The 144179-nt window shown below is 46.1% G+C and overlaps 3 protein-coding genes, 1 long non-coding RNA gene and 2 pseudogenes across 7 annotated transcripts; 3 read left to right on the forward strand and 3 right to left on the reverse strand.

Annotated features, from left to right (window-relative positions):
- Positions 1-11618: 11618 nt before the first annotated feature.
- LOC140223188 (uncharacterized) lies at positions 11619-12155 on the forward strand. The gene has a single exon (XM_072294733.1). It carries the CDS (start codon positions 11619-11621, stop codon positions 12153-12155), a length of 537 nt encoding a protein of 178 aa, XP_072150834.1.
- A 993-nt stretch (positions 12156-13148) lies between these two features.
- Positions 13149-15543, forward strand: LOC117860448 (photosynthetic NDH subunit of subcomplex B 1, chloroplastic). The gene is made up of 6 exons (XM_034743739.2): positions 13149-13897; positions 14118-14308; positions 14404-14661; positions 14755-14872; positions 14978-15063; positions 15156-15543. The coding sequence occupies exons 1-6, from the start codon at positions 13295-13297 to the stop codon at positions 15328-15330; spliced, it is 1431 nt and encodes a 476-aa protein (XP_034599630.1). The 5' UTR covers positions 13149-13294; the 3' UTR covers positions 15331-15543.
- LOC117860447 (probable WRKY transcription factor 4) lies at positions 15523-21690 on the reverse strand. Its single transcript, XM_034743738.2, has 4 exons — positions 21099-21690; positions 18902-19569; positions 18663-18809; positions 15523-16255 (listed from the first exon to the last, which is right to left on the reverse strand). Exons 1-4 carry the CDS (start codon positions 21597-21599, stop codon positions 15862-15864), a joined length of 1710 nt encoding a protein of 569 aa, XP_034599629.1. The 5' UTR covers positions 21600-21690; the 3' UTR covers positions 15523-15861.
- Positions 21691-24359: 2669 nt separating this feature from the next.
- LOC117861540 (fatty acyl-CoA reductase 1-like) lies at positions 24360-77348 on the reverse strand (annotated as a pseudogene).
- A 1957-nt stretch (positions 77349-79305) lies between these two features.
- On the reverse strand, positions 79306-87023 carry LOC117862244 (uncharacterized). Of its 4 annotated transcripts, none has more exons than XR_004641920.2 (4): positions 86734-87023; positions 82121-85135; positions 81828-82015; positions 79306-80528 (listed from the first exon to the last, which is right to left on the reverse strand). It is a non-coding gene; the product is annotated as an uncharacterized lncRNA (long non-coding RNA). The 4 variants fall into 4 exon arrangements; XR_004641921.2 differs by having other exon boundaries at positions 86685-87023; XR_004641923.2 differs by having other exon boundaries at positions 82121-84284; positions 86734-87016.
- On the forward strand, positions 80089-85549 carry LOC140223141 (uncharacterized; annotated as a pseudogene).
- Positions 87024-144179: the final 57156 nt, after the last annotated feature.

The raw sequence follows: 144179 nt of genomic DNA on the forward strand, positions 1-144179 counted from the left end.
TGGAACCTATTCAAGAGGAGGAGGTGGACCGGTCCCAAAGCAATGACCACCATCCCGATGACGATGAACGCCAATCAGATAACCACCACCATGACAACCATCACCGTGATGGACAAGGAGACGATGTACACCGCGGTTGGCCTGGTCATCAACCTGACCGCGATCTCCACAACCATCTCCGCGACCATCGTTACCTCCGTGGCGTGTTGGGATACGAGGTAGGCTACACTAGCGCAAATCAAAATTTCTACCGCGTATAACCAGGAAGAACTGCCGTATAAGGATCACGGGATTACCACTCGACGCACTACTGGTGCGGAAGATGTAGATATGCGTTGATGCAGTGAAGACGATCACGTAGTCGTACGTAGTCGATCAACGTAGTCGTACGTAGTCGATCACGTCCAGCAGCTCCTCAGCAGCTCGTCCACGTGCAGCAAGATCGCCTCCGGTACCGCGGCTCGTCGTGGCTCGTCGGCGGCTCGTCCAAGTGCTGCAGGCGCAACACCTCCAAGGTATCCACACGTGCAGGGAGGAAGCGTCGCAAGCCGGACTCCTAGATCCGCGAGTTGCAACAGGCGAGGGCGTGGGAGGCGCGGCAGGTGTGTTTCGCCAAAAAGGTGTAAACCCTAGGGCGCCCCCACCCCTCTATTTATAGAGGTTCCTGATGGGCCTCTGGATCCGAGGCCCATTAGTACTCCTAAACCTAATCCAACTCGGATCAGATCCGAATTGGGCTTCCAGCCCCTTAAGTGTGTGACCCTATGGGTTCGGATACGTATAGACATGGCCCGAGTACTCCTACTCGGCCCAATAGTCGGTAGCGGCCTCTAGCAAGACGTGCCAACTCCTATACGCACACGAAGATCATATTAGACGAACCATCACAACATAATATACATGCTATTCCCTTTGCCTCACGATATTTGGTCTAGCTTCAAGCCGACCGCTCTTTCTCGATCCTGTGATTCGGAATCCCTTTGTAGGTTAACTCTTAACCGTACGTAGCATGGCCATGCATTTTTCGGATCCGATCACTCGAGGGGCCCAGAGATATCACTCTCAATCAGAGAGGGGCAAATCCCATCTTGACTGACCATGTCTCATAGCATGCTTCTTGACAAACCTGAAAGCTACCTTTATAACTACCCTGTTACGGCGTAGCGTTTGATAGCCCCTAAGTAGGTCGATCCACATTTAGAATACATGCGACAGTCTCAGGTCTAAGGACAAAGCGTATATGTTGTTTAAAGAGAGAACTACTTCTCGTGTTGGGTCAGTCCTAGCACATGTCTCCACATGTGTCCACATTATTAGTTCAACATCTCCATGTCCATGACTTGTGAAACATAGTCATCAACTAATACATGTGCTAGTCTAATATTCATGTGTGTCCTCACATGAACTCCAACTAGGGACAACTTTAGAATAACCATACAAGTAAAGAGTTTCACATACAATTCACACAATTGCAAATCAATTCAAGTAGCCTTCAATGGATATTCAATGAACACAACATACAAATCATGGATACAAATGGAATATCATCATCTCTATGATTGCCTCTAGGGCATAGACTTAACAGTCTCCCACTTGCACTAGAGTCAATCTAGAAGGTACGTAATACCCATAGCTCTTACATGCGCATCATGCTTAGCCTGCGGGAGTGGTTTTGTCAACGGATCAGAAATGTTCAGATCCGTGTGTATTTTGCATATCTTGATCTCACCCCGGTTAACGAAGTCTCGAATGAGATGAAATCGCCGCATTACGTGTTTGTTCTTCTGGTGGTTCCTTGGCTCCTTTGCTTGCGCAATTGCCCCATTGTTATCACAGTAGAGATTCAATGGGCTGGACGCATTCGAGAACACACCAAGCTTAATGAGGAAATTCCTTATCCAAACACCTTCCTTCGTGGCTTCCGAAGCCGCGATGTACTCGGCTTCTATCGTAGAATCGGCCACCGTCTCCTGCTTGGAACTCTTCCAACTAACAGCACCACCATTTAGTGTGAACACAAATCCTGATTGTGACTTTGAGTCATCTCTGTCGGTTTGGAAACTAGCATCGGTGTAACCTGTTACAACGAGCTCCTTCTCACCTCCATAGACGAGGAACATATCTTTAGTCCTTCTCAAGTACTTAAGAATGTTTTTCACCGCTGTCCAGTGACTCTCACCTGGATTAGATTGGTGTCTGCTTGTCATACTTAGCGCATATGAAACATCTGGGCGAGTACTTATCATTGCATACATGATAGATCCAATAGCCGAGGCATATGGCACTCTACTCATGCGATCCCGCTCATCAGCAGTCGAAGGACACTGAGTCTTGCTGAGATGTATGCCATGTGACATAGGCAAGAACCCTTTCTTTGCCTCTTCCATGCTGAACCGCTTCAACACTTTGTCAATGTAAGTATCTTGGCTTAAACCTATAAGCCTTCTCGATCTATCTCTATAGATCTTAATACCCAGAATATATGCCGCTTCCCCTAAGTCCTTCATCGAAAAACTATTTTTCAGTGAAGTCTTTACGGACTCAAGCATAGGAATGTTATTTCCAATCAGTAATATGTCATCCACATATAAGATTAGAAATACTACAGAGCTCCCACTAACCTTGTTGTAAACACAAGACTCTTTTCTTCGTTCTTGGTGAAGTCAAACCCTTTGACCACTTCATCAAAACAAATGTTCCAACTCCTAGATGCTTGCTTCAATCCATAAATGGATCTCTGAAGCTTGCATACCTTTCCAGCATTTTTCGGATCGACAAAACCCTCGGGCTGTATCATATACACGTCCTCAGCTAGGTTTCCATTCAGGAGAGCTGTCTTGACATCCATCTGCCATATCTCATAATCGAAATATGCAGCTATAGCTAGAATAATCCGAATGGACTTAAGCATCACTACGGGCGAGAAGGTCTCGTCGTAGTCAACTCCTTGAACTTGTCGAAAACCTTTTGCGACAAGTCGTGCTTTATAGATGTGAACATTTCCATCCATGTCCTTTTTCTTCTTATAGATCCACTTGCACTCTATGGCTTTAACACCATCAGGCGGGTCAACCAAGTTCCAAACTTGATTGTCTCCCATGGACTCTATTTCGGATTGCATGGCATTCTGCCATTTTTCGGAGTCTGGGTCCATCATTGCTTCTGCATATGTCGCAGGCTCATCATTATCCAACAATAATATTTCTCGCATTTCGCGGAGCCTTGCTGACCTTCGTGGTTGTGGCGGTGCTTCTCTTGCCATGGCTATCTCAACTTGTTCTGCTACGTTAGCATCACTCATTGATTCTTGCCCGATTGGCTCATCTTGAACTTCTTCAAGATGCACTGTCTTTCCACTCTTTTCTCCTTTGAGAAACTCTTTCTCTAGGAAAACCCCGTTCCGAGCGACAAACACTTTGCCTTCTGATCAGTTGTAGAAATAATATCCCAAAGTTTCCTTTGGATATCCCACGAAAATGCACTTATCCGACTTGGGTGTGATCTTGTCCGACTGAAGTCGCTTGACAAAAACTTCACATCCCCAAATCTTTAGAAAAGACAAACTAGGAACCTTTCCAGTCCATATCTCATATGGTGTCTTAACTACGGATTTAGATGGTACCCTATTAAGTGTGAAAGCTGCTGTTTCTAGAGCGTATCCCCAAAATGACAACGGTAGGTCCGACTGGCTCATCATTGATCGAACCATGTCTAACAAAGTTCGATTACGTCGCTCGGACACACCGTTTCTCTGAGGTGTTCCAGGCGGCGTAAGTTGTGGAACAATTCTGCAACTCTTTAGATGATTGCTAAACTCGTGGCTCAAATACTCGCCTCCACGATCAGATCGTAAGGCCTTAATTTTCTTGCCACGCTGATTTTCAACTTCATTATGAAATTCCTTGAACTTTTCAAAGGTTTCAGACTTGTGCCTCATTAAGTAGACATAGCCATATCTACTAAAATCATCAGTGAAAGTTATGAAGTATTGGAATCCTCCTCTAGCCATCGTGCTCATTGATCCGCATACATCACTATGTACGAGTTCCAACAATTCTACTGCTCTCTCAGTAAATCCTGTGAAAGGCGTCTTGGTCATCTTGCCTAGCAAGCAAGCCTCACATGTCTTGTATGATTCAAAATCAAACGAAGTTAGAAGTCCATCAGAATGGAGCTTCTTCATGCGCTTTTCACTTATATGACCCAAACGACAATGCCACAAGTAGGTAGGACTCAAATCATTAGGCTGAGGCCTTTTAGCACTTACATTATAGACAGGTGAACCATCAAGATTTAAAACAAATAATCCATTCACAATGGGTGCAAAAGCCATAAACATATTATTCTTAGAGATCACACAACCATTGTTTTCACTCGCAAATGAATAACCATCCTTCATCAAGCATGAAGGAGATAAAATGTTTCGACTTAAACTAGGAACAAAATAACAATTATTCAACTCCATAATAAATCCTGACGGGAGGTGGAGTTGCATCGTCCCGACGGTCAAAGCAGCAACTCTTGCATTATTGCCCACGCGGAAATCAACTTCTCCTCTTTCCACGCTTCTACTTCTTATCATACCCTGCATCGAATTGCAAATATGAGCAACCGACCCGGTATCAAATACCCAAGAATTAATAATTGTATCAGCGAGAAATATGTTGTCTATAACATTAACAACAAGCGTACCTGAGGTAGAAGTACTCTTACTTCCGCCATTCTTCAAGGAAGCTAGGTACTGCTTGCAGTTTCTCTTCCAGTGACCAAGTTCATGATAGTAAAAGCACTCTTTGTCTGGAGCAGGTCCAGGTCCAGCTTTAATCTTGGGCGGTGGGTTTGGCTTGGACGTTCCAGCCTTGCCCTTCTTCTTCCAAGAATTGCCCTTCTTCTTAAAGCTGGGCTTGTTCTATATCGCCATCACATGGCTGGTACTAGCGCTTTTCTTGATGTCAGCCTCTGCTATCTTGAGCATACCACACAGTTCATTCAAACCCTTCTCCGTCCCATGCATATGGTAGTTCGAGATGAAGTTCCCATAGCTAGGCGGAAGAGATGAAAGAATGAAATCAGTGGCCAACTCTTGGCCCAGTGGGAAGCCTAGCTTCTCCAACCGTTGAGTGTAACCAACCATCTTGATTACGTGTGGTCCTACTGCTGCGCCTTCTGCTAGCTTGCTCTCAACAAAGGCCTTAGACACATTGAACCTTTCAGTCCTGGCCTGTGTTTGGAACATGTCTCTAAGCGCCACGATCATATCGTGCGCCTCATGGTTTGTTTCGAACTGCATCTGCAGCTCGGGTTCCATGCAAGCAAGCATAAGGCAGCTTACTTCGAGGTTAGCATCACATGCTTTCTTGTAAGCATTCTTAGCAGCAACGGGTGCATCATCAGCAGGTTCTTCTGGTAGTGGGTTGTCTAGAACATCTTCCTTTTTCTCAGCCCTGAGAACAATTCTCAGGTTACGGATCCAATCCGAGTAGTTTGTTCCATTCAACTTGTCCTTCTCAAGGACCGAACGCAAAGCAAACGATGTGGTGGTGTTGCTAGGTGCCATTTAATCTACCACAAAAAGTACTGCAAAATACACTAAGACAAACGCATCCATGATAGAGCAAATTACATTAAACTATTTTAACAGAATCTACTCCCACTAAAATCAATATCCCTCTATTGAAACTTAGTGATTCAGGATCCACAACTAACAAGTCTACTAGTGAGCTTTAGCATCACCGCTAGCAAACGAGGTAGATCGGTAAGCAACTTTTGCTAATCATATCACATATGACTCCTGTTGTTGGGTGACATCTCCATGTCTCGGCGCCCAACCGTTATGCCCCAAGGTCCTTAACCGTTAAGATGACCTCGTTAAGCAAACCAACCCTTATGCGTGTAAGTGTCCGACACAAACCCGTCTAGTTAAGGAAAACTAGTGGTACCCTAATTTCATAGACCCACCACTAATTATACAAGACATAGGACAGTGCAAGTTTTAGTTGGGAGGGCATACTATCTTACACTTTGTGAGGGATCGTTCTACTTCTAACATCACAGCATGCAGAAAGTAAAACATAAATAGAATAGCATTCACACAGTTGTGACACAGTATGGCCCGTTTTCATATGGTGATCTCCATCTCCATAGAACCTGTTCACCATGGTGATCTCCATCTCCATGTTCCATGTGCGCCATCCTCCTGGTGATGAGTCCTCCAAGAACTAGAGCATGCTATTACGCCTAATAGCTAGTAAAGAATCTAGTAATGAAGATTACATAGTTGCTTGGATCATCACAGATTGGTACGCAGACCATTAAATACAATAAAGTGACAACACATATGGCTCCTGCCGTGTTGCCGTACGCGCGACACGTAGGTCACGAATGAGTTACACACATGCATCACATACACAAGGGGGCCATACTGATCACAAGATACATACATACATCCTGCAAAACAGAGTTAGGCGTCCTAACGTTCCAAACTTCGAAGGCCCGAAACTCCATCTTCCAAGACGAATTTGGGAAATCTAATTTCGCCGAAAATGGCGAAGCGGTTGAATTTCATGTGTAACTTTTTCTGTAGATCAATTTTCGTATAAAAATCGCCCCGATCCGAGATCGTACCGAAAAGTTACGGCTGATTTACCGAAGCATACGCATACGGCAAAATCCCGACCCCGGCAGTAGATCCCATCTACTATTGCACATCTAATGCGCCTGGCGTATGACCCTGGATCTCGATTCGACCAATCATATTGATCTTCGCTCACTGCAACTGGATTTATGTGTATCACTTAACTCCGATGGCGGAAACCGACCGGTAGGAGTATGTCGTTACACTACCATTGCAGCAAGGACACGAAACCAGGACATAGATCAAACAGAAAACTCGCATATCTCCATATGCACACATCCCGAATCCAAAATTAAGCAGCTACGGCTCTGATACCACTGTTGGGATACGAGGTAGGCTACACTAGCGCAAATCAAAATTTCTACCGCGTATAACCAGGAAGAACTGCCGTATAAGGATCACGGGATTACCACTCGACGCACTACTGGTGCGGAAGATGTAGATATGCGTCGATGCAGTGAAGACGATCACGTAGTCGTACGTAGTCGATCAACGTAGTCGTACGTAGTCGATCACGTCCAGCAGCTCCTCAGCAGCTCGTCCACGTGCAGCAAGATCGCCTCCGGTACCGCAGCTCGTCGTCGGCTCGTCGGCGGCTCGTCGGCGGCTCGTCCAAGTGCTGCAGGCGCAACACCTCCAAGGTATCCACACGTGCAGGGAGGAAGCGTCGCAAGCCAGACTGCTAGATCCGCGAGTTGGAACAAGCGAGGGCGTGGGAGGCGCGGCAGGTGTGTTTCGCCAAAAAGGTGTAAACCCTAGGGCGCCCCACCCCTCTATTTATAGAGGTTCCTGATGGGCCTCTGGATCCGAGGCCCATTAGTACCCCTAAACCTAATCCAACTCGGATCAGATCCGAATTGGGCTTCCAGCCCCTTAATTGTGTGACCCTATGGGTTCGGATACGTATAGACATGGCCCGAGTACTCCTACTCGGCCCAATAGTCGGTAGCGGCCTCTAGCAAGACGTGCCAACTCCTATACGCACACGAAGATCATATCAGACGAACCATCACAACATAATATACATGCTATTCCCTTTGCCTCACGATATTTGGTCTAGCTTCAAGCCGACCGCTCTTTCTCGATCCTGTGATTCGGAATCCCTTTGTAGGTTAACTCTTAACCGTACGTAGCATGGCCATGCATTTTTCGGATCCGATCACTCGAGGGGCCCAGAGATATCACTCTCAATCAGAGAGGGGCAAATCCCATCTTGACTGACCATGTCTCATAGCATGCTTCTTGACAAACCCGAAAGCTACCTTTATAACTACCCTGTTACGGCGTAGCGTTTGATAGCCCCTAAGTAGGTCGATCCACATTTAGAATACATGCGACAGTCTCAGGTCTAAGGACAAAGCGTATATGTTGTTTAAAGAGAGAACTACTTCTCGTGTTGGGTCAGTCCTAGCACATGTCTCCACATGTGTCCACATTATTAGTTCAACATCTCCATGTCCATGACTTGTGAAACATAGTCATCAACTAATACATGTGCTAGTCTAATATTCATGTGTGTCCTCACATGAACTCCAACTAGGGACAACTTTAGAATAACCATACAAGTAAAGAGTTTCACATACAATTCACACAATTGCAAATCAATTCAAGTAGCCTTCAATGGATATTCAATGAACACAACATACAAATCATGGATACAAATGGAATATCATCATCTCTATGATTGCCTCTAGGGCATACCTCCAACATGGCGAACTCAACAACCGTCACTAGGAGCGGGATGAGGCGGAGCTCCGCCGATGCGCCCGGTACGACCGCGACTTCGGTGCTCCAGGGGTCGGCAACCAGCCAAACCATGACGTGAAGCAGGAGGCCCACAACCGATGGGAGGAGGAGCTACGCCACCACAATGATTACGACCGTCGCTGCGGCGCCCCTGGCAATGCCTACAACCCGCCCCAGCATGATAACGGCGTATGCCCCAGGGCCCTGCCGGTACACTACCACCTCATGGAAGATGATGACATGGACATCGACGGGTTTGCCGCGTTCACCTGCCACCTCAGGGTTGTCCAGTGGCCACCCACCTTCAAGCTAGCCACCTACGACCAGATGGCCGCCTAATTTCCGGTGGTGATGGGAAGCGTAGCCCTCTTATGGCTCGAAAACCTCCCACGAGGCTGCATCGACACATGGGGACAACTCGCCAGAGTCTTCACCCCGAATTGTCAGGCTACATACACTCGACCTAGAAACACGGAAAACATTGGCCAAGTCCGCCAGCGGAAGAACGAAACTCTCCGCGAGTACGTTAACTACTTCTTTGACAATCGCAACAGGCTTGCCGGCGTTGAAGACCGCGATGTCATCTGGTACTTCCACACCAACCTCAAGAACCGCTCGATGTTCTGCACCATGTTCCAGGCTGCTCCCAAGATAGTTGGACACCTGATGCAGATCGTCAACCTTCACGCCGACACAGATGAGGCCGAGCACGTCCAATTTCAGGACGGCAAGAATTGCCACAACAATGACGATGAACCGTTGACCCATCAAGACCAGCACCAGCCCAGGCCGGAGCCCTCCCGACCTCGGAAGAGGGCCCCTAAGGTTCTCGCCACCGAAGCTGACCCTGCGAGGGAAACAACCTTCCTCCAAGAGGAGTTGGACGATATGCTGAACGTCCCATGCCCCTTCCACAAGGTCGCACGCCACAATCTTCGGGACTGCACAGTCCTCAAGAAAGAGCTCGACACCCTGGTGGAATACAAGCGGCCTTGCTGGAATGACTACCACATGGAAGATAACCACAACGACAATCGCCGTTGCGACGACCGAGACAACCGCCGTAGCGCTGACTGCGATGACCTATGCAAGGAAGAGCACTGTGACCAGCGCAACCCAAACGCCAACCAGGGTGCTAGCAATGACAACGGTGAGTTCCAACACGCCGAGCAGGAGGTGAACACCACCATCGACAGCCTTAAGGCTTTCTGCAGCAATCACAAGCACAAATTGCAAAGGCGGGAAGTGCACTTCGTCTCCGTCACCCAGTCGAGTATCTGCGCTGGTCGGAGATGCCCATAACCTTCTTCAGAGAAGATCACTGGGTGCACATCCCAGACTCCGGATCTTACCCACTGGTGGTGTGCCTCACCATAGACAGAGTCCTCCTCTCCAAGGTGCTGATCGATGGTGGCAGCGGCCTCAACATCATCTTCACTGAGATCCTGAAGCGTGTGGACTTCAATTTTGAGCGGCTCCTTCCCTGCGAAGACCCATTCTATGGCATAGTACCTGACAAAGGATCCTATCCTATTGGGAGACTCGCCCTGCCCTAGCACCTCACCTTCAAGGTTGCCAACTTCAAAACTTCCTACCATGCCATCTTTGGCAGGCCAATGCTGGCGAGGTTCATGGCGATTCCCAACGATACCTACCTCATCCTCAGGATGCCAACTCCAAATGGCGTCCTCTCCATCTTCGGCGATGTTGAAACGTTCTACAAGTGCGACACAGAAGCTGTGCAGCTCGCCGAGACCTAGGAGTACTTAGCCAACACCACCATGATGCTCTCCGAGTCCAAGAAGGTCGATCAAAGTCAGCTAAAGATCCTAGAGGCGGACCCGATGCCCATGGCGCTGCAGCCCGACCACAAGTCAAGAAGATCAACCTCGGTCAGCCCTCATTAGGGCCGGCCTCACCCCCAAATAGGAAGACGTGCTCACTAGCTTCCTTTGGGAAAACTCGGACATATTCACGTGGAAACCATACGATATGCCCGGTATCCCGTGGGAGCTGGCTGAGCCCTCCTTGGAGCTGAGCAAGATAGCAAGACCGGTCAAGCAGAAGCTTCACCGTTTCGCTCAAGATCGCAAGGAGGCCATTAGGGTAGAAATAAATAAGCTCTTAGCTATCGATTTCATCCGTGAATGTAAGCACCCCAACTAATTAGCAAATCCAGTCCTTGTAAAGAAGAAAACCAATAAATCAAGAATGTGTATCGACTACACTGGTGTCAACAGGCACTGCCCTAAAGACCCCTTCCCTCTTCCTCGCATCGACCAAGTCATGGACTCCACGGGTGGTTGCACCCTGTTGTGCTTCCTCGATTACTACTCGGGCTATCACCAGATCGCCCTCAACCCCGCCGACCAAGATAGGACCGTGTTCAAAATGCCCTATGGCATCTACTGCTACAACACCATGACCTTCGGGTTAAAAAAACACCGGCGCCACCTATCAGAAGGCAATCTAGGGTTGCCTCAAGAAACAACTCAGCAAAAATGTAGAGGTCTACGTCGATGACATGGTCATCAAGACCAAAGATGAAGAGAACTTCATCGCTGACCTTGCCCAAACCTTCGATAGCCTCTGGGCCTATCGCTGGAAACTCAACTCGGGCAAATGTGTTTTCGGTGTCCCGTCTGGAAAGCTCCTAAGCTTCATGGTTAGCCAATGCGGCATCCAAGCTAACCTTGTCAAAGTGGATGCCATCAAGAACATGGTGCAGCCAGCTGGCAAGAAGGATGTCATGAAGCTCACATGCATGATAGCGGCCCTTAGCCACTTCATCAGCTAGCTCGGCGAAAAGGGACTCCCCTTCTTCAAGCTGCTCAAGAAGGCGGACAAGTTTGAGTGGGATGACGAGGCCCGCAAGGTCCTCGAGAAACTCAAAACATTCCTCTCCACCTCTTGCATCCTGATGGCCCTGGCCGACCAAGAAACGCTGCAGCTATACATCTCCACAACAACACACGTTGTGAGCACGGTGCTAGTTGTAGAACGTGAAGAACCTGACCACGCCCACATGGTGCAAAGGCCGATATATTACGTCAGCGAGGTCCTGAGCAACTCCAAAGTCCGCTCCACACAGGTCCAGAAATTGCTCTACACAATACTGATCACCTCCCATAATCTGCGTCACTACTTCCAAGCACACAAGATCTGAGTGGTCTCCTCCTACCCAATCGGCGAAATCCTGCACAATAGGGATGTCCATGGCTGAGTCGTCAAATGGTTCATGGAGCTCGGCGAATTCGACATTGACTTCAGCCCGCGTCATGCAATCAAGTCCCAAATCCTGGCGGACTTCATCGCTGAGCGGACTGAGATTCAAGAGCCACCCTCCCTGGAGAGGCCGGAGCACTGGACGATGTACTTCGACGGCACCCTCAACCTTGAAGGGGCCGACGCTAAGGTCCTCTTCATATCCCCCAAAGGCGAGCAGCTTAAGTACGTTCTCCAAATACATTACAAGGCTACAAAGAACGGCGCTGAGTACAAGGCCCTCATACACGGGCTCCACATCGCCGCCTCTCTCGACATTAAGCGCATCCTCGCGTTTGATGACTCCAAGGTTGTCGTTGAGCAGGTCAACAAGTCTTGGGAGTGCACAAAGGAAACCATGGACACCTACTGCGCTGAGGTCCGCAAACTCAAGGCTCACATCGAAGGTCTCGAGTTCCATCACGTCCTCAGAGAACACAACATCGCCGCCGACGTCCAATCCAAGCTCGGCTCGAAACCCGCCCAAGTCCCGGTCGGCGTGTTCGTCTAGAACTTGAGAAAACCATCCATTAAGATCCTGGACCCAGACCAAGCTGTCAGCAACGCCTAGCCTCAGACTGACCCAGTGTCCGCCGATGTCTTTATGATCGAACAATTCTACATGGATATCACATGATACTTGTTGTAAACCGACTTAGATTGCTTTCCATGTAACAACTGACTAGGATTAGATCCTATCCAATTATAACCTAGGTCGTCAGCCTATATAAGGTGGCCAGGGGCACCTCCTAGGGTAATTGACCCCACCTTACGTTAACTCTTTGCACCTGCGATCAGCAATACGATCCACCAGAATACAGACGTAGGGTATTACTCTTCGGAGGTCTGAACCTATCTAAAACCTTATGTCCTTGTGTTACCATTTGAGTTTTTATCTTACGATCTTCCCTGCTTATAAATCTACCACTTGGACAACCCCTGATGAACTGCCAATCATTAAATTCGACACTAAGTTAACTTCTTGTACAGGATGTAAGTGCTAAGCTAGGGCTTTTCCTAGCTATATTAATACGAAGCCAAGAGCCTCAGAAGGCATCTCGTTACACCAAATTCACAGGATCCTCATTTGGATTACCTTGAGGTCATGTTTCAAGTGCCACTGCACAGTAGAATAACGCGACAAAACATACGGCCACACTGTAGCAGCCCTAGTGGCAATGCAAACCACCCGCAGAAAACTAGTTCAAGTTTAGAGATCATTTGGAGTGGATAACTTATGAATAGTTCTGTTCAGGTGGTCAAACCAACTCCGGACCAGAATATGAATTCACAGGATTATTTGGTGCACAGTGTGATGGATTACAAGATTGGGGCACTTGGCTTTGAGCTGCCACATCAGCACTCAACGTCTCAACCAAATGAGAAAAGAGCACAAAAAACCAAAACTCAGATGCATGCCAGCATCAGCAATTCCGCATGCACTTTATCCCTCGTCCACACATCCAGGCTCAAACCCAACCTCTTCTCCCTCCACTCTTCCCTCATCCAAAGGGAAAAAAAGGACCCGGAAAAGAAACAGTCACAGACAGATACCAGCACCAACAATATCCAAATTATTCCGAAGCTAGCAGCAGCTCATCGACACGCTCAAGAGCAAGAGCTAGCAAGTGAGCAAGAAGGAAGCCCGCCATGCAGACGCCAGCCATGTCGACGTCCATGGCCGCCACGCCCACGACGACCCGTGCCGTGGCGCCGGCGCCGGCGGCAAAGTCCCCCGCGCCACGGCAATACTGCAACCACCTCCTCCCCTCCGCCACCAGCCACCGCCGCCGCCGCGGCAGCGTCGTGGCGCGGTCGGCGAAGAAGAGGAACCCGTGGCTGGACCCGTTCGACGACGGTCCCGACGAGGAGTTCGACTACCAGGGCATGTTCGCCGGCGGGAAGCAGGAGGAGGACCCGCGGCCGCCCGAGGACCCGGCGAACCCCTACGGGTTCCTCCGGTTCCCGCAGGGGTACAACCCGGAGCTGGACAGCCTGGCGTCCAAGGTCCGCGGCGACGTGCGCCGCGCCTGCTGCGTGGTGTCGGGTGGCGTCTACGAGAACGTGCTCTTCTTCCCCGTCGTGCAGATGCTCAAGGACCGGTACCCCGGCGTGCTGATCGACGTGGTGACGTCGGCGAGGGGGAAGCAGGTCTACGAGATGTGCAAGAACGTCAGGTACGCCACCGTCTACGACCCCGACGACGACTGGCCGGAGCCCGCCGAGTACACTCACCAGCTCGGCATCCTCAAGGTACGTCTCTTGGACTTGGGATTGGTCGAGCAATCCTCTGTTGCAATTATGAGCTAGTGACAGAATTTGATGAGTAAATTGTGGATAGTAGGCACAAACTTTTTGAATATAGTGTTGCATTTGAAGTGCTAAACCTGGCCACTTTGTGCTGCTCTTAATTAGCCTCATCCCAACATCTTGATTTGGCTGAATCTCGTGATGTTGTCGTTGCAATTTGCAGAATAGATACTATGATTTGATCCTGTCGACGAGGCTGGCCGGGATCGGGCACGCGCTCTTCCTCTTCATGTCGTCGTCGCGGGACAAGGTCGGCTACGTTTACCCCAACGTCAACAGCGTCGGTGCGGGGCTGTTCCTCAACGAGATGTTCAAGGCGCCGACCACCAACCTCTCAGACGGCGGCTACCACATGTAAGGTTTTACAGTTCCCTGTGAATGTTTAGACAAATTATTAAGCGAATTTTGAAACTTTTAACAAAATTCCAAGTAACACTCGATCCAACCAGGTACACGGAGATGCTGGAGTGGATCGGCCGGCCGGCGAAGAACGTGCCCCGGCAGCCGACGCCGCCGCTGCGGGTGTCCATCTCCAAGAAGCTGCGGGCGTACGTGGAGGGCAAGTACAGCCGCGCCGGCGTCGAGAAGGGTAAGTACGTCGTCGTCCACGGCATCGCCTCCGACTCCGTTGCCAGCATGAAGTCCAGGGGCGACGACGACTGCCTACTCCCCCTCGAGCACTGGGCTCAAATTGCCAAGGAGATCAGGTTCACCGTTCGCTTCCCATTTTACTCTCTCTCTTGTCATCGTGAATCAGTGACGTGCAGTGAGTAATGGCACCGTCTTTTATTAACTTGCAGCTCTGACGACAAGGGGCTGAAGCCTCTGTTCGTGATCCCCCATGAGAAGCACAGGGAGGAGATTGAGGAGGAGGTGGGGGAGGACACCAACATCCTGTTCCTCACTACCCCAGGCCAGGTAGGCGGCTATTGACTCCTTGAACGAATCTTCATGTTGCAGAGTACAACATTTCAGTCTTTCAGAGATGGCTTAAAAAGTTCTCTCCATGCCTTCTTTGTCCAGCTCACCTGCCTCATCAATGACTCCGCCGGAGTCGTCGCGACCAACACCGCCGCCGTCCAGCTCGCCAATGCCCGCGACAAGCCATGGTGCGGAGGAAACTGAACTCACCATAGCTACCAGTGTTTGCAGTTGTTAGTTCCTCTTCCTCATGCCACTCCGGTCTCTGTTATTTTGCCAGTGTGGCGCTGTTCTCCTCGGCTGAGAAGGCGAAGCTGTTCCTGCCGTACGTCGAGGATAAGGGGAGCTGCACCGTCATTGCATCGGCAACAGGGAAGCTGATCGACATCGACATCGAGGCCGTGAAGAAGGCAGTGAAGGACTTCGAGCCCGCTCCAAGCTTCGCATTGGCATAACAGTACATAGAGATTCACAGAGAATTTATATGAGCCACAAAGCTGGCAACAAGATTTCAGTGTCTTTCGCAATTTCAATTCAGCACTAATGCCATTTCTAGATTAGTATAAGAATCAGAGGGATTCCACACACAATGTTGCAGCTATTACAACTGCAAATACCAGACAATGCGCTTTCTGGTGCCATACCGATAAATTAATCACCATATCTCAGATCAGCTATGCAATAAATGGAACTAGAACATACAGCACACAATGTTCTGAAGAAGAACACCCCACACGTCATCTGGTCTCTTCGTTGCTTAGCCTCAGGTAAAGAAATACAGTACCTATACACACTAGGGATTGAAATTCTATACAGGTACACGACCAGTCATGGCTTCCAGAACCTAAATGCTTTCTCAACTGTTCCCCAGTGCTCCACGGAATGCCGAACACCAACCCTCACCTCATACACAAGCTAACACAATAACAGAACCAATAAATATCACAGGCTAATACGTCAATAGAATCACCCTATCTCAACCGAACTCAGCTGTTTTGGACAGGAACTGCAGCGGAAGTTTCTTTCAGAACAGAGTTCTTCATGTCGTCGGAATTAGTTTTGATGCTGAGCAGCGTTTGTGCAGATTCGAGTGCCTTCTCACCTCCAAATTCCAAAGTTGTCTCCTTATCAGACACACCGTTGGCATCCTTCTGAGTGATGGTTGGAGGTCTCTCATCTGCTGTTGTGATTGATGTGCTGGGTTGCTCAATGGCTGCCACTGGTTGACTGATCGCAGAAACAGGTATGCTGTTGCTTCTAAATGGTTCATCATGGTTGTGTTTACCTTCGTAAGTTACAACGATATTGTTGACATCATCTGGTGCCTTTTCCACATGCTTACGGACAGGACACCCACCATGTGTGCAGCGGTAATAACTCCTGCGAGGTTGGTTCAGAGAGCAATTTAATTAAAACAGCACCTAGTGAAACAGGGCATATCGGCAGAACATAAACAAGGATTTGAGGAAGAATGCGCAAAGAAAAGCTTAATATACTAGTTTCGTGGACATGAAATTGCTAGTAATGCGAAATCGCTAGTACCAAAGTCATGTCTGACAACAAGTGCCACCAGGAATCCAGGAGCAGACGCGACCACATTAGTCAGAATCTACAATTAGTTAGTTGAGATTTGTTTGGTTAGGAATAGATTAAGTTTGTTAGGAATAAACTGTTTACCGTAGCTTGGTCATTAAGTTTGGCAGATTACATACATGCCTGCAGCCAATCATGCTGTTTGAGGGCCAACATCAGCTCCCTCATCATGGGTGAGAAATCAGCCAAGGAACGGCCGGTGACAACCCACACTACTTGATCTGTCACTGCCGCATGGCCGTGACAGGCGTAACTAAATTTTGTATTTGAGACACAGTACAGTTAGTGAATTTGTGTATTCACTCATTGGCAAGTTTTTGTTGGTAATTGGAAACTACTTGCGCCATGGTAGTGAGAGTTTATGCAGCATATCACAAAGGAAAATGCAACTATAATATATTCTGAATATATGAAAGCTATTACAGAAGACAGCTAAGAAAAATGAACAGGGAAATTTTGACCCTTAGACAATATGTGATTATACCAACAGAAACAATGCACAGATTGGAACAAATAATTAAATGACTTATTTTCAACCACAAACCAATCAACAGAACTGAGCGCTATCACTTTTAGTTTAAGTTGTCATACAGAACATCAAGTGCACAATGGAGGTTCCCCACCTGGCTCCCAATGTGTCTCCACTATCCATCTAGTACAGCAATTTCCACAGCTCAATGCTGTTATACAAACACCTTTCCTTTAAATTACCACACAAACCTCCCTCATATTTTAGTTGAACCCAAACTCGATGCACATTGCAAGCGGAAGATCTTGCAGGATCACATTAACAGGCATATGCAGTTATGCACAGCATAATCACTATATATTTAAGGGATCAACACCTTAATTCCTGGTCAATGGGATAGCTGGCCAAGCATTATATAGAGGGAGGATCATAGCCTTTTCTTAAGTGTGATAACAGTGAGGTTGGATAGCTATTTTACAAGAACAAATAAGAACAAAATTAAATAGCACCTACATAGACCAATTAGTTATGCACTTCGAATATCAGTTTATCCTAATCAAAAGCTTGTTCATTACGATATTCCAAAAGAACACAAGAGTAATGGCAACCAAACATTTGCAAAGATTAAAAAAACCTTTATCACTAACAAAGATTAAGACTTCATGAGCATCAAACCCATAGCAGTAGCCTGAAACTTGTTGAAAGATATTTGCAGGATTAATTTGCATGTGCATCCTTAACACCAAGGCCTAGTGGGCTACAGGTGCACACAGACTTGGGACCAAATGAATATATAACAATGTGGCACAGGAAAGGTACTTATTAATTGTTATAAGCCCTTTTGCTTCTTACATATCAGAGTCTAAAATCTTACGCAACTTGCTTAAAAGATAAGAGCAAATTTCACAAAACTACAACTATTTCTGCCTTTAGTAACATGTTGTGTGGTGATAAAACAGAGCAAGAATAGTAGTAATTTCATGTAAAAGTTGCAGTTTTTAGTAGTTAGATGTAAATAGCTACAGTTTATGAGATTTACTCTTCACGGCTACAGTCCATAAATTTAGTTTCTGTTTTGACAGTTAAAGTCAAGCTTTTCTTTGTTGCCATCCATTAATGCTTTCCATTTCAACGATATACTAATTCATATGCTATTCATTCTCATAGACCAAGCTTCTAGACTTATCTACACACGTCAAAGAAACTTTCTAGTACAGTAGTTTTGCAGATGTTGCTACTATATGGTAATACAAATAAATGCTCAAAGCCTAATCCTGGAGACCAAGGCACAAATGCGTCCATTTTTTATTTTGAATATTTCATTCTTACACCAGAAATTCAGTTTCTAGAAGCACCATCAGATGTAATGTGCACGGTCAATTTTAAGCATAAGGGATGAAAAGTTTTTCTAAATTATCAAACCAAAATACTAACAACAGGCTCAATGCAAGAATCCATTACACAAATGTTGAGATCAGAACAAAATCCAACCCCTTAGTATAGCTGGGGAAAACTAAAAGAAAAGTAACCGCAAAAGGAGGTAATAAGCCTCCATAGCTACAAATAAGAGATACAAAATATCACAGCAGCATATAGAAAATGGGTCAAGAACTCAACTTTGAGAATCTGAAGTAACAGTACACTATACTGATTTTAAATAGGATGGCGTAAAATTGCTCTGTATCAGTTGTCTATTGCATTAACAATAAATGAGAGGCTTCCCACCTGGGGTTTGGATTTCCCTTGACAATTTTCTGTCCATACTTGCGCCATCTGTATCCATCACTCATCTTTCCAGCCTGCACAATAATCTTTTGCTCTCTGACAGTTCTGAGAACTGGGGTTAAGTTAGGTGCTGTGGTTTCAATCACCCTGCTCAAAGAACATAATAGAGGAAACAAAAGGTAAGAACCAACTAATTAACATAAACATAAACAAAGCAAATAGTGCAACAATATAATGACCTTCGCTTCGGTAGGGGTTCTGCACTAGGATGTTCATCCTCAGATTTGTTACCAGCATCACCTTCGCAATCACTCGAGCAAAAGAGCTGCTGCTCAGAGGTTTCTGAGACAGAACTATGGTCCAATTTATAGGTGGTAGGTGCACTGGATTCTAAAATTTCTGTATTCACAAGTCTCAAGGTTTCACCTCCAGAGGGAACACCAATAGGAGTCACTTTTTCTTTTGCAAATCTGGTTTTTGGAGGTGGATCATGATTATGAGCTCCCCTATAAATGATTTCCACAACACGGCCATCAGGGCAATGCTCAACCTTCTTTTTAGCCGAACAACCTGAGTTGGTGCATCTATAGTAGCTCCTTGAATTCTCACTACTTTTCACCTGCTTCTGACCATATTTCCTCCAGTTGAAGCCATCAGCCACCATATTTACAACAGCATGGTGGGGTGATTTTGGCTCAGATGAAAATGGCTTGTCTGCTAATTGTCTACAAACATTCCCTTCAGCTACTGACGGTGATTGCTGCAGTGGTACTATAGATCTTGGTGTTATATAAAATGGACTTGATGGAGCTTCTGAACATCCAGATGTGGTTGGGGATTGCATGTGCATTTGCGCATGTGCTGTTACACTCGCCAAAGCTGCTTGATGAGTCATTGCAAACTGACCCTAAGATTAAAAAAAAAGAGAGAATTTTACAAACGAAGTAGTCCACCAAAATAAAGCCCTATATAGAACTGGGGGGTAATATGATAGCACACACAAGACATGAAAACCAAGTAGCAAGCAGTGCATTTATAGTAATGTCCTATGAGGCATGCTATAGGTCTGTATGAAAGCTTAATAACCTATGTACATCACTGACAGAGATCTGCCAAACTAAAATTTGAGTGAGTACTACACAAACAAAAAAAGGAACACGGGAATTCAAGATATTGTGATATATTGAACAAGATTAATCCAGCCCTTTGCCACATGAAACAGAAGATATTGCATTGTAAGATAACAAAGATACTATTACCTTGCATAAGAATGTCATCTATAATATAAAGTTGTGTGCTCATATCAAGGAAAGCACTGCCTGGATTCAAGGTTTGAAAATTTTGGTAACCAGTAATCGACCAATCACCCAACTTAGAGGTAACTATTGGTATAATGGGGAATAATCTGGCCTAACCGTTGATTTTACAGTAAATGGTACAGGCACCAATTCCTTGTATATGGTTGAGTATACCCTTTTTTTAAACCCTGCCTGGATTGCTATTATGTTACAAGAAACTACAAACTCCCACAGAAACATGTTTATGTGTAAATATGACATAATTTTTAAAGCAAAAAAATTAGGGTTTTCTAAAGTTTGCTTTTTGTTAGTTCTCTTCAACAACAGACAATCCTCCCTACTCAACAATTTATTGACAGTTCAGTGAGTTTGCAACATATTCAGTCACTTTGTCATCATCTTATGCAATTCTAACACCTCGTGGTGTAAAGAAGACATGTCGTTTTCCCCTGTTTTGAATCCATGTGGTAAGTAAGTTGCCTTATGCAGGGACTAAATATGTTGCAGGAATATCACTCAACTCTCAGCAATAAATGATTTAACTACAGAACTGCAGCATAATTGCAAGGCCTACCAGAATAACTGCACAAGAACCTGTGAATATTATGGAACTCCAATCTGTTTATGTCGCTACTACTTTTTATTATACTTCTGATTCAGTACAAAGGCTAGAAACACAAACCAACTATCAGTTTGACGACATGTGAATTAACTACAAGGGCACCAATTTCAGAAGATGGTAAAGCAATAAAAACGACAACAAAAGGAAGAAGATCTGCAGCAGTACACAGCTGCACTTAAAAGTTAGAGCATGACTTTAAGGCATGTCACTTTCATAACCACACCAGTGTCAAACCTCCTCTAGATTGTATTGCCACAACATCTGTAATTCCAATCTAGCATATACCTAGAATTGCATACATGTGACCTAAATAATCAGCACCGTTTCTGGCACTGGCCATCATAGGTGACATCATACTACGTTTAACATCAGTTCTAATTGGCTAAGTAGGATATGAAATCAAGTATCACTATGTCCACGAACGAATCAACACAGAAATGCGCACTTAGAAACTTCATCCACAGCCCATCTATAGAGAAAGATACACGCATAGGGAGCGAGGAACAGCAGACGCACCGCGAACCCCGGAGGCGCGATGAAGCACGGCACGGCCACCACAGGCACCGCGAGGATAGGCGTCTCCGCGCTGGCCCCGGCCGGCCGCCGGGTCGCCTTGACCTCCTTCTCCGTCCCCTCCACCTTCACCACCGCAAGCACCTTGCCCTTCGCATCCACCTTCTCCTTCTCTTTCGTCTCCTCCTTATCCTGCTTCGCACCCTTCCCCTTATCCTCCTCCAACCGCTTCTCCTTCGTCTCATCCCCCATCTCCTTCTCCCCTTTCTTCCCCTCCTTCGGCTTCGCCTCCGCCTCTTTCTCCGAGTCCTCAGTGGGCGTCGCCCCAGGGGCTTCCGGCGGCGGGCGCGTCTCCACCTCAGCCGCCGAAGCCTCCTGGGACGGGAGCTTCACCTCAGCCGTACCCTCCGGCGGCGGCGGGCGCGCCTCCTCCACCTCGACCGCCGCCGCCGGGGCCGGGCACTTATCGTCGGCCGGCGCCGGCTCCGGATCGCTGTCAGCCATGGAGGGGAGGTGGGGAAAGCTAGGGTTTGGAAGGCCGGAGAGTTCGAGAGGTGGGTGAGAAGAAGAGGAAGAGGAGGGGGAGCTTTTTGACTGACATTGACCGCAGCAGAGAGGTTGTAGTAAAAGCCGGAGGAGGAGTGGGAGAGAACGGAATGGGACGGGAGCGGGAACGGGAGCGGGAGCGGAAGGACGGAGGGGTGACGGCCGTTACGGTTCCAGGAGACGGCACGGAAGGGAAGGGGTAACGGTCGTGCCTTACCCTGTGTTGGTTTCGGGACGAGGTGGAATGGGTTGGGTTAATTCTACTTTTATGGGTTAGGTTTAACATCTCGTGTTTGGATGAAAGGGATGGGTTTATTCCAGTCTTTTATTTGGTTGAAAGGGTTGAGAGAAATGGGTCAGATGCCATTTTAACACCGTTAGCAACGGGTCCCACCTGTCAGCTGCGGGGCCATCTTTTCTTTTTTTACCTCAGCTTATCTTCTTCATCCTCCCTCCACTCGTCCGATCCTCCACGCCGCCCGATCCCTCTCCTAGCACAGGCCGGCGTTGGTCGCCCCTCCCTCTTCACTGCACAGGTGCGCCGGCCGCAGGCCGCCGCCCCTCCCTCTTGCGCCGTCTGGCCCTCTCCCTCCCCACGATGCTAGTGCCCCCGCCCCAACCTACCCGGTGGCTGGGCTTGAGCTCATCCGGCCACGGCGGGGCTCAAGCTTGCTCGGCTGGCGACGCGGGGCTCTAGGCGCGTGTCGACCTCCAGGAGCGGACGGAGAGCAACGCCGTTGATGTGAATCGAGTGCGTCCGCTTGTTTTTGAGCGGATGCATTCGACCCGCGTCTAAAAGGAATATTCCCTCCTGGGTCCGACCCAATCCAGATGCATTTTCAACGGACGGGTCACTATCCAGGACCGAACGGTCAATTTGATGTGAGTTTAAAGATACAACAAAAACCAATTGAGCAATAACAGCAGAATGGCACAAACCAAAATCAGATCAAGCACTCTCAATGTTTCAACATCTCACCTATCAGCCTCACGCAAAAAATGCACCTGGTGGCAGCGAAGATCCAGCAGTTGCCTAATGGTAGAATTCAAGGTGCCAATTTGCATTTACTCAATCCGCAAAAAAACGCATCAAAATCTGCTTCCTCTCTCATTGAGCTACTTCTCTTCTATATACGTTATTAGGCCTATTCACCGGGTTGGTGCCAACTCGTTCAACCCACTGAAGTAGTCCATATAAACCGGCTACACGGTTTCCATCCGGGTAAACCGTAGTTTGAACCAATCAACACGTGCAAAGAGCTCGTCGGCGACCACGCAGCGGCATCGACGGCCGCTCTTGCGCGAGTACCATAGGTTATGATGGTGGACACCCCCTGGACATGCTCCTTGCTCGAGCAGTGCCTCATCAACCCCAAGGAAGCTAGTGAAATCAAGCTGGGTCAACATCTCGCCTAATCTGTAAATCGATGTGACGAGTGGCAAGCAATTTCCAAATGAATTGGGGAAGGGACGGGAGAGTCCGGTCTTGCACCAACTGCCACTGCCTTCCTGCCGGTGATGTCTTTGGCGAGTACGGAGCTGCTCGTTGCCGCCGATGACGTGATGGAGAGCCGCTCGCAGCTGCCAATGAGTTCCGTTGTCCCTGGTTTTAAACCATACAAACCCGCAAACCAACCTGCCTAACCCGTAATCATGCGATTTGATTTGAGAAACTGCTTAAACTCATGTTAAACCGCTGTTGAACAGACTTAACGTTATCGACCTCTTCCCTTCTCAATCAGTCATGTCAAAATCATTATCTTCCGAGCTTTCTTCGCTCGGAGAGCAGATTTTTTTTAACGATTGTGCGCTATTTCATTAATTAAAGGAGTTTACAAGCAGTCGTTCCGAGCGGAGCACCTACAGGAGCGAGCATAAAATAAATTAAATTTATATAACACCAAATGATCTCAAATGCCGCCGATCAGCGCAGCCATGTGCCTAACCCCACTAACTCCTAGGCGCGAGCTTCTTCTCTGATCTTGCCCATTAGGGTCAGTGTCGATTTCTCCTTTGTTGGAACATACGCGCGCTTATCTCACCAAGAGTATAACCAAGCGCCACCCCTTCTTTGGCACTCTAGACCTTGCTACTAACATGCTCCACCAATCGGCTACTGCAAGGCTTTGACCCCACTCATCCGGTCTGATTTGGGTATATCCTGTCCAGTCGGCCACCATTTTCCAAAATTTCAGTGAATAATGATAGCCAGCCACCATTTTCCAAAATTTCAGTGAATAATGATAGCCAGCAAGCAGGTGGTGCGCCGTCTCCGGGTCTCTCCTACACAGCGGGCAGCAAGCAGCCCTCGTCCAACCGCGCGTGGCCAAGCGGCCGGAGGTCCACATCCTATTTGGTATTATCAGGCACGCAAAGAATTTGCATTTAGCCGGTACCCAAGGCTTCCAAATGAGTAGAACTGGGCTAGATCCCGCGTGCCTAATGAACTGTGTGCACGGTACGCAGAGGAGGCTGTGTTCGTGCCAAATTGAGTGAACTTCTAGATTATTTGATTCTCATTTTCGGATGTGGTAGGTGTTGCTCGGCTCGGGGCACTGCGGGAATTAAACAACCTTCCTTTATTTAGCTTGGGTCGCTACATATATGATTTTTGTTACAATAGACACAATAGTACATAACCCAGAGCTCATTATTTTCGTTCGTAGAACCACACACATTTTTATATCAAATGCGTATTGTAATCTAGGAAAGATACGGTGAAATGTGAGCTCAATTCACATTATTCACATTAATCCTATAGGTACTTGACCAAACTGGGGACGTGGACCCTGCGGAAATAGTCATCCCAATCGATCATTTTGGGATCGAAGCCAAAGTCATATCCCTTGCTCTTGACTTGCTCCTTGTTTTTCATCGCAGCCCTCAGCCTCTCCGTGTTCATGTCATCAAAGCTTGAAAATGATCCCAGAATATGGAACACATTGAACCGTGAGCCATCACAAAATGGTGAGCTGAACATAATACCTCTTTTTATACTCCAGAAAATGGATTGCTTTCTTACCACCCTCTGTAAAAGACGTATGGAGCACAGAACTTCGCAAGAAGCATGGTGTAGTTGTAGTTCCGCCTGAGCTTCTTGTAGCGCCACGAGAACGCACCACAAAAAGCAATGTTCAGTAGGCGAAGGATCTGAGAGTTGCCAGAAATGAATCCAATTCAATATTGATCGCTCAAGTAGAAATGAGCAGAAGGAATTCACAACAGTAGATAGCAAGTTAGCACCTCCAAGGGAAGCTTGCATGAGATGGCCATGTACGCGTGGAACCTTGAGAGGGAGCTGAAGAAGTGCATCCTGCTGAGCCGGACAGCCTCACCATTCTCCCGGATGCACGACGGGTTGTCAAAGAAATAGCGGTGGAATGACTCCACGGAAGTGCCGTAGGACAGTGGGTTGCTCACCGAGGACGTGATGTGGTAGATGTTTTGCGCCAACTCCTCCGAGTGCGCTGCCGTCACCACCATCATAGCATTCACCACCATGTCCCTCGGGATCTGTTCAAAGCATGCAGAGCACCCGGGTTCGTTTGCTAATACCGATAAAACAATTCTACATATATGCAGGTAGATTAATTTAGTTCAGTTCTTTAGATTGATGCATTGTTTGTAAACTCACCACGTCAACTATCAAAGTGAAGTCGGCCAAGAAGGATGACAAGGTCTGCTTGGTGTAACCGATAATAACTTAGTCGATTGTCCTGTAAAATTATTAAGGCAACCAAATTCAGTATATACTATACTAACATGAAAAAGTGCTAACAATTGGATATCTGCAACTGGTGAATTTGTAGAGTTTGGTAACCTGACTCCTTCGATCCATCCAGGCAAGGGCTTGGTCAGGACACTGGTTATGATGCTTGGCCGGACAATGACAACAGGAGGTCGCGTCTCAGGTGCCCCAGCAGCATCTCCCCCATTGCCTTGGTGAAAACATAGGTGTCTGGCCACCCCAAATCCCTTGCCCTTAAGTTAGTTTATTGCACATATTCACGAAAGGAAAATGTATTAGACATGCAATATTGTAAGCTTAACATGATTTTCTGACGAGTTGATTCTTTTGAGACCAAGCTCCTTCATGGTTCTCTTGCCATGCCATTCTGAATAGCAATTAGCTTCCTGTTCTCTCCTAGTCTCTCTGATCAGATTTATCTCATATTTGATATCCAAGTCCGTGCCTTCCTTCAGGGCATCGCCCATCATTAGTGGTTTCTCTATTAGTGTTCCCTCTTGCATACCAGCTACGTACATAGGCTGGTAAAGTAATGTAATCACTACATAGAATGAATTGAGAATGGAAGAACATAGGATTACACCTTCCTACCAGTTGAAACATGAAGCAGCATCTTGAGATTAGTACATCTCTTTGCAAATTCGCATGTGTGCTTGGATCCTAAGATGTTCACATAGAAAGCCACACCATATCTACAAAATAGTCACAAGCTGACCTGTTACTATAGCAAAATGCTATAGCGAAGAAATTCAACAACGGATAAATTCCTCAAACCTTTCAAAAAAATTTGTAGTTGCAGCTCCATTGACAATGATGTCAATTTCATTAGACAATTCTGTCACTTGCATTCGATAGCCTCAAGTTCTCATACATGCTATCTCCTGCCAAAGGGCAAACCTTTTCTTCAATGAAATCTTCAAACCCATTACCATGTTTTTCCTTCAAAACATGGAAGATATCCTGATAGGTACCCGCTAGGGTTGATTCCTGATCTTTCGATGAGAGGACGTGGGATAGTTCGACTGGTGGATGTCCTCATCATCCTCCCCTTCTTGCATTTGAGTTGTCCTCGACTTAAACTCTACTTCTTCTCCCAAATATGGCTTCAGATACGCAATGTTAAATGTGGGATTAACCACAAAATCTGCAGGTAGATCTAGCTTATATGCATTATCATTAATTTTCTCTAACACTTTAAATGGTCCATTAGCCCTAGGCATCAATTTAGACTTTCTCAATTCAGGAAACCTATCATTTCTCAAGTGCAACCAAACTAAATCTCTAGGTTCAAAACATAGTTGTTTCATGTAGTTTTAACATCAATTCAGCACACTTAGTAGCATCAAAATTTAGTTTTTCAGAAGATGGCAAAGGCATCAAATCAATAGGAGCACGAGGTAAGAAACCATAAACAATCTGAAATGGGCACATCTTTGTAGTAGAATGCAGCAAACGATTATAAGCAAATTCAATATGAGGCAAACAATTCCCACATCTTAATGTTCTTCTTTAAAATAGCCCTTAACATAGTAGACAAAGTTCTATTTACAACTTCAGTTTGACCATCAGTTTGGGGATGACATTGTGGCGGAACCGCTCTAATTAACTTAGCTAAAGCACAATTAAGTCGCCTAACACGCGATCATGTGCCTTAATCAAGTTAACTCGGTAGTCCGTCGGATTTCATCCGATAAACCACTCCACAGAACTGAGAAAGCATAGCTCACACGAAGGTGAGTGGTTACAGAGAATACAATAGATCATCCAAATTAAACAAGTGCATTAATTTATTACAACACCAGGTTCAAAATTCAAACATAATTTGCAGAGTTCTTAAGCAGTGGAAATAAACAAACGGAAGCTAGCGCCGATGTCGGACGTCATGACGAGATCACTCATGACATCAGTGGTCCCGGTCCTCGCCGTCCGAGGAGGGGTCCCACTCGACCGTCCACCTAGGAGGAAGCTGGGGAGGTCAAGTGCCACTAGCGGTATACTCAGGGGCGTCAACATCACCTGAAAAGATATGCCACAACAAGGCTGAGCGACTACGCTCAACAAGACTTAACCGACCGGTGGTTCTGATCCACCAACGCCTAGACATGCAAGCTCTTTGGCTCTAGGGTTTGTTTTGCTAAAAGCAACTACTGTAGGTCCTTACTTTCAACATTTTAGCCCCAGGTTCTAACTTCATTTACTTGTCTACGTTGGCAACTACACTAAACAAGCATAATTTCTCGAACAATTAATGACAAGCATTAACATTAGAATCATCAAGTCCGTTCTTACTCAGTGTAGCATAGTGATCAAGTAGTCCCAAATGTAAGAGGTAGATGAATTGATTCGAATTTCTTAACCATGCATGGCGAATCTAATCTCACGACATCCGCGCACCACGAAGGGTCGCTTCACTTGTTCGCCGTCCCCATCAATTCCCAGACCCGTATCAGGCCCACTTCCCTTGGTACAAGGCTCCATAGACCCGGCCTCTGCCGTTCTATGACCGCTTGTCACCACATGCGGCCGCAAGGGAATTTCATTCCAGAGACAGTGGAATGAACCGCTCACATCCTGGTTCAATCAGGTACTAGGCTTCCCAATCCCATACTAGGTATGAGATTAGTACTTTCAAATACTTGATCACAAACACTATCACATTTCGACCTTAGTCCAATTTCAAGTAGATAGACGGGGCAATCCACCGACCACCAAAATAGTTCACAGAGCCCTACCCCGTCCATCGTCCTTATAGTTGCAGCATAAGTAAAGCAATCAACTCCTATAACTCGCGAGTGACAGAAAATCATTCGACTTTTACCAAGTCCTATTTAAGCATTGCAACTACTCGGCCTATCATACTAGTTGTCAGATCAAAGGGCACTAATTCATGCATCTACGGTTTCAAGCAATTCCTAAAAAACGTAAATGCACAATCAAACAACCAATTATGTTGCAAGTAGTTAAAGATAGGGATTTATGCTCCGGGGCTTGCCTTCAAGCGGGGCGGTAGCGAACTGGTCTTCGGTGTGCTCGAGCTCGGCTCCTGCAGGTGGCGGCTCAGCTATGACTCCATCTTCTGGTGCCGGGTGAAGCTCGTAGGTTCCGTCTGCGAGGTTCAGCTCTATACGAAATGCAATGCATCAAGTTAAAATCTCCACTTCTCATAGAACGCAAACACAATTTAGTGCTGAAGAAGAAGTTATATAGGCCACATTCACCTAGACAAGATTCTGAACTTTCTTTATTTACATGAAGAAGGTAGGGTGTGGTATAGGCCAGGGTTGGTTTGATGGCGATTGTGTACATATATGTAACATCACTTTGTTAAGCTTTAGATCAGAAAGTTATCCTATTTCTGAATGTTCTTCTGTACCTCTTCCAATACAACCTTTATTACCTTAAGGTAGCTGGTATTTAACTATTTTTGTGAAAAGGTGACGTTTTCTATGCATTTACCCCATTTATTCTTCTCTAAACAGGAAAGGGGTTCACCTATGTAATTGTAACAACTCTGCCTTAATTTGGTGTACTTAAACCTAAACCAGTTGTTAGTTGCTAAATGAAAGAGGTAACATGTCCTTTTTGACCCTAAAAAGCTCCTTTTGGAGTTTAATTTAAAACTTGAGTTTTTGTTTGCAAACTTGAATTTTTTCCCAAATAAGAGTTGTAAAACTTTTAATTTAAAACAACTTTTGTTAAAAGAACTTTGGCTATTTCTGCTCAGAAGCTATCCTAAAGTCGACTCAAAGATAGCCAAACCTCTGAAATCCTACCCACTCGGCTGAATTGCCTAAGTCTGAAAACTGTGGTTTTTGGCAAACCTTGGCTCGAGTTATCCCCAAATCCTTCAAAATCTGAGCAAATACCTATAATAAAGTTTGAACTATGACCTGAGTTCTACAAGTTTGCTTAAGGGGTTTTCGAAAGTTCAGTTTAAAAAAAATCTTGAAAGGAGAGCCCCCAAAGCCGGTCAAGTTTGCTGCCCGACACTGCCTCGATGCCAGTGCCCGAGCATGTTCGCCCGCGCGCCGCACGCCGCGTGGCGACCGGCCACTGGCATCTCACCGGCGCCCTATCCCCGACGAGGAGGCGACAGGACGGGAGCCTAGACGCCCAACCCGTGCCCACGACAAGACGGAGTGAGCGCCGTGCTAGCCAATCGCCGACCGAGCACATACTCGCCCCTGCCACGCATCCACGCCGCCAACTCGAGCTTTGCCCGCTCGCCGGAAAAGCCGACACGCCGCTGTCGTCCCATGCCTCCGCCCACTCACCCAACCAGAGCCTTGGCGCTCCGCTTCGCCCGCCTGGCAGACCGGATGCACGCGCCACGCTTCGCCCGTGGCCAACCACGGCAAGAGCGCGCCCGAAGCTCCGCTTCCCAGGGCCAATGGCGCCGCTGGCCAATGGCCGCCTCGCTCGCGCACCCGCCTTTCCCCGGCCCTATCCTGCCACACACCAACCGAGCCGCCGCACCCAATCCTGCGCTTGACACGACCAGACGCACGCTCGACCTCACCAATCCTTCCGCCTGGCAAAACCGCGCTTGCCTGACGTTATCTCCTTTGCCCAATGCTTGGAGGATCCTGCCCCCGGAGCTCCGCTTCTCCGGCCAATGGAGGCGCCGCCCAATCGCCGCCGCGACAGAGCACTTTCTTCTTCCTCGATCTTATCCTCTCGCCCGCTTGAGCTCGCTTCCTTCCTCCGAGCACTTCCGCGCAGCTATAAAAGGGGTACCGAAACCTCTTACCGGAGCCCCCGCTCGCTATCACTGCCTTTGCTGCTCTACTGCTCTGTTCATCTCCACCGCACTCGCCGCCGCCTAAGCTCTCTGTGGAATTCCCCCTTTCCGCCCAACCCCGCGCTTGGCCAACACCACCCACCGCTTCGCCATCCTCTCGCACAGCTCTAGAGCTTGCTTGTTGTTCGCGGGAAGCACCACCGCCGCCGGAGCATCGCCGAACCTCGCCGCCGCCCGAAGCTTACCGCCTTCCACCGTTCCACTTTGGCTTGTTTTCTTCCCCAACCCCAAGACCTCGTCCGTAGGACCGGAGGTAAGCTGCCGACCCTTGTCTGTCTCGCCCGACCCTGTCTGTCTCACCCGTCCCTTGTTCGTCTCGCCCGACCCTTGTCCGTCTCGCCCGAGTGCTGTTCACCTCGCCCGAGGGCTCGGCTGTATATTTTTCTTTTGACTAAGGGTATCTGTGTAAAAATTCCAAGGACTTCTCTATGTTGAATCTGAGGATCCCGGTACAGTCTTTCCTTAAAGTCTAAGGGTTAGATCGCAAGTTTTTCCTGGTCCGACTCTTTTAACGTGTTCTAAATCAACAGAAGCTTGGAAGTTACACCTTAAATCGTAGATAAATTAGTTTTATACCAAATCTCTTTTGTTGGAATCCTTGTTCTGTCCAGTTTCTTGCAAAAATAAGCAATTTTGGGAGAGGTACATAAAAACATTCGGAAGTAAATAACTCGCCTCTGTGGCGGAACCACCTCGGATTAACTTAAGTAAAGCACGGTTAGGCCACTTCACACGCGACACTCATGCCTTAATCAAGTTAACTCGATGTGCCGTTGGATTTCATCCGATTTAACCACTTAATAGGACCGAGTTAGCATAACCCACATGAAGGTGAGTGGTTCCAGAGAATACAATAGATCCACCAATTAATTAACAATTCATGACACCTTGGTTGAAAATCAGAGTTTTACAAGTTCTGAAGAAAACAAAAGAAGGTAAACACATCGCGGAAGCTATCGTCGGGGTCGGATGTCGCTAGTGAGGCTAGCCAGGACATCAGTGATCCCATTCCCCGCCGTCCGAGGAGGGATCCCACTCGACCGTCCAACCCGGAGGGAGCTGGGGCGGCCAAGTGCCAGCAGCAAGCTCTGAAGCTGCAACTTCACCTGAAAAGAGAAGCCACAAACAAGACTGAGCTTCTAAGCTCAACAAGACTTAACCGACCAGTGGGAAAAGCTACTCCACCATGTCTAGACATGTAAGGCTCTTTGGCTGAGGGGTTTTGTTTGCCAAAAGCGACTATGTTAGGTCCTTGCTTTCAAGTTTTAGCTCAGATTCTAAGTTCATTTACGAGTCTAGGTTGGCAACTTACACTGAGCAAACATAGATCCAACTTTATGTATATCAACTCATCATCAAGACCATGTCATCATCAGACTCCTTCATTACTCAGTGTAGCATTATGATCAAGCAGTCTCAAACTGTGAGAGGCAGACGAATCGATTCGAGTTCTTTAACCATGCATGGTGAACCTAACCTCACGAGATCCGCGCACCACCGAGGGTCGCTTCCTGTGTCGGCCTTCCCCATCAATTCCCTAACCCGTGTCGGGTCCACTTCCTTTGGTGCAAGGTTCCGTAGACCCGGCCTCTGCCATTCTGTGACCACACTTGCCACCACGTGCGGCCGCAGGGGAACTTCGTTCCAAAGACAGTGGAGCGATCGCTCACATTTAGGTTCAATCAGGTACTAGGCTTCCCCATTCCATACTGGGTATGAGATTAGTACTTTCAAACACTTGATCATGAACACCACCACTATCGGGCCTTAACAGGTTCAGTAAACAGATGGGATGATCAGCCGACCACCAAAAGAGTTAACCAAAACCTTGCCCCGTCCATTGTCCTTATAGTTGTAACAGAAGAAAACAACCAACTCCTATAACTCGCGAGTGACCGGAAATCACTCAGCTTTTACCGATGCCTATTTAAGCATTGCAACTACTCGACCCAACAGACTAGTGTACATTTCAAAGGAACTATGGCATGCATCTATGGTTGCAAACAACTCCTATACGTAAATGCACAATCATGAGAAGGAAGGCATGCGCAAGTTTGGAAAGATGGGTTCATGCTCCGGGGCTTGTCTTCAAGCGGAGAGGAGGGAAACTGGTCTTCAGCTGGGGCTGCTTCGTCTTCCGGGATTGGCCGCTCAGCTACGGCTCCATCTTTAGGCGCCGAGTGTAGCTTGTAGTTGCCGTCAGCGAGATATAACTCTACATGAACGCAACTGCAGGGGTTAGTGTTTAGACGGTTATTTCAACAACACTTGCAAGTTTAAGCTCAGACATTCATAGCAAAGCTACAGAAAAGGTGGGAAAGTTCACTTTAGTTGGGGGAGAACAGGATAAAAGGGTCGGATGGGGGAAAACTTGGGATCTGACCCTTAAAGTTAAGGAATAACTGTGCCGGGGTCCTCAGACTTAACACCGGGGAGTCCCCGATATTTTGCACAGATACCCTCGGGTCAAGGAAAAGGATACCGCCGAGTCCTCGGGCGAGGTGATAAGGGTCGGCGAAACAGACAGGGTCGGGCGAGGCGGAGAAGGGGTCGGGCGAATCGGAAAGGGGTCGGCAGCTTACCTTCAGGTTTATAGGTGAAGCTTGGGGTCGGGAAGGAGCAGACTTGGGTGGAAAGACTAAAGCACTAAGGCTTGGGCGGCGGCGAGATTTGACGGTGCTCCGGCAGCGGCGAAGCTTCTTGTGGGCGACAAGGAAGCTCTAGCACAGCACGGAGGAGCAGACGGCTGGGTAGATCGGGGAGAAGCGGACTTGAGCGGTAAGGGGAACTTCTCAAGAGTTTCAGCGGGATTGCTCAAGTGCGCTCAGAGTAGGGGTGGTGAAACAGCAATGGCGAAGGAACTCCGGTGGGACTCTGGCATTCCCTTTTATAGCAGCGTGGAAGAGAGAGATTTCGAGCAGCACGAAGACCGGGAAGAAAAGGATAGAGTGCGCTGCCATGGCAGCGATTGAGCGGCGGAACAGGACCTTGGAGATAGAGTCTTCGGCTATTGGGCACTGGAGACAAGGCGGCGCAGGCGCGGTTTTGCCGGGGTTTAGATTTGGCGGAGACGAGCGTAGCCTGGTCGCGTCGAGCGGCGGATTTGACTGATGTGACAGGGAGAAAGGTGCTACAAGCGAGGTTGCAACAGGCGAAGTGACAGGGCGAGCGGCAGCGCGGGCGAGCGTGAAACAGCGGCATTGCCGGGGCACATCACTGGTGAGGCGAGAAAAGGAGCTGTCGCTGCCGAAGTCGGGGTTGGCAAGGGAGGAATCATCGTGGAGTGAGCTCGTGGGCGGCGCGACTGTGGAGAGGAAGGAAAACCGGAAGGCATCGGGTCTTGCAGCCGGGGATCCAGCAAGATGATGGGCGCGGGTCGCGAGGCGGTCTGACGCAATAGCAGCAAAACTCTGCCACGGCGGCGACGGGGCACCTTGGCGCGGTCGGCGAGGGCGCGAGCGAGACGAGGCGATGCAGAAAGGGTTGCAGAGGTGCTTCCGCTGCGATTGGGGAGGAGGGCGCGTGGATCCATCCTGTCACGGCCGGCGACTGGGCGAAGCGGCGGGCGTCGGAGAGATCAAGCCACGTGGTGGGGAAGCTCTGAAGCGGGCGCATGCTGCTCGGCGCGTCTGCCTCGGGAGATCCGGGGAGAAGGATTTTGGGTCCACCAGTCAGTCTCGGTTGTTCCACAGCTCCAAGATTGAAAGGAACACTGCCTTTGGGGACTCAGAAGGAACCGGCAGTTTTGGTTGGGTTCTCAGGGGTCGGGACTAAGAATCGGTTTTGGAGCGCTTAAGCTTCGGGGAGCTGAGATAGAGGGATTTGGTACTTTCAGTTGAAGATTAACTCGGCTGATCAACCAAGGTCGTTACAGCCTCATGCACTTGAACCGCCCCAAATGCAACTTCCTTTCTACCGTAATCCTTGCCTTGCATCGTTTGGGTACAAACATGAATACAACTGACCTCCTGCATGTGCATGTCATGTAGACGCAAATCTCGCCGACGGCACCTACGAGCTCCACCCTGCACTAGAGGAAGAACCTGCTGCGGAGCTTTATCACCTGGAGGGCGAGCCCAAGCTAGACCAAGACCCTGTGGAACCGCTAACTTTTCCTGAAGGCAAGCCCTGGTGCATGCTTCCATGTTTTTAAATTTATGCAAGTTGTTGATGCTTATGATTGTGCATTTATGTTCGTAGGAGTTGATTGAAACCATAGATGCATGAACCTAGTACCTTGATCTGAATACTAGTTGCTAAGGTCGAGTAGCTGCAATGCTTAATAGGTCCCAGTAAAAGTCGAGTGATTTTCTTGTCACTCGCGAGTTATAGGAGTTGAATGTTTTACTTACGCTACAACTATAAGGACGATGGACGGGGCAGGGCTTATGTTCGATACTTGGTGGTTTGCCTTGTCTGTCTAAATGAAATTGGAGTAAGGTCGAAATGTGTCGGTGTTCGTGATCAAGTGTTTGAAAGTACTAATCTCATACCTAGTATGGGATGGGGAAGCTTAGTACTTGATTGAACTGGGGCATGGCTTATACTCCTGCTGTCCTTGGAACACCGTTCCCATGGTGCATCATGTGGGTGCAAGTGCGGTCACAGTGCAGCAGTAGGCCGGGACTGTGGAGCATTGCACGCCAAAGATAGTTTGGCCCTGACACGTGCCTAAGGGATCGATGGGGACGGCTGACAAATGAAGCGACCCTTCGTGGTGCGCAGATGTCGTGAGATTAGGTTCGCCATGCATGGTTAATAAATTCGAATCGATTCGTCTGCCTCTCACAGTTTGGGACTACTAGATCGTTATTCTGCACTGAGTAAAGATGGAACATGATGATGATATTAATCTTGATTTTTGTTCTGTAATTGTTTGGAAACTATGCTTGCTTAGTATAAGTTGCTAATCTAGACTTGTTAAAGAACGTAGAACTTGAGCTAAAATCTTGAAAGTAAGGACCGACTATAGACGCTTTTGGCAAAACAAACCCCTCAGCCAAAAAGCCTTGCATGTCCAGGTTCTGATGAAAATGGTTATCACCCGACGGGTCAGTCTTGGTGAGTACTAATTGCTCAGCCTTGTTGTGGCTTAACTTTTCAGGTGATGTTACTAGTTTGGCTACTGGCACCACTTGGCCGACCCAGCTCCCTCCGGGCTGGACAGTCGAGTGAGATCTCTCCTCGGACGACGAGAGCAGGGATTATTGATGTCATGATCGGCTTCGTCATGATATCGTGTATCGACATTTAGCTTCCGCTTGTTTTATCTCATCTAGTCGAACCTTGCAAACTCGTTTGAATTCTGAAAACTCTGATGTAATAATTTGTTGAACTACATTAATGTGATGGGAATCTGTAATCACTGTGCTACTCACCTTCGTGTGAGCAATGCTTCTCGATCCTGTGTAAGTGGTTTATCGGATGAAACCCGACGGACGACTGAGTTGACTTGCTTAAAGTGCATGATCGCGTGTCAGGCGATTTAAGTGCATTTTAGCCAAGTTAATTTGGACGGTTCCGCCACAGCTGGTATCAGAGCTTGAAGCACGGTACGGAGAACAACAGACCTTAAAGCACTTTTTCTGAATAAAATTTGCATGAAACTAGTTGAAAAATTCGTAAGTTCGTTAAGGATGAGTTTGTACGAGAAGCCCTTGGGGAATTTTTGGGTCATTTAAGGTGGCTAGTACCTATTGGTTATTTTCTAACTTCCAGCACTTGTCGCCACATTTATCATACGTGTGCAGAGTTCAACATCGCGAGTATGCGAAGGGTGATGGGAACTCGATTCCAACGAGCCTGTCATCACGGTTGTTTTCGCCCACGTCTATTATACGTGCGCAGGTTCTGTATGTTAACTCATGCAAAGGATGGTATGGTTCGATTCCAACGAGCCTATCATCACGGTTGATCTCCCACGTCTATCATACGTGTGCAGAGTTTCGCATCGCGAGAATGCGAAGGGTTATATGGTTCTATTCAAAGGAACCTATTTCCACGATTGTTGCGCTGTCCATGCAGCGTTAAACGCATGGGTGCCATTTCTATAGTGAACGGTAATGGTTGTGGATGCTTTCGTGGGTGCTAGCACGAAAGGTTCAGGTGGTTGTGTTTTCCTGCAGGTACACTAACTACGTTTACGTGCGAAACGATGCCTAGCAACTCGACTAGTTATTATAGTGAGAGTCATATTGTTGCCTTGCCACCGGCACTAATTACGTAAGTCCAAGGCTTTTTGGCGATTGTTTGGGTTGTGAGGACGACTAGGACGTGCATGCATTGGAAAATAAAAATTGCAACCTAAAGAATAAATCCAAGCTCGTGTGTGTCGTAAAAGAAATACACCGCAATAAGGATTTTCTAGCTGTCTTTTTTCCGCCATGCGAGCTGTGATAAAAATCTTTTAGGTTGTTCCAAGCGATAACTCCAGAAACTTTTTATAAGAAATTTTTGTTAAATATCCTAAATAACTTGCTGTAAAATTTTTACAAAATGCTACCACCTAGGTTGGAAGTTAGGGTCGGCTTTGTTTGGCTGATAACACTGGGTGTATACCAGTTGGAGTGTTATTGTTTCGACCTCCCCCCTAACACCTTTTTTTGCCAGGAGCCCTTTTATCTAAGTTGCTCAGAGCTTAGTAAAGGTGGTAAAGTTTCAGCTTCATTAGGACTCTGGTTCTGAAGTTATGCTCAGTTTCCTTCAGCTCGGTTTGAAAAATTCCAGCATGTACCACTTAATAGAAATCTGAGCTTATCACCCTATTAGGTCCTGTTCTAGCTCTACCTTTGAATACCAAACTTGTTGCACACTACCTAAAAAATATGCTGGTAAAGTTTGAGAAATTTCGGATAAACACTTGCCGACTTATGAGCTTTTCTCTAACTGTCCAAAATCTGTTTTGATTTCCGAGTGTTGATTCCGTTTCTCACTTGTCCTTTTGTTACAGATGGCTCACCCCGTGTACGTTGCGGTTGGTGTAGATGGCACCACCCACTCGAGGTGCCTCCACTACGAGGGTTTTCTGACCATACTGTGGGACACCCTGCGTTCCTTTGGGTACCCGTGGCCGCCTGTTTATGTGGGACGCGCGTACCAGGACCATGGGATTCCTCGGAGCTGCATGCATATGAAGGTGCCCCTACCCCTGGAATAGCCCCAGTGGCCACTGTTGGAGGTCGTGGACGAGGGACACACTTTGCAGGACACTTGGGAGTTTGCAGCTTTGCAGGCGCTGACACAGTTTTGCAGGGCACCCCCCTGGAGATTGTGTTAGACCCGATTGGGTTGTTCCCTGCCAGAGATAGGAGAGATCCGGATTGGTTGGACTGCATGGAGCACATGGACTTGCTAGATGATTTGGACCCACAGTGCACGATCTTTGTTTCAGCTCGCTACCTGAATGCGTTCTACTGGATGGTTGAGATGCAGAGTAGGGTGATGACCACTGTGATTGGGATGGCCATGGCCAACCAGATTGCCCTCACTACCGTGCAAAATGGCATGGTGGACTTGTCACTTGAGTTAGTACAGAAGGATGTCCAGATTTCTGATATGCAAAACCGGATTACTAGTTTAGAGGAGAATATAGTAGAGATGGAGCATGACATGGAGATGTTGGCCGACCAATTCCATGATGTGAACATGGAGTTGACAAACACCAACGAGCACCTACAGGAGCATCATGCTGAGCTTGATGCTATCCACGCTTTAGAGGTGCAGCTGGATGAGCCATGGCTTAGGAGGAGGAGCCCGAGGAGATCGAGGGCTTTTCAAGTATGGATTTTGAGGAAGCCACTCCGCAGCCTCGAGTCAGCGACGCTCACTCTTCGGCACTCAGCTTTGCCTCCGTAGGCAACCTTAACGACTTTTAGATGAATCGGCTTGTTGTGAGCGATTCCTTTTTTTGTACTCCTCGACGACCTATAGTTTTGGCTAGTGATGTAATAGGTTAGCTTGAGTTGAGTAGTCGGGTGTTGAAGAACTGATTCCATGCGTAGATCTGCCATTGCTACCAATTAGTGTAATGTCCGAAAGTTTATGGCAGAATTTCAGTGGCTGTTCTCCTCCATTTTACCCTATCTCCACTCATTTTTTATCCGAGGATTGAATACCAAAGCTGTGCGGGAACATGTGTTCTAACTGCTCGTCAAATTTTAGCTCCTTTGGATCTGTCAAACTCGCGTTAGAACTACAACTCCGCAGCTCAGCTTGCTGAAGATCAGCCCAGAATAGAAACGGTGACCTCCGCCGACTTGGCCCGACCCCTCGCAGTGGGTCTCCACCTCGCTCGACCCCGGGCGCTACGGGTTGGACGTATCCTGACCCACGAGACAGAGCTTCGCCTCGCCCAACCCTAGACGCTACGGGTTGGACGGACCCGATGGCCACCATCCGAGCCTTGCGCATAGAAAAAAAATACTTGCGGAATCTTGGCCGTGATTATTTTGACACCGACAGTTGGCGCGCCAGGAGCCAGCTAATTGCTGACTGAGATATGCACCTACTTAATAAAAGATATGATTGTTGTGTTTGCATTATCGGCAAGATTAGCATTTAAAGATTCAGCACATAATTTCCCTTATGATTGGAAAGCTTTAGGGATTATGTGACTAATGGAAAGATGACTCTTGCTGATGGTGCACCGCACCTGCTCCAGCTCTATTCCCAGTGGCAGTGAGTAGAGGCAGGTGCCTCCACCGCCTCCGCATCCGCCCACACTAGAGGCAATCTTGGCTTCTCGAACTGAGTTGTTGAGGCACATCGCCCAGGGGCAGCATCAGCAGCCCCAGGGAGGAAGACCACATCAGCAACCTCATGTTGCTCGCTACGAGGACGTTCTGGGGACACAGCCTCCTTTGTTCCATAAGATGGAGGATCCGCTCGACGCCGACACCTGGATTCATGCCATCAAGTCCAAGTTCTCCCTCCTCACTGCCCATTGCCCGGATGAGAACAAGGCTCGATTTGCCGCGCAGCAGCTGCATGGTTCTGCCCTCCTATGGTGGGATCAATACCATGCCATGCAGCCGACCGACCACCTCGTCAGCTGGGAGGAGTTCAAGACGGCGTTCAGGGGCCATCATATCCCTGAGGGTCTCTTGGAGCGCAAGCTCAATGAGTTCCTGGCTCTCATCTAGGGAAGTCGCGATGTCCTGCACTATGCGTAGGCTTTCAACAATCTATGCCGCTATGCCGGCTACCATGCGGACACCGATGAGAAGAAGCGGGACAGGTTCCGCAGGGGATTGAGCCTGGAGCTCAGGGAGAGGTTGAACCCGATAAAGGTGAATACATATAATGAGCTGGTCAACTTGGCCATCTCACAAGAGGATTGCATGAAGGCCGTCAAGACCGACATGAAGCGGAAGGCTCCAATGTCAGCACCCAGCCCACCTGCATAGAGATACATGATGGTTCCCTCATAGGCGCCCCACCGACCACAACAGTTGGGGAGATGGGTTGCCCGACCTCCACCGCAGGCAGCACCTCGTTTCCCGGAATTTCAACAGCAGGCACCGCGGCCGACCCTACCAATGCCGCCACGCCCTGCTATTGGAAACCGCTGCTTCACCTGCGGAAATCCAGGGCACTTTGCCAAGGACTGCCCCCACAACAAGAATCAGCGCCTAGGTCAGAACAATGCGATGATCAACAAGGGAAAGAAGCCTAGAGTTCAGGTCCGACAAGGCAGGCTGAACTTCACCACTCTTGCCGAACTTCTGGAAGGCGCACCAGTGATGACAGGTACTTTCTCTATCCATAACCAACCCTTCCTTATTCTGTTCGATTTGGGAGCATCCCATAGTTTCATTGGGTCCAGAACCTGTGCTAAGTGTGGCTTAGGATTCTGTCACACGAAAGGGGCATATATAATCTCTACCCCAGGTAGGAAAGTATCCTCATACCAATTGACCCACCAGGTACCTATCAATCTAGGAAGAACCCTTTTTAAGGAAAACCTCCTTATCCTTGGGATAGAGGGGATAGACATTATCTTGGGAATGGATTGGATGACTCGGCATTGAGTGGCACTAGACATCCCTGCCAGAGCAGTTTACATAAATTCACCCATTTATGGTAGCTCAATCATACACTTACCCCACCGCAAGTGCAAAAATTCTTGTGCCTATCCTGTAATTGAAGCCCGACTGGAGGACATTCCAGTAGTATGTGAGTATCCCAATGTGTTTCCAGATGATTTGCCAGGTATGCCGCCTGATAGATATATCGAGTTTGCTATTGAGTTGCAACTAGGGACTGCCCCAATTTCAAAGATACCATACTGAATGCCACCCGCAGAGCTGGCGGAAATGAAAAATTCAGTTGCATGATTTCCTGGAAAAAGGTTTTATTCGTCCAAGTACATCACCTTGGGGTTGTCTAGCTTTGTTTGTGAAAAAGAAGGATGAGAGTCTACGTATGTGTATGGACTACCGACCCCTCAATGCGGTGACAATAAAGAACAAGTACCCACTACCCCGCATTGATGTCCTGTTTGATTAGTTAGCTGGAGCTAGAGTATTTTTTAAGATTGATCTTTGTTCCTACTACCATCAAATCATGATCCGACCGTGCGACATTCCTAAGACCACCTTCTCTACGCGGTATGGACTATATGAGTACTTAGTCATGTCGTTTAGGCTTACTAATGCGCCGACTTATTTCGTGTATCTCATGAATTCGGTGTTCATGCCTGAACTTGACAAGTTCGTTGTGATATTCATCAACGATATCCTGGTGTACTAGAAGAATGAGGAAGAACATGCAGAGCACCTTCTTACTGTGCTCCAATGCATAAGAGATCACCAACTCTATGCCAAATTCTCCAAGTGTGACTTCTGGCTGGATAGTGTTAAATTCTTGGGGCACACTATATCCAGCGACAGCATAGCAGTAGACCCAAGCAAAGTTCAAGAAGTGATGGACTGGAAGCCACCCACTTTAGTTCATCAAATTCAAAGTTTTCTCGGCTTAGCAGGCTACTACCGTCGATTCATTCCTGACTTCTCAAAAATAGCTAAGCCAATGACTGAACTATTGAAGAAAGGAGTTAAGTTTGTGTGGAGCGACAAATGTGAAGAAGCTTTCCACACCTTGAGACAATTGTTGACTTCTGCACCGGTTTTAGCTTAGCCAGACACCACTAGGCCGTTTGATGTTTATTGTGATGCCTCTAGCACTGGACTTGGGTGTGTTCTTATGCAAGACAACCGAGTCATTGCCTATGCCTCGCGAGCGCTACGACCACATGAGCTAAATTATCCTACCCATGATCTTGAGTTAGCAGCAGTCGTCCATGCTCTGAAAATGTGGAGACATTATCTTATGGGGACTCGTTGCAATATCTATACAGATCACAAGAGTCTCAAGTATATCTTCACTCAAGCAGACCTCAACATGTGTCAAAGAAGATGGTTAGAATTGATCAAGGACTATGACTTAGAAGTGCATTATCACCCAGGCAAAGCCAATGTAGTTGCCGATGCTCTCAGCCGCAAAAGCCATTGTAACTGCTTGTCTGCAACCAACTATGCCTAGACCTTATGTCATGAGATGGCTAAGCTTAAATTGGAAATTGTTTCCCATGAAATCTTAAATCATATTTCTCTTGAGCCTACCCTGGAGGACCAGATTGTGTTAACACAATTGGAAGATAAAGAGATAAAACTTATCAAAAAGAAGCTCGCATAGAAAGATGAGGGATATAAGCACTTCTGACAGAATTGGAAGGGAGTTGTAAATTATGAAGCTCGACTGGTTGTTCCGAATAATCCTGATCTTAAGAAACGGATTTTGGATGAAGCCCACCTTTCCAAGTTTTCAATTCACCCTGGTAGTACCAAGATGTACCTTGATCTCCGACAAAATTTCTGGTGGAATGGGATGAAACCAGATATTGCTTGATATGTTTTAGAATGTGATACTTGTCAATAGCAAGCCATTTGAAGGTAGCTGGCACCTTGCAGCCGCTGCCTATTCCTTCATGGAAGTGGGAGGACATAAGCATGGACTTCATAGTCGGATTACCCAATACCTCTCGCAAGCATGATTCCATATGGGTTATAGTGGACCAACTTCCGGTACACACTACCCACACCGTACAAAAATATGCAGAGCTGTACCTTGACCGTATTGTTTCCTTGCATGGTGTGCCTAAAACTAACATCTCTGATCGAGGTAGCCAGTTTGTAGCATGCTTTTGGGAACAATTGCAGTCTTCACTTGGCACTAAGCTAATTCGTAGCTCCACATACCACCCTCAAACCGATGGACAAACTGAAAGAGTCAATCGGATATTGGAGGATATGCTACATGCTTGTGTCATGCATTATGACAAGAATTGGGAGAAATGTTTGCCTTTAGCAGAATTCTCATATAACAATAGCTACCAAGCTAGCTTGAAAATGGCACCTTTCGAGGCCTTATATGGACGTAGATGCCAAATCCTGCTAAGTTGGTCACAACCAGGAGAACGAACAGTGTATGGACCTAACTTGGTCATAGAGGCTGAAGAAAAAGTGAGAGTTATCCGAGAAAATCTTAAGGCCGCCCAGTCCTGACAGAAGAGCTATTTCGATCAGAGGAGAATACCTATCCAATTTGAGGTTGGAGATTTTGTATACCTTCGAGTATCGCCGACCAAGGGCGTATAGCGTTTCGGAGTGAAAGGAAAAGTTGGCTCCACGCTATATTGGTCCCTATGAGATTGTGGAGATTTGTGGACCTGTAGCGTACCGAGCTAATCTCCCGGAGAAGATTGCTGTGATACACGATGTTTTCCATGTTTCGCAACTCAAGAAGTGTATTCGAGTTCCAACCGAAGTTCTTGCCCCGGAAGAATTGGAGATTGAACCCGATTTATCATACAAGGAATATCCTGTCAAGATCCTCGGCCAGAAAGAAAGACATACTCGTAGACAAATGGTGAGAATGTACAAAATTCAGTGGAGTAACCATACGAAAGATGAAGCAACATGGGAGATAGAAGAGTATCTCAACACTAACTTCCGCGGTTTTCTTTTCGACCAGGGAGGTACGTTGCACCAGCCACACTAGTTCTTTTCTGCACTTGAATCTCGGGACGAGATTCCCTTAAGGAGGGTAGGCTGTAACAACTCTACCTTAATTTGGTGTACTTAAACCTAAACCAGTTGTTAGTTGCTAAATGAAAGAGGTAACATGTCCTTTTCGACCCTAAAAAGCTCTTTTTGGAGTTTAATTTAAAAACTTGAGTTTTTGTTTGCAAACTTGAATTTTTGCCCAAATAAGAGTTGTAAAAATATTAATTTCAAACAAATTTTGTTAAAACGACTTTGGCTATTTCTACTCAGAAGATGCCCTAAAGTCGAGTCAAAGATAGCCAAACCCCTAAAATCCCACCCACTCGGCTGAATTGCCTAAGTCTGAAAACTGTGGTTTTTGGCAAACCTTGGCTCGAGTTATCCCCAAATCCTTTCAAAATCTGAGCAAATACCTGTAATAAAGTTTGAACTACGACCTGAGTTCTACAAGTTTGCTTAAGGGGTTTTTGAAAGTTCAGTTTAAAAAAAAATCTTGAGAGGAGAGCCCCCAAAGTCGGTCAAGTTTGCTGCCCGACACTGCCTCGATGCCAGTGCGATCGAGCATGTTCACCCGCGCGCCGCGTGGCCGCTGGCCATTGGCATCTCGCCGGCACCCTATCCCTGACAAGGAGGCGACAGGATGGGAGCCTCGACGCCCAACCCGCGCCCATGACAAGACGGAGCGAGCACCGTGCTGGCCAATTGCCGGCCGAGCACATCCTTGCCCCTCCCGCGCATCCACGCCGCCAACCCAAGCTTCGCCCGCTCGCCGAAAAAGCCGCCACACCGCCATCGTCCTACGCCTCCGCCCGCTCACCCAACCAGAGCCTTGGCGCTCTGCTTCGCCCGCCCGGCCGACCGGATGTACGCGCCATGCTTCGCCCGTGGCCAACCACGGCAAGAGCGCGCCCAGAGCTCCGCTTCCCAGGGCCAATGGCGCCGCTAGCCAATGGTCACCTCGCTCGCGCACCCACCTTTCCCCGGCCTTATCCTGCCGCACACCGACCGAGCCTCCGTACCCAATCCTATGCTTGGCGCGACCAGACGCACGCTCGACCTCACCAATCCTTCTACCCAGCGAAACCACGCTTGCCTGACGCTATCTCCTTTGCCCAATGCTTGGAGGATCCTGCCCCTGGAGCTCCACTTCTCCGGCCAATGGAGGCACCGCCCAATCGCCGCCGTAACACAACACTTCCTTCTTCCCTGATCTTATCCTCTCGCCCGCTTGAGCTCGCTTCCTTCCTCCGAGCACTTCCGCGCAGCTAGAAAAGGGGTACCGAAACCTCTTACCGGAGCCCCCCTGGCCATCACTACTTTTGCTGCTCTACTACTCTGTTCTTATCCACCGCACTCGCCCCCGCCTAAGCTCTCTATGGAACTCCCCCTTTCCGCCCAACCCCGCACTTGGCCAACACCACCCACCACTTCGCCATCCTCTCGCACAGCTCTAGAGCTTGCTTGTTGTCCGCGGGAAGCACCACCGCCGCTGGAGTACCGCCGAACCTCGCCGTCGCCCAAAGCTTACCGCCTTCTGCCGTTCCACTTCGGCTTGTTTTCTTCCCCGACCCAAGACCTGGTCCGTAGGACCGGAGGTAAGTTGCCGACCCTTGTCCGTCTCGCCCGTCCCTATCCGTCTCGCCCGTCCCTTGTCCGTCTCGCCCGACCCTTGTCCGTCTCCCTCGACCCTATCCGCCTCGCCCGAGTGCTGTCCGCCTCACCCGAGTGCTGTCCGCCTCGCCCGAGGGCTCGGCTGTATCTTTTTCTTTTGACCGAGGGTATCTGTGTAAAAATTCCGGGGACTTCTCTGTGTTGAATCTGAGGATCCCGGTATAGTCTTTCCTTAAAGTCTAAGGGTTAGATCGCAAGTTTTTCCCAGTTCGACTCTTTTAACGTGTTCTAAATCAACAGAAGCTTGGAAGTTGCACCTTAAATCGTAGAAAAATCAGTTTTATACCAAATCTCTTTTGTTGGAATCCTTGTTCTGTCCAGTTTCTTGCAAAATGAAGCAATTTTGGGAGACGTACATAAAAACATTCGGAAGTAAATAACTTACCTAATGCAATTGAACTGCCCTAAATGCAACTTCCTTTCTACCGTAATCCTTGCCTTGCATCGTTTGGGTACAAACATGAATACAACTGACCTCTTGCATGTGCATGTCGTGTAGAAGCAAATCTCACCGATGGCACCTACGAGCTCCACCCTGCACCAGAGGAAGAACCTGCTGCGGAGCTTCATCACCTGGAGGGCAAGCCCAAGCTAGACCAAGACCCCGTGGAACCGCTAACTTTTCCTGAAGGCAAGCCTCGGATCATGCTTCTATGTTTTTAAATTTATGCAAGTTGTTGATGCTTATGATTGTGCATTTACGTTCGTAGGAGTTGATTCAAACTATAGATGCATGAACTTAGTACCTTGATCTGAATACTAGTTGCTAAGGTCGAGTAGCTGCAATGCTTAATAGGTCCCGGTAAAAGTCGAGTGATTTCTTGTCACTCGCGAGTTATAGGAGTTGAATGTTTTACTTACGCTACAACTATAAGGACGATGGGCAGGGCAGGGCTTTTGTTCGATACTTTGTGGTTTGCCCCGTCTGTCTAAATGAAATTGGACTTACGTCAAAACGTGTCGGCATTCGTGATCAAGTGTTTGAAAGTACTAATCTCATACCTAGTATGGGATGGGGAAGCCTAGTACCTGATTGAACTAGGGTGTGGCTTATACTCCTGCTGTCCTTGGAACGCCATTCCCATGGTGCATCATGTGGGTGCAAGTGCGGTCACAGTGCAGCAATAGGCCGGGACTGTGGAGCATTGCACGTCAAAGACAGTTTGGCCCTGACACGTGCCTAAGGGATCGATGGGGACGGTTGACAAATGAAGCGACCCTTTGTGGTGCGTGGATGTCATGAGATTAGGTTCACCATGCATGGTTAATAACTTTGAATTGATTCGTTTGCCTCTCACAGTTTGGGAGTGCTTGATCGCTATTCTGCACTAAGTAAAGATGGAACATGATGATGATATTAATCTTGATGTTTATTCTGTAATTGTTTGGAAACTATGCTTGCTTAGTTTAAGTTGCTAATCTAGACTGGTTAAAGAACATAGAACTTGAGCTAAAATCTAGAAAGTAAGGACCGACTATATACGCTTTTGGCAAAACAAACCCCTCAGCTAAAAAGCCTTGCATGTCTAGGTTCTGGTGAAAATGGTTTTCACCCGACGAGTCAGTCTTGCTGAGTACTTGTTGCTCAGCCTAGTTGTGGCTTAACTTTTCAGGTGATGTTACTAGTTTGGCTACTGGCACCACTTGGCCGACCCAGCTCCCGTCGGGCTGAACAGTCGAGTGGGATCCCTCCTCGGACGGTGAGGGCAGGGATTATTGATGTCATGATCGGCTTCGTCATGATATCATGTATCAACATTGAGCTTCCGCTTATTTTATCTCGTCTAGTCGAACCTTGCAAACTTGTTTGAATTCCAAAAACTCTGATGTAATAATTTGTTGAACTACATTAATGTGATGGGAATGTGGTAATCTCTATGCTACTCACCTTCGTGTGAGCAATGCTTCTCGATCCTGTGTAAGTGGTTTATTCGATGAAATCCGACGGACGACCGAGTTGACTTGCTTAAAATGCATGATCGCGTGTCAGGCGACTTAAGTGCATTTTAGCCAAGTTAATTTGGATGGTTCCACCACAGTAATACTAGTGGCTTCAATATTTTTCCAATAAATTGAGTTATATCACTGATTTAATCAGAAGGTTTCATATTTTTCTCAGCTCCAGATTAATTGTTATGCAAAAAGATGGAAATACTCTTAGATTTCCATGGCAAAACTTAAACAGATGATTAAACTTCTGAGCTGGGCTCTAAAACATTTTTCCTAGTTTCTACTGCTTGAAACAAACATGTGAGAGTTGGTTTCATATTTTTATCATATTTCTATGATTTGTTATGATTTAAATGGCTTAAACAAGAATTAAAACATACCACATTAATTCCAACAGTGATACATGCCAAAAGTATTTTTATTAAAAACTAATCTTTATTCTGAGCCTAGCAAAATTGGTTTGGCATTTTTCTGAGTTTTCTACAAATTTTGGTGAATTTTTAAAGTTAAACACAATTTCTGCCGATTAAAACATTTAAACCGAGGTAAACTTGTAGGGATACGAGGTAGGCTACACTAGCGCAAATCAAAATTTTTACCGCGTAATCCAGGAAAACTGCCATATAAGGATCACGGGATTACCACCTGACGCACTGATGCGGAAGATGTAGATTCACGTCGATGCAGCGAAGTCGATCAGCGTAGTCGTACGTAGTCGATCACGTCGACGTCCAGCAGCTCGTCCACGTGCAGCAAGATCGCCCTCGTGCCACGGCTCGTCGTCGGCTCATCGTGGCTCGTCGGTGGCTCGTCCAAGTGTTGCAGGCGCAGCACTTCCAAGGTATCCACACGTGCAGGGAGGAAGCGTCGCAAGCTAGACTGCTAGGTCCGTGAGATGCAATGGTGAGAGCGTCGGAGGCGCAGCAGATGTGTTTCGCCAAAAGGGTGTCAACCCTAGGGCGCCCCACCCCTCTATTTATAGAGGTTCCTAACGGGCCTATGGGTCCGAGGCCCATCAGTACTTCTAAACCTAATCCAACTCGGATCACATCCGAATTGGGCTTCCAACCCCTTAAGTGTGACCCTATGGGTTCAGATACGTATAGACATGGCCCGAGTACTCCTACTTGGTCCGAGTACTCCTACTTGGCCCAATAGTCGGTAGCGGCCTCTAGCAAGACGTGCCAACTCCTATACGCACACGAAGATCATATCAGATGAACCATCACAATATTATATACATGCTATTCCCTTTGCCTCATGATATTTGGTCTAGCTTCAAGCCGACCGCTCTTTCTCGATTCTATGATTCGGAATCCCTTTGTAGGTTAACTCTTAACCGTACGTAGCATGGCCATGTATTTTCGGATCCGATCACTCGAGGGGCCCAGAGTTATCACTCTCAATCAGAGAGGGGCAAATCCCATCTTGATTGACCAAGTCTCATAGCATGCTTCTTGATAAACTCGAAAGCTACCTTTATAACTACCATGTTACGACGTAGCGTTTGATAGCCCCTAAGTAAGTCGATCCACATCTTGAGTACATGCGACAATCTCAGGTCTAAGGACAAAGCGTATATGTTGTGTAAAGAGAGAACTACTTCTCTTGTTGGGTCAGTCCTAGCACATGTCTCCACATGTGCCCACATTATTAATTCAACATCTCCATGTCCATGACTTGTGAAACATAGTCATCAACTAATACATGTGCTAGTCTAATATTCATGTGTGTCCTCACATGAACTCCGACTAGGGACAACTTTAGAATAACCATACAAGTAAAGAGTTTCACATACAATTCACATAATTGCACATCAATTCAAGTAGCCTTTAATGGATATTCAAGGAACACAATATAAATCATGGATACAAATGGAATATCATCATCTCTATGATTGCCTCTAGGGCATACCTTCAACAGTCTCCCACTTGCACTAGAGTCAATCTAGAAGGTACCTAATACCCATGGTTCTTACATGCGCATCATGCTTAGCCTACGGAAGTGGTTTTGTCAACGGATCAGAAATGTTCAGATCCGTGTGTATTTTGCATATCTTGATCTCACCCCGGTTAACGAAGTCTCGAATGAGATGAAATCGCCGCATTACGTGTTTGTTTTTCTGGTGGTTCCTTGGCTCCTTTGCTTGCGCAATTTCCCCATTGTCATCACAGTAGAGATTCAATGGGCTGGACGCATTCGGGAACACACCAAGCTCAATGAGAAAATTCCTTATCCAAACACCCTCCTTCGCGGCTTCCGAAGCCATGATGTACTCCGCTTCTGTCGTAAAATCGGCTACCGTCTCATGCTTGGAACTCTTCCAACTAACAGCACCACCATTTAGCGTGAACACAAATCCTGATTGTGACTTTGAATCATCTCTGTCGGTTTGGAAACTAACATCGGTGTAACCTGTTACAACGAGCTCCTCCTCACCTCCATAGACGAGGAGCATATCTTTAGTCCTTCTCAAGTACTTAAGAATGTTTTTCACCGCTGTCCAGTGACTCTCACCTGGATCAGACTGGTGTCTGCTTATCATACTTAGCGCACATGAAACATCTGGGCGAGTACTTATCATTGCATACATGATAGATCCAATAGCCGAGGCATATGGCACTCTACTCATGCGATCCCGCTCATCAGCAGTCGAAGGACACTGAGTCTTGCTGAGATGTATGCCATGTGACATAGGCAAGAACTCTTTCTTTGCCTCTTCCATGCTGAACCGCTTCAACACTTTGTCAATGTAAGTATCTTGGCTTAATCCTATAAGCCTTCTCGATCTATCTCTATAGATCTTAATGCCCAGAATATATGCCGCTTCCCCCAAGTCCTTCATCGAAAAACTATTTTTCAGTGAAGTCTTTACAGACTCAAGCATAGGAATGTTATTTCCAATCAGTAATATGTCATCCACATATAAGATTAGAAATACTAGAGAGCTCCCACTAACCTTCTTGTAAACACAAGACTCTTCTTCGTTCTTGGTGAAGTCAAACCCTTTGACCACTTCATCAAAACGAATGTTCCAACTCCTAGATGCTTGCTTCAATCCATAGATGGATCTCTGAAGCTTGCATACCTTTCCAGCATTTTTCGGATCGACAAAACCCTCGGGCTGTATCATATACACGTCCTCAGCTAGGTTTCCATTCAGGAAAGCTGTTTTGACATCCATCTGCCATATCTCATAATCGAAATATGCAGCTATAGCTAAAATAATCCGAATGTACTTAAGCATCACTACGAGCGATAAGGTGTCATAGTAGTCAACTCCTTGAACTTGTCGAAAACCTTTTGCGACAAGTCGTGCTTTATAGATGTGAATATTTCCATCCATGTCGTTTTTCTTCTTATAGATCCACTTGCACTCTATGGCTTTGACACAATCAGGCGGGTCAACCAAGTTCCAAACTTGATTGTCTCCCATGGCCTCTATTTCGGATTGCATGGCACTCTGCCATTTTTCGGAGTCTGGGTCCATCATTGCTTCAGCATATGTCGCAGGCTCATCATTGTCCAACAATAATATTTCCCGCATTTCGCGGAGCCTTGCCGACCTTCGTGGTTGTGGCGGTGCCATGGGTATCTCAACTTGTTCTGCTACATTAGCATCACTCATTGATTCTTGCACGATCGGCTCATCTTGAACTTATTCAAGATGCACTATCTTTCCACTCTTTTTTCTCCTTTGAGAAACTCTTTCTCTAGGAAAACCCCGTTCCGAGCGACAAACACTTTGCCCTCTGACCGGTTGTAGAAATAATATCCCAAAGTTTCCTTTGGATATCCCACGAAAATGCACTTATCTGACTTGGGTGTGATCTTGTCCGACTGAAGTCGCTTGACAAACACTTCACATCCCCAAATCTTTAGATAAGACAAGCTGGGAACTTTTCCAGTCCACATCTCATATGGTGTCTTAACTACGGATTTAGATGGTACCCTGTTAAGTGTGAAAGCTACTGTTTCTAGAGCATATCCCCAAAATGACAACGGTATGTCCGACTGGCTCATCATTGATCGAACCATGTCTAACAAAGTTCGATTACGTCACTCGGATACACCGTTTCTCTGAGGTGTTCCAGGCGGCGTAAGTTGTGGAACAATTCCGCAACTCTTTAGATGATTGCTAAACTCGTGGATCAAATACTCGCCTCCACGATCAGATCGTAAGGCCTTAATTTTCTTGCCACACTGATTTTCAACTTCATTCTGAAATTCCTTTAACTTTTCACAGGTTTCAGACTTGTACCTCATCAAGTAGATATAGCCATATCTACTAAAATCATCAGTGAAAGTTATGAAGTATTGGAATCCTCCTCTAGCCGTCGTGCTCATTGGTCCACATACATCGCTATGTACGAGTTCCAACAAGTCTGCTTCTCTCTCAGGAAAACCTGTGAAAGGCATCTTGGTCATCTTGCCTAGCAAGCAAGCCTCACATGTCTCGTATGATTCAAAATCAAACGAAGTTAGAAGTCCATCAGAATGGAGCTTCTTCACGCATTTTTCACTTATATGCCCCAGATGACAATGCCACAAGTAGGTAGGACTCAAATCATTAGGTCAAGGCCTTTTAGCACTTACGTTACAGACAGGTGAACCATCAAGATTTAAAACAAACAATCCATTCACAATGGGTGCAAAAGCCATAAACATATCATTCTTAGAGATCACACAACCATTGTTTTCACTCGCAAATGAATAACCATCCTTCATCAAGCATGAAGGAGACAAAATATTTTGACTTAAACTAGGAACGAAATAACAATTATTCAACTCCATAATAAATCCTGACAGGAGGTGGAGTTGCATTGTCCCGACGGTCAAAGCAGCAACTCTTGCATTATTGCCCACACGGAAATCAACTTCTCCTCTTTCCACGCTTCTACTTCTTATCATTCCCTACATCAAATTGCAAATATGAGCAACCGATCCGGTATCAAATACCCAAGAATTAATAATTGTATCAGCGAGAAATATGTTGTGTGTAACATTAATAACAAGCGTACCTGAGGTGGAAGTAGTCTTACTTCCGCCATTCTTCAACGAAGCTAGGTACTGCTTGCAATTTCTCTTCAGTGACCAAGTTCATGACAGTAAAAGCACACTTTGTCTGGAGCAGGTCCAGGTCCAGCTTTAATCTTGGGCGCTGGGTGTGGCTTGGACGTTCCAGCCTTGCCCTTCTTCTTCCAAGAATCGCCCTTCTTCTTAAGGCTAGGCTTGTTCTGTATAGCCATCACATGGCTGCTACTAGCCCTTTTGTTGATGTCAGCCTCTTCTGTTTTAAGCATACCACACAGCTCATTCAGACCCTTCTCCATCCCATGCATATGGTAGTTCGAGATGAAGTTCCCATAGCTAGGCGGAAGAGACGAAAGAATGAAATCAGTGGCCAACTCTTGGCATAGTGGGAAGCCCAGCTTCTCCAACCGTTGAGTGTAACCAACCATCTTGATTACGTGTGGTCCTATTGCTGCGCCTTCTGCTAGCTTGCTCTCCACAAAGGCCTTAGACACATTGAACCTTTCAGTCCTGGCCTGTGTTTGGAACATGTCTCTAAGCGCCATGATCATATTATGCACCTCATGGTTTGTTTCGAACTGCATTTGCAGCTCGGGTTCCATGCAAGCAAGCATAAGGAAGCTTACTTCGAGGTTAGCATCACATGCTTTCTTGTAAGAATTCTTAGCAGCAGCAGGTGCATCATCAGCAGGTTCTTCTGGTAGTGGGTTGTTTAGAACAACTTCCTTTTCCTTAGCCCTGAGAACAATTCTCAGGTTACGGATCCAATCCGAGTAGTTTGTTCCATTCAACATATCCTTCTCAAGGACCGAACGCAAAGCAAACGGTGTAGTGCTGCTAGGTGCCATTTAATCTACAACAAAAGTAATGCAAAATACACTAAGACAAACGTATCCATGATAGAGCAAATCACATTAAATTATTTTAACAAAATCTACTCCCACTAAAATCAATATCCCTCTACTGATACTTTGTGATTCAGGATCCACAACTAACAAGTCTACTAGTGAGCTTTAGCATCACCACTAGCAAACAAGGTAGATCGGTAAGCAACTTCTTGCTAATCATATCACATACGACTCCTGTTGTTGGGTGACATCTCCATGGTGAGGGATCGTTCTACCAATTGTACAAGACATGGGACAGTGCAAGTTTTAGTTGGGAGGGCATACGAACTTAAACTTTGTGAGGGATCGTTCTACTTCTAACATCACAGCATGCAGAAAGTAAAACATAAACAAAATAGCATTCACACAGTTGTGACACAGTATGACCCATTTTCTTATGGTGATCTCCATCTCCACAGAACTTGTTCACCATGGTGATCTCCATCTCCATGTTTCATGTGCGCCATCCTTCTAGTGATGAGTCCTCCAAGAACTAGAACATGCTATTACGCCTAATAGCTAGTAAAGAAGCTAGTAATGAAGATTACATAGTTGCTTGGATCATCACAGATTGGTACGCAGACCATTAAATACATTAAAGTGACAACACATATGGCTCCAGCCGTGTTGCCGTACGCACGACACGCAGATCACGAATGAGTTACACACATGCATCATATACACAAAGGGCCATACTGATCACAAGATACATACATCCTGCAAAACAGAGTTAGGCGTTCTAACGTTCCAAACTTCGAAGGCCCAAAACTCCATATTCCAAGCCAAATTTGGAAAATCTAATTTTTTTGAAAACGCCAAAGCCGTTGAATTTCATGTGTAACTTTTTCTATAGATCAATTTTTATATAAAATTCGCCCCGATCCGAGATCGTACCGAAAAGTTATGGCTGATTTACCGAAGCACACGCACACGGCAAAATCCCGACCCGGTAGTAGATCCAATCTACTATAGCACATCTCATGCGCCTGGCGTATGAACCTAGATTTCATTTCGACCAATCACATTGATCTTCGCTCGCTGCAACTGGTATTACGTGTATCACCGATGGCGGAAATCCGACCGGCAGGAGTATGTCGTTACACAACCATTGCAGCAAGAACACGAAACCAGGACATAGATCAAACTGAAAACTCGCATATCTCCATATGCACACATCCGGAATCCAAAACAAAGCAGCTACGGCTCTGATACCACTGTAGGGATACGAGGTAGGCTACACTAGCGCAAATCAAAATTTCTACTGCGTAATCCAGGAAAACTGCCCACGTTATTAGTTCAACATCTCCATGTTCATGACTTGTGAAACATAGTCATCAACTAATACATGTGCTAGTCTAATATTCATGTGTGTCCTCACATGAACTCCGACTAGGGACAACTTTAGAATAACCATACAAGTAAAGAGTTTCACATACAATTCACATAATTGCAAATCAATTCAAGGAGCCTTTAATGGATATTCAAGGAACACAATATAAATCATGGATACAAATGGAATATCATCATCTCTATGATTGCCTCTAGGGCATACCTCCAACAAAACTTGCGGACTAGCCCCTAGGTCTAGGGTTTAATCGTGTAAAGGTCCCGGGTTTTAACACTAAAGCCCCTGGTTCATCTTTCCCAAAAACAATTGGGTCCTCAGGCGCAAGGGCGGCGGCGGCGAGTAAAATCCTGGCGATGCGCCGGCGACCTTAGGACGGTGAGTGGCCGGGAGGGCTTACGGGCTCACCCTGGTCCGGTTTGAAGCGGTTGGGGGTGACGGGGAGGCTTGGCCGGGGCAGAACGGTGAAAGGCGGGAAGCTTTGGGTGGCGGCGAGGTCCGGCGGTGTTCCGGCTGTTGGGATACGAGGTAGGCTACGCTAGCGCAAAACAAAATTTTTCTACTGCGTAAACCAGGAAAACTGCCATATATGGATCATGGGATTACCACTCGACGCACTGGTGCGGAAGATGTAGAATCGCGTCAGGGCAGCGAAGTCGACCAGCATAGTCGGACACGTAGTCGATCACGTTGACGTCAAGTAGCTCCTAAGCAGCTCGTCCACGTGCAGCAAGGTCGTCCTCGTGCCGCGGCTCGTCGGCAGCTCGTCGTCGGCTCGTTGTGGCTCATCGGCGGCTCGTTGTGGCTCGTCCAAGTGCTGCAGGTGCAACACCTCCAAGATATCTACACGTGTAGGAAGGAAGTGTCGTAAGCCGGACTGCTAGGTCCGCGAGTTGCAACAAGGTGAGGGCGTGGGAGGCACGGCAGATGTGTTTTCGACCAAAGGATGAAACCCTAGGGCACCCCACCCCTCTATTTATAGAGGTTCCTGACAGGTCTCTTGGTTCGAGGCCCATTAGTACTTCTAAACCTAATCCAGCTCGGATCATATCCAAATTGGGCTTCCAGCCCCTTAAGTGCGTGACCCTATGGGTTCGGATACATGTAGACATGGCCCGAGTACTCCTACTCGACCCAATAGTCGGTAGAAGCCTCTAGCAAGACGTGCCAACTCCTATACGAACACGAAGATCATATCAGACGAATCGTTACAACATCATGTACATGCTATTCCCTTTGCCTCGCGATATTTGGTCTAGCTTCAAGCCGACCGCTCTTTCTCGATCCTGTGATTCGGAATCCCTTTGTACGTTAACTCTTAACCATATGTAGCATGGCCATGCATTTCCGGATCCGATCACTCGAGGGGCCCAGAGATATCACTCTCAATCAGAGAGGGGCAAATCCCATCTTGATTGACCATGCCTCACAGCATGCTTCCTGATAAACCCAAAAGCTACCTTTTTAAGTACCCTATTACAATGTAGCGTTTGATAGCCCGTAAGTAAGTCGATCCACATCTTGAGTACATGCGACAATCTCAGGTCTAAGGACAAAGTGTACATATTGTGTAAAGAGAGAACTACATCTCATGTTGGGTCAGTCCTAGCACAGGTCTCTACATATGCCTACATTATTAGTTTGACATCTCCATGTTCATGACTTGTGAAACATAGTCATCAACTAATACATGTACTAGTCTAATATTCATGTGTGTCCACACATTAACTCCAACTAGGGACAACTTTTAGAATAACCATACAAGTAAAGAGTTCCACATACAATTCACATAATTGCAGATTAATTCAAGTAGCATTTAATGGATATTCAATGAACACAATATACAAATCATGGATACAATCAGATACCATCATCTCTATGATTGCCTCTAGGGCATACCTCCAACACCGGCGGCGGTGGTGCTTCTCGCGGGCAACAAGCAAGCTCTAGAGCTGCACGAGAGGTTGGTGAAGCGGCTGGTGGTGTTGGCAAGGTGCAGGGTCGGGCGGAAGGGGGAGCTCCACGGAGAGCTCAGGCGGTGGCACGGGGAGTGGAAACAGGGAAGGCGCGGCGAGGTTTGGGCGAGCGGGGAAGGGGGCACCGGCGGTGCTGGGTTCCTATTTATAGGGCCAGGGCAGAGTGGCGAATGAGGTAGGGTTGTGGCTCTGGCAGGCGAGACTAGAGGGAAGCCGAGCGTTGCTGTGGTCATTAATGGCGACAGCGCCATAGGCGGACAGGCGAAAGGGAAGGAGCACGACAGGCGAGGTGACATTGTGAGCGACGCGAAGCAAGCGTGCGTGGGGCAAGCGGCTCTACTGGGGCACGCTACTGGCGAGGCGGGGGAGGAGCTGTCATGGCCTACGCGGTGGTTGGTGGAGGCGGCAGCATTGCGGGGCGTGCGCATGGGCAGCATGACCGGGGTTTGACGGGAGGGCTGGAAGGCATTGGGGCGCGCGGTCGGAGATCCGGGTGGGGCGGATGCGCGTGCGAGCAGAGGCGGCACTGGTGCGGCAGCAGCCTGCTTCGGCTGCGGAGTGGCCGGGGCAGTGGCGGAGCTACGGGGAGCGCGCCTGGCGCGGTTGGCGAGGCCTCGGGTGAGATGAGACGGGGCGGAGGGGCTGCAGGGCGTCACTGCTCGCGAGTGGGGGAACAGGCACGTCGATCCATCTTATTGCGACCGGCGACTGGGCAAGGCGGCGCTTGCCGGTGAGGCCACGCCACGCGGCGGCGGCGCTCGGGAGCGTGATGCATGCGTGCTCGGGCGCGCTCTGGCCGACGGATGCGCGGGATCTTTTGCCAGGCCCGTCTTCGAGCCTCTTGATCTCCCGATTTTCAAACCGCACCACGTTGACTCCCTTTACAAAAGTTGTAGTACATAGACCAAAGTCCAACTTTTGTAATTTGACCGAGTTCAAAATCGTGGTGAATTTGGAGATTCAAAACTCCAAAGTTTGGAGGAACACCGGTTTTCCAGACTTTGGCGAAAAACGGCAGCTTTGACTGGTTTTCAGGGTTCTGGGCTGACTTGAGCTACACTTTTGGAAAGATTCGGAGGTGAATTGGACCAAGGTCCAATTAACAAAGTTGCTGTAGAAACTCAGTTCTCAAACTCTTATAAAGGGAGTTTCCATTGTTCTATTCAACTTTTAAGAGATAAAGCCGCCCTAAAGTGCCAGGTTGGGCTGATCTCCAGACTTAGCCGGAATTGCTAAAGGAGGCTTAGTTGACCAAACTAACTGACTTTGACCTAGATTTCGAAGGTCTTCGGGGTAGATTTGAAACTTTCTCCTTAAAGCAAAGTTGTTAAGGTCCCGAAGCTCTAAAACTTTGGTATAGGTCTCAGATTAAGTTCATATTAGAAATTTCGAAATATAGAGCCCCAAAGTTGGGACCTTGCCTGTTTTAAAACAAAACAACATAGATTGGTATTTCGGGTTTTTGGAGGGCTTCTGCTCAGATCCAAGCAAGACACCGAAAATAAAAATTATTAGGAAAAGTGAGTTCTACAACTCTTAGTTGGACAGATTTTTAAGTTCTTAAGCAAAAATTGGAGCTACGGTTTGGGAAGCATTTTAACCTTGTGAGGGGCAAAAGGGTACTTTCACTTGCCTTCTTGTTGCCAAAGCTCTTCTTTAAGCACTAATGACTCGTTTTAAGATTAAAACATAGCTTATTTAATCTAGGTTGTTACAGACATGTAGTAGAAAACAAAAGCATAGTTCCTAGTTTTCCTTGTAAAGTCTTCCAAAAATGACTAATAAATTTAGCATCACGATCAGAAACAACTGTGTTGGGCATACCATGCAAATGAATAATTTCTCGAAAGAACAAATTAGCAATAAGAGTAGCATCATCAGTTTTATGATATGGTATAAAATATGCCATTATAGAAAATCTATCAACAACCACAAACACACTATCACATCCCTTCCTAGTCCTTAGCAATCCCAACACAAAATGCATAGAAATATCTTCCCAAGGAGCGCTAGGAATAGGTAGAGGCAAATACAAATAGTGTCGATTTAACCGTGACTTAGCCTTTTGACATGTCATGCAACGAGCAACAAATCTCTCCACATCTCTTCTCATCTTTGGTCAAAAGAAATGACCAGCAAGTATGTCCTTCATTTTCTTGACTCCAAAATACCCCATCAAGCCACCTCCATGTGGTTCCTGCAGCAACAACAAACGAACGGAGCTAGCTGGAATGAATAGCTTATTAGCCCTAAAATCAAACCCATCACTAACAAAGAATTTGTTCCATCTTTTCCCATCTTTACAATGCACCAGCACATCTTTAAAATTAGCATCATGAACATATAGTTCTTTAATTGTTTCTAATCCAGAGATTTTATAATCAAGTTGATTCAGCAAGGTATATCTCCTAGACAAAGCATCAGCAATAATACTCTCTTTTCCTTTCTTGTGCTTAATAACATAAGGAGAAGATTCAATAAATTCAACCCACTTAGCATGTCTACAGTTCAATTTTTCTTAACTACTAATATGCTTCAAAAATTCATGATCAGAATGAATAACAAATTCTTTGGGCCACAAGTAATGCCGCCATGTTTCTAATGTGTGAACTAGAGCATACAATTCTTTATCATAAGTAGAATAATTCAGAATAGGCCCACTCAATTTTTCACTAAAATACGCAACAGGTTTACCCTCTTGTAACAAAACACCACCCAATCTAATTCCACTAGCATCACATTCAAGCTCAAAAGTCTTATTAAAATCAGAAAGTTGGAGGAGGGGTGCATGTGTCAACTTATCTTTCAGCATGTTGAAGGAGTTCTCTTGTACTTTGCCCCAACTAAAAGGCACTCCCTTCTTCGTAAGTCATTCAAAGGTGCAGCAATGGTGCTGAAGTCCTTCACAAAACAGCGATAGAAACCAGCAAGTACTAGGAAACTCCGCACCTATGTAGTAGTCTTTGGTACAGGCCATCCCTGTATAGCTTCTACCTTGGCTTGATCAACCTCAATTCACTGTGGACTCACAACATTGGTAAGAAAAGGTACACAATCGGTGCAAAAGGTGAAATTCTCAAGGTTACCAAATAAATGTGCATCTCGTAAAGCATTAAAAACAACACGTAAGTGATCAAGATGTTCATCCATAGATTTGTTGTAAATCAATATATCATCAAAATAGACTCCAACAAATTTTCTAATGAAAGTACGCAAAACCTTATTCATTAATCTCATGAAATTATTAGGTGCATTAGTTAACCCAAAAAGCATGACTAACCAGTCATATAAACCAAATTTAGTTTTGAAAGCAGTTTTCCATTCATCTCCCAATTTTATACGAATCTGGTGGTACCTACTACGCAAATCAACTTTGAAAAAACAAAACAACACCACTCAATTCATCAAGCATATCATCCAAACGTGGAATAGGGTGTCGATACCGAATGGTGATATTATTAATAGCTCTACAATCAACACATACGCCATGTTCCATCTTTCTTAGGCACTAAAATAACCGAAACAATACAAGGGCTAAGAGAGTCATGTACATAACTTTTGTCAAGTAGTTCTTTCACTTGTCGCTGAATTTTTTTCATTTCTTCCGAATTTGTCCTGTATGGTGCACGGTTGGCAAAGATGCACCAGGAATAAGATCAATTTGGTGCTCAATACCTCGTATTGGTGGCAGCCCCACTAGTATCTCACTTGGAAAAATATCAGAATACTCCTACAAAATGTTAGCAACATCAAGGGGCAAAGAATGTTGCATATCATGAATTGAAATTAAAGCATCCTTTCACACCAAAGCATAGGCAACAGAAGTGGAAGCAACCAGTAATATCAGATTTAGTAGCAAGCAAGTAATGTCCTTTCAATCTTATCTCATCTTTCTTACTACTAACAGATTTGGCATTTTTATCGCTCTCAATTTTAGTTTTTGTAGCTTTAGCAACATCATCACGCACAATAGCTTCAGGAGACATAGGAACCAAAACAATTTTCTTATCATGGTGTATGATGGAATATTGATTTGATCTACCATGATGCATACAATTCGTATCAAATTGCCATGGTCTACCTAACAGAATATTTCAAGCTTCCATAGGCACAACATCATATTCAACAACATCATGATATGATCCAATAGCAAAATTAATTCGCACCAATCTAGTTTCCTTAACCTTACCACTTTTAGTACCCTATCTCAGTTGTTACAACTTATTTAACAGATCACGTGCATAGTAAGAAGGAACAAATCTAGCCCGCATGACCTATTTCAAAAGCATCCCAAGTTTGTGGCATGTTATTATGATTTTTCTTAGCATCTTCTATCAACCAAATAGAAGCAAAAGCAGTAAACTAACTAGTAGCAGCCCTAACACGTGTATTTTAAGGAAATTCATGACATGCAAACTTTTGATCAACAATAATTTCCCAAGCAATGTATGCATTAGGATCATATTTACCATCAAAAGGAGGTATCTTAAATTTTATCTTACTAAAAGCATCATCATTATTATGTACCTCGCGTCGCCGGTAACCACCCATACCTCTACGATTATTACATAGCTGTCGGCGATCATGAGCGTCTTGGTCATCTTATTCAGTATCAGCATCCCAATTGTTCTGGACACGCTCATCCTTCTTGTTATCTCCATCATGCCCATTAGTAGTTTTGGCATGCATCTCATCAAAGCACCTCAAAATAGTAGCAAGACTTTTGTCAATACGAGCAACCGATGTCTCCAACCTTGTAAGCTTTGTGTTGGTGGCAAGCTGTGTGGCCTCCAACTACCCAGTCTTGTCATTCGTCACCTGCAAATCATCATAAAGCCCTTCTGTGTACAGCTTCACCTGTCTTTCAAAATGTTGTATGATGCTCTTGGTGCGAGGCGAATGTTGCATACTGCACCAATCTTGGAACCTATCATGGTTAAAAGAATAGTGGAAACAAGAAAACAGGTGATGAAATAAAAGCCCTACAGCTATTAGGATGTAGCTACTGCAAGGCACTCACTCTCAACCTGTTTTACAAGCTCTTACCAATTCTTACCTTGCTCAACAAGAGGGGATAGCAACCAACAAGTCTGCAACCGTGGAACGAAGTGTATCGATACTGCAGCAACAAAACCTGTCAGGCTGTAGTCAAAATATGTGGAGCTGTAGGTGGGCTGAAGCAAGGAAGTACTAGCACCACGTTAGTTACTAAAGCAATCTGAATAATTGTTGAACGGTGGTACTGTGCTAGTCCTAGCCTAGACCGTGCTAGAGGTGCGAGCCTGGACACAAAGGAAATCACAACACACCATCGGGAAACAATAGAGAAGCACAATGAAAACCCCTTTTCTTCCTATTTTCTTTCTTTCTTTTCTTTTTCTTTCTTTTCTATTTTTTTCCTATTTTTTCAGGGGATCCTCAAAACTGATTATATAAACAAAAAGACTTCACAAGAGTCACAAACCACACAAGCTTTCTCTCTCTCTCTCTCTCTCTCTCTCTCTCTCGCTGGAGTAAGCCGAGCCAAAATGTATATGCACAATGTGGAGGAGTCGAGTACAGGTATGGACTGTGCTGCCTTTCTGGAACACTTCAATATATGTAGCACAAGTGCAAACAACAACAATATTTGGTAACTTGGCGCAGCAACCAATTCCAGCTCAAAACCGATTCCAACTCGGTCTTTAACAAGATTAGGACTGCTAATATGGATATGAAGAACTGCTGTGTGATTAATATGGATATGAAGAACAGCAGGCAACACGGCCAAACAACCAACTCAGACTTGAGCTACTAACTGATTCCAACTCAGTCTTTAACAAGATCAGGACTCGATCTCAACCAACCCTAGAACAAGGACGTGCACGGTTAGTCGAGTCCACGTCGAACTTGAACTCCAAACTGCACTCAGATTCGGCCAACAGAGAAATCAAAAGGTAGCACATGGCTGTGACTAGAACGTGATAAGAACTCGAAACTCTAAAGGACTAAAACTAAGACCAGCAACTTGACACAACCGATGCAACCGAAAACTCAACAAGCCCTAACTAAGCAGTGCTAGCAAAGGCTCAAAGGGTTTATAAGATTGCAGGTAAACTAATCTATTGTTTTTTTTGCTTTTTCTGGACTATAGGAAAATGAAAACAGCGAAGGATTGGAAGTCTCTCACTGATAAACCTTGCTCTGATTACTAGCTGATAGGTACCCGCTAGGGTTGATTCCCGATCTTTCGATGAGAGGACGTGGGATAGTTCGATTGGTGGATGTCCTCATCATGTCCCTCCCTGTCAACTGAAGAAAAAGAAACAAAATTTGCAGAGAAAGACGATGTTTGTGATTAGAGTTGCAAACACGGTTCCATGTGTATAGTTACTTATTTTCATTGTGTAACAGCTCTAATCTTTATTAAGATAAGCATGCCATCATATGCATCATTAAGCATTAATCAAGGTTTAGTTTATATTTAAAACTTCCTTGTTGTGGCCTCAATTTTTGGCCTACGGATGGTCCGCCCTTGGTGACCGAATAGTCTGCCATTCAACCACATCGCCAACCAAGCCTCTGCACAACTTTTCAACATGTGCTAATTTTGTACTGTAGATGATCCACCCCTGAGGTGCGGATGGTCCGCCATTCAAACTCAAAAACCATATCGAATTTGTCTAGTTTTGCCAAAAGGATCCGCATTAGATCGGCGGACAGTCCGCCCAACGGTGCCACCGTTAAGTTGTTGCAAGTGAACTGCAACCGGGGGCTGTTTTTGGGTACTTCTTCCCCACGGACGGAGGTGCGGTGGAAAGGGAATAGATGGCCATGGCTTTAGGAAGGGCGCTATTGGTATATAGTGTTAACCTTCTTATTTTGAGTTGTATCGTATGATGAGCGTGATGATAGAACCTTCCGCTGCAAACTCTATGAACTTGTTATATATGTGAACTTGAACCTCTTTATGTAATGTGATGGACTATGTATGGATTCCTGTATGCTGATGATGTTATATTGTTGTGCTTGTGAGGTGTGTATAAATCTTTGGCAATGCTCATGACAAATCTCAAGGATGATTGGAGTTATTCTTATTTAGTTGAGTTGATCAAAAGATGATGACTTGATTAAATGGGTGTAACTTGCAGGTTCCTCACACATTGTGTCATTAATTGTTTCTTCTCTATATAGTTACTTGTGAATTGTGATAGAAGACATGCAATGTCAACTGGAGTGAATCTTTTGGTGGATGCATGACTGTGAAAGGGTTGCTAGATATTGGCATGTATATAAAAAAATACTCTGATGTGTAGAGGGAATAATAGATAGTTTGTATGATGCTCCTCTCTTTGCTACAATAATATGATCAAAATGTTTTTTTACTTGTAAGCATATTTTGAAAATTTTACTTGATCTTGAGGAATATATAGGCAATGCATTGTGAAGGGACCGTGACACCCTAAGAGGGGGATGAATTGGGTGTTCTTAAAATCTAAGGCTCCAAGCACATATAAAAACCTATTTCAATTTCGATCTAGATGTGCACTAGGTTTTTCTATGTGTTTCTATCTCTACCGTAAAAGAGTTTTGCACCCTAAGTTACAATCCTATGAACTACACATGGAAATTTTAGGAAAGGTAAACGTGGAAAGTAAGTGCAATAAGAAATGCGGAAGGTAAATGAGGTAGAGAAGGCAAACTCCCGGCGTGGCAACATGGTGATTTTTACCGAGGTATCATAAAGCAAAGTTTTCCACTAGTCCTCGTTGTTGGAGCCCCTCTCAAAGGGAATGTCCGCACAAGGGCATAAACTCCCCGATCAAGTAACTTCATAGGATAGCCGGTGGGCCTTCCCCACACGCAAGTGGGTTGCCACCTAGCCTCTCCCGGATGCTCCTTGCCTTTCTTCACTTGGTAGAGCTTCGGCGAAATGCCGAGAGCCTCTCCTCCCTCTCACAAGCACCGGCGCCCACTCCACAAATGCAGTTGGAGGGTCTCGCAAGCTTACAAGCCCCAGATTTACAACTCTTGGTGCGCGCAAGCCCCAAAACAAAGGAGGTGTGCAAACCTCACCTAACTCTAGGTTAAACCCTAAAGCAATGCGCTAAAAGGCCTAAACTAGCACTAACCAAGACCTAAGTCTTATGCTAATTGTCTTAATCTTCTCTTTAGCACTTTGGTGGATAGAGCACTTGTGTGTATGTGAGAACCAAGCCTATAGCTTCTCCAAGCTCTAACACCCCTCAAATACTCGGATAATGGAATATATATAGCCCCAACTCCAAGAACTAGCCATTACATAGCCATTGTAACTTTCTGCGTACCACCGACTCATTCAATGCCTTGATCAATGTACCCACCGTATGAATCGGTAAGGCCCAAATTATACTCCAAAACTTACAGAGCTGATTTTGAGGTGATGCTGAGCCGAGCCGACAATCACCGACTGATTCGGTGATGGTTACTGTAGCCACCATATGAATCGGTGGTAACATACATGCTTGATCCTGCCACTGTTCTGTGGTCACTGACTGAATCGGTGATGGTCATTGTTCCCATCGAATGGTAACAGTGCATGCTTGACCCTACCATTGTCCAGTGGTCACCAACTGAATCGGTGATGGTCACTATTCCCATCGAATGACTCGATGGTAACAGTGCACTGTAACACCCTGTCCTCCAAAGCTGCACCGCCCAGGCCTTCTAAGGGGTGGGCACACTTACACATAGAAATCTACTTACACTTTCGTCCTTGCTTCGTGTAAAAGGGTTAACCTGAAGGTGTTATGACTAGAAGACAGAGGCTTATAAGTTGGCCCACCCTTGCTCAACTAGCAAGGTGGTACTAAACAGGCGCACTTGTGCTGATGGACCACTACTGGCCAACCAAATTGGGTCGGGCATCACATACACCCCCCTCAAAGAACCCGACGTCCTCGTCGGTCCAACTCACCTACACTTGGGCACATGTCTAGGAATGTTCCCTCTTAGCGCATGACCATACGTCTAGTGCCGGCACCATATGCCATGCCATGTGTCCCATCCAGAGCCCACACGCGTCATGCGCCATATGCCCGCACACTGATCCTTACGCGCAACTGTGAGGGTCGGCTTTAATACCACTTGTAACACCCCGTCCTCCAAAGATGCACTGTCCAGCCCTTCTGAGGGGCGGGCACGTGTACACATAGCACCATACTTACACTTTCGTTCTTGCTTCGTGTAAAAGAATTAACCCAAAGGTGTTATGGATGGAAGACAAAGGCTTAAAAGTTGGCTCCACCCTTACTCAACTACCAAGGTGGTACTAACACATGCACACCTATGCTCATGGGCCACTACTGGGCCAACCAAATTGGGCCGAGCGTCACATGCCTGTGGTCATCGACTGAATCAGTGACACTTCCTGTTCCCAGAGTATGAGTCGGTGGAATGTGTCGGTGCACATTTCCAGCAGGATTCGCTTCAAATCTTCATGTGTCCTTGTCCCGATTTCATTACCATCATTTGTACTATCATTTGGATGCCATAGAATTCTTCTAAGTCTTTATTTTTCTTCTCATTTTGATGGTTTTGTAAATTATCCTTGGGACTGTTGGGATACGAGGTAGGCTACACTAGCGCAAATCAAAATTTCTACCGCGTATAACCAGGAAGAACTGCCGTATAAGGATCACGGGATTACCACTCGACGCACTACTGGTGCGGAAGATGTAGATATGCGTCGGTGCAGTGAAGACGATCACGTAGTCGTACGTAGTCGATCACGTCCAGCAGCTCCTCAGCAGCTCGTCCACGTGCAGCAAGATCGCCTCCGGTACCGCGGCTCGTCGTGGCTCGTCGGCGGCTTGTCGGTGGCTCGTCCAAGTGCTGCAGGCGCAACACCTCCAAGGTATCCACACGTGCGGGAAGGAAGCGTCGCAAGCCGGACTGCTAGATCCGCGAGTTGCAACAGGCGAGGGCGTGGGAGGCGCGGCAGGTGTGTTTCGCCAAAAGGTGTAAACCCTAGGGCGCCCCCACCCCTCTATTTATAGAGGTTCCTGATGGGCCTCTGGATCCGAGGCCCATTAGTACTCCTAAACCTAATCCAACTCGGATCAGATCCGAATTGGGCTTCCAGCCCCTTAAGTGTGTGACCCTATGGGTTCGGATACGTATAGACATGGCCCGAGTACTCCTACTCGGCCCAATAGTCGGTAGCGGCCTCTAGCAAGACGTGCCAACTCCTATACGCACACGAAGATCATATCAGACGAACCATCACAACATAATATACATGCTATTCCCTTTGCCTCACGATATTTGGTCTAGCTTCAAGCCGACCGCTCTTTCTCGATCCTGTGATTCGGAATCCCTTTGTAGGTTAACTCTTAACCGTACGTAGCATGGCCATGCATTTTCGGATCCGATCACTCGAGGGGCCCAGAGATATCACTCTCAATCAGAGAGGGGCAAATCCCATCTTGATGGACCATGTCTCATAGCATGCTTCTTGACAAACCCGAAAGCTACCTTTATAACTACCCTGTTACGGCGTAGCGTTTGATAGCCCCTAAGTAGGTCGATCCACATCTAGAATACATGCGACAATCTCAGGTCTAAGGACAAAGCGTATATGTTGTTTAAAGAGAGAACTACTTCTCGTGTTGGGTCAGTCCTAACACATGTCTCCACATGTGTCCACATTATTAGTTCAACATCTCCATGTCCATGACTTGTGAAACATAGTCATCAACTAATACATGTGCTAGTCTAATATTCATGTGTGTCCTCACATGAACTCCGACTAGGGACAACTTTAGAATAACCATACAAGTAAAGAGTTTCACATACAATTCACATAATTGCAAATCAATTCAAGTAGCCTTTAATGGATATTCAATGAACACAATATACAAATCATGGATACAAATGGAATATCATCATCTCTATGATTGCCTCTAGGGCATACCTCCAACAGTCTCCCACTTGCACTAGAGTCAATCTAGAAGGTACCTAATACCCATAGCTCTTACATGCGCATCATGCTTAGCCTGCGGGAGTGGTTTTGTCAACGGATCAGAAATGTTCAGATCCGTGTGTATTTTGCATATCTTGATCTCACCCCGGTTAACGAAGTCTCGAATGAGATGAAATCGCCGCATTACGTGTTTGTTCTTCTGGTGGTTCCTTGGCTCCTTTGCTTGCGCAATTGCCCCATTGTTATCACAGTAGAGATTCAATGGGCTGGACGCATTCGGGAACACACCAAGCTCAATGAGGAAATTCCTTATCCAAACACCTTCCTTCGCGGCTTCCGAAGCCGCGATGTACTCGGCTTCTGTCATAGAATCGGCCACCGTCTCCTGCTTGGAACTCTTCCAACTAACAGCACCACCATTTAGCGTGAACACAAATCCTGATTGTGACTTTGAATCATCTCTGTCGGTTTGGAAACTAGCATCGGTGTAACCTGTTACAACGAGCTCCTCCTGACCTCCATAGACGAGGAACATATCTTTAGTCCTTCTCAAGTACTTAAGAATGTTTTTCATCGCTGTCCAGTGACTCTCACCTGGATCAGATTGGTGTCTGGTTGTCATACTTAGCGCATATGAAACATCTGGGTGAGTACTTATCATTGCATACATGATAGATCAGATAGCCGAGGCATATGGCACTCTACTCATGCGATCCCGCTCATCAGCAGTCGAAGGACACTGAGTCTTGCTGAGATGTATGCCATGTGACATAGGCAAGAACCCTTTCTTTGCCTCTTCCATGCTGAACCGCTTCAACACTTTGTCAATATAATAATCTTGGCTCAGACCTATAAGCCTTCTTGATCTATCTCTATAGATCTTAATCCCCAGAATATATGCCGCTTCCCCTAAGTCCTTCATCGAAAAACTATTTTTCAGTGAAGTCTTTACGGACTCAAGCATAGGAATGTTATTTCCAATCAGTAATATGTCATCCACATATAAGATTAGAAATACTACAGAGCTCCCACTAACCTTCTTGTAAACACAAGACTCTTCTTCGTTCTTGGTGAAGTCAAACCCTTTGACCACTTCATCAAAACGAATGTTCCAACTCCTAGATACTTGCTTCAATCCATAAATGGATCTCTGAAGCTTGCATACCTTTCCAGCATTTTTCGGATCGACAAAACCCTCGGGCTGTATCATATACACGTCCTTAGCTAGGTTTCCATTTAGGAAAGCTGTCTTGACATCCATCTGCCATATCTCATAATCGAAATATGCAGCTATAGCTAGAATAATCCGAATGGACTTAAGCATCACTATGGGTGAGAAGGTCTCGTCGTAGTCAACTCCTTGAACTTGTCGAAAACCTTTTGCGACAAGTCGTGCTTGATAGATGTGAACATTTCCATCCATGTCCTTTTTCTTCTTATAGATCCACTTGCACTCTATGGCTTTAACACCATCAGGCGGGTCAACCAAGTTCCAAACTTGATTGTCTCCCATGGACTCTATTTCGGATTGCATGGCACTCTGCCATTTTTCGGAGTCTGGGTCCATCATTGCTTCTGCATATGTCGCAGGCTCATCATTGTCCAACAATAATATTTCTCGCATTTCGCGGAGCCTTGCTGACCTTCGTGGTTGTGGCGGTGCTTCTCTTGCCATGGGTATCTCAACTTGTTCTGCTACGTTAGCATCACTCATTGATTCTTGCCCGATTGGCTCATCTTGAACTTCTTCAAGATGCACTGTCTTTCCACTCTTTTCTCCTTTGAGAAACTCTTTCTCTAGGAAAACCCCGTTCCGAGCGACAAACACTTTGCCTTCTGATCGGTTGTAGAAATAATATCCCAAAGTTTCCTTTGGATATCCCACGAAAATGCACTAATCCGACTTGGGTGTGATCTTGTCCGACTGAAGTCGCTTGACAAACACTTCACATCCCCAAATCTTTAGAAAAGACAAACTAGGAACCTTTCCAGTCCATATCTCATATGGTGTCTTAACTACGGATTTAGATGGTACCCTATTAAGTGTGAAAGCTGCTGTTTCTAGAGCGTATCCCCAAAATGACAACGGTAGGTCCGACTGGCTCATCATTGATCGAACCATGTCTAACAAAGTTCGATTACGTCGCTCGGACACACCGTTTCTCTGAGGTGTTCCAGGCGGCGTAAGTTGTGGAACAATTCCGCAACTCTTTAGATGATTGCTAAACTCGTGGCTCAAATACTCGCCTCCACGATCAGATCGTAAGGCCTTAATTTTCTTGCCACGCTGATTTTCAACTTCATTCTGAAATTCCTTAAACTTTTCAAAGGTTTCAGACTTGTGCCTCATCAAGTAGACATAGCCATATCTACTAAAATCATCAGTGAAAGTTATGAAGTATTGGAATCCTCCTCTAGCCGTCGTGCTCATTGGTCCGCATACATCACTATGTACAAGTTCCAACAAGTCTACTGCTCTCTCAGGAAATCCTGTGAAAGGCGTCTTGGTCATCTTGCCTAGCAAGCAAGCCTCGCATGTCTCGTATGATTCAAAATCAAACGAAGTTAGAAGTCCATCAGAATGGAGCTTCTTCATGCGCTTTTCACTTATATGACCCAAACGACAATGCCACAAGTAGGTAGGACTTAAATCATTAGGCCGAGGCCTTTTAGCACTTATATTACAGACAGGTGAACCATCAAGATTTAAAACAAACAATCCATTCACAATGGGTGCAAAAGCCATAAACATATTATTCTTAGAGATCACACAACCATTGTTTTCACTCGCAAATGAATAACCATCCTTCATCAAGCATGAAGGAGATAAAATATTTCGACTTAAACTAGGAACAAAATAACAATTATTCAACTCCATAATAAATCCTGACGAGAGGTGGAGTTGCATCGTCCTGACGGTCAAAGCAGCAACTCTTGCATTATTGCCCACGCGGAAATCAACTTCTCCTCTTTCCACGCTTCTACTTCTTATCATTCCCTGCATCGAATTGCAAATATGAGCAACCGATCCGGTATCAAATACCCAAGAATTAATAATTGTATCAGCGAGAAATATGTTGTCTATAACATTAACAACAAGCGTACCTGAGGTAGAAGTACTCTTACTTCTGCCGTTCTTCAACGAAGCTAGGTACTGCTTGCAGTTTCTCTTCCAGTGACCAAGTTCATGACAGTAAAAGCACTCTTTATCTGGAGCAGGTCCAGCTTTAGCCTTGGGCGCTGGGTTTGGCTTGGACACTCCAGCCTTGCCCTTCTTCTTCCAAGAATTGCCCTTCTTCTTAAAGGTAGGCTTGTTCTGTACAGCCATCACATGGCTGGTACTAGCGCTTTTCTTAATGTCTACCTCTGCTGTCTTGAGCATACCACACAGTTCATTCAGACCCTTCTCCGTCCCATGCATATGGTAGTTCGAGATGAAGTTCCCATAGCTAGGCGGAAGAGATGAAAGAATGAAGTCAATGGCCAACTCTTTGCCCATTGGGAAGCCCAGCTTCTCCAATCGCTGAGTGTAACCAACCATCTTGATTACATGTGGTCCTACTACTGCGCCTTCTGCTAACTTGCACTCCAGAAAGGCTTTGGACACATTGAACCTTTCGGTCCTAGCCTGTGTCTGGAACATGTCCTTGAGCGCCACGATCATATTGTGTGCCTCATGATTTGTCTCGAACTGCATCTGCAGCTCGGGCTCCATGCAAGCAAGCATAAGGCAGCTTACCTCAAGATTAGCATCAAATGCCTTCTTGTAAGCAGCCTTAACGGCAGCAGATGCATCATCAGCAGGTACTGGTGGTAGTGGGGTGTCTAGAACATCTTCCTTTTTCTCAGCCCTGAGAACAATTCTCAGGTTACGGATCCAATCCGAGTAGTTTGTTCCATTCAACTTGTCCTTCTCAAGGACCGAACGCAAAGCAAACAATGCGGTGGTGTTGCTAGGTGCCATTTAATCTACAACAAAAGTAATGAAAAATACACTAAGACAAACGTATCCATGATAGAGCAAATTACATAAACTATTTTAACAGAATCTACTCCCACTAAAATCAATATCCCTCTATTGAAACTTAGTGATTCAGGATCCACAACTAACAAGTCCACTAGTGAGCTTTAGCATCACCGCTAGCAAACGAGGTAGATCGGTAAGCAACTTTTGCTAATCATATCACATATGACTCCTGTTGTTGGGTGACATCTCTATGTCTCGGCGCCCAACCTTTATGCCCCAAGGTCCTTAACCGTTAAGATAACCTCGTTAAGCAAACCAACCCTTATGCGTGTAAGTGTCCGACACAGACCCGTCTAGTCAAGGAAAACTAGTGGCACCCTAATTTCATAGACCCACCACTAATTGTACAAGACATGGGACGGTGCAAGTTTTAGTTGGGAGGGCATACTAACTTAAACTTTGTGAGGGATCGTTCTACTTCTAACATCACAACATGCAGAAAGTAAAACATAAACAGAATAGCATTCACACAGTTGTGACACAGTATGGCCCGTTTTCATATGGTGATCTCCATCTCCATAGAACCTGTTCACCATGGTGATCTCCATCTCCATGTTCCATGTGCGCCATCCTCCTGGTGATGAGTCCTCCAAGAACTAGAGCATGCTATTATGCCTAATAGCTAGTAAAGAATCTAGTAATGAAGATTACATAGTTGCTCGGATCATCACAGATTGGTACGCAGACCATTAAATACAATAAAGTGACAACACATATGGCTCCTGCCGTGTTGCCGTACGCGCGACACGTAGGTCACGAATGAGTTACACACATGCATCACATACACAATGGGGCCATACTGATCACAAGATACATACATACATCCTGCAAAACAGAGTTAGGCGTCCTAACGTTCCAAACTTTGGAGGCCCGAAACTCCATCTTCCAAGCCGAATTTGGGGAATCTAATTTTGTCGAAAACGGCGAAGCGGTTGAATTTCATGTGTAACTTTTTCTGTAGATCAATTTTCATATAAAAATTGCCCCGATCCGAGATCGTACCGAAAAGTTACGGCTGATTTACCGAAGCATACGCATACGGCAAAATCCCGACCCCGGCAGTAGATCCTATCTACTATTGCACATCTAATGCGCCTGGCGTATGACCCTGGATCTCGATTCGACCAATCATATTGATCTTCGCTCACTGCAACTGGATTTACGTGTATCACTTAACTCCGATGGTGGAAACCGACCGGTAGGAGTATGTCGTTACACTACCATTGCAGCAAGGGCACGGAATCAGGACATAGATCAAACAGAGAACTCGCATATCTCCATATGCACACATCCCGAATCCAAAACTAAGCAGCTACGGCTCTGATACCACTGTTGGGATACGAGGTAGGCTACACTAGCGCAAATCAAAATTTCTACCGCAAATAACCAGGAAAAACTGCCGTATAAGGATCACGGGATTACCACTCGACGCACTACTGGTGCGGAAGATGTAGATTTACGTCGGTGCAGTGAAGACGATCACGTAGTCGTACGTAGTCGATCAACGTAGTCGTACGTAGTCGATCACGTCCAGCAGCTCCTCAGCAGCTTGTCCACGTGCAGCAAAATCGCCTCCGGTACCGCGGCTCGTCGTCGGCTCGTCGTGGCTCGTCGGCGGCTCGTCCAAGTGCTGCAGGCGCAACACCTCCAAGGTATCCACACGTGCAGGGAGGAAGCGTCGCAAGCCGGACTGCTAGATCCGCGAGTTGCAACAGGCGAGGGCATGGGAGGCGCGGCAAGTGTGTTCTGCCAAAAGGTTTAAACCCTAGGGCGCCCCCACCCCTCTATTTATAGAGGTTCCTGATGGGCCTCTGGATCCGAGGCCCATTAGTACTCCTAAACCTAATCGAACTCGGATCAGATCCGAATTGGGCTTCCAGCCCCTTAAGTGTGTGACCCTATGGGTTCGGATACGTATAGACATGGCCCGAGTACTCCTACTCGGCCCAATAGTCGGTAGCGGCCTCTAGCAAGACGTGCCAACTCCTATACGCACACGAAGATCATATCAGACGAACCATCACAACATAATATACATGCTATTCCCTTTGCCTCACGATATTTGGTCTAGCTTCAAGCCGACCGCTCTTTCTCGATCCTGTGATTCGGAATCCCTTTGTAGGTTAACTCTTAACCGTACGTAGCATGGCCATGCATTTTCGGATCCGATCACTCGAGGGGCCCAGAGATATCACTCTCAATCAGAGAGGGGCAAATCCCATCTTGATGGACCATGTCTCATAGCATGCTTCTTGACAAACCCGAAAGCTACCTTTATAACTACCCTGTTACGGCGTAGCGTTTGATAGCCCCTAAGTAGGTCGATCCACATCTAGAATACATGCGACAATCTCAGGTCTAAGGACAAAGTGTATATGTTGTTTAAAGAGAGAACTACTTCTCGTGTTGGGTCAGTCCTAACACATGTCTCCACATGTGTCCACATTATTAGTTCAACATCTCCATGTCCATGACTTGTGAAACATAGTCATCAACTAATACATGTGCTAGTCTAATATTCATGTGTGTCCTCACATGAACTCCGACTAGGGACAACTTTAGAATAACCATACAAGTAAAGAGTTTCACATACAATTCACATAATTGCAAATCAATTCAAGTAGCCTTTAATGGATATTCAATGAACACAATATACAAATCATGGATACAAATGGAATATCATCATCTCTATGATTGCTTCTAGGGCATACCTCCAACAGTGACCTATAAAACACTTACAAACACATTAGTCCAAATGATTACGTTGTCATTAATCCCAAAATCATTATGGCCTAGGGCCATTTTCCTTTACAATCTCCCCCTTTTTGTTGATTGATGACAACACAATCAATGCAAGACATAATATAAAAATTAAGTGCAACTACTTGGTTGGATGCTATGCAAGAGCAAGAATCATATACTAATTGAAATATGCAGTGAGTATCAAATTGAAGTAAACCATAGCTTGCTCTTACCAATTTGAAAACTAATTTGAAATCCCCCTCATGTGGTCATGTGGTCATAAGGCTCCCCCTTATTCCAATGCCACTTTTCTCCCTTTCTTGGACCAAATTCTTGCAATCTCCCTCAAGCTTGAAATGTACAATCTCCCCTGCACTACTTGAGGTTTTTGCTTTCTTGCATGCTTCCCCTTAAGAGCGGCTCCCCCTTCAAGGTCCATTTGCTTTGGTCGCTAAAATTCTCCCCATTTGGAATCAAACACCGAAAAAGGAAGACATTAAAAGCACAAGGGAGAGTTTTCATAGATCATGATCTTTTGGATGTGGAAGGAAAACAATATCATGAGCATGAAACTCATATAACATAGACTAAACTCCTCCTAAGTTTGTGCATGCATATAGTGGATGGCAAAGCATACGCACAACTAGTCAATTAAGATAATATGAGAATTTTAATCTATATTATGCATGAAGATAGGCAGATAGCTTTAAAAGAAATGAAATGCATGATATCAATGTAGACAAAGATACCAAGTGAACATTTGAGCACCATTTGAAGGATGATGCTTGCATATCTTCGGGGATTGATTTCTTTCAATATGAGACTACACACATGATAAGCTTCCAAACAATGTTAGTCTCAAAATCACAAACCATAAGATAGCTCCCCCTAAATATATGCATACAAGTACTTGAATTACTTATGAGAGACATGCACTAGTCAATAACAACATTGGCAGGTCATCCTATGATTTGGACTTGGCACAAAAGATATGAAATAAGCACTAGTGCCATTTTCCTACAACTAATAAACCATGTAGGTTGCTCATGGGTTAGAGAGAAACACAAGCAACATACCATATGAAATTGCACACTAGGAAATGCAAATGAATTTAAATATGCTCATGCAATTCTAGACAAGTATAGGAACTAGATGCTAATTGAAAGGCATGAAAGGACATCTAGTTACCTAATTACCTTTGGATGATTTGGGTATTATATTCATCAATGATTTACAACTTGATTCAAATCTTGATTAACTTGGTACTTGCATGAAATGCACTTCTCTTGTGGCCAAGTCTCCAAATCCTCCCAAGTCACACGGACTCTAAGTCGCCTTTGGAACCCAAACCTTCTTGGAGCCCTTCATGGTAGTGATGATTTTCTTGGGCACCCAAATGGGTTGATTCCGCTGCTTGCCTTGCTTGTTGATCAAGCGAGCCACCACCTTGTCATCTCTCTTCTTGAGGAGGTATGGTGTTCTATTCTTCTTATCAACCTTTAAGTAAGGCTTAGTGTTGGAGTGGACTTTCTTTTTTTGCTCCCCCTTCTTCTTGTTCTTGCACTCATAGGACTTGTGACTTTCTTGATGGCATGAGTAGCAAGTCACAATTGCACCTTTCTCAAGCTTCTTCACCATCCTAGGACGGTTATCTTGATAAGGTTGTTTCTTGCTCTCATTAGCCTTCTCCTTACCCTTGAGCTTTGTCAAGTCCTTCATGAGACTTTCCACTTCTCGCTTGAACTCATCATTTTCTTAAGCAATGAAATCATCACATGTTTCTACAACAACATTCTTAGCACAAGTCTCATTGCAATATGGTGAGCAAGATTTATCAATTAAATAAATGTAAGAAGTAGAGGTATCCTTTTTAGATTTATTTTGAAAAGGTGTGGATGCCTTGTTAGAGGTAGTTTTAGCTTGTTCAAGGATCTCAATTTTCTTAGTTAGCTCATCATTTTGGTCAATGATCTCATCAAACCTTTCGGCAAATTCTTTATAATTGGATGATGAGCTAGCCAATTTTTCTTTAGCTAATTGCAAAGACTTAAATCTTATGCTAATTGCCTTAATCTTTTCTTTAGCACTTTGGTGGCTAGAGTACCTGTGTGTATGTGAGAACCAAGCCTATAGCTTCTCCACGTTCTAACACCCTTCAAATGTCTGGGCAATGGGGTATATATAGCCTCAACTCCAAGAACTAGCCATTACATAGCCGTTGTAACTTTCTGTGTATCACCAACTCATTCGATGCCTTGGTCATTGTACCCACCTTATGAATCGGTGAGACCCAAATTATACTCCAAAACTTACAGAGCTGATTTTGAGCTGATGTTGAGCCGAGCCGATGATCACTGACTGATTCGGTGATGGTTACTATAGCCACCGTATGAATCGATGGTAACAGTGTACACTTGACCATACACTATGACACTGTCCTATGGTCACCGATTGAATCGGTGATGGTCACTGTTCCTATCAAATGACTCAGTGGTAACAGTACACGTGCCTATCTTAGCTCTGCCTGTGGTCACCGACTAAATCGGTGATAGTTTCTGTTCGTAGAGTATGAGTCAGTGGAATTTGTCAGTGCACATTTCCAGCAGGATTCGCTTCAAATTTTTATGTGTTCTTATCCCGACTTCATTACCATCATTTGTACTATCATTTGGATGCCCTAGAATTCTTATAAGTCTTTCTTTTTCTTCTCATTTTGATGGTTTTGTAAATTATCGTTGGGACCTACAAAACACCTACAAAGGTACATCTCGCAAACATATTAGTTCAAATGACTATATTGTCATTGATCACCAAGATTATTATGATCTATGGCCATTTTCCTTACACGCAGTATTATAATTGATGCACGTATATAGCAATCATTTATTCCAGGAGAAAAAAATCAGACTGGATAGATGTGACTTCAAAAAGTGTGACGGGAAGGGACAACAAAAATCCATTCACCTCCGTTTGAACCCTGTGCTTTGCGGACTCGGCGTCGATGTCTCGAATAAGGGGGAAGAGCTTCTTGACACCAGGCTGAACCCTCAGTATCTTCTCCACGAGCACTACACAACGACCAAAAAACAAAAAAAAATGCTTAGAATCTGAGATGATAACCCTGTGGAAGATTATTGAATGTGTCCGTGAAAAATTGAAAACATACCTTTCCCTAGGAAGCCTGTTGAACCTGTGATCAGGATGCTCTTGCCCCTGAAGTATCCTACAACCCCATCGGCATCCAGTTCACTGATCATCTTTGAGTGTGTGAGTGTGTGGATGCGTATCTCAAAAGTTCTGGAGATTTATGCCTCAATCGTGTCGTTAAAGACTTGTTGGGTGATCAGTAGTCAACCGGTATTGTGATTCTTCAGAGGACGGAATTGGCCATGCGTTTATAGGGAAGAGAAGACAAAAATGTTGTTCAGTTGTGAGCTCTATCTGTCCTGGCTAGACGCTACAAATGGTTTAGGTTATTTATCGGGCCGGCAGCAAATTCTTGCATATTTTTTGTATGTATTCAAAATTTACCCACTTACCTCAATCTCACACAACTGTTAGTGAAGAATGAACGCAAGTTCTCGCAAATTTTTTTTGTATGCATTAAAATTTATTGGGCCTTTCTTATTATTGGATTATTCTCATAATATTGCAAATCATATGGAAGAACTATGAGCCATATGGGAGCACCTTTTTATATCGCACTTTTCCTATCATCTCGTCTACGGCCGTCGACCAAGCCTCGCCCCACCTCCCCATGCCGGCCCAGCTCCCATGCCGCAACCTCGCGCACCCGCTCCAATGCCTGCTCCTGTACAACACCTACCGGTGATTCGGTCCCAAACTGGGTTCCTCTGTCCGGTTCATTCTCTGAACCTCACTACAGCACACTCGTCGATCTCACCGATCCCGGCAAACTACCACAGTGGGTTTGCCGATCCCAACGACTGCCGTGCTGTCACGGTGGGCAAGTTCCAAAGCCCTCATCGACAATGGCACCTGGTGCCTTGTCCCGCGAACCCTCGTCGAAACCCCTCTGAAAATTTTCCACAAAGGTTGAAATAGAGAGTTTATACTATCGACACCAGTAACAAATTCTGTGTTTTTTGAAACAACTTCTATGTTGGAATAGTAAGGAGGACTCAAATGAGGTGGTGAGAGGTCCTGGGATCGAGTCCTACAGATCGCATGTGTCCGTATTTTGTGTGAAAAACGTGTGACACATCAGCATTTGTAGCAATTGCAGTAATCATTAACATCATTAATTGCAAAAGGTCGTAGTGAAACTATTAGGGTTTCATAGAGGTTTCATGCACATTAAATACAGTGACACATCAGCATATGTGATGACATGGCATGATAGTTATGAAGTGAGAGAGGGAAGGAGTTTCATCAGGATGAAACTGTGTATACACTGTTTCCAAGACTATGAAACTTGCATTGGGGGCTATAGAGTTTCATTTCATCTAACCATATCCAATCACATGCCTCACAATTAAATGTCATGGTCATCCTATGAAATCGTGAAATGAAACTATGCACTGGGACTCTCTGTTTCATTCATGAGAATACACCTCATGGGATGATGTGGCATCCTTGGAAACAGTACGATGAAACCTTGCACTGGGACTAGCCTTATCCTCCAGATGAAAGTTGTGCCGGATTCTCAGTTGTCCGATCCGTATATGGGTGCCTCACGTAACTCTCAGTTGTGCTAAATCATTCTAATTACACAGTATTTCTTGGCAGATAAATGTTTTTGGCAAAGCGTAGTTTGATTGCTAGTTATTTTCTGAACTTACAATGGAAAAGGCTTGCTCATGATTGTCGATTTTATCCAGGCAGGAAGCCACAAATTTGCCACAAAAAGGTAGCGCTTAACAAAATGCATCGGTTCATCTCCGTCCGGCCTGGAACATACTCATGAACTCACTACCGTTGCATGCCTACTAGTACATCAATGTTAGTATGTGCTATTCAATTTTTCTCTAGTGCATATATCATCACCATATGGGGGATACTCCAAGCATCGCTGTTTAAGTTTGAGTTTCCACTTGCCACCCTCAAATGCATCTAATGTTCACAATATTTTTCCTTAGCCAAATGGCTTTTAGAAATATTTTTCGCACTTCCCATATATCATTTCTGAAACAAAAAGAGCAAACAGGAATACACGATCCCCGTCATCTAACATGCACCTTGAAAAGCAGATCTGGAGTTCTTTCTCTTCAATCGCCAAGTTTCAGAAGGTTTGCCCAATAAACATTATAACTACTAACTAGCGCGAACGCATTAAGATTTAGGAGTATTCCTTATTACGAACTGAAGCACTTCCTTTCATGCTCTGCCTGTTTGCTTTGCAGGACCACACTACTTGCAGGGCTTGCAGCCTCTATGCTTCATGATAATCCTATCCTGTGCAGGGACTGCGTGCAAGAGATCTTCAAAGCAGATTACTCAAATGGAGCTCAAATCGATACGCTGTATCAAGAAATCATTTATATGAATGCAAAGCAAACAAGGGTGCCCACAGCCTTGCTAGGTGAGTAATTCCAATGGAAGAACTTGATGCAGGGTAAAAGTAGACAATATAATCACGCTACATGTAAATCTCAATATTGCTCCTATCCCTGGGGACAAGCTATTTTTTCGAAAGAAGTTTCTCTGCATGGTAAAAGCCTAGGAAACTCAGGGCGTCCATCACCCATCCAGTTTGTCTGCTGGTACGCCGGTACGTGTAGGGGACATCATGGGTCTGATGCTAAGCTTGCCTTCTTAGGCATAACCTGTGTGCTTCCCTACCAGCAATTTGCATCTCCTTTGATCAAAGCGGCAAGGAATGAATAAAGTCACTTAGCTGAGCAATTGTGCAGAATGAATAAAGCCACATAGAGCTCAGCTGATCCCAGTTCCTTGGCAAATAGGCTTCTTTTGCTCTTTCCCTTTAAACATCGCCCACAATCAAAATTCCCCACATATAAACTTATGGCATGAAGTTATAAATAAGATCATCCACAATCCAAATCCTCCAGATGTAGGTAACTTTACCTTTTGCTTTTCTCCTCTTTTCTTTTTCCTTTTCCCTTTTATCTATTTCTAGTCCTGCTTCTCCCTCAACCACACTTTAAGCATCTTCTCTTTGCTTCCTCAGGCAGGCACGAACAGAACCTTCTAATATTAAAACAATGACGGTTGGGTCACCACGCTTGCACACCATTAACTTCAGTTCTTCCAACCAGTGAGCCTGAGCTCTTGCCTCCATGGCAAGCCTTAGCACTGGAGCAGGGCCTCCCGTGGTGAATGTGTACCATGAGAAGTCCATGATCCTACCAGATGTGTCAAGGGTGCTCACATGCCTGTATGAGAAAAATGTCAAGTTTGAGACAATCAAAGCCTCTTACAAGGACATACTCAGCCTCCAGGTATATGTCCCAATGTCCTTTGCAACACCCAAATAGTAGAAGCAGCAGTTTGTTTGGCTTAGAACAACTCAACCCTCATCTAAAGTTTGTATCATGTTCATTTGTCTCTGCAGGCATCAAGAAGTGTTCCGGTTCCATTCTATGATGGTCCCCTGTTTCTGCAAGGTAATGCCCCTAGCTTGTTGTGTAACGATTGGGTTGCATAGTTACAGTGACATAGTATTTGCAAGCCACACATGCACATACTAGAATCATATGTTTGTTGTCCAAGTGAATAACTTAAATCAGTGACATACAAAAAAGAAAAACAGTATGAGAAGCTTGATGAATAACATTTTTGAGTAAAAGCCAGAATATACATCTTTCAGAGAAAGCAAGAAGTAAACCACAAGTAAAATGATCATATTAGTAGAAAACAATCAGATTAAAAAAAAGGTCATAAGGTGATTATTATCATTCCAAGGCAGAATCTTTACGGGAAAAGGTGCATAATAAACATGTTCATCCACTAGACTTGCAAAAAATGCTTCCAATTAGTTTTAGGTTCTTTTTTTAATCTTCTTGCACATTAGTTCAGGCTGAAAAGGCCATACTATAAGCCAGCATTTTGTAATACTCTGTTGATCTAAAATTGTTATGACATCAGTATATTAGCAGCCACAAAGGACATGATTTAAAATTCCTATTTTCTTCCTCAAAGTAACTACTAAGTTAATAATCTTAACTTTAGAAGCAGAGCTTACATAATCTGTGCATAAAAGATCAACTCAGTGTATAAACTGATATAGGAGACATACTGATGATACTATTCTCTCACAAAGATTGAAGATATTTTTTAGCAGTAATTGCTGTGAAGAGCAATGAAAATGCGCTAGATTTGAAAAAGTAAACCTTTATATGTGTCATTCTCAATTCTTATTATTAGTATCACCTGCTACCTGAAACAATTAGAATGGGAAGTGTGCGAGTAGCAGGGTACATCAAAGAAAAAATGCACAAAGACTACTATGGTGCCAATTAAGTATAAGGGATTTGCATCACATTCCAATAACTATACTTCTTGATACCAAAAGTAACTCTCAGAAAGAATAAAAAAGATATTGGAACAATCTGTAGGTCCAATAAATATAATTTCTTCCTCCCTCACAAAAAAAATAAGATTATATAGGATTTCCACTGACTAGCAATATGACAACTACAAAACAAAACAAAGACTACTCTGTCTAGATGTTCATCCTTCAGCATTCTATTTCCAAATTTTTTACCCACTCTTTTGATTACAATGCACTTGTTATAATGTAAACTGGTTTGTTCCCAATCATGCATGAAGCTTTAGAAGCAAATTGTTCCAGGATCACGATTTGGAAACGGAATGCAACGATGTTTATATGTTTTATAGAAATGTTTTCAGAATGAATATATACATTAAAGTATTCTACATGTCTGTACTAGCAGGATTGCATGGTAGCAACACAAAATGGTGCTTCTTTCCATGAATCACACCAGAAATATAAATGTGTGAAGCAAATAAACCAGAAATATAGATGATACACCTTGAGACAGAATGCAGAACTGACCTGTCCCATAAACTGCAGATTCAAGAGCAATCTGCCGCTATCTAGCAGAGACCTATGAGCATCAGGGGTATCCTTTCCTTCTGGGAAAGGATGTCCTTGAGAGGGCTTCCATTGAACAATGGCTCCGGAATGAGGAGCATGCCTTCGACCCTCCAAGCCGGGCATTGTTCTGCCATATCGCCTTCCCACTGCATGATGAGGATGATGAAAACAATGAAGACATCAACCGAGAGAAGCGGAAGCTGGAGGAAGTTCTGGAAGTCTACGAGCAGAGGCTTGGTGAGAGCGATTACCTTGCTGGGAACAAGTTCACTCTTGCCGACCTTGTTCATCTGCCTGGTACCCACCATGTCATTACATCCGAGAGATTTGCCTACCTGTATGACTCAAGGAAGAATGTGCAAAACTGGTGGAACAGGATCTCAGCCCGAGATTCCTGGCAGCAGGTGCTGAGGGACATGAAGACCGTGGAGGAGGAGCACATAAAGGAGGAGTATGAGAGGCAGCAGCAGCAGCGATGGCAGACAGAGCCACAGTTTGTCCGCGACATTCACATAAGCCATCGGCAGCAGGAGGGCACAAAGTCACAGACGGTGCTGGTTGCGCCTCCCAGCACTGGTACCATCATAACCTCTATTTCACCAGCTCCACGAGAACATGAAAATACCACTGAACATAAGCCTTCCTCGCCTGTCGAAAGAAATCAAGGTGGCTTCTTTACAACCACTGAAAAAACACAACCACCATCACGGCAGACAGATTCTACCACTCAGAAACCACCTAGTAGTGTCCAGAGCACTAAAAGTAACTTCTTCACCCAGCCTTCCACTCCTACCACTGCCAAGATGCATCAGAGAACCGATGCCGAGAAGCCCATCCACAAAGATGCCTCATCTCCTAGCAAAACCAGTCAAATATCACCCAAAGAAGCTCCTGATAAGCCCCATCTTTCTGGATTTTTTAAGGTCAGTGGCTATAAATATGAGGCAGGATCTGTTGCCAAGCCCAGTCCACAAGCTCCCTCTGGGACCCCTGGAGCTAGGCAGGCCAGTGAAGCAGTTGCTAGTGACAAGCCCAGTCAAGGATCAGCCAAATCTCCCCACAGAATTACTGAACCAGATTACAGTGAAAGTGAGAGCAAACCTTTTGGCGTCCACCCTCAGGTTGACAAGCCTGACACACAAAAACAACAAACACCTTATGGAAAGCCTCCTGAACAGACAGTTACACACACTTATGTCGGTCCTGAGGCAGGTGAAAAACAGAAAAGTGCAATGGGCACTCATTATGCTCAAGGTGAAACTGCAAAACAATCTACATACTCTGGTTACCCAGCTATTGCAAAGAGAGCAACAGAGGCTGATCAAAATCGGGCTCCACCACCTAGAGCCCAGGAAGTACAATCAGGTGTCCAGGATGCCCAGAAGCAAGCTAAAGCACTGCCTGCTGATCAGAAAGCATCTGGCACATCACCATTGCAAGTAGAATCTGAAGAAGATACTCAAGGTGGCATTGATGAAGATGAAAGATTCTCAACTAAGAGGCTCAGGAGAATGTTTGATCCAGACGCTCCAGATTCTCAAGACCCTGCCATGGAGGGGGAAGCACCTGCCATATCCAATATGCCTTCAGATGTCCATGACAGAGAAAAGAAAACCACAACAGTACCAGCCACTCCTCCAACAGGCACAAGAGCTCCTTACACTCCAGAGACAGCAGATGAAAGGGGAGCCATTTTGCCACCTAAAGGAGTGCCTTACAATGACCGTGCTACTTCTGGGCCAGAAAAAACACCACCCATTCAACAAGTACCTCCTGCTGCTCCTAGAACTGACAAATTGTCCAAAACAGAAGATGCTAGCATGAGAGGACCACAAGGAGCACCACAGCAAACCACAGTTGATGCTAGAAGTGGTTCAGCACTTGTGCAAGGAGCTGATGCACATGCTCGTGTTATCAGTGATGAACAGACATACAAGAATTCCACCATGGGTGGAAAAGCTCCAGAGGCAACAAGGAAGGCTTCTGACAGTCAAGGTACTTCAGCATTGATCCAAGAACCAATTCTTGATACCCGTGGGAAGCAAGCACCAGTTGGCCAAGAAGAAATCCCCGGTGTTCGAGATATCGGTGACCGGGACACAACAAAAAAATCTATTATTAACAAAAGGGCAGCAGAACCAACTTCAGGTTCTCAACAAATTACAGAACCAGTTAAAGGAGCAGGCCCTACCTCACCTAAAACCCCTGGTGATAAGTCAACCAGAGCAGCAACAGCTGATCCAGGTGCAGAACTGACTGCACCAGTAGGAGCACCAGCTTTGGGTGGACAGAATGCTTCTGCAGTTCTCCGAGAAGGAAATCTTGATGCTAATAGCAAGAATGAGGCAGCCAAACCATCTCCTGGTGATCTAAGAACCACACTCCCAACTACACCAGGAAGGCTAGCACCAAGTCCTGAGACACAATCCCATGACACTTCAGGTAAAATTTCTGCATTTCTGTAGACATTGCATCATTACTGTAAAATCATTTCTCATATAGCAGGAAACTGTTAGGTGTTTCTTATGGAACAAATTAAGTTTAAGTACAATACTATTTTAGACAGCTAAGCTGTCATGCATAAATTTAGTTACATTTCTTTTTTCACTAGGACAACTAGTCCTTGTCTTACGGAGAGATTCTTTAGAACCTTTATAAGCTATAATGTTTGGTGTGTTGGCTGATCATAGGTATAATCATGACATAATGCAGGTCAATTGTCAAAACCATCTCCACCAGTATCTTCCTTATCTGACACAAGGAAGGAGAAGACTGGTATTGCTGAAACCATTCAAACTAGTGTGGTATCACCCAATGATCAGCTGGGTGGGCAAGCTACGAGGAATGCTGGACCAGCTTCTGTACCTCCAGCAGTGAAGTCACCAGAAGATAACAAAACATACCAGGAAGAAGCAGCCAGACAAGAGCTACCAAGAGATCAATCCAGGGCTCAGTTAGCTGAAAAGAAGAAGCAAGGCGACGATGCAACACCAACCACTAGAATTGGCAAGCGCAAAGATGAAGATTCCTTGGCAAATACCAGTGACAATATCACTGAACAGGCTCAAGGAACAACACATGATGCGCCATCCAAGCTGCAGATACAGTCTGACAAGAAAGAGCCTCAACCGTCAAAAGATGGTGGCAAGCAAATGAAAGAGACAACAAATTCTTCTAGCTTATCAACATCCAAAGAAGTATTGCCTTCACTCCCTGAGAAGAGAAAGCAAGAGCAGCAACTGAAAGGAGACAGGTCTGGTATATCACTGCAAGAAAATGTAAAGCAGGGTTATGAAACCACACCACTGGGGTCTGGAACAGTGCAGCAAAAGAAGGATATCTCCACAGATGCAGATAAGAACTATGAGAAAACTTCAGAAGTTAATCCGGAAGAAAAAAATCCCCTCTGATACTCAGCAAATGAAGAACAACAGAAGTGATAGCAAACCAGATAGCTCAAGCAAACCTAACAAAGGTAATCTTCCTGAGTCAGAGAGGCGTGGCTTGTAGACAGACCTATGAAGCACCTACTTCATGTCATATTCCTGTAGTTTATTTGTTGAAGTCTTCTCTACCTCACCACTTTCACATGTTGATGTAATAAGGTCTGTAACCTTAGCACCTTCAGACCAATCGTGGCATCTATATGACATGTTATTTTGCTGTTTTTCTGTGATCAATGACTTGTTTAGATGTCGAAGTCCTCATTCTAGTTTTGAATCATGACTACCTAAAATTTTGGCTGATGCAATAAATAATAAATACTCCCTCCGTCCCAAGATAAGTGTTCATTTAGAAAATTTTGGACACATAGTAGTTGTGAGAAATAACCATGTTACCCCTTATTATTCATACTAGTTGTTATTGAAAGTTGTGATGTCTATTTAGTTTTCTGGATCCTAAGTAAATTTATGTGCATTGGAACCTGAGAAATAGCATAAATTCATTTGATTGGCTCCACACACTTCTCCATACCCTCTTTTTTATTGATGTGGGTATTGCTTTAATTAGATGCGATTCACTAGGAGCTAAAAGAACACTCTTTGCAGGACAAAATTTGAAAGCTAAAACAACACTTATTTTGGAATGGAGGGAGTATGTTCCTTTGTAAATTATCTCTAGTGTTCACCTAGTTCCTTTGTAAATTAACTCCATCTGCTCTCAATTGCTAGTCTCGAAAGTATGAACCATTAATTGGAACCTCAGACAGGTAATTAGCCCATTAACAACTAGAATATGGAACTGATTGATTAGTAGTTTGCATCAGTTCGGTCTGGGAAGTTGTTTGGCTTTTCTATAAGGGAAGAATGCAGTCACATTGCACAAAGTGGCAATCTGCAGTAGTTATGCTGCTCTGTGAAATATAGTTGGTTTAAAGAATTTTGACTAATTCCAGTTAGATCTACTCTAACTTTTATGGCAAGCAAAGGTTTCAAAGTACTGCATCCAAATTAGAAAGGAAAACACTTTTGAAAAGCGACAACAATTCCAAATAGAACAAAAAAGAATGTGAGGTTAGCACCATTAACACAGATATAGCATTGTCGCTTATTTATCAACAAATATGATATTAGAATCGTGGTTTGTTTCTCGTTAATGTGGGTTCCTCTGCATCAAAAACAAAAAGGCATCACCGCTGCACAAAAATGGTACCAATGGTCACCACATTATGCCTCATCCTAGGTCTGTTGCCATGTGTTTTCTCCTCAATGTCAGGACATTTTTCAGCAAAATATAGCGGTAATAGAGAAGTAGTAGCATTCAGATAAACAAATTTACAGAACAATTGAGACTAGAAAGAGAGCCACTAATCACCGCAATCCGCTTAGAGCAGCTAATAGGACGTCACCAAATCAGAGGTTACCATCCAGAAACCCAGCTCGTCGTTGAGCGCGACCGCGTCGCACCCCCGGCCGGCGGCGCCGGCGGGCATGACGGCTCCTCCCACGCCCTGCTAGAGGTCCGCCTCTCCACCTCCGCCCACGCCCATCCCAGCCGATGCTAGCCTTCTCGACCACGCCTTGCAGACCGCTGGAACTCTTGGGCCCGACGTCGCCGTCGCCGCCGCCACCGCCGCCGTGGCCGCAAACCATGAAGGTTATCTTTCGGGCCAGCGGTACCCGCGACCGTGCGGATGGCAGCGTCCTGGGCCTTGTACGAGCCCGTTTTCCAATCTTGTTTGTGTGGTAGACTTGTAACTCATTGCAGCCCAGTTGAAAGTTGAAACAAATAACGGCCCAGCCGAACCAGTCCTCTTATCACTTCCGCGCACGTCGCACAGGTCGCACGACGGCACGCCGCAAGCCGCATCCCCATTCCCCAGACCCCAGTAAATGAAGCCGCCATCCTCGCGATCCAACTTCGCCCGGATCGAACCGCCGCCAAGCACGAACGGCGTGCTTCCAAGAGAAACGGATCGGTGACCTCGACTCCCATCGCTCTGTTTCGTCGCCGTGCCTGTCCACTTGTTATCCGCTCCGCCTCGCCGTCCGCTCCCACCCGTGCGCCGCTCCGTTATTACCAGCCATCGTTGGCCGGGCTCGCCACCACGCGGGAGCCAGCCCCTGCCGACGCCGCCATCATTACCGCCTGCGATCGTCTGCCCCGGGGGCTCACCACCTCACTAACTCCGTTCACGCCTAGGGGCTATGGCTCGATCACCGTCATCATCAGGACGCAGCGAGCGAGACTGCCGTGGCCGCCCGAGGTCGACACGCGGCCACTATCATCGCCAGCGCGGCTGCCGCCATCACACACACCCCGACCTGATCGACGTGAGTGTATCTCGATCATTCTGCCATTGATGCTTGGTACTTAATTGTGGTTCTGAAAAATTATTTCCCGCATGTAACTAATTCTGGATGGACTTCGATCCGTAACGATCATGTAGTTACTCCCTGCTCAGCTTCAAGATCCCTACTGGCGCCAGGAGGTAGACATCAGGTTTAGTGTCGTTTGTTCCAAAAATCATTTCTGCACATTAGCTTTTCTCCCATTCATCTACTGACCGATCACTTACATATATAATGCATTTCTTACTTGTCGACCGCAACGGCAGCTCATGACGCCGCATCAACGCCCCCGGCTGCTCTACCATTCTCAGTAAGTACGAATTGTTGGATGCTTACTGAACATTAGGTTATTAGCCGGTAGCCACTAATCACATGCATCAAGTTGTTGCAAGGAAAGTTTCAGCTATTTTTTGTCGATCTCTATATGTTAAGTACTTTAATATGTTCAGCTAGTTCAATATCTAACAGTACTAAAGATCTGACAAGAATTCAGTTTATTTTAGATATTCTTTGAAATTGTGTTCAGCTATTTTCCTCAATCCCCTGCAGGATTGGATATGCAGGACGCTACCCTGAAATTTCTAACCTACACCTGTTTGCTTAGGTCAATATATAATCTGTTAGTTTTATCCTAGCTAGGCTTCTAATTCATTCAAACTACAAATTGTTGTAATTAAAAGTTGATGTAATTGAAGTCCTGAAGTTTATTAGTTGGCACTTCTTTTTAACATCTAGGAAAGTACCATTGTGGTTAAAATACCTCTCCTTCTTGCGGTTTAGAATTATTTGAGAACATGAAGCTTGCTACTTGCCATTTTGAAATTGTTGAGAAGATGCACATATATTTGGTTGCAAGGTTTTAAATCTCCCACTATAGCTATCGCTATAAACCGTTATAGTTATTTCAGCAGGGTACCGTTATTTGCACTCATGTGTAATTTAGCCGCTAGACAATGTGAATTATCAAGTTTTTTTAGTAAGCTGGCCAGCGTCGCCCTCCCGCTCAGGCGACTCAAGCAGCGACTCACAACCCTAACCGTTGCCACCCCTTCCCCTCCTTCCCTCCCCTTGCCGCCGCTAGAGGGGGCCGCTGGAAATCCGCACGGCCCCCTAGGACGGCGGTGGCGGGGTATCTCGCCAGGTCTTGGCCGTGCGCAACTGCATCAAGCGGGGAGCGGCGTGGGCGCACAAGACGTATCCATGGTCGGGCGAGTCGGAGCTCCCGGGAGCGGTTGGCAGGTTGATGCGGCGGCTAGAAGGAGTAGCGGCCATCTTTGGTGCGGCTAGCAGCGGTGGAAGAAGGAGGCCGCACGCCTGATTCAGGGCGAGGCCCGACCGGATCTGGGGCAACGGTGGCACGCGTGCTTGGCAAGCTGTGCGTGACCGAGGGGTAAGCCAAGGGAGAATGCGGTGCAGAGGAGGCCCTGCGGCGCTCGGGGCTGTGCTACAGTGACGGAGGCGACCGGACGGCAGCGGCGCGTCGGCATGCCACCCAGGTGGTGGCCGCGCGCGGGCGTGGAGGGGCGTGCTGACCGGAGTGCCGCCGAGCTCAACGGGACTGGTGGCTCCGGGGGTGGTAGATCTGGTAGAGTAGCACGCACGGTCTTGGTGGCGGCCGCGACGTGCAGACTGCATGCGAGTGCGGAGCTTGTGGCACTGCGGATGGCGGCGAGAGCAGGCCGTGGGCGTGCAGTGGTAGCGGATGAGGAGGCACGGTGGCGGCGGTGCCCCGGGGGGCCCTCCATGGCTATGGTCCTGGTATTGCCGGGCTGGGTGTATGCAGCACTAGGGATGAGATGCTCTGGGCGAAAGCCTTTGCTGGCAATCTTGCTGGTGGTGATGGCGGCAGCGCCCTATGGCGTCGTTATCCCCATTGGGGGACGCCTTTTTGGCGTTGTCTCCCTGCTGCACGGGGTTCTCTGGGTGAAAACCCTATCTAGATTATGGACGAGCGACGGCGGTGCCATTGGCGTTGTGCCCTCCTTGGAGGCATCGTTTTAAGAGACCCAACTCAGCTTATGGCAATGCTGGTGACGCCGATGGTCATATAAGGCTGCTACCGGTGGCGGCGTGGCAAGGCAGCATGGTGCAGGATGGCAAGCTTGATGGGGGTTGCTAAGCTCATGTGGGGGCGATCGTAGTTGTGATGGCGACCAGGGGTCGTCGCATGACTGTCGGGTTGGCTACTTGCAGCGAACCGTGGCGGCAGGCATTGCTTGGCAGCTATTATTGCAGCGTGGGATTACGTCGGAGGACGGCGCTTGCAGCAAGACATCGTGGGATGACTAGGCTGGTAGTGGACTGCGGCAAGTTGCTCAACTTTGCTGGGCTACTCCGGTGCGGTACATCGTTGAAAGATGGCGCAAGCGACTTCCTTGGCTTGCTGGCAAGACAGCGGAGGCTATGTGCGTGGGCTACACAATGAGGAAAAGTTGACCTACGACAGTGGTTTGGTTGTTGATGGAGACCTTAGGAAGCAAGGCAACATTGCTCACCATTCCGACGGCGCCAAAAGAAACGGATTCGTGACATGGAGTACTGTGGCAGACGTAGTGAGGCCCCCACGTGGTGTCTTCTTCAAGGTGATGAGAGCGAGGTAGAGTCCTACGGCGGATGTGGTGAGGCCCCCGTGCGTTGTGTTTTCATGGTAGCGACTGCGAGGCAGCCTGTGAGAGGTCCGGATTAGGTGGTATCACTCGTCAGGTGAAGTGTGGTGTTGCAGCGCCACTACGGTGTTGGGTCCCACATGGCGGTGGGCTTCTTGGTACGGTGCGGTCTGTGTCTTTCGGTTCCCTATTGACGCCTGGAGGTTCGGCGACTACATGAGCGCGAGATTGTTGGAGGTGCCACCTGCTGCTGTTTGAGTAGAGTGGTGCAACCGCGTTGATGTCTCAATCCAATCGGTCGGGTTTAGTGGTTTTGAGTTAAGTGGTTACCCGCGTTGACGTCCCAATCCAACCGGGCGAGTCGAACTGTTTCTTTTTCCTTTCTTTTCTTTTCCTGCCTATGGCCTCCCAAGGCTATAGTCTTGTATTTTTCCTGCTATATCAATAGAAACTCGCACTATCTTGTGCGGTTCGTTCAAAAAAAAGAATTCAGTTTTGTCCAGGGAAGTAATAGGCTGGGAGGATTCAATCAATTGGTATTCTCGAAAAAAAAATGATTCAATCAATTGGTTACTTCTGTATGCTAGAAGCAGAAACTATTGGCCATGTTCAACCCTTCAGCAATGCCGGTTACCTTGGTTTATATCTGCCCATGATCCAGACTTGTTACTTCCTTAAATTATCCAAAAAAAATGCACTCTGAATACTGATTGGCTCAGACATACATATATTCTCAATTCTTCATGTCACTTGCATTTTTTAGCAAACCTGATGAACAGCCCTGTGTCATGCAAAAGCTGTGTCTTTATTCAATCAATATGCCATGAGTTCAGTATACTACAAGCAGCAACAAAACTCCAGCCAATTGATGTCTGAAACTGATAACATCCTTTACATATCCAATTTATGGTTGTGACCAATTGTAGCAACCGCCAGCATTTGTGCCTGAATCTGTGCCAATACTGTGCCTGAATCTTAGACCTAATGCTTGCTTCTTTCATTTCAGGAACTCATAGCATCTTGGGGACTGTTTTTTTACCATTGTTGTACTCGGAGCAATAGTTTATTTTCCAAATTCAGCTTGGACTAGTGGAATAGAAGCTTAGGCCAACTGAATCCCAGACAGCAGAGCTTGAGAAACAGGTATTTTTTTAGCTTCACAAGTATTCGATATTATTGTCCTATATTCTCCTTAAGTCGTTAAACTTCAAATAATTAATAATTATGTAGCCTCATTCAGAGATCTGAGATCGTGCTTCCTTGGAGTACTAATTACAAAACCATGTCTTTATCAATGACTTTTGTTCATTAATTGTAACCATTTAATTTAGTTACATCATGTTTTCAGACTTCTATATTGAACTTGTAACACTATTTATCCTACAATGACAAAGGATCTATTTGAACTTGTCCTTCTGAAATTATAGTTCAGTATGACAACCTGTGTCGCTTGCTATCGAAATAAAATCTTGATGTATGTAGTAGCAGTTTTATGTTGAGAAAATACATATGGTACTTCTTTTTAAAAACTAGGACAGTACTTACTGGGATGTAATGGTGCTAAGCAAGTAATTAAATTGATGCTTAGTGGTTAAATGCCACTCCTTCTTGTGGTTCTGAATTTGTTCAGTATCCTAGAAGCATCAGGATTCAACAGTAATGGCCATGCTCAGTTTTGTTGTGTATGTTCTGTATACAACACTAATTTTCAGATAGGCATGTTGAGTTTGCTGGTAGGCAAATAGCAGCAACAACTCTAGACGATTTTGGCTGGTTTTCTGATGATATGATAATGACCAGTAGAACTTTAACACCTCAATAAGATGATTGTTTATTTCAAAGTGTGTTCTACAGGTCTCAGGTAGCACCATCGTGAAAAGTTTCTGGGTAAACGATATACACAAGAGAGAAGAACTAAAGCTGATCCTCCACAACTCACATCCAAATGATGGCTGTGAAATTCAATTAGGTAGTTCCTAAGGTACAATTATTTATTGTATGCCATGAGTTTAGTATCCTAGAAGCAGAAACAAAACTCCAGCAAAGTATTTAAACCTTTCCTTAACTGTCTTATTGATATTGTGCTAAAACAAGAATCTCAATGGACAAGTGGTTATGAATTTTAGAGATTAAATTGTGAGCATCTCTTATGTCTGAAACTGATAGCATCTTTTTTATATCCAATTGATGGTTGTCAGCATCAATATATAGTAGCAACAGCCAACATTTGTGCCTGAATCTGTGCCCAGATATCTGCCTGAATTTTAGTTCTAATGCTTCATATTTTTTTAAATTTCAAAATTCATAGCAGAGCCTATTTTTCCTATATCCATTGCTATCCTCGGAGCAGTATATCCGATAGTGTTCATATAGAATAATTTTCCAATTGATGGTTGATAGCAGCAATTGGTTGATGTGCGGTTGTCAGACTATCATAGATGGACCTGGTGAAAAAGAATTGCCGTCTAACTCCATTCCAAGACCTATGGAACGCCACCAATGGAGGTAACTAATGAATACACAAATGTATGGTGACCTTTCAAGTAGATCGGTGCAAGCTCTGATTATATGCTATGCTGATTTCTTGTAGATGCTCAAAATGCATCCAATTCACGGCCACAAGGCATATATCCTAGGGAATGTAAGCGGGAGGGGGCAGGACTTGATATGCAGCAATGTAGAAATGAAAGAAATAAGAAGCAACGTGAATCATATAAAAGAAAGAAAGGTCAAAGAATTAAACATGGAAAACATGGTTCCTGATGAACATAACACTGACAATGCGAACATATCCATCAATTTCCAGGTATGTTTAATGTTATGACATGTGCAAAGGATTATTCTGTTGTTTTATAATATGATCCAATTAGCTTAACCAGTATTTATAGATAGCAATTTGTACTACTGAATTTGGCATCATATTCCGCTACCCTCTATTTCATTCTTATGTCCTTGCAAACAATTTGTAGAAAGAGATGCTGCATTCAACAAGGAAAACGTGGATCACAATGAAATAGTTATCGGTTACGTAGGAATGATTCATACAAGCCCCATAATATTGACTATGATAAAATATCCACCTAGTTATCAGGTATTGTTATAATATTAATATATTGTGTTATTATATAATATGATCCCATATTCTTAGGGGCCATTCAGTTGACAAGCGAGCTTTGCCTCGCCTTGCCCAGACATGCAGGCCAAACCTTGCTGAACCCGGCGAGTCAAATTGGCTGTCTCTCAGCAGCAAGAAGAAACTTGCCAACACAGATTACAAGGTGAACTCGACACCCATCCAAACGCATGCATAGCTCCAAATCCTTGCTTGACGAGGCTAGGCATGCTTTATCAGAGGATTATTTATAAATAGGGGTATGCGCACAGGGCTATAGAGACAGACAATGACAACATTATGGACTTAGCTGATATCACCCTAGTCTAAGTAGAATAATACCTCACTTGATGTCTTGGATAATGATAGGCTCTACAACATGTCTAAATATATGCTATGCTAATTTCACCGTAGGTGATCAAAATGCATCCAATTCACGACCACAATTGGTTCCTAATGTACATACACAGGAGAGAGACAGAGCCCTATATGTAGCAATGTTTGTTGAACACAGGATATTAAGAAATAAATAGTCTTGTGATCGCATCATGCAAAGACACTTGATTAGAGGGCAGCAAGGAGTGCACCGTAGAGGTTGTAAAACAGGACGCCGGGTGGAGGGGAAGAGAGCCTATAAAAGAAGAAGAGTTTTGAACAAACAATTTGAATTAGGATTCCATCACCAATGGGGAACCCATAGTATATCCGTGAGTTTGTACATCTTATTAGGGATGCATCCACACCAGAGGTAAATGGATAAGGCCCTTTTTGGCTCCTCCCATCTAATGTTTAGCTAATGTTTAGCTAGCTAAAACTTTAGTGCCTCTTTTTTTTAGCTAGCTAAATTTTAGCTAGGCGTGTTTGGATCCACCAGCTAAATGATTGTTGAGTAGATATTTGTCCCTCCCACCTCTCATCAATCTTCTCTCTCCCTTAGCAGATTTCCCAAGGAAGGTCGAGGTGCAATTTGATCTTTTACCAATTTATGTTGTCCACTACTCTTAGTTCTGGGATGAAACTTTTAAGCCACACAGCTTGCCCCATGGCCTCATAACACGCCACGAATTCAGCTTGCATTGTGGATGCTGCTATAAGTGTTTGTTTGGAGCTTTTCCACGATATTGCCCCATTTGCAAGTGTGAAGACATAACCTGATGTTGACCTTCTAGTGTCAACACAACTCGCAAAATCAGCATCTAAATAGCCAATAACTTCTAGATTCTCAGTTCTCTTATACGTGAGCATGTAATTCTTAGTGCCCTGCATATAACGCAAAGCTTTCTTAACTCTTTTCCAGTGACCCAATACTGGATCAGATTGATATCTGCCAAGCATCCTGGTATTAAAGGCCAAGTCAGGGCGTGTACACACTTGTACATACATGCTGCTTCCAATAGTTGAAGGATAAGGAAGCGACTTCATCCAATTAGTTCATGATTGATTCTTGGGACTTTGGAATAACCCGAACTAATCTCCCTTAACAACTAGAGCAACCGTGCCTGAACCTTGGTGCATGTTGTATCTTTTAAGGACCTTGTCCACATAAGCCCTTTGAGACAGTCCTAACACACCTTTAGACATGTCTCGGTGAATCTCAATGCCCTGAACGTAAGAGGCATCACCAAGATCCTTTATGTCAAAATTCGATGAGAGAAAACCCTTTGTCTCATGCAGCAAATTCTTATCGCTACTTGCTAACAGGATGTCATCCACATAAAGTACTAGGATGATAATATTGCTGCCCTTGATCTTAACATACATGCAATTGTCCTTTTTATTTTCAATGAAGCTAAGTTTCTTAATTACTTAATCAAGCTTAAGGTATCATTTTATGGATGCTTGTTTCAACCCATAAATGAATTTCCTTAGTTTGCATCACATTTGTTCCTTGCCTTCCACAACAAACCTTCCGGTTGCATCATGTACACATTCTCATGCAAATCACCGCTAAGGAATGCAGTCTTAACATCCATCTTATGCAGCTCAAGGTCATAATGAGCTACTAATGCCATAACGATTCTAAATGAATCTTTTTTCGAGATAGGCGAGAAGGTTTCAGTATAGTCAATCCCTTCTTTTTGTGTGAAGCCCTTAGTTTTGTAGACCTATTTACAGCCTACTGTCTTGGTGTGGCGGAACCATACAAATTAACCTGACTAAAATGCACTTAAGTCGCCTGACACGCGATCATGCACTTTAAGCAAGTCAACTTGGTCGTCCGTCGGATTTCATCCGATAAACCACTTACACAGGATCGAGAAGCATTGTTCACACGAAGGTGAGTAGCACAGAGATTACAACGTTCCCATCACATTAACGTAGTTCAACAAATTATTACATTAGAGTTTTTCAAAATTCAACAAGTTTGCAAGGTTCGACCAGACGAAGGAAAACAAGCAGAAGCTAAACGTCGATACATGATATAATGAAGAAGCCAATCATGACATCAATAATCTCTGCCCTCAACGTCCGAGGAGGGATCCCACTCGTCTGTCCAGCCTGGAGGGAGCTGGGTCGGCCAAGTGGTGCTAGCAGCCAAACTATTAACATCACCTGAAAAGTTAAGCCACAATAAGGCTGAGCAACTAATATTCAGCAAGACTGACCCAACGGGTGGTTCCAATCCACCAACTTCTAGACATGCAAGGTTTTTTTTGGCTGAGGGGTTTGTTTTGCCAAAAGCGACTACAGTAGATCCTTACTTTCAACATTTTAGCCACAAGTTCTATTGTTGTTTACCATTCTAGGTTAGCAGCCCTACTAAACAAGCAATGGTTTCCAAGCAATTAAGCAAGTAACAATGTTTAGATCACCATCATCTTTCATTCTTACTCAGTAACATAGCGATCAAGCAGTCCCAAACTGTGAGAGGCAGACAAATCGATTCGAAATTCTTAACCATGCATAGCGAACCTAATCTCACGACATCCGTACACCACGAAGGGTCGCTTCATTTGTCAGCCGTCCCCATCAATTCCTAGGCGCGTGTCAGGTCCAAACTTCCCTTGGCATGCAATGCTCCACAGTCCTGGCCTATTGCTGCACTGTGACCGCACTTGCACCCACATGATGCACAATGGGAACCACGTTCCAGGGACAGCAGGGGTAAAAGCCACACCCCAGTTCAATCAGGTAGTAGGCTTCCCCATCCCATACTAGGTATGAGATTAGTACTTTCAAACACTTGATCACGAACACCATCACCTTTCGACCTAAACCAATTTCATTTAGACAGACGGGGCAATCCATCGACCACCAAAATAGTTCACAAGGCCCTGCCCCACCCGTCGTCCTTAGGGTTGTAACATAAGTAAACAAACAACTCCTATAACTTGCGAGTGATAGGCAATCACTCGACTTTTACCGAGTCCTATTTAGCATTGCAACTACTCGACTTCAAAAACTAGTGTTCATAGAAAGATACTAAGTTTATGCATCTAAGGCGTCATTCAACTCCTATAAACGTAAATGCACAATAATAAGCATCAACATATGACGTAATTTAAAAACAGGGAAGCATGCACCGGGGCTTGCCTTCAGGAAAAGTTAGCGGTTCCTTGGGGTCTTGGTCTAGCTCGGGCTCACCCTCCAAATGATGAAGTCCCACAGCAAGTTCTTCCTCCAGTGCAGGGTCGAGCTCGTAGGTTCCGTCGCCGAGATTAGCTTCTACACGACAGGCACATGCAGGAGGTCACTTGTATTCATGCTTGTACACATTTAGATTCTTGCAACTTAGAATTTGCGCAAAGAGAGAGAGAGAGGCTGCGTTTGGGGCGGTTCAAGTGCATTAGGCGAGTTATTCACTTCTGAATATTTTTATGTACATCTTGAGTTATTCACTTCTGAATATTTTTATGTACATCTTCCAAAATTACTTATTTCGTAAGAACCCAAACAGAACAAGAATTCCAACATAAGTGATTTCACATTTTTCCGATTTTTCCTCGATTTAAGATGAAACTTCCAAGCTTCTGCCGATATAAAACGAATTAAAAGAGTCGGTCTGGGAAAAACTTACGATCTGATCCTTAGACTGGAAGAATAACTGCACCGGGATCCTCAGATTCAATACAGAGAAGTCCTCGGAATTTTACACAGATACCCTCGGTCAAAAGAAAAAGACACCGCCGAGCCCTCAGGCGAGGCGGACAGCACTCGGGCGAGTCGAACAGGGCATTAGCATCATCGTTATCATCGCCTAAGTCTATTCTTGATTTCCTTCAACTTTGTTTGCTCCTTTGTCCTGGTAGCAGTACGTTGTTTTGCGCGTGTATATGGGAAAAATGCCCACTAGACTTCAAACAGTCAGGGGGTGAATAGTGGGGGTGTGAAGAAAACCACCTTCATAAAACCCTAGTTGCCATGAACTGCTTCAATTGTAGGGGGCCAAGGGCAGGCCCCATTGAATTCAAGAGTATTCAGTTGAATACGCATTATTTTTGTCAAAAAATTAAGTATATGTAGTACATAATGTTGCATCTATATCTATATTCAAAAAATGAGAAAAGGTTAAGAATACAGGTTATTCAATCACCCAGCCTACCACCATCTGAAATGGACCAACAACCCATTGACCAGCCCACCTATCCACCCCGGCCCGCCCCTCAGCCTCTCTCTCCATCTGACTCCACCATCTCCCCATGACCGACGCTCGACGGCTCGACACAAATCCTACCCTAGGCTTGTAGGCGGTAGCGCGGTGTAGTGGCGATCGGCGGGAGGCGGCAATGCGACAGCTTGTGTGGAGACGGCCGGTGCGTGCCGGCGCAGGAGCGTGGCAGCCCGGCCAGTGGCCTGCTCCTGGCGGCTTGGCTAGTCAGCCTTCTTCATGCAATCCTGCTTCCATTCTCTCTCTGCCTCTCCGACATGACACTGCCACACACTCACACAGCAGCAGCAAGCCGGCAAGCATTACTAAATGGGTAAGATAATTTTGTTAGATTGGCAATTTTGCACTCTATTTCAACATATTAGTATTGCAATGACATTTGCTGTTTTAGTCCTCTATGAATCAATGACATTTGCTGTTTTAATTCTCTCTAGATTCAAGATGTTGCCCTTTGCCATGTTGATCATTTAGTACATCTATTGTCTATAAGTTGAACAATTTATGATCAATTTTATGATATTGGTACTCAATTATGTGTTATGAATCCGTACTTTAAGCTATTAAAAAATCACTGTTTGAAAATTTTGAATACCCATATCTCAAATCCTGAGCCCGCCACTTAACTATCTCCGATGTCGGTGTGTACTTACCTAAACTTGTTGTCTTATGGCAAGTTCTATGTTGCGCTATATAGAGCCACTACTATACCGAATTGCATGATCCTCACCCTCCCACCATACGATGAGAAGAGAAAATACTAAAAAAAATGGAGAAAAAGGACCAACAATAAATGGTACATACAAGAAGAATATGGTACGGAGGTCCTAACACCATAGTGGAGGTAATGCCTACTGATTAATAAAATATTATTAGTATATATCTTGTATTTTTTATACGGAAATGTTCAAATATATATATCTTTGTCTTTTCATGTTGCTCTGCCTTTGGTGTAGAGCTTGTATTGTGAGTCTGTGACTAGAAAAATAAACTCATGAGTGGATCAAGAATGCAATCTCAGTTTAAGTTATCACACAATCATTTATATGAGCACTGTCATGAAATTTCTGTTGCATGTATCCTCCTAAACCAACCAGGACGATGGTCATTTGTATGAAGTCCTCTACTTGATGTAATTTGCAAAATCCTATTATTTTTAGTTTGTTTGGTTTATGTTCCTCCATTCAAGATTGTTCTCTCCTGTCTCCATTGAGGACACTAAGCTTGCCTAATGTTTTGTTTTAGTTTGTTAGGTTTCTTTTCCTGTATTCAAGATTGTTGTCTCTCCTGTCTCCTTTGATGACAGTAAGCTTGCAAGTAAGATTTTCCAATTGTTTTCTATTATTTATAATCTGTTGCTAATTGCCTTCTTTGCTCCCCAGTGCTTAAAATTATTCTTACTAGCTATGTACATGCATAACGATTCAAGTCATTTGTTAAAATTCTTATTTTTATTGATGCATATTTTGGATCTGCAAAATATTGATATTTGTTTATTATAGTCCAGTTTGTATTACTCAAATTATTTGGTTGTCCATAATTCATGAACCATCTTCATTGGCCATTGCACTGTTAGGCCCTTCCTTTCATGTATTGATCTGCATAAAGCTTTCAAGGTTACGTTCTGGAATAATCTGATTGTATCTGTAAGTTCTCCTAATTATACCCGCCTTCCTTCTATAATCTAGTTGATTGTGCAGATTCATGCCGATTTTCAAGTTTTTATTTGTTAAGTTTTCCAGACACCGTCCGATCCCCGTACGCTCATATTCGTCTGTCTGTCGTCCGACATGCATGCCTTGGCGTATTGTCATGTCATCCCGACCCTTCCTTCTGTCCCATTGATCAGAGGTGGGACCCAGCCTACCCTGCGGGTCGCTCCTAGCGGACGGCCAAAGCATGCCCGCCTCAGCCAGCCGCCCTCCCGCCACGTCGCTGGCAGCTGCTTCTGCACCGCCGCTGCCTCCATCCGTTGCATAGGAAGCAAAGCAGCAGCTGCATCTCCTTCACCACCAATCCACCAAGCCGTTTCCTCCCTTTTCTGCTGCTTCTCCTGCATGCAATATAAAAAATAGCGGGTTATAGTGGTTGATGCTAACTGCCCCTATTAGCGGGCTATAGCGGCGCTACAGTGAGCTATAGCAGTTAAGCACAACTCTACACTAAATCCCATATTCCACTATTTTATCATTGCATGCGTGCCAAGCCGTCACAGTTCCTCTTTCCTCCCTCAAAGCAGCCGCAATCTCTCAATCCAATAGATAACACTAACACTAGCTACTCCATCAAATCCCTCTTTAAAAATCCCTCTTTAACACTAACCATAATTGACCTCTCCGATTGCCTTGCCACCTGCGGCAACTGATCCGAGGATTTATTTGCCTGAACTGCGTGACCATCGATGCAAGAACGATTGAACCTGGAACGAATACAGAACTACTATTGGGAGCAGGGGTGTGCATCCTGCCTTCTTTTGGCTGTGGAAATCTAAACGTCAAAGGAAGTATGAAGTATTCTTCTGGCTTCTGCTCAAGGATAGATTAAGCAAAAGAGATCTTCTCAGAAGGAGAAACATGGTACTTGATTCCTGCACTTGTGATCTTTGTATACTTAAAAGATCAGAATATATCTCCCATCTTTTTTTGCGATGCAATTTTGTCAAAGCTTGTTGGGCATCAACTGGAGTTGCAGTCATCACCACAAGGCCACTCTTGAACATTTTCAGGCAAATTAAAGAAAAACTTGCGGTCCCTTTCTTTACGAGGATAATAATCATCATGTCATGAAGTATTTATTAGTCAACAAGGAATGACTAGATTTTCAACAACTTTGATCCATCAGTGGAATCTTGTAAAAGGAAACTCATGGATGAATTCTCCTTAGTGATTCTTAGAGCAAGACCCACTTCTGTTCAGCATATCAGCATATGGCTGCGTGGCTTCGAGCCTTGTAATTTTTTCTTCCAGTTTTTGTGACTAGTGTAGTTTTTACCTTTCCTTTTGTTTTCGTTCTGGAACTCTTTTTTGCTTTAATAGGCTTGCCCTCCTGTTCTTTCATAATAAAAAGAACCATTGAATATTTTCTATGTGATTTCTGTATATTTTTTCTCTTTGGTTGATCATTGGTCCTAAAAGATTCACTGCAAGAAATGTGTTGATCTATGACAAAAATTTTATGACATATTTTCTCGTCATAGATTTATGACGTTTCTAGCTGAAAACATCATAAAATTTTACATCCAAGCAAATTTAGTGACAATTAAGGAATGTCAAAAAATGTGCCACTGTAGCCAAAAAGAAATCGTCACTCACTGTTAAATGGTGTTTTTGTGATGATATAAGGTCCGCGAAAATGTCATAAAACAACCAAGATCCCACATTTAAATTTAAGCTGATAAATATGATGGTAAAATAAAAAGGAAAACATGCTCCTCCCGTGGATCGAACCTGTTACCGATCGAATGGGAAGTATTTACGTAACCAGGTCCCACATGTAAGTTTCAGGTGAGTTGGTGGAAGAAGTTTCGGTAAGTTATTTTAGTATGAGATAAAAAAAGAAAGAAAAATAAAAAGGAAATAGTGCCGATAGCAAGGCTCGAACATTTGACCTCTTGAAAGTGCTGAGACAACACTACCATTGAGACATGAACTATGTATGTTTTTTTCAAAAGGACACATTTTATATATTTTGGTTCTAATAAGTATGGTCCACATGCCAATTGCAGGCCCAAGCATGGGGTATATTTCTCATTTCTCGATACGGCGTACACTACTGCAAGAGACTCATCGGCACTGCGCTCCTGTTGGCTATGTCAAAGACTAGAGCTAGCATCGGTGCGCAGATCTACAACCGCCCGTGGCAGGAATGGCGAATCCTAGCAGTGAAGGGAGGACGAGGAGGAGCTCCGATCAGGTCAGTCCCCTATTTTGTGCTGCTACTTTCCCCTATCGTCCTAGGGAAGGGGATTTCTAGATTTGGGATCTGGGTTGAAGATATTAGATTCCAATTTCGTTGTACCCTTAGATTTGCATTCCGATTGGTGTTAGAAGTTGATAGGCTATAGTTTATGAAGTGATTCTCCATCCTAATTTTAAGAGTTTATGCTAGAGAATCAAAGAGAATCACTTCTAGCCGCAAAATAACTTCTCTCGTAGAATCAGCTCCCATAGGTGCATAGCAAAAATCATGTATCTAGAAAAGCTAAAATGACCGACAATTTGAAACGGAGAGAGTAATTTATAATTTGATAGGTTCATGTATTTTATTAGCTTCCACAGGTGCTTGGAGTCATTGATAGCTATAGATCGTCGTTGCTTGAAAACAAGTGCAAGCACGGGTTGCCTTTCTATGTGAGGTATGATTGGACATTTGACAACCATGGGTGCTAGTATGCATGCTGCTGCGAGGTAAATGATAACTCATTTCAATTCTAATAAATATTGCTTCTACTTTTGATGTTAGTGTTGTAAATGGCAAATTGTATGAACGTAATCGGTGTCTGCAGAATGAAGGGATGAAATGCGCATCATTTAGGTGGGTTGATCCTGAATGGGATGCTAGGACTAAAGGTGTTCTGGTGAAGCTGATGAAGAGGAAGCAAAAGCTGAAGAGAAAGTAAGGTCATGGGAAGAAGCATGTTGAGTTGCTAAGAAGGAGGCCGATGACAAAATCTATGAGATCCTCATGATGAAGCGAGGATACTTTGGGTATACAGCCAATGAGCTGATGAAGAGGAAGGAAAAAGCTGAAGTGGAAGCAGGGTCATGGGAAGAAGCATGGAGAATTGCTAAGAAGGAGTCCGATGACAAAATCTATGAGATTCACATGATGAAACGAGGATACTTTGGGGATACAACCAATGAGCTGATGAACACAGCAAAGAGAATTAGACACGATGCAGTGATGTCTCACCTAAAAATGGGAAATGATAATAGGGATCTAAAAGCTGAAAATGGTGCAAGGATGTGAAGGAAGAATGCGCAAAGGCTAACAACAAGCTTGAAGCGACTACCGCTGAGATGTAGAAGGTGAAGGGACACCTGAATCAGGTCACCAATGTGGTGACGAAGGTCAAGCAATCACTGCTGCAGGCCTCATATAGAAAGTCATTCAAGGATGATGGTGAGATGTTTGGTGTTATTGCTAGGTAGACGGTTGAGAAGTGGGATCATGCTTGTATTTTGGTAGCTGATGATACTATCTAGCAAATTATGATAGCTATTAATAATGATTATGAACTTTGTAATGATGAATGGCTATGACATGCCATCTTATGAAACCTGTTACTGCTGTGATGTTTGTTGTTATTGATGAGGTAGATGGTTGAGAGGTGGGATCGTGCTTTGATTTTGGTAGCTGATGGTACTATCTGGCAAATTATGATAAGTAAGAACGATGATTATGAACTTTGTAGTGATGAATGGCTATGACATGCCATCTGATTATGCCACTTTGGTTTAATCTACTTTCAATTTGATTCTATCATATTTACCATTCATAATTCAGATACGCTGCATAATTGAGGAACACTAATAATATAGATATTGATATTATATATACAAATGTGTGGTCTGAAAATACAACGGGCGGCACGACTATTACAAAATGAAAGATCACTTGCTCTACTCATAGCTAGGCAACAACCATGTTCCTCGCGACCAAATCCAGTTCCCAGGAACCAATGCGGATCGTAGGATCATTGTTGACGCCTGCCACATTTCTTAGTCCCTACTGGTAGAGCCAGTATTGCGACTCCTCATCATGCCCATCAGTTCCTAGGAAGTAAATGTGACTTTCCTTCAAGTTAGGTAAGTCATAAATGGCATGCTCTTGTACAACAATGCACTTGCTAGGTCCAAATAGGATGATCTTATTCTGGAACTCTAGAGCTGTCTCTCAAGGAATAGGCTGCCAAATATCACCGATGAATGAATGTAGCATAAATTCCACCACCTCAACATCTCTCTCATTGATGTCCTAGCTCCAGGAGCTGTGCATCCTCTTCTCCTAAACAAAAAAGAACAATTGGTCTTGACCTTGGAGCAGAGAAGAACTGATGACTCGACGGGTGGACCATTACCGACAGTAATGGAGGAGTGAGAGGGAGGGAGGTGGGAAAGAAGAATACCGTCCGAGAATGACATGTGACCGAATGCACCCGAGTCAACGACCCAGCTGCTGTTCTGCAGCGCCATCTGGTTCAAGGCAGCTACTAGGCCCGCCTGGTCCCGGGTTGGTGCCTGAGGGGGTGCCTGAACGGGGGCGTTGGCATGGGCCTGCGGAGGGGGGCTAAGAAGGCTAGGGGCACCGGTCCGACCGCCAGCCTGCTGGAAACCCGGGGCGCCGTAGGAGCTAGCCCCCGGACTAAAGCAGAACCACGAGCCGGTGGGTTGTTGGACTCCGCTGCCATGGAGGCCACTGCCGCTAGGGTGCGCTTGGATGCTGCCGCTACCCTTCTTCTGTTGCCACTTCTTCTTGCCACCGCCGCCGTCGCGGCCGTCACTATTGTTGCTACTGCCGCCACTAGTCTGGACAGAACCGGACGGCAGCCGACACCTGCTCGCACAACCAGAGGATGGAGATGACGAAGAGTTCCCGGTGAGGAGGATGGTGGAGTTGGAGATCTTCTCGTCGTTGGCGAGGTGAAGTTCCTTCAGGGCGAGCATGACAGGAAGCCGGCGGTGGAGTTAGTGATGTCATCGGCGGTGTTGGAGAAGAGTGGGATGAGGTCGTGGAGGAGGTTCAGGACACAGGGTGTCAGCGAGGGTTTTCATGCGGCTGCAGTACTCGATGATGGAGGAGTCGCCCTGTGTCATGGAGTGGAAGTCGTGGCTGAAGAAGATCGCCCGAGATTGCTTGTTGGCGCGAAAGAGGCCCTTGATTGCGAGCCAAAGATCCTGGGTGGTCTAATCGTTGCCGGTCATAGCGAGGTTGAGGACGGAGTCGTCGACAGAGCTGAAGAACCAGGAGCGGATGCAGCAACCCGCTTGATCCCAGTTGAGGTCCTAGAGATGATGTGCCACCGTGCTATCGATGTGCGACTTGAGGCCGAACTTGCCGCACATGGCCTTGAAGAAGGATGCCCATCTGGAGTAGGCATTGGACTTCATCATCAATGTCACGGGGACATGAGACTTGACAGAAACGGTGGTGTAGGGGTGGACGGTGGGCTGCGGCGCCGAGTACACGATGAAGCCACCGCCACCATTGCCGGGTGCGTCGCCGACAGGAGGAGCTTGGGGCGCACCGCCAGAGGAGTCATCGGTGCCAGTGGCAGCATAGATGCATCGCCATTGGCAGCAGGGGATGGTTCAGAAGGCGGCACAAGATTAGCAGCAGGAGCGGTGGTGTCGCCGGACACAGAGGAGTAGGAGGAAGACATGACGCACGATCGGGAGGGGGACGGTCAGGGAGGTGCAGCGGAGGGTGGGTGGCAATGGCGTAGTAGGGGGAGTGCCACCTAGGGTTGCGTGGATTAGGGGGAAGGCACAGGGAGAGGAGGCCCACAATCTAATCTCGTGATACCATGTAGATAAATAGATGGGAAAACACCACACACCCTAATGAGGGGGGGCGTCACCTCTATATATATAGCCAATATGGCTTGGAGTACAAGGAATACATCAAGTGTACAAGGAAAGGATAAATACATCCTAAAATACACATACTTCCTAACAGTTACAACTCTTACAGACTGCTTTGAACCTGATGAAATCTCTTGCATCACTAACCTTAGTGATTGAATAGTCAAAGAAAAAGGTAGAGGGAGAAAATGGAGAACTCATAATAGATAGAGAAGAGGGAAGTTATGGACGAGGTAGAGATTGCAGTTCCAAGATAGAGTAATAATGAGGGAGTGGAACCGATTGGTGAATTTCTAGCGTATTGATGTTTTGCAGAAAGGACCTTCTTGTGTATGAATACTAACAACTGCATCTGTATGTTCGTGTTCACTGGATCATCTTGTATAACTACTGTTTCATAGGCTAGATCTTCCTGTATTTGTATCGCTTATTTAAATGCTATGGCTTGTATGTATTTGAAATGAAATTATGTATTTGAATCCATGGAATGAAATTATGTATTTCTATCAATAATGAACCTACACCTCAAAAGAAACTGTGATATGACAAGGGTAGTATTGGAAATAGCTCGATGATGTGGCACTCATGGAGAGATTGGAGAACCGCTTTATGATTTACATTACTTTGCAGGGGCCAATTGTCAATAAGAGCAGCGTCATATTATATTATTATCTCGTTCTCTTCCCTTTCGAGTAAGCTTCTTCTTTATTCTTACAACCACCAAAAAACCCCAGTCTGGTAGCGTGCCTCTTCCTCTCCCCATGGCACCATCGTCTCCTAGAGCGACGGCATATGTCACATCCTCTAATGAAGAGGAGAAAGCTCCAGGGCTGATGGATCCGGAGCCGAGCGATTCATTGTTTCCTCAAGCGACGACGAACACATCCTCTGATGATTCAGAGTTGGTGGTACAAATTGAAATCACCAATCAGGTGCCTCTCCGACGTCGCACCATCCACAATTCAGCCAGAGGTGGCCATGGTGAGGGGCGCGGAAGCACCGCCACTTGCCGAGGCACCACTGTCCTCATGCGTGGAGCTCGAGGAGGCTAAAAGGGACAACCACCATCCTCGTCAGTCGGCAGCAGTCGATCTCTACCATCGTCGTTGAGCGGTGGCAATGGACCTCTATCATGGTCCTCAACCGGCGGCCATGGAGCGGCGCCATCATCCACGGGCGGCTGCAATGGAGGGACGGCCTCATCCTTGGGTGGCGGCCAAGGAGGCCTACGACCTTCCACACGCGGTGACAACGGAGGGACGGCCTCATCATCGGGCAGCTGCATCAAGGCTTCGCACACACCATCGACCAAGAAGCGGCGCCTTGATTAGTAGTAGAAGAAGTAGTAGTAGTAGTAGTAGCACTAGTAGTAGTAGTAGTAGTACAAGAAGAATTAGTGGTGGAAGAAGAAGAAGAATTAGTGGTAGACGAATAAGAAGAAGAATTAGTGGTAGAAGAATAAGAAAAAATAGTAGTAGTAGTAGTAGAAGAAGCATTAGTGGTAGTAGTCGTAGTGGTAACAATCTGTTGTGATCTTGGATCTACATCCCTTTGCGATGCAGTTTTCTTTTCCTAGTAAGAGGGGTTTAATTAAGTAGCATTATTATTGGTAACAATTTCATCCGGTCTATTAAAAAACTAAATAACAGACTTTTCCCTTTGTCGAACCTAGCAGAACTATTTTGAGACCAAGAAAGCCAATTTCTTACACTTTCATCCGGTTAGCAACAAACTTTGCCCCTTTCTCACAAAAGTTTCCCTTGTGGATGCTTTACACAACTGTTGTGAGACTAAGAAGGCCTATTTGTTTGTGTTATCATCTAGTTTGTTAACAATCAGGGCAACGAACTTTCCCTCTTCCTCGCTAAAGCTTTCCAACTCGTTAGAAGATATCTTGTGCCACATCAATGTACCAATCACAAATGCAACACTGTGTCTTAGAACATCAATAAACATGATCGTTCTTATTACAAACGACACAAATCCAAACATAGGCATAGACCCACTATCGGTACAATGCCACTCTAACAGCTACATATTTCATATTCTGTTAAGCTCAGGCTTAAGCTAGAATCACATGAAAGCTCTTTGCCACAATGGTTTGATCAAGATATCCCAAAAGAAACATGATGAAAGTTAAAAAATATAACATAAATCATAGAAGAATAATTAGATATGTTCCATACCATGTCATGTATATTGAGCTGACAAAGCCTCTCAGTAGTCATAGTCACATTGCTTTCTCCCTCCTTGAGCACCTTTATTCGAAAATATGAGAAGTCTTGCACAAAGTACTCATGATCCTTAAACTGTTGTAGACAGGCCTCCACGGCAGACTTTTCAAAATACTCTTAATTGGTGCTTCTTTACCCCATGCGGCAATTGATACCATCGGGATGGCTGTCCTGGTTGCATCGAATTAGCCTATCCTCCTCGAACATGTATTTGAAAAGAGATCTTTACTCTCATAAAATTCCTTGCACCAACAACCTCGGATTGCACTAAAGGAGAAGTACCACCTAGAGCTTTGACAACATCTTTGAGCCATCTAATAGATTTGATACACTACATTGTATGTAAGTATATTTAGGAATTATTCATGTGTAGCACAAAAAAAACAATTACAAGGGGGAAAGAATATTACTATGTTGGGCATCGATCGTTGGCTTTGATCGCCGGTCGGCAAGTTAATGACGCGATTAGGGAAGTAAATTCCTGGAGGACGATCCAATGGTGGCTCCTCGAGAATATAGCGTCCACGGCCACCTCCACGACCACCACCATCATGGCCAAAAGAATGACCACTTGCCATAGTTATCAACGTCGAGGCTCGGTGGCGGAGGCACAGTAGAGGTCGGAGAGGAGTGGCCCAATGTCGGAGCCCGCGGCGGAGGGGAGGTGCCATGGCAGCGGAGCCCACGTGGGAGGGGAGGGGGCGCGATGCTGGATCTGGTCTGTTCAAATGCCTAACAATGGACTTTCCCCCTTGTCCAACATTACACAACTGTTGAGAGACCAAGAAGGCCTATTTCTACGGCTTTCATACGGTCAGTTCAAAAACGTAGCAACGGACTTTCCCTCTTCCTCGCTAAAGCTTTCCAACTCGTTAGAAGATATCTTGTGCCACATCAATGTACCAATCACAAATGCAACACTGTGTCTTAGAACATCAATAAACATGATCGTTCTTATTACAAACGACACAAATCCAAACATAGGCATAGACCCACTGTCGGTACAATGCCACTCTAACAGCTACATATTTCATATTCTGTTAAGCTCAGGCTTAAGCTAGAATCACATGAAAGCTCTTTGCCACAATGGTTTGATCAAAGATATCCCAAAAGAAACATGATGAAAGTTAAAAAATATAACATAAATCATAGAAGAATAATTAGATATGTTCCATACCATGTCATGTATATTGAGCTGACAAAGCCTCTCAGTAGTCATAGTCACATTGCTTTCTCCCTCCTTGAGCACCTTTATTCGAAAATATGAGAAGTCTTGCACAAAGTACTCATGATCCTTAAACTGTTGTAGACAGGCCTCCACGGCAGACTTTTCAAAATACTCTTAATTGGTGCTTCTTTACCCCATGCGGCAATTGATACCATCGGGATGGCTGTCCTGGTTGCATCGAATTAGCCTATCCTCCTCGAACATGTATTTGAAAAGAGATCTTTACTCTCATAAAATTCCTTGCACCAACAACCTCGGATTGCATTAAACGAGAAGTACCACCTAGAGCTTTGACAACATCTTTGAGCCATCTAATAGATTTGATACACTACATTGTATGTAAGTATATTTAGGAATTATTCATGTGTAGCACAAAAAAAACAATTACAAGGGGGAAAGAATATTACTATGTTGGGCATCGATCGTTGGCTTTGATCGCCGGTCGGCAAGTTAATGACGCGATTAGGGAAGTAAATTCCTGGAGGACGATCCAATGGTGGCTCCTCGAGAATATAGCGTCCACGGCCACCTCCACGACCACCACCATCATGGCCAAAAGAATGACCACTTGCCATAGTTATCAACGTCGAGGCTCGGTGGCGGAGGCACAGTAGAGGTCGGAGAGGAGTAGCCCAACGTCGGAGCCCGCGGCGGAGGGGAGGTGCCATGGCAGCGGAGCCCACGTGGGAGGGGAGGGGGCGCGATGCTGGATCTGGTCTGTTCAAATGCCTAACAATGGACTTTCCCCCTTGTCCAACATTACACAACTGTTGAGAGACCAAGAAGGCCTATTTCTACGGCTTTCATACGGTCAGTTCAAAAACGTAGCAACGGACTTTCCCCCTTCCTCAGTAAAGATATCGTGGGCCATGTCAACGTACCAATCACAACTGCAACAACATGTGTTAGAACATAGATAAACATGACCCTTTTTATTACCAGCACCACATTCATAGGTCACAGCATACATAGGCATAAATCCACTGATGGTAGAAGCACATCGACACACTCTAAAGGAATGAAGGATACAAAGGCATACATCCATTATCGGTACAATGACACACTCTAACGAACGAAACAAGTGGTGCACCGACATACTACTACCATTATGGCAACCCCGCGGTAGCACGGAATTCAGCAAAATGGCCATCCTGGTGCAAATACTCTTCTAGAGCACAATACCTCGCCCTAGTATCCCACAGCCACGCAGGTGAAATGGCAATGGTATGTGCATGGAACAAGAGATCATGAATGGTCCATTGCCTGTGACCCATGTGGCAAAAAGGGCAGACCCACATACCATGGAGACAAACACAGTTGAGACTGGACTACTGAAGACAAGCTAAAACAGACCATTTCAGCTGATGAGATTCATCTGGTTTGATGAGGACTGGCCTTGGAGGTGGTATTTCAATGGGCAGTAACAGAGGTGGTGGCCTAGGCCACGGGTGAAAAGGTGGTGCCATAAGGTTTAGCTGATCCAGAGGTACCATTGCCAGCGACTGAGTCGGAGGTGCCATGCAGATAGGCCGCTGCTGAGGTGCCGTTGCTAGTGGCTGAAGTGGAGGTGCCATCATGCGAACAGGGTGCTGCTGAGGTGCCATTGTTAGCGGTAGAATTGGAGGTGCCATCAGAGCTGGCTACTGCTGAGGTCCCATGGAGGCAGGCTGCTCCCACTTCTCCAAGTTCCATGCTCCATCTCTTCCATGTTCGGCTAGTCTCCACTACATACACAAAAGAGAAGAACAAAGGCACCATATGCTTACAATGCTAACCATATCAATACCATGCATATAATGAATGAGATAGACAAGAAAATGACATCGCGTACCCCCAATCGAACAATGCAAGATGGTGAACCAATGAGTCAAGGTATTGCCCTGCAAGAACATTGTGCACCCGCCTATTTATTGAGCACTACAACAGGCACACAAGCTCGGTGTGGCAGGCCAAAGTTGCAATGAAAAATGTGAGATGCTCAGAATATATTCAAACCTATGCTTGCCACGAATCTAGGTAGGAATCTTCAATTCTACACATTGGTTACATGTGTGCACGATGGGTGTCACGGAATAAGCCCAACGTGTGCATGTGTACATTTCACTGGATTGTCCGGCATACAACACAAGACTTTCCTGCGAAACAACTCATACGCAATTATGAGTGATAGGTTCCCTTTTGAAGGTGAGTTTAATGTAAGTAATATGTTGCCACCGTTCATTTGTGATAGTTATAATCATCAACTGCAGTTGGAGAAAGAGAATAATTGTTGGCATGTTGCACAAATTCATAAGGTCGGATAGTCCTTACATTATCAGATGCATGGTGTAGGATGTCATAACTAGTCCAACTCATATGTGGTGCGTGGCTGAAAAGGTTTGCGAAGGGCATGGATTCGCTCTAGATGATTCTCGAATGCCAACAGATCCTGAAAAATGTGAACTGGCCGATGCAACAAGGTCTAGGCGGAATATGGCAGAACAAATGCTGCCAAAGGGCGAGAATCAAGACTGGTAATGGGCGTTCATGACCACCACTGTCAGAGCAACGTGCATTTGCAGTTTCGGAACAACGTGCATTTGCAGTTTTGGGAATCAAGACTATCCGCACAATAGGGACGTGTCAATTCAAAACTAGTAACGGACGTTCACGAATGGCCGTTTTGGAATGACACACTCCCACCTATAAGAGGCAGTGTATCCATGAGTTGACCATTGTCATTTGTAGTAGTTATTGCATTACACACCTTAGAGTATTCCAAGGGTATTGAACCTAGGGGAACATGTGTGTATATCTACGACTCTAGTATCCAAGGACCACCAACCAAAGGTGGGTGAAAGATAGAGAGGATTCCTATGGATAATGCTAGATAAGTTAAAGGTCGATCTCTTATGTCACAATACTCGCTTCGGGCACCAGCTTACCCTGAATTAGTCAGGTGCCTCCGGCCAATGGCTCTACGCTATATCTTGACGTGGAGGATTACGAAGGACCAATAGGGCTGTCACCACCTATGACCTACCTCTGCGGCCCGTGGGATATAAGATAAATGAAGGATAACCCTTAGCCCAGACACCACGTCTACGCTACTAATTACTACTGTAATCTAACTACATCTGTCAACCCATACCAGATATACAGCACTCCGTATAAATACGATTCGACGAACCCACAAGTAAGAGAATTGATCTCACTTATAAAAAAGCATTAAACCAAAGAAGGAATAACGAATACTTACTTACTTATAGCAAAGGAAGCTAGCATCCGTAAAGGTACATGGCCGGAGTAGAGTGCTGCACTCCTCCGAGCTACTCCCTCTCTCTTACTCTCTCCCTATCCTAAGCACTAGCCTAAGCAAGGCTTCACCATGGAGGTCTTCTCTTGATAGGAGTGGAAGTGGAGTTGGAAGGTGTAGCAGTGGTTGATGTCTTGAAATGAGACCCCTCCCCTTGTATTTATAGGCACTTGGGTCAGTTCCGGGCAGGAATATTTGGGAAATCTTCACAACCGTCTTTGGGAAACCGTCGACCGCTGCTATGCATCGGCTAGAGATAGGACGAGACAGGAGGGGTTCGGCCGCGGCCGAACCATGGGTTCGGCCAACCCCCCACAACCGCCTCTCGCACCACCTTTGCTCTAGGTCGCTGCCCTGTGGGTCCTCATATGGGTACAGGATGCTTAGCGGTGAATATAGTCCATTTCCTTCTGGTTGTGGGCCGATGGATTCGTGTGTGCCTTCTCCTGATTGGTTGAGTGTGTTTCCTTGCTTTTGAGATGTGTTTTCTCTCTTAATGGACCTGCATACAAATATTCACCAACACTTATGGAATTTGTTAGTAATAACTCATACTACTACTATTGATGTTCATCTTTTCTGTGTTTATGCAGGAGTTCACAGCGTAGATTTGGCACTTAAGAGCCGTCAACAAGGAGCAAGTTGATGCTGACAAATAGCATGGGGTACAACTTCAAAAACGGTTTGTTGCTCACCAACAAGAGTTAACTACCTTGAAGAAGAAGACAGAAGAATCAGAATCAACTCTCAAATTGCAGTCAGCCGAGATTGAGATATTAAAGAAGGTAACACAAGATAGTGAAGCACTCATTCGTCAACTGCTAACCTATACAAGAGGTTAAGATCAATGCTCTACTTTGTCTCTTGCGATTATGACCTGGATGTAGCTTTGTTAATTTCTATTCTTTGTGAGATAGTTATCTTGTAATAGTTTGTGATATGTGATGAACAATATGGTAGTGGTTGTCTCGATGGGGAACAATAATTTGTTTTCTTGTATACATAAATATGTGTGTTATGTTTATTATTTTGCCAACCGGATCAGAATTAAAATGAAATTAATTAGTTATCAGGCCTGATTGGTTAAATTTATGTTTGCCTTAAGTGGACTTAGTTCACATATAATTGGGCTAAAAGTCAATTTCATTTATAAATCGGGACTAAAAGGGCCGCAAATAATTTGCACAACTTTTCGGCTCGACCCATGGGCCTACCGGAATCAATTTTGGGCTATCTTAACAATATTGGTCTTTAGGAACAAATTTAGGCTCAACTCAGTAACAAATGGGCCTACTGGAATCAATTTTAGGCTATCTAAACAACATTGGCCTGTGGGAACAATTTTGGACTCGACCTAATAACAAATGGGCCAAATTCATTTTATGACGAAACAATTTGTCGTAATTGTCATGCCATATCGGATGCCACATCAGATTCTATCCATCATGGCAAAACAGTAGGAACCAATTTATGATGTTTCTGTTTGACGATTCGTAGGCGTCATAATCTTAGTGACGCAGTGAAATAAGGAACGTCACTAGTAGCGGTTTATGACGCTCGACTAATAACAAAGGATTTTCGTCACTCCCGTATCATAAATCACGGTTTATGACAAAAAAACGCGTTTATAACACTTTTGGTTCGTCATAGGTCCAAAGATTTCTTGTAATGATTTTTTTAATCATTGTGTTGGTCTTTCTATTCATATGCAGGGTTGAAATAATTGTGTTGGTATTTCTATTCTATGTAGTGTTGAATCTCTATGATTGTAGTTGACATTAATTTAAATCAGCTGCTCCCCCATGATCTTGCACCAAGTAACAAAGCACATTATTCTAAATTATTTATTTTCTCTAGACGCTCTATGATTTAGGTCCTTTTTGCAAGAAATGATAAGTTTCAACATTTGTTTTGCCTATAGCAACTCATGGGTACCGACTTAGTCTATTTCAGAGGAGTGAGCACTAAGTAGGCTGATCATTTGTATTTAGTGTGTTTTCGTGACCAACCAAAACAAATGACCCAACCCAAGACTCCAAGCTGATGTTTATTCTAATATCTTGCACTATTATCTGTGTTCTTTTGCCAATTTTGAGAGTGTGAGAGTACCGAATAATTCGCTCAGAATTAGTGGTTGGGACCATATTCACAGACTATTCCTAAGAGATTTTGGAATATAGCACAAAATTCAATTGGCGCCTTTCAAGATTTGACACTTTTGTCATAATAATACGTAGGATCATTCTGAGTCACTTAAATGTAAGGTAGAGTGTCAAATTCTAAGAAAGCAGTGCAAATTTATTGTAAAAATCTGAAATACACCAGTTCTGAAATAGCATACATCATTTCTTTCTACGAAATGCATAATTTTCTAGATGACAATAGGCATTCCATAAAACAGTGTGACACCAATTCTTTGGTAACAAAGTCCTGAACATGATGAAATGACTAATAACCTGAAGCTAGGTAGCATATAGTTATCCAAACTATATTTAAAAAAGTTTATACAAAATACTACAGAGTTAGTGAATTTATATTTGAAAAAGTTGAGACAAAATACTACAGAGTTAATTGGAACAAAATGGTTGCTGAATAAAAGGTCAAATCTCATGAAAGCCAGAGAAATTAACAAATGGAAAAACCATAAAAACCCTACTATTCTATCGGTTCAGGTTCAGCATATCAGCATATGGCTGTGTGGTAAATATTTATAGAAATATATTATCTTAAATAGAAAAGGTTATAGATTATGAAATAATATTTTTATGAGTCTACTAATGCCAGACTTATGTTGTCAATCTATATAAAATGTTAGATATTTTAGTCAAAGGTAAAAAATTATGACTTGTAACAAAACACAGATGGAGTTATATTTTTTATAGGAGGAAATAGAAAGAAAGGCCATATAGTCCAAACTTAGGCAGAAGTGTATATATTCAATCAGTCCGTACTGAAATCAAGTCCAAACAGACACAACTGTCCTCGTTGACCTCGTTCTCTGTAATCTGCAGCTTCTTCTGTTCTTGGTTTGTTGCAATTCAAGTTATAGAAAGATCTCGTGTTTCTCCTTGTCGGTTCTTATTTTTGAAAACTTCCTTGTCGGATTCTTGCTTGCACCTCGTGGATCTATCTCTGATTCTGTCTCTAGCCTACCTGCCTACATTTCTCTAGGACTAGCATATATAGCTCGTGCCTTGCGCTGGTCAATGACTTGTTTTCTATTTCCCAAGAAGAAATTAGGTGCTTTATGATAGCGTAAGGTTTCCCGCCTCCTAAAATGAAAGTGACTGAAAGGTGATTAAAAGGTGATAGCCGGCTGACTAAAAGGTGACTAAAACAAATCTTTTAGTCTTCCCACCCCTCCTAAAATGACTAAAACCAAAACTCGAGCGTTCTAGACACCCCCTACCCTCGCACCCTCCTCCCGACCGTTCCCACCCTCACCGCCAGACCCGTACTCGCCCAACCCCACCGTCGCTAGATCCATCCTACACGTCGGTGGCCGCGCCTAACCACCGCCGGCCGCGCCCTGCCCCGCCGGTCCACCGCCCCCAAGTCCTCCCACCCCCACCGGCAGACCTCGCACGCTCCACCGCTGGTCCCTGCGCTCCCCCAACCCGGCCGCCGCTCGAAGCCTCCTCCACGCCGTTGCCCGTGCCCAAGCACCACCGGCCGCGTCCTCCCCCGCCAGATCCGCCACCCCCAAGTACTCCCACCCCCGCCGGCAGACCTCGCACGCTCCCCCGCCGGTCCTTGCGCTCCCCTAACCCGGCCGTCGCTCGATCCTTCTCTCCCCACCGGCTTCCCTCCCACCCGGCCCCTGCCGCTAGTGTCCCTCCCGACGGCCTCCCGCCCGACCCCAAGGCATCCCTCGAAACCGGCGGCCTTGGTCCGGCCGCCCCCCGAAGCTCCCCATCCCCGACGCCGGATCCACCACCCCCGAAGCTCCCCCGCCAGATCCGCCCCCTCCCTCTCGTTCCCAAGCATTGGCGGCCTCGGTGAGCCTGCGCCGACGGCCTTGGTTCGGCCGAGGAACCCGAGCGCATCCTGTCGGTGTTTTAGACCGGCAACCCGCCTAGGGGGTACCCTAGGTGGTCTTTTGTGCGGTAAGGGTCGTCGAGAATCAAGGAATCAGTGGTGACGCAAGGAACACGATTTAGACAGGTTCGAGCCGCTAGATCGCGTAATACCCTACGTCCTGTGTGTTGGTTTGTATTTGATGAATTGGAGTTGTTCTTGTGTGTCCTGGGCTTGGGTGTTGAGGTATGACCTACCGGGCTAGGTACCCCTGCCCTCCTTTATATACTCCAGGGGGCAGAGTACTAGTCGGATTACAAGGAGGAGTCCTAGTAGGAGTACACGGGACTAGTCCTAGTCGGATTACAGGGGAATCCTAGTAGGAGTCTGACTTCTTCCTTCCTTGCGGGTACTGGGGATGTATCCCCGACAAGCCCCCGAGTGCTTCATAATCGAATGCAGCAGTCTTCGAGTAGTCTTGAGATATTCGCCGAGTAGTCTTGGTGCTCTTCGAGTACTTTATCAGGCTGAATCTTTCAATGCTTCTCAAAGTTGCCATGAGGCTATGGTGTGCTCAAAGTCTTGATCAACATGATATTGTAGTCTTCGTGTATGTAGGGCGGCGAAAGTCGCACTCCATACGGAGTAGCCCCTGAGCCTTAGGTTGAATCGTAGAATCAGGCTGAGGGTCAAAATCTTGAATCTTCCTCTTTCGACATGAAAAAATTGATTGTTTGGTGTAGCTTATCAGCCCCCGAGCCTTGGATTGATTGAATAATCAACCCGAGGGTCTTGAATCTTCACTCAGGTCATCATTCGAGTAGTCTTGCGGCGTCCAGCCCCCATGCTTATGCGCCAGGTAAGTCGTTGGAGCCACGTCGAGTGGTTTTGCAGCGTCCAGCCCCCGAGCTTGGGAGCTAGCTGAGCCACTGGAGATATTAGGAGTACTGATTGGTGCTTAGCCCCCGAGTTCGCGAACTAGCCTGTGCCGTTGGAGGCATGCTTAGTGGGCGTCGCGACGAGCGTCGTCGTCAAAGCTTGACCTGAAAGAAAAAATGCATACATTATGTAGCATATTTGTAGGATTTTGAAATTGCTGAAATTTATTCAGTGATCAGTATGAAGTTGTGTCATGCTCTTATTTCGGTCATATTCTTCCCGAGTAGTTAGCCTGTTACGATTAGGTTCTCAGTCTCTGGGTAGCCGTTGCCGCTGCGTGTGTGAGATCGTTGTCTCGTATACACGTGTGGGCTTAGGCGTGACAGATGCGCCTAAGGCTTTCACGAGTTAAGGCGTGTTCTACTCGAGAAGAGTAGTGATCTTAAGAGAAGACAAAAGTGAGAGGAGTCGCTGCTACGACAAGAACGAGACTGCATGATTGCGAGTCAAGCTCTTATTTCAGTCATACTCTTCCCGAGTAGTTAGCCTGTTATGCTTAGGCTCTCAGTCTCTGGGTAGCCGTTGCCGCTGCGTGTGTGAGATCATTGTCTCGTATACGCGTATGGGCTTAGGCGTGACAAATGCGCCTGAGGCTTTCATGAGTTAAGGTGTGTTCTACTCGAAAAGAGTAGTGACCTTAAGAGAAGACAAAAGGGAAAATTCGTTGTTGCGATAAAAAGAGAGCGCGGTAGCACGAAAGAGTTTGCTGCCCTCCGGCGAATAGAGCACGCGTTGCGCGTAAGAGTTTCCGGCGAGTAGAGCGCGTGTTGCGTGCAAACGGAAAATAAGCCAGAAAATAATTTAGAAAAGTGACTTAGCTTGATTCGTGGATGATTGTTGACGAAGCCGTGACGGTTGTTGATGAAGCCGAAATGGTTGTTGACGAAGTCGACTAGCGGAGGTGATTCGGACTAGTTAGTCGATGATGCAAAGTTTGCCCTGACTAACTTTTAGTCGAGACGAGTTGAAGTCGTCGATGAGCTGCCCGTAGCTGACGGAGTGGTCGGCAAGCTGATCGTGGTTGTCTTGTCGTGAGCGAGGAGTAGTTCATTCCATCTCGCCCGACCCAAGGTCCCAGGGTCGGACATGCCCGACCCCTTGAGGATGGAACTCCACCTCGCTCGATCCTTGGTCCCAGGGTCGGATGCGCCCGACCCCTTGCCGCAAGGCTTCGAATCGCCCAATCCCCGGCTTAGAGGGTCTGTGACGACCGACCCCTAATCTTCCGAGTTAATCTTAATCGGAGCCCTTAATCATAGTCATCTGTCTTGTTTTACCGCGCCTGAGTGCTCAGCCTTCAGCCTGATCCCGACCCTTGAGACCCGACCCCTCCCCGCTTCGCTCCGATCCCAACCTTGGCGAGCTCAGCCCACCGTCGGATCCTTCTAAGTCTTCCGCAACCGCCCGTTCTATCCGCCCGGTGGACCGCGAGATCTTTTTCCCCAGATCCTCCGCGACAGGCGCACTCGAGTTGCATGCCCGCTTCAGAGTCTCCCTGCCGCGTGGCTCGTCTTCTCCGACGCCCGCCGCTCAGTTTTGTCTCTGGCTCGCGACCAAGTGGATTCTCGCGCCCCCTTCCCCAATAGCAGCGGAAGCCCCTCTGCAACCTTTCTGCAGAGCCTCGCCTCCCGCGCCCATCATCACGCCGCCAGATCCCGACCCCAGAGCCCGATGTCGCCCGTCTTTTCCGTCACTTCAACCACAGTCGCGCCGCCTGGTCTCCGCTACACGACGATTCCTCCATCGCCAACCCCGACCACGGCAGCGACAGCTCCTTTCCCCGCCCTGTCAGAAGTCGCCCGGCAATCTGTTGCTCCGCGCCCGCCCGCGCGCCCGCGGCTGCCTGTCTTCTCACTTGTGCGCCGTTGATTCTAGTGCCGTTAAGCCAGTCGCTTCTATCAAATCTTCCGCACGGCGACACCCGCCTCCGCCAAATCTCAACCACCGGCATACCCGCTCCTGCGCCGCCCTGACGCCAGAACCCAATGACCGCTGGCGTCACCCCCGGAGTCCTGCACCACCGCCCTCTTCGCTCAATCGCCGCCCCGGCAGAGCACTCCATTGCTTCTCCCCGGCCTTCGCGCCGCTCCCCTTCTCTCTCTCCCGCGCCGCTTCCTTCCTCCGTTCCAGCATTGTTGCCTCCGCCATTCTCTCGCCCCCCTGCTCAAGCTCCTAGCGCCACACACCAAGTTCTTGAGGAACTCTTCTCTCAGCTTCTCCCTTAGTTTTCTCCAAGTCACCCAGCCGCTTGCTCCTCCGTGCTACGTAAAAGCTTACTTGTGATCTGCAAGAAGCATCGCCGCCGCCGGAGCATTGCCGGTCTTAGCCGTTGTTCAAAGCTTTAGTCCCTCCGCCCAAGTCTGCTTCTTCCCGACCCCAAGCCTTCCTTTTAGGAAGAAGGTAAGCTGCCGACCCCAGTCCGCTTCGCCCGACCCCTCCTTTCCGACCCTTGCCTTTTGATCTTCACCAGCTCTCTTGAACCTCCCTACCCTCCTGCTCCTTGTCGTGAGTTTTTGGGCTTAGGCGAGCCAGTGTTGCTGTTGAAATAACCGTCTATGCTAACTTTTGCATTGCATTCGTGTAGAGCTGCACCTCGCCGACGGCTTCTACGAGCTACACCCGGCGCCAGAAGACGAAGTTGTAGCTGAGCTCCTGCCCGCTGAAGCCGAAGTCGCACCCGAAGTCGAGCAGTTTCCTTCCTCTTTGCTCGAAGGCAAGCCCCGGTTGCATGAAAACCCTATGTGTTTTACCAGACTTGCGCATGCCTTCTGTAACATGATTGTGCATTTACGTATAGGAGTTGTTTGAAACCCTAGATGCATGACTTAGTTATCCCCATGATCTGATCACTAGCTGTTGGACCGAGTAGCCGCTTGCTTAACTAGGAGACGGTAAAAGCCGAGTGATTCCCTGTCACTCGCGAGTTGTAGGAGTTGGATGTCTACCTTTCTGTTACAACTATAAGGACGATGGACGGGGCAGTGTTTTGGTAACTCTTTGGTGGACGGATGGTCGCCCCGTCTGTCTATGAAAACTTGCTAAGGTTCGACAGTGGTGGTGTTCGTGATCAAGTGTTTGAAAGTACTAGCCTCATACTTAGTATGGGATGAGGAAGCTTAGTACCGGATTGAACCTAGACGTGAGCGGTCGCCCCATTGTTCTTGGAACGGAGTTCCCCTGCTGGTTGTCGCACGTGGTGGCATGCGTCGCCCCAGAACGGCAGAGGCCGGGTCTGTGGAACCTTGCACCAAAGGAAATGGGCCCGACACGGGTTAGGGGATTGATGGGGAAGGCCGACACAGGAAGTGACCTCCGGGTGCGCGGATGTCGTGAGGCTAGGTTCACCATGCATGGTTAAAGAACTCGAATCGATTCGTCTGCCTCTCACAGTTTGAGATTGCTTGATCGCTATGTCACCCTGAGTAAATGAGGAATATGATGATGACATGGTTTTGTTGATATATCTACATATCTTGTTTTGGTTCTATGATTGCTTAGAATAGGTTGCAAAAACCAAGACTGGTTAATGAACCTAGAACTGGAGCTAAAACTTGAAAATAGGGTTTTACTTAGTGCTTTTGGCAACAAACCCCTCAGCCAAAAAGCCCTGCATGTCTAGAAGGAGGAGTAGTTTACTCCTATCGGTTAAGTCTTGTTGAGCTTAGTAGCTCAGCCTTGTTGTGGCTCCTGTTTTTCAGGTGAAGTTGCTGCTCCCGACCCTTCTCTGGCTGGCGCTTGGCCGCCCCAGCTCCCGCCGGGCTGGACGGTCAAGTGGGATCCCTCCTCGGATGGCGAGGAGAGGAATCAGTGATGTTCCGACTGGCCTCCCCAGGACATCCGACCCCGACGATTGCTTCCGCTAGTGGTTTTACCTTTTGTTGTTTTCCTTTGAACCTTGTAAAAACTCTGATGTTGGTTTTTGTGGCCGGACTAAAGGGTTAAATCGTTTAACTCAGTGGACTCGTTGTATTCTCTGGAACCGCTCACCTTCGTGTGAGTCTGCTAAACTCGATCCTGTTCAAGTGGTTAATCGGATGAAATCCAACGGCACTTCGTGTTAACTTGGCTTAGGCATGGGTGTCGCATGTTAGGCGGCTTAACCCTATCTAATCAAGCTAATCCGAAGTGGATCCGCCACAGCTGGTACCAGAGCCGGTTTAGCAGTACAGAGAACACAACAAGCCCTAAACACTTCTTTGAAAAGATAAAAGTTGCAAGAAACTTTTGAAAAATCTCGTACGATCGTTAAGGATGGCTTTAGTGCGAGAGGCCCTAGGGGATTTTGGGGTTGTTTTAGGTGACTAATAATTACTTGGTTATTTTGCTAACCCTTCCAGCACTTCGCCACGTCTATCATACGTGTGCCGAGTTCCGCATCACGAGCATGCGAAGGTTGATAGGGAGTTCTATTCAAAGGACCCTATCCTCGTGGTTGTTTTCGCCCATGTCTATCACACGTGCGCAGGTTCCGTATGTACTCCATACGAAGGTTGGTACGGTTCAATTCCAACGAACCTATCAGCACGGTTGGTTCGCCACGTTTGTCATACGTGTGCTGATTCCGCATCACGAGTATGCGAAGGGTTATATGGTTCCATTCAAAGGGAACCTATTTCCACGGTTGAGTGCTGTCCATGCAGCCTTAAACGCATGGGTGCCGTTCCTATAGTGAGCGGTAATGTTTGGGAACGCTTTCGTGGGTGCTGGCACGAAAGGTTCGTGTGTTGGTGTTTTCTGCAGGTACGCTAACCGCGTTCGTTTAGGAGACGTGTAGAACCGACTAGTTATTATAGGGAGAGACGTAATTGTTGCCTTGTCACCGGCACTGACCACGTAAGACCCAAAGTTTCGGGCAGTTGTTTTTGGTTAAGTGTAAGGTAGGCCGTGCATGCGTCATAACTAAAAAGCTGTAAGGTTTCCTTCTCAACAGCAACCTTGTTCGGAAGAGTTCTTTTTGGATCTAAGGATTTCTAGTTCTTCCGTTGCTCTCGGTTAAAGCCGAATGCATCTCTGCTCGACCCCTGACCCTTGGAGTCTATCTCATGTGGTTTCGATTTCTTGGTTCCAGATGGCTGTTCCCGGGCATGTTCTATTTGGAGCGGACGGTACTTTCCAGTCGACATGTCTGCATTTCGAGGGTTTCCCCGCGATTCTGTGGGACACGTTGAAGTGGTTTGGGTACCAATCCCCACCCTTGTACGCCGGACGGCTATATCTGGAGCAGGGTATCCAGACGTGCCAAGTGCAGGCGGTGGTACCTCCTCCCACTGTGCGGCCCGACTGGCCCTCTTTCGGCATAATAGCCTATGGCCTTGCTCCTGAGGATACATGGGAGTCTGCCGCCCTCTAGCTTCTCACCCAGTTCTGCCAGCTGCATCCCTTGGAGATCACGCTCGACCCGATCGGCCTTTTCCCCGTCAGGAACCGGCTGGACCCGGCATGGCTCGACCGCGTCGGGAATATTGAGGTGCTAGCCACCACATGCGCCATGGTCACCATCTCCACCAATATCAGGTGCATGGCAGCTATTTACCAGCTGATAGAGCTTCAAGGGAGAGCCATGACCCTCTTCGCCCGGACAACAGCGGATGCTCACGGGTATCTCCAATCGGCACGAAGAGATATGGTAGGCCAAACCTACCAGCTTATTCAACGGGGTATCCAGATCCACGACATGCAAGACCGGATCTCCGAGCTTGAGGGAGAAGTCGCCGACCTAGTGGATGGCATGATAGAGCTATCGGAGGAGAAGATGGAGATAGAAATGGAGTTGGCGGTTGCCAATGCCCATTTGGAGGAGCATCAAGCTGAGCTCGATGATATGCATGCCCTCCACATGCAGCTCGAAGCTCAAGAGGACCCTGAGGAAGACGAAGGTGCGTCCAGCATGGATATCGAGGAAGATGGCGCCCCTTCTCCTACTCATAGTGTCCATTGGTAGATTGAAGGTTCTCAGGGAATCATTCTTTTGTTGTACTCCTCGGCAGCCTAAATTTTGGAAGGATTGTAATAGGTTAGCCTTGAGCCGAGTACCCCCTGTGTTGGAACACCGCTGTATATAAAGTAAATTCTGGTGCCTGGCTTTTTCATCCTTGCACGGTGTGGATGCTAGGCTAAGTGAGTTGCGCCATGACCATATGCTATTTTCGGGGGGCCTGTTCAGTTGGCCGACCCCAGTTTGTGAGGCCGAGTGCGCCGACCCTTGAGGCAGTTTCCGCCTCGTCCGACCCTTTTTAAGTATGGATCGTTGCCCGACCCCTTGGCTTGAGTTGGATCATAGGGGTCTGTATATGACATGTTTTGCCTGAAGTTGAGTACCAGGTCAAGATAAATGTTATCTACTCTAAGAATAAGAAAAGTGTGTTTTCCCTATGAGGACGTGTGTTGCACCATTGGCAAGAGTTGCATTGGAGAATTAAATTATGCGATCCATTTGTTGGAGTACATCTAAGGTTATGAAATTAATGGAGCGTTAACTCTTGCAGATGACGCACCGCACCAAGTCTGGTTCTGTGCCCGGCAGTAGCGAACCACGACAGGATCTTCCCCCGCCCCCGCCCTCATCGCCACTGGAGGCAATCCTAGCAACTCAAACTGAGCTGCTAAGGCATCTGGTACAAGGGTAACAGCAACAGTCACATGGTGGAAGAGCTCAGCAGCAGCCGCATATCGCTCGGTATGAGGACTTTCTGGGGACACAGCCCCCTTTGTTCCAAAAGACACAAGAACCGCTCGATGTTGATGCCTGGGTTCGTACGATCGAATCCAAGTTTGAGCTTCTCACCGCCCCGTGCCCCGACAACAACAAGGCTCGATTTGCAGCTCAACAGCTGCGTGGCTCCGCACGGCTTTGGTGGGATCACTACCATGCCATGCTGCCGGCTGGCCATGTGGTCAGTTGGAATGAGTTCAAGATGGCGTTCAAGGCGCATCACATTCCAGAAGGTCTCTTGGAGCACAAGCTCAACGAGTTTCTGGCCCTTACCCAAGGAACCCGAGATGTGCTGCACTACGCTCAAGCTTTCAACGACCTGTGCCGTTATGCCGGCTACCATGCGGACACAGACGAGAAGAAGCAGGACAAATTCCGCCGAGGACTGAGCTTGGAGCTCAGGGAAAGGTTGAACCCCATCAAGGTGGACACCTACAATGAGTTGGTCAATCTGGCCATCTCTCAAGAGGATTGCATGCAAGCTCTCAAGGCCGACCAGAAGAGGAAAGCCTCTGTGGCATTTCCGAGTCCGCCGACTCGAAGGTTCCAGATGGTTCCTCCACAAGCCCCTGGCCGACCCCAGCAGCCAGGAAGGTGGATTGCCCGACCCCCGCCAGTAACAGCGCCTCGTTTTCCAGGCTTCCAACCGCAGGTGCCCCGGCCGACCCTGCCAACACGACCCCGCCCTGCAGCTAGTAGCCGTTGTTTACCTGCGGCAATGAAGGGCACTTTGCAAAGGACTACCCCAGGAACAAGAATCAACAGCAAGGCCAGAACCCCATGGTAGCCAGAGGAAGAAGGCCCAAGGTGCAAGTCCGACAAGGCCGATGTTGGGACACGAGGTAGGCTACGCTAGCGCAAAACAAAATTTTCTACCGCGTATAACCAGGAAGAACTGCCGTATAAGGATCACGGGATTACCACTCGACGCACTACTGGTGCGGAAGATGTAGATATGCGTCGATGTAGTGAAGACGATCACGTAGTCGTACGTAGTCGATCACGTCCAGCAGCTCCTCAGCAGCTCGTCCACGTGCACAGCAAGATCGCCTCCGGTACCGCGGCTCGTCGTCGGCTCGTCGTGGCTCGTCGATGGCTCGTCGGCGGCTCGTCCGCGACTCGTCCAAGTGCTGCAGGCGCAACACCTCCAAGGTATCCACACGTGCAGGGAGGAAGCATCGCAAGCCGGACTGCTAGATCCGCGAGTTGCAACAGGCGAGGGCGTGGGAGGCGCGGCAGGTGTGTTTCGCCAAAAAGGTGTAAACCCTAGGGCGCCCCCACCCCTCTATTTATAGAGGTTCCTGATGGGCCTCTGGATCCGAGGCCCATTAGTACTCCTAAACCTAATCCAACTCGGATCAGATCCGAATTGGGCTTCCAGCCCCTTAAGTGTGTGACCCTATGGGTTCGGATACGTATAGACATGGCCCGAGTACTCCTACTCGGCCCAATAGTCGGTAGCGGCCTCTAGCAAGACGTGCCAACTCCTATACGCACACGAAGATCATATCAGATGAACCATCACAACATAATATACATGCTATTCCCTTTGCCTCACGATATTTGGTCTAGCTTCAAGCCGACCGCTCTTTCTCGATCCTGTGATTCGAAATCCCTTTGTAGGTTAACTCTTAACCATACGTAGCATGGCCATGCATTTTCGGATCCGATCACTCGAGGGGCCCAGAGATATCACTCTCAATCAGAGAGGGGCAAATTCCATCTTGATTGACCATGTCTCATAGCATGCTTCTTGACAAACCCGAAAGCTACCTTTATAACTACCCTGTTACGGCGTAGCGTTTGATAGCCCCTAAGTAGGTCGATCCACATCTAGAATACATGCGACAATCTCAGGTCTAAGGACAAAGCGTATATGTTGTTTAAAGAGAGAACTACTTCTCGTGTTGGGTCAGTCCTAACACATGTCTCCACATGTGTCCACATTATTAGTTCAACATCTCCATGTCCATGACTTGTGAAACATAGTCATCAACTAATACATGTGCTAGTCTAATATTCATGTGTGTCCTCACATGAACTCCGACTAGGGACAACTTTAGAATAACCATACAAGTAAAGAGTTTCACATACAATTCACATAATTGCAAATCAATTCAAGTAGCCTTTAATGGATATTCAATGAACACAATATACAAATCATGGATACAAATGGAATATCATCATCTCTATGATTGCCTCTAGGGCATACCTCCAACAGTCTCCCACTTGCACTAGAGTCAATCTAGAAGGTACCTAATACCCATAGCTCTTACATGCGCATCATGCTTAGCCTGCGGGAGTGGTTTTGTCAATGGATCAGAAATGTTCAGAGCCGTGTGTATTTTGCATATCTTGATCTCACCCCGGTTAACGAAGTCTCGAATGAGATGAAATCGCCGCATACGTGTTTGTTCTTCTGGTGGTTCCTTGGCTCCTTTGCTTGCGCAATTGCCCCATTGTTATCACAGTAGAGATTCAATGGGCTGGACGCATTCGGGAACACACCAAGCTCAATAAGGAAATTCCTTATCCCAACACCTTCCTTCGCGGCTTCCGAAGCCGCGATGTACTCGGCTTCTGTCGTAGAATCGGCCACCGTCTCCTGCTTGGAACTCTTCCAACTAACAGCACCACCATTTAGCGTGAACACAAATCCTGATTGTGACTTTGACTCATCCCTGTCGGTTTGGAAACTAGCATCGGTGTAACCTATTACAACGAGCTCCTCCTGACCTCCATAGACGAGGAACATATCTTTAGTCCTTCTCAAGTATTTAAGAATGTTTTTCACCGCTATCCAGTGACTCTCACCTGGATCAGATTGGTGTCTGCTTATCATGCTTAGCGCATATGAAACATCTGGGCGAGTACTTATCATTGCATACATGATAGATCCAATAGCCGAGGCATATGGCACTCTACTCATGCGATCCCGCTCATCAGCAGTCGAAGGACACTGAGTCTTGCTGAGATGTATGCCATGTGACATAGGCAAGAACCCTTTCTTTGCCTCTTCTATGCTGAACCGCTTCAACACTTTGTCAATGTAAGTATCTTGGCTCAAACCTATAAGCCTTCTCGATCTATCTCTATAGATCTTAATGCCCAGAATATATGCCGCTTCCCCTAAGTCCTTCATCGAAAAACTATTTTTCAGTGAAGTCTTTACGGACTCAAGCATAGGAATGTTATTTCCAATCAGTAATATGTCATCCACATATATGATTAGAAATACTACAGATCTCCCACTAACCTTCTTGTAAACACAAGACTCTTCTTCGTTCTTGGTGAAGTCAAACCCTTTGACCACTTCATCAAAACGAATGTTCCAACTCCTAGATGCTTGCTTCAATCCATAAATGGATCTCTGAAGCTTGCATACCTTTCCAGCATTCTTCGGATCGACAAAACCCTCGGGCTGTATCATATACACGTCCTCAGCTAGGTTTCCATTCAGGAAAGCTGTCTTGACATCCATCTGCCATATCTCATAATCGAAATATGCAGCTATAGCTAGAATAATCCGAATGGACTTAAGCATCACTACGGGCGAGAAGGTCTCGTCGTAGTCAACTCCTTGAACTTGTCGAAAACCTTTTGCGACAAGTCGTGCTTTATAGATGTGAACATTTCCATCCATGTCCTTTTTCTTCTTATAGATCCACTTGCACTCTATGGCTTTAACACCATCAGGCGGGTCAACCAAGTTCCAAACTTGATTGTCTCCCATGGACTCTATTTCGGATTGCATGGCACTCTGCCATTTTTCAGAGTCTGGGTCCATCATTGCTTCTGCATATGTCGCAGGCTCATCATTGTCCAACAATAATATTTCCTGCATTTCGCGGAGCCTTGCCGACCTTCGTGGTTGTGGCGGTGCTTCTCTTGCCATGGGTATCTCAACTTGTTCTGCTACGTTAGCATCACTCATTGATTCTTGCCCGATTGGCTCATCTTGAACTTCTTCAAGATGCATTGTCTTTCCACTCTTTTCTCCTTTGAGAAACTCTTTCTCTAGGAAAACCCCGTTCCGAGCGACAAACACTTTGCCTTCTGATCGTTTGTAGAAATAATATCCCAAAGTTTCCTTTGGATATCCCACGAAAATGCACTTATCCGACTTGGGTGTGATCTTGTCCGACTGAAGTCGCTTGACAAACACTTCACATCCCCAAATCTTTAGAAAAGACAGACTAGGAACCTTTCCAGTCCATATCTCATATGGTGTCTTAACTACGGATTTAGATGGTACCCTATTTAGTGTGAAACCTGCTGTTTCTAGAGCGTATCCCCAAAATGACAACGGTAGGTCCGACTGGCTCATCATTGATCGAACCATGTCTAACAAAGTTCGATTACGTCACTCGGACACACCGTTTCTCTGAGGTGTTCCAGGCGGCGTAAGTTGTGGAACAATTCCGCAACTCTTTAGATGATTGCTAAACTCGTGGCTCAAATACTCGCCTCCACGATCAGATCGTAAGGCCTTAATTTTCTTGCCACGCTGATTTTCAACTTCATTCTAAAATTCCTTGAACTTTTCAAAGGTTTCAGACTTGTGCCTCATCAAGTAGACATAGCCGTATCTACTAAAATCATCAGTGAAAGTTATGAAGTATTGGAATCCTCCTCTAGCCGTCGTGCTCATTGGTCCGCATACATCACTATGTACGAGTTCCAACAAGTCTACTGCTCTCTCAGGAAATCCTGTGAAAGGCGTCTTGGTCATCTTGCCTAGGAAGCAAGCCTCGCATGTCTCGTATGATTCAAAATCAAACGAAGTTAGAAGTCCATCAGAATGGAGCTTCTTCATGCGCTTTTCACTTATATGACCCAAACGACAATGCCATAAGTAGGTAGGACTCAAATCATTAGGCCGAGGCCTTTTAGCACTTACATTACAGACAGGTGAACCATCAAGATTTAAAACAAACAATCCATTCACAATGGGTGCAAAAGCCATAAACATATTATTCTTAGAGATCACACAACCATTATTTTCACTCGCAAATGAATAACCATCCTTCATCAAACATGAAGGAGACAAAATGTTTCGACTTAAACTAGGAACAAAATAACAATTATTCAACTCCATAATAAATCCTGACGGGAGGTGGAGTTGCATCGTCCCGACGGTCAAAGCAGCAACTCTTGCATTATTGCCCACGCGGAAATCAACTTCTCCTCTTTCCACGCTTCTACTTCTTATCATTCCCTGCATCGAATTGCAAATATGAGCAACCGATCCGGTATCAAATACCCAAGAATTAATAATTGTATCAGCGAGAAATATGTTGTCTATAACATTAACAACAAGCGTACCTGAGGTAGAAGTACTCTTACTTCCGCCGTTCTTCAACGAAGCTAGGTACTGCTTGCAGTTTCTCTTCCAGTGACCAAGTTCATGACAGTAAAAGCACTCTTTGTCTGGAGCAGGTCCAGGTCCAGCTTTAACCTTGGGCGGTGGGTTTGGCTTGGACGTTCCAGCCTTGCCCTTCTTCTTCCAAGAATTGTCCTTCTTCTTAAAGCTGGGCTTGTTCTGTATCGCCATCACATGGCTGGTACTAGCGCTTTTCTTGATGTCAGCCTCTGCTGTCTTGAGCATACCACACAGCTCATTCAGACCCTTCTCCGTCCCATGCATATGGTAGTTCGAGATGAAGTTCCCATAGCTAGGCGGAAGAGACGAAAGAATGAAATCCGTGGCCAACTCATGGCCCAGTGGGAAGCCTAGCTTCTCCAACCGTTGAGTATAACCAACCATCTTGATTACGTGTGGTCCTACTGCTGCGCCTTCTGCTAGCTTGCTCTCAACAAAGGCCTTAGACACATTGAACCTTTCAGTCCTGGCCTGTGTTTGGAACATGTCTCTAAGCGCCACGATCATATCGTGCGCCTCATGGTTTGTCTCAAACTGCATCTGCAGCTCGGGTTCCATGCAAGCAAGCATAAGGCAGCTTACTTCGAGGTTAGCATCACATGCTTTCTTGTAAGCATTCTTAGCAGCAGCGGGTGCATCCTCAGCAGGTTCTTCTGGTAGTGGGTTGTCTAGAACATCTTCCTTTTTCTCAGCCCTGAGAACAATTCTCAGGTTACGGATCCAATCCGAGTAGTTTGTTCCATTCAACTTGTCCTTCTCAAGGACCGAACGCAAAGCAAATGATGTGGTGGTGTTGCTAGGTGCCATTTAATCTACAACAAAAGTAATGCAAAATACACTAAGACAAACGTATCCATGATAGAGCAAATGACATTAAACTATTTTAACGGAATCTACTCCCACTAAAATCAATATCCCTCTATTGAAACTTAGTGATTCAGGATCCACAACTAACAAGTCCACTAGTGAGCTTTAGCATCACCGCTAGCAAACGAGGTAGATCGGTAAGCAACTTTTGCTAATCATATCACATATGATTCCTGTTGTTGGGTGACATCTCCATGTCTCGGCGCCCAACCTTTATGCCCCAAGGTCCTTAACCGTTAAGATAACCTTGTTAAGCAAACCAACCCTTATGCGTGTAAGTGTCCGACACAAACCCGTCTAGTCAAGGAAAACTAGTGGCACCCTAATTTCATAGACCCACCACTAATTGTACAAGACATGGGACGGTGCAAGTTTTAGTTGGGAGGGCATACTAACTTAAACTTTGTGAGGGATCGTTCTACTTCTAACATCACAGCATGCAGAAAGTAAAACATAAACAGAATAGCATTCACAAAGTTGTGACACAGTATGGCCCGTTTTCATATGGTGATCTCCATCTCCATAGAACCTGTTCACCATGGTGATCTCCATCTCCATGTTCCATGTGCGCCATCCTCCTGGTGATGAGTCCTCCAAGAACTAGAGCATGCTATTATGCCTAATAGCTAGTAAAGAATCTAGTAATGAAGATTACATAGTTGCTTGGATCATCACAGATTGGTACGCAGACCATTAAATACAATAAAGTGACAACACATATGGCTCCAGCCGTGTTGCCGTACGCGTGACACGCAGGTCACCAATGAGTTACACACATGCATCACATACACAAGGGGGCCATACTGATCACAAGATACATGCATACATCCTGCAAAACAGAGTTAGGCGTCCTAATGTTCCAAACTTCGGAGGCCCGAAACTCCATCTTCCAAGCCGAATTTGGGAAATCTAATTTCGCCGAAAATGGCAAAGCATTGAATTTCATGTGTAACTTTTTCTGTAGATCAATTTTTGTATAGAAATCGCCCCGATCCGAGATCGTACCGAAAAGTTACGGCTGATTTACCGAAGCATGCGCATACGGCAAAATCCCGACCCCGGCAGTAGATCCCATCTACTATTGCACATCTAATGCACCTGGCGTATGACCCTGGATCTCGATTCGACCAATCATATTGATCTTCCCTCACTGCAACTGGATTTACGTGTATCACTTAACTCCGATGGCGGAAACCGACCGGTAGGAGTATGTCGTTACACTACCATTGCAGCAAGGGCACGAAATCAGGACATAGATCAAACAGAGAACTCGCATATCTCCATATGCACACATCCCGAATCCAAAACTAAGCAGCTACGGCTCTGATATCACTGTTGGGATACGAGGTAGGCTACGCTAGCGCAAAACAAAATTTTCTACCGCGTATAACCAGGAAGAACTGCCGTATAAGGATCACGGGATTACCACTCGACGCACTACTGGTGCGGAAGATGTAGATATGCGTCGATGCAGTGAAGACGATCACGTAGTCGTACGTAGTCGATCACGTCCAGCAGCTCCTCAGCAGCTCGTCCACGTGCACAGCAAGATCGCCTCCGGTACCGCGGCTCGTCGTCGGCTCGTCGTGGCTCGTCGATGGCTCGTCGGCGGCTCGTCCGCGACTCGTCCAAGTGCTGCAGGCGCAACACCTCCAAGGTATCCACACGTGCAGGGAGGAAGCGTCGCAAGCCGGACTGCTAGATCCGCGAGTTGCAACAGGCGAGGGCGTGGGAGGCGCGACAGGTGTGTTTCGCCAAAAAGGTGTAAACCCTAGGGCGCCCCCACCCCTCTATTTATAGAGGTTCCTGATGGGCCTCTGGATCCGAGGCCCATTAGTACTCCTAAACCTAATCCAACTCGGATCAGATCCGAATTGGGCTTCCAGCCCCTTAAGTGTGTGACCCTATGGGTTCGGATACGTATAGACATGGCCCGAGTACTCCTACTCGGCCCAATAGTCGGTAGCGGCCTCTAGCAAGACGTGCCAACTCCTATACGCACACGAAGATCATATCAGATGAACCATCACAACATAATATACATGCTATTCCCTTTGCCTCACGATATTTGGTCTAGCTTCAAGCCGACCGCTCTTTCTCGATCCTGTGATTCAGAATCCCTTTGTAGGTTAACTCTTAACCGTACGTAGCATGGCCATGCATTTTCGGATCCGATCACTCGAGGGGCCCAGAGATATCACTCTCAATCAGAGAGGGGCAAATCCCATCTTGATTGACCATGTCTCATAGCATGCTTCTTGACAAACCCGAAAGCTACCTTTATAACTACCCTGTTACGGCGTAGCGTTTGATAGCCCCTAAGTAGGTCGATCCACATCTAGAATACATGCGACAATCTCAGGTCTAAGGACAAAGCGTATATGTTGTTTAAAGAGAGAACTACTTCTCGTGTTGGGTCAGTCCTAACACATGTCTCCACATGTGTCCACATTATTAGTTCAACATCTCCATGTCCATGACTTGTGAAACATAGTCATCAACTAATACATGTGCTAGTCTAATATTCATGTGTGTCCTCACATGAACTCCAACTAGGGACAACTTTAGAATAACCATACAAGTAAAGAGTTTCACATACAATTCACATAATTGCAAATCAATTCAAGTAGCCTTTAATGGATATTCAATGAACACAATATACAAATCATGGATACAAATGGAATATCATCATCTCTATGATTGCCTCTAGGGCATACCTCCAACAGTCGACTCAACTACACCAGCTTGACCGAGCTCCCCGAAGGTGCGCCAGTAATGACGGGTACTTTCCTTGTTTTAAATCAAGCTGTTGTTGTGTTGTTTGATTCGGGAGCCTCTCATAGCTTTATCGGGAGTAAGGCTAGGGAAAGATGTGAGCTGGATGTCGGTCACGCTAAGGAACCTTATGTGATCGCCACTCCTGGAGGAAGGATAACGTCGGATCAGATTGTTACTCTTGTACCCCTCCAGCTAGGCCCCACCCTCTTCAAGGAAAACCTTATCATCCTTGACCTAGAAGGCATAGATGTCATCCTTGGTATGGATTTGATGGCCCGACATCATGTGGTTCTAGATACAGTAGCCCGATCCCTCTACCTCAGCTCACCCTTCCATGGCAGTTCTACCATATCCTTGACCCATCCTGAGTCTGCACTTCCTTGTGCCTACCCCCTATCGGGAGCCCGTCTAGAAGGCCTCCCTGTTATCTGTGAGTACCCTGACGTGTTTCCGGAAGACTTGCCGGGTATGCCACCTGATAGAGAAGTGGAGTTTTCCATAGAGTTGATCCCTGGCACAGCCCCAATATCTAAGAGACCCTATCGGATGCCACCCGCTGAGTTAGCCGAGTTGAAGACCCAGTTGCATGATCTGTTGGAAAAAGGCTTCATCCGACCCAGTACATCATCTTGGGGTTGCCCTGCCCTGTTTGTGAAGAAGAAGGATGTCAGTCTATGTATGTGTGTGGATTACCGACCCCTCAATGCTGTGACCGTCAAGAACAAGTACCCACTGCCACGCATTGATGTCTTGTTTGATTAGTTAGCCGGAGCAAAAGTGTTCTCCAAGATCGATCTTCGTTCTGGTTATCACCAAATCAAGATCCGACCCTGCGACATACCCAAGACAGCTTTCTCTACCAGATATGGACTGTACGAGTACCTAGTCATGTCCTTTGGACTCACCAATGCACCCGCCTATTTCATGTACCTCATGAACTCGGTATTCATGCCCGAGCTGGACAAGTTTGTAGTGGTGTTCATTGATAATATCCTAGTGTACTCGAAGAACGAAGAGGAACATGCCGACCATCTTCATGTAGTTCTCCGACGGCTAAGAGATCATCAACTCTATGCCAAGTTCTCCAAGTGTGAGTTCTGGTTAGATAGTGTCAAGTTTTTGGGACACACTATCTCCAAGGATGGTATCGCCGTTGACCCCAGTAAGGTGCAGGAAGTCATGGAATGGAAGCCTCCTGCTTCAGTGCACCAGATCAGAAGTTTCCTTGGACTGGCCGGCTACTATCGGCGTTTCATACCGGATTTCTCTAAGATAGCTAAGCCGATGACTGAGTTGTTGAAGAAAGAGGTCAATTTTGTGTGGGACAACAAGTGTGAAGAAGCCTTCAAGACCCTGAAGCACTTGCTGACCACAGCCCCAGTTTTGGCTCAGCCCGACCCCTCTAGGCCGTATGACGTATACTATGACGCCTCTGGCACTGGACTTGGGTGTGTTCTTATGCAAGACAATCGAGTCATTGCCTATGCCTCACGGGTGTTACGACCTCATGAGCTGAGCTACCCAACCCATGACCTTGAGCTAGCGGCAGTGATACATGCCTTGAAGATATGGAGACACTATCTAATGGGCACTCACTGCAACATCTACACCGACCACAAGAGCCTCAAGTACATCTTCACTCAAACCGACCTCAACATGCGCCAAAGAAGATGGTTGGAGCTGATAAAAGATTATGAATTGGAAGTGCACTATCATCCCGCCAAAGCCAATGTGGTAGCCGATGCCCTTAGTCGCAAACACCATTGCAACTGCTTGTTGTCAACAGCCTTCACCAAGACTCTGTGACACGAGATGGGAAAACTCGGTTTGGAGATTATTTCTCAGGGAACCCTTGTTCACATCACCCTTGACTCAGTCTTGGAAGACCAAATCCGGTCAGCACAAGTAAGAGATAAGGAAATACAACGGATCATCAGGAAGATCTCAGTAAAGGCTGAGGGATATAAGCAATTCCGGCAGGACAAAACGGGAGGTGTGCATTATGGAAACCGACTAGTTGTACCCGCCAACCCCAACCTTAGGAAGCAAATCCTAGATGAAGCTCACCTCTCCAAGTTCTCAATCCATCCTGGCAGCACTAAGATGTACCATGATCTCCGTCAAGCCTTTTGGTGGAGTGGAATGAAGCCGGAAATTGCCCGGTATGTTTCAGAATGTGACACCTGTCAACGCGTCAAGGCCAGTCATTTAAAGGTAGCAGGTACCCTGCAACCGCTACCTATTCCCTCTTGGAAATGGGAAGACATCAGCATGGATTTCATAGTTGGATTGCCCCTTACATCGCAACGATATGATTCCATCTGGGTTATAGTGGACCGTTTGACCAAGACCGCACACTTCCTTCCTGTTCGCACCACCTACACAGTCAAGCAGTATGCAGAGTTGTACCTCGACCGCATAGTTTCCCTACACGGTGTACCCAAGACCATCGTCTCTGATCGAGGAGTTCAGTTTGTGGCACGCTTTTGGGAGCAACTACAAGCATCCATGGGCACCAAGCTCATCTGAAGCTCAACATATCATCCTCAAACCGATGGCCAAACCGAGAGAATCAATCAGATCCTCGAAGATATGTTAAGAGCTTGTGTTATCCACTATGACAAGAATTGGGACAAGTGTCTGCCCTTAGCAGAATTCTCCTACAATAACAGCTACCAGGCCAGTTTGAAGATGGCACCGTTCGAAGCCCTGTATGGCCGGAGATGCCGGACACCCTTGAACTGGTCCCAACCAGGAGAAAGACAGGTCTATGGCCCTGACTTGGTGGCAGAAGCCGAAGAGCAAGTAAAGGTAATTCAAGCTAATCTCAAGGCTGCCCAATCTCGACAGAAGAGTTACTCCGACCGGCGGAGAAGACCCCTGCAGTTCGACCTTGGTGATCATGTGTACCTTCGAGTCTCCCCGACCAAAGGAGTACAACGGTTTGGAGTAAAAGGCAAGTTAGCTCCCCGTTATATTGGCCCTTATGAGATTGTGGAGATATGTGGACCCGTTGCTTACCGGATCCAACTCCCAGAACAGCTATCGGCCATACACGATGTCTTCCATATGTCTCAACTGAAGAAATGTGTCCGAGTTCCAGCAGAAATCTTAGAGCAAGAACAGCTTCAGGTAGAGCCCGACCTGACCTACGCCGAGTACCCAGATCGAGTTCTTGACCAGAAGGAAAGGCACACCCGACGCCAAGTGATAAAGATGTACAAGATCCTCTGGAGAAACCACACCGAAGATGAAGCGACATGGGAAACGGACGAGTATCTGAACAAGCGCTTCCCTGGTTTTCTATCTCATCAAGGAGGTAAAAACGGCACCTCGCTTTTGATGCCTGAATCTCAGGACGAGATTCTTTTTAAGAGGGGTAGGCTGTGACGATCGACCCCTACTCTTCCGAGTTAATCTTAATCGGAGTCCTTGATCATAATCATCTGTCTTGTTTTACCGCGCCTGAGTGCTCAGCCTTCAGCCCGATCCCGACCCCTCCCCGCTTCGCTCCGATCCCGACCCCGGCGAGCTCAGCCCACCGTCGGATCCTTCTAAGTCTTCCGCAACCGCCCGTTCTATCCGCCCGGTGGACCGCGAGATCTTTTTCCCCAGATCCTCCGCGACAGGCGCACTCGAGTTGCATGCCCACTTCAGAGTCTCCCTGCCGCGTGGCTCGTCTTCTCCGACGCCCGCCGCTCAGTTTTATCTCTGGCTCGCGACCAAGTGGATTCTCGCGCCCCCTTCCCCAATGGCAGCGGAAGCCCCTCTGCAACCTTTCTACAGAGCCTCGCCTCCCGCGCCCATCATCACGCCGCCAGAGCCCGGCCCCAGAGCCCGATGTCGCCCGTCTTTTCCGTCACTTCAACCACAGTCGCGCCGCCTGGTCTCCGCTACACGACGATTCCTCCATCGCCAACCCCGACCACGGCAGCGACAGCTCCTTTCCCCGCCCTGTCAGAAGCCGCCCGGCAATCTGTTGCTCCGCGCTCGCCCGCGCGCCCGCGGCTGCCTGTCTTCTCACCTGTGCGCCCTCGATTCTAGCGCCGTTAAACCGGTCGCTTCTATCAAATCTTCCGCACGGCGACGCCCGCCTCTGCCAAATCTCAACCACCGGCATACCCGCTCCTGCGCCGCCCTGACGCCAGAACCCAATGACCGCTGGCGTCACCCCCGGAGTCCTGCACCACCGCCCTCTTCGCTCAATCGCCGCCCCGGCAGAGCACTCCATTGCTTCTCCCCGGCCTTCGCGCCGCTCCCCTTCTCTCTCTCCCGCGCCGCTTCCTTCCTCCATTCCAGCAGCTATAAAAGGAATGCACCAGCCGCCAGAGTTTCCTCCGCCATTGTTGCCTTCAGCCATTCTCTCGCCCCCCTGCTCAAGCTCCTAGCGCCACACACCAAGTTCTTGAGGAACTCTTCTCTCAGCTTCTCCCTCAGTTTTCTCCAAGTCACCCAGCCGCTTGCTCCTCCGTGTTGCGTAAAAGCTTACTTGTGATCTGCAAGAAGCATCGCCGCCGCCGGAGCATTGCCGGTCTTAGCCGTTGTTCAAAGCTTTAGTCCCTCCGCCCAAGTCTGCTTCTTCCCGACCCCAAGCCTTCCTTTTAGGAAGAAGGTAAGCTGCCGACCCCAGTCCGCTTCGCCCGACCCCTCCTATCCGCCCGACCCCGGTTCCGTCTCGCCCGACCCTATCTGTTCTGCCGACCCTTATCCGCCTCGCCCGAGGGTCCGGCTGTGATCTTTTTCTTCAACCCGAGGGTGTATGTGTAAAATTTAGGAACCCTTCAGCGCTTGCGTCTGAGGATCCCTAGTATACCACATCCTCTAGTTCAAGGATCAGATCATAAGTTCCTTTCCGACCCTTGCCTTTTGATCTTCACCAGCTCTCTTGAACCTCCCTACCCTCCTGCTCCTTGTCGCGAGTTTCTGGGCTCAGGCGAGCCAGTGTTGCTGTTGAAATAACCGTCTATGCTAACTTTTGCATTGCATTCGTGTAGAGCTGCACCTCGCCGACGGCTTCTACGAGCTACACCCAGCGCCAGAAGACGAAGCTGTAGCTGAGCTCCTGCCCGCTGAAGCCGAAGTCGCACCCGAAGTCGAGCAGTTTCCTTCCTCTTTGCTCGAAGGCAAGCCCCGGTTGCATGAAAATCATGTGTGTTTTACCAGACTTGCGCATGCCTTCTGTAACATGATTGTGCATTTACGTATAGGAGTTGTTTCAAACCCTAGATGCATGACTTAGTTATCCCCATGATCTGATCACTAGCTGTTGGACCGAGTAGCCGCTTGCTTAACTAGGAGACGGTAAAAGCCGAGTGATTCCCTGTCACTCGCGAGTTGTAGGAGTTGGATGTCTACCTTTCTGTTACAACTATAAGGACGATGGACGGGGCAGTGTTTTGGTAACTCTTTGGTGGACAGATGGTCGCCCCGTCTGTCTATGAAAACTTGCTAAGGCCCGACAGTGGTGGTGTTCGTGATCAAGTGTTTGAAAGTACTAGCCTCATACTTAGTATGGGATGAGGAAGCTTAGTACCGGATTGAACCTAGACGTGAGCGGTCGCCCCATTGTTCTTGGAACGGAGTTCCCCTGCTGGTTGTCGCACGTGGTGGCATGCATGGCCCCAGAACGGCAGAGGCCGGGTTTGTGGAACCTTGCACCAAAGGAAATGGGCCCGACACGGGTTAGGGGATTGATGGGGAAGGCCGACACAGGAAGCGACCTCCGGGTGCGCGGATGTCGTGAGGCTAGGTTCACCATGCATGGTTAAAGAACTCGAATCGATTCGTCTGCCTCTCACAGTTTGAGATTGCTTGATCGCTATGTCACCCTGAGTAAATGAGGAATCTGATGATGACATGGTTTTGTTGATATATCTACATATCTTGTTTTGGTTCTATGATTGCTTAGAATAGGTTGCAAAAACCTAGACTGGTTAATGAACCTAGAACTGGAGCTAAAACTTGAAAATAGGGTTTTACTTAGTGCTTTTGGCAACAAACCCCTCAGCCAAAAAGCCCTGCATGTCTAGAAGGAGGAGTAGTTTACTCCTATCGGTTAAGTCTTGTTGAGCTTAGTAGCTCAGCCTTGTTGTGGCTCCTGTTTTTCAAGTGAAGTTGCTGCTCCCGACCCTTCTCTGGCTGGCGCTTGGCCGCCCTAGCTCCCGCCGGGCTGGACGGTCGAGTGGGATCCCTCCTCGGATGGCGAGGAGAGGAATCAGTGATGTTCCGGCTGGCCTCCCCAGGACATCCGACCCCGACGATTGCTTCCGCTAGTGGTTTTACCTTTTGTTGTTTTCCTTTGAACCTTGTAAAAACTCTGATGTTGGTTTTTGTGGCCGGACTAAAGGGTTAAATCGTTTAACTCAATGGACTCGTTGTATTCTCTGGAACCGCTCACCTTCGTGTGAGTCTGCTAAACTCGATCCTGTTCAAGTGGTTAATCGGATGAAATCCGACGGCACTTCGTGTTAACTTGGCTTAGGCATGGGTGTCGCATGTTAGGCGGCTTAACCCTGTCTAATCAAGCTAATCCGAAGTGGATCCGCCACAGGGTCGGACTTATCCAAGACCCCGAGATAAGGGTGTGTTTTGAGCGTAGACCATGCTTGGCTGAAGTAGTCGGCGTGCCTACGACATAGTCGATAAAATCATCGGCGAGCCGCCCGTAGTCGTCGGCGAGCTTGCGATGTAGTCGGAATTTCGAGTTGTAGTCAAACTCAGAGTCGCTGTCGGACTTCGAGTCGTAGTTGGACCCAGAGTCGCCGTCGGACTCCAAGTTGTAGTCGGACCCGGAGTCGCCGTCGGAGTTCAAGTTCGAATCGCGGTGGAACCCGAGGTCGCCGTCGGAGTTGACGATCTGGTGCCAGAACGATCCGGCGCCGTCGGCGATGCAGAGCCAGGATCCAAAAACGAAGGTTGCGCCCGTTTCGATAGCGAAGATGGGCTTGATGACGACCATGCCATTGAGTTCGCGCTGAGAAACTCGACGAGGTCCCCTACCTGGTGCGCCAGCTGTCGGTGTTTTAGACCGGCAACCCACCTAGGGGGTACCCTAGGTGGTCTTTTGTGCGGTAAGGGTCGTCGAGAATTAAGGAATCAATGGTGACACAAGGAACACGATTTAGACAGGTTCGGGCTGCTAGATCGCGTAATACCCTACGTCCTGTGTGTTGGTTTGTATTTGATGAACTGGAGTTGTTCTTGTGTGTCCTGGGTTTGGGTGTTGAGGTATGACCTACCGAGCTAGGTACCCCTGCCCTCCTTTATATACTTCAGGGGGCAGAGTACTAGTCGGATTACAAGGAGGAGTCCTAGTAGGAGTACACGGGACTAGTCCTAGTCGGATTATAGGGGAATCCTAGTAGGAGTCTGACTTCTTCCTTCCTTGCAGGTACTGGGGATGTATCCCCGACACATCCTCCACCCTCCGGACGGCCTCGTCCCCACGCGCCACGACCTCCTCGATGGCGTTGCGGAGCCGGTCCACGCGGCCGACGGGTCCGCGGGCGGTGCTGCCTCCTCGGCGAGCGCGGACGCGCGGCGGAGCGCCACAAGGGAAGGTTTGGCCTGGGACTGGAGGTTGGAGGAGGAGGGTCGAGTGCACCGCCCAACCTGCCGAAGACCAAGGCCGCCACCAAAGAGGAGAAGCGGCATAGGGCGGAGAAGCGGCGCTGGCGAGGAAGAGCGCAGGGATGGTGTTTTTTTACGTGTAAGGGTACCAGGGGTAGGGGAAGAAGGGCAAAAGTATCTTTGTTCAACAGCATTTATGGACTTTAGTCTATTTTAGTCCATGGAACCAGTCCATGGACTAAAGTGGGATTAAAGTTGAAGAACCAAACAAGACCTAATATTCTAAAAGGTTAATTGTGATGAAGATGTCGGTATGACTTTTTATATGCTATTTATATTTTTTTCAGGTGCAGAGCAAAGAGGGAGCCAAATACCCCGTCCATACGGTTTATAATTTTGGAGCTGGAGCTCTCTGAGAAAGGCCCATAATTGTGGCCATCTACTTGATTAAAGTAATACTACTTCTCAATCTATAACCTTGTTCTTTTAAATAAGATTCACATCTGCGGTGTTTAAGCATAAGCATCAGTGCACCACCCTCCAGCTAGATTTCGTAGCACTTAATCCTTGTCCGTACATCTGTGATCACCTTGCCATGTGCAGCGCCACCTTTTCCCCTTTCGTATAATCACCTAACCATGCACAAACAAATTAAGGCGAGTTCATCAAGTACTTTGCCACTAATCATTATGTTTACATCATCCTAACTACTCTAAATTCATTTGTTTTTCCGGAGAATCAAACTCTAGATTCGAGCGTGCATACCAAAGAAAGTAACAATGAACAAACTCCAAATTCATTGTTACTTTCTGCAATAAGTATCTGGTTTATTATTCTCACCAAATATGTGTCACATATCTTTTGGTCCACTAGCATGTCGTTGGTTACTTCTTGTATATACCCGAATCGATCCAAAATCTAAGTCCATCTAAATTTGTTCTAAGTTAAACTTTAGCTTTGAATACGGACAAGGCCAAAATATTGGTATTAGTGCCTCTTGGTAGGACGGTGGGACAAGAGGAGTTCGTCAAAATTCCGGCGTCCCTACTCCCGAGCAACGAGGTCAAAGATTTCAGACATTCACACCTACCGAGCCAGAGCGGCATAAATAACTGCGCATCATGGATGTCCGCTCCCACATCCGCAGCAAATTGCTTCTCCTTTTCTCTTCAATGCACCGCCACGCCCGTGCTACGCTCACACATGCGTGCCACCCGCAGCCAATAACTTTATCCACTTTTACGCGCTGAGGGTACTCCGATATTTGGCCACTGCGCACGGCTGCACGTACAAATTGTTTCTGTTGACGAGGTTGAAGGGGTTAGGCGTAGGCAAAAGCTCGTACGATGTACCATTAAACCCTTTCAGTCAGATAAGTGACCACGACTATATTCTGGAGAGCTGCAACTTATTTCTTTTTTAAATTTTTCGGGGAGAACTATACATATTGTGTTAAGGGGTGTTTGGATGCGAGGTACTAAACTTTAGGAGAGGTCACATCGGATATTCGGACGCTAATTAGGAGGACTAAACATGAGCTAATTATAAAACTAACTGCAGAACCCTATACTAATTCGCGAGACGAATCTATTAAGCTCCTAATTAGTTTTGTAATTAGACTATATTTAATACTCCTAATTAGTATCCAAACATTCGATGTGACAGGTACTAAACTTTATGAGCCTGTATCCAAACAGACCCTAAGATGTTTCAGAAGTTTTATTCATATGCCTTAGTCAGAATAGAATTGTAAGGTGTGTGTTTGTTATTGGCAAAAAAATCTCAAAGTATGTGTGTGTTACGCCCCATGCACGGTCGCATTTGTGAAGGTGCATAAAAAATTTCAAGCAAAATTTTATGATGTTGTCATGATGGGCATCTACTCCTTCACGAAATTTCAAATCAAAACTCCACTTGCACAAAATGAAAACCAGAAATCAACACATGAGTAATAATGGATTATGGATAAAAAGAGTGAGTTATCCGTTACTTTTTTTCTTCTGTGGGTAGGTTCAAGTTCTGATTAAAATTTTATGGAGTTGTGGATGCACATCATATCATGTCAACATCATAAAAGATTTGTTGTGATTTTTCCATGCACTTTTAGATTTGCAACTGTTCATTAGGGCCACTTGAGTTTGGAGTACCAGATATGTTTGGTATTTTCAACTTTATTAAATATAAGGGCTTGTTTGGTAGGGCTGTGGTCGTGGCTGAAACGGTTGCGGCTGTGGCTACTCTGGTGGAGCTGAAGCCATTCTAAAAAGTGTTTTGCAAAACAGTTTCTCCTGTGTCTTTAGGAATGGTTGTGATAAATCAAATGTCATATATACCCTTGACTATATAGATTGTTTGAATAGATGAATGGAATACTTAACATTTGTTTATAAATTTAAGTTCATTAGAAATTTTAAAAAAAAGAATTATTGTTTAAGCAATAATAAAAAGATTATTTTTCCTCTTTATCTTTTCTTCTTCCTTAATCCGGTCCACATCCTTCCATTCCTCTCTTTTTTTTCTCTTTGTTGTTTCTGTTTCTCCACGCCACCGCAATCCATCCTCATGATTCTTCCTTGCACTTCGCTAATTTGAGTTCATTAGAAATTATGAATATAAATTAAAGGGATTTGTGCGCCTGTAATTATAAAAGGAGGCATAATCCTTACGTGGCATGCAACCATACAAGCTAATAATTATAAAAGTAGCGATGATCCTTACATAGCGTGCAATCATATAAGCTAACTGACATGCTCAAGATGATCTAGAAAGGAACATTGCTCTAGCAAGATAATACTTAGCAAACATAATGCTTAGCTACTCTTCATTAGCTTGAATCTGGTAGAGCCCGGTATTCCTGAGGTCTTCAAACATAATGCTTAGCTACTCTTCATTTTGTAGTCTTTCGGCTTGAATCTGCTGAAATGCAATAGTCAGATAACAATCATTTCATATTGTAAAATGAAAAATTTGAAACAACTGCAACTTGTAAAATTCTACTTACTTTTGCTATTTTCTTCCACCAAACCTCTGACATTACAATATTCTTCCCAGATTCATCCCATCCAATCCCAGTCTCCTTATTTTTCAATTGCTTCCAAATACCATAATCTTGCTTCGACTTATCCCATTTATTCTTGAATTGCTTTCTAGTATAGTCAATCCCTCATGTATCCGATCTTACTCAAATGAATACTTGATCTATTTCCTCTTAAAACTTCACAGCAAAAAGCTCAAAAACTATCCTATTGTTCTCATCACACCAATTAGCCAAGCTGTTGCCAACAAAATAGTTTGATAAGGAAGTAAACAACCAGTAATGTAACATTCAACTACCATTCATGCTACTGTGATTCCTAAGATGCTACTGTCATTCAACTACCATTCACACTATTCAGTTTGATGGCTCATGGTTGGCTGCTCACTGACTAGAATGCAACATTCAACTACCTTCCATCCACCAGTATGCTAATACGCCACATTTCAGTCAATTTCATTGGCACATGCATGCTAGACATATGTTCTTACCTTGGATCGATGAGGTCAACATCCACAGATGTAGGAGCAGGAGCTGTCCTAGCCGCCGGTAGCG

Source organism: Setaria viridis, chromosome 6, assembly GCF_005286985.2.
Source record: "Setaria viridis chromosome 6, Setaria_viridis_v4.0, whole genome shotgun sequence".
In the NCBI taxonomy this organism is placed as follows: domain Eukaryota; kingdom Viridiplantae; phylum Streptophyta; class Magnoliopsida; order Poales; family Poaceae; genus Setaria; species Setaria viridis.

What these genes read in the sequence shown, in the direction of transcription:
- LOC140223188 (XM_072294733.1), top strand. Translation starts at nt 11,619, where the DNA reads ATGGAGCTCGGCGAATTCGACATTGACTTCAGCCCGCGTCATGCAATC.
- LOC117860448 (XM_034743739.2), top strand. Translation starts at nt 13,295, where the DNA reads ATGCAGACGCCAGCCATGTCGACGTCCATGGCCGCCACGCCCACGACG. An exon ending in CAAATTGCCAAGGAGATCAG is followed by an intron (nt 14,662 to 14,754) that starts GTTCACCGTTCG and finishes ATTAACTTGCAG; the next exon opens with CTCTGACGACAAGGGGCTGA. An exon ending in TCCTCACTACCCCAGGCCAG is followed by an intron (nt 14,873 to 14,977) that starts GTAGGCGGCTAT and finishes TTCTTTGTCCAG; the next exon opens with CTCACCTGCCTCATCAATGA.
- LOC117860447 (XM_034743738.2), bottom strand. Translation starts at nt 21,599, where the DNA reads ATGGCTGACAGCGATCCGGAGCCGGCGCCGGCCGACGATAAGTGCCCG. An exon ending in TCGCGCCTCCGGGGTTCGCG is followed by an intron (nt 19,570 to 21,098) that starts GTGCGTCTGCTG and finishes TTTTAATCTTAG; the next exon opens with GGTCAGTTTGCAATGACTCA. An exon ending in GAACCCCTACCGAAGCGAAG is followed by an intron (nt 18,810 to 18,901) that starts GTCATTATATTG and finishes TTCTTTGAGCAG; the next exon opens with GGTGATTGAAACCACAGCAC.